General features: G+C 39.3%; 4 protein-coding genes across 15 annotated transcripts; 1 reads left to right on the forward strand and 3 right to left on the reverse strand.

Moving 5' to 3' along the window:
- Positions 1-5,901: 5,901 nt before the first annotated feature.
- On the reverse strand, positions 5,902-119,179 carry LOC306880535 (protein 4.1-like). Of its 12 annotated transcripts, XM_079434106.1 has the most exons (23): positions 118,844-119,014; positions 84,813-84,957; positions 76,740-77,129; positions 72,923-73,144; positions 55,728-55,832; positions 54,407-54,449; positions 44,257-44,332; positions 43,943-44,161; positions 42,610-42,697; positions 40,109-40,261; positions 39,930-40,027; positions 37,621-37,793; positions 30,671-30,756; positions 24,012-24,086; positions 23,861-23,890; positions 21,188-21,346; positions 17,930-17,983; positions 16,122-16,661; positions 15,134-15,262; positions 13,819-13,917; positions 13,224-13,304; positions 11,793-11,904; positions 5,902-6,839 (listed from the first exon to the last, which is right to left on the reverse strand). In XM_079434106.1, the coding sequence occupies exons 2-22, from the start codon at positions 84,942-84,944 to the stop codon at positions 11,800-11,802; spliced, it is 3,057 nt and encodes a 1,018-aa protein (XP_079290232.1). In that variant the 5' UTR covers positions 84,945-84,957; positions 118,844-119,014; the 3' UTR covers positions 5,902-6,839; positions 11,793-11,799. The 12 variants fall into 12 exon arrangements, with proteins under 12 accessions (XP_079290232.1, XP_079290236.1, XP_079290238.1 ...); XM_079434110.1 differs by lacking the exons at positions 23,861-23,890; positions 24,012-24,086 and adding an exon at positions 23,153-23,212; XM_079434112.1 differs by lacking the exons at positions 23,861-23,890; positions 24,012-24,086.
- On the reverse strand, positions 23,970-26,680 carry LOC306880539 (uncharacterized protein). The gene has a single exon (XM_079434124.1). It carries the CDS (start codon positions 25,708-25,710, stop codon positions 25,117-25,119), a length of 594 nt encoding a protein of 197 aa, XP_079290250.1. The 5' UTR covers positions 25,711-26,680; the 3' UTR covers positions 23,970-25,116.
- Positions 56,678-59,398, forward strand: LOC306880538 (uncharacterized protein). Its single transcript, XM_079434123.1, has 3 exons — positions 56,678-57,026; positions 57,794-58,236; positions 58,469-59,398. The coding sequence occupies exons 1-3, from the start codon at positions 56,682-56,684 to the stop codon at positions 58,641-58,643; spliced, it is 963 nt and encodes a 320-aa protein (XP_079290249.1). The 5' UTR covers positions 56,678-56,681; the 3' UTR covers positions 58,644-59,398.
- LOC306880537 (uncharacterized protein) lies at positions 60,620-62,647 on the reverse strand. The gene is made up of 2 exons (XM_079434122.1): positions 62,446-62,647; positions 60,620-62,154 (listed from the first exon to the last, which is right to left on the reverse strand). The coding sequence occupies exons 1-2, from the start codon at positions 62,621-62,623 to the stop codon at positions 60,857-60,859; spliced, it is 1,476 nt and encodes a 491-aa protein (XP_079290248.1). The 5' UTR covers positions 62,624-62,647; the 3' UTR covers positions 60,620-60,856.
- Positions 119,180-125,482: the final 6,303 nt, after the last annotated feature.

Raw genomic sequence — 125,482 nt, forward strand, 5'->3', positions numbered from 1 at the left:
CCTCGGGGACAACATCAGTGGGCGTCGCCGCTTTGAAGAGGCCTGAAGTGAGCTCCGCTGCCTCGGGGACAACATCCGCGGGCGCCGCCGCTAACTCTACCCTGAGGCCCGAGCCGCTCATCCACAGAGCCAAGTTAATGTAACTCTCCAGCGACTCCTCGGGGTCCCAGTAGGGCATCAGGGTCTTGAAGGGCTCGGCCAGGCCTCCGTGAAAGAAGACCATGAGGCAGGTCTTCTCCAACGCCGTCTGCCGAGCCAATCCTCTAAAGTCCCTGACGTAATCCTCAATGCTCCGGTCTCCCTGGCGGATGCCAAGCAACCTTCCTGCTGGACCCATGATTGGTGGGTTCGTTCTGTCACGGTACGCCCCGGGTAAAGGCGTGAACAGACGTAGACAGGGTCCAAATGCAGGTAAGGTATTTATTAATATAAATAAAGGCCAACACGGCACAACAAACACTTCAAAACAATGGTAGACGACATGGCAAGACAAATAACAAATATAGTACGAACCCACACCGAGTGGTGGGAGAGGGGAGACTAAATAGTCTGTGACAAATGGGGAACAGCTGTGGGTGTACAGAGTGTGATGATGATGCGGCAGGTGTGTGTGATATGGCAGGTGTATGTGATATGGGAGATGAGTCCGGGAGAACGGGAGATGGCGGCCTCCTGTGGGGCCAGGGAGAAGTACAGGACCCGGACTCGTGACACTTACTTGATCAAAATCAGTCAGGATTTGACAGCAGAAAGACTCGTGAAGCACCAGCTCAAACTCTACGTTTCTACAATTACATTAAAATACATTACATTACTTAATAAACAAAACTATAAACTATCAATCAGACGACAGAAGACATGAGTAGATTGTGTGACAATTTTATCAGCAAAGTGTTGATCATTTAGAAAGTTGTGTATCAAATATGATACAGTAGACTATAGAGTTAAAGAGATCAAGGAAACTGTATTCTCTCATGAAATGACCCTTTAAAGACACTATTTTTCTTTCTGTGAGTCCATTTTAGTAAGTGCATCAGAAAGCAAAGCAAATCCAATTTCCCACAAACCGAGAGTACAAAGTAGTGTTATAGTCTAAATACAAAAAGCAATTGATTGAATCAGAGCGACTGAGATGATGTGTAATCAACAGTAGAGAAAAACAGTGATCTCTACAGGGGAAAAAGAGAAACAGAAGCGACAGAGAGAGAACAGGAGACAAGAAGGAGATCAAAGATGCATTGGGTTTCTTTATCAAATGCCAGCGTATGTAAATGAAGCCGTCAGGAGCACAAACCACAGACATCATAAAGGCTTTTAATCTTCTTGAAAATGCCTGTCATGAGCTGCTCATTTAAATAACTCAAGACACAGAGTCTACAGAGACTGACAGAAAACACGTCACAACATGCAGCTCCTGCAGTCACACGCTTCAGCTTGTGTCATGGTGACCTGAATGCTGCTTTCACTCAGGTCCAGTATAAGATTTGTGACAAGTGTCCCGGGCACCTATCAGTGTCGCCCTGGCAACGAAGGAGCGGCACCTGCACGCAATCCCAGCGGACGGAGCGATCACAGCTGCGGCTCGTTTGGAGAGGGATAGAAAAGGGCCGAGCTGGCACACACGGGTGAGCAACGTCTCCAAGAGAAGGCCAACTAACGCTGTCTCTCTCACATCCACAGACACCAGCTAATCGCGCCGCCCGCCACACACGCACAGGAACTGGAACCCCCCTGCACGCAGCCAGCCGGCCAAGAAGATCACCGGGACATTGTGGACGAGCACGTTGGCACCTTCACCTGTTCCCTTCAATTTACACGTTTGGCACAATAAACACACCCTCCGGGGTCTTGTATTGCAATGCAACCTGTCGTGTGATTCTTCAGCCCGCTACAGATTATTCTGCTGAGGGGCTGCAAGTAGGATTTAAAATTAATTCCATGGACAAGCCGCATGGAAAAGCTTGTTTAGGTGATGATTATGTGCAGATTAAAGGTCATACAGCACTGATGCACTGGACTTGAAGTCTTCTCAAGTTATATGTGTCCCTGGAGCGCAAAAGCAGTCTTCAGTAGCACAGGTATATTTGTAGCAATAGCCAACAATACATTGTATGGATCAAAATGATACATTTCTCTTTTATGACAAAAATCATTAGGATATTAAGGTCATGTTCCATGAAGATATTTAGTAAATTTCCTACTGTAAATATATCAAAACTTCATTTTTGATTAGTAATATGCATTGCTAAGAACTTCATTTGGACAACTTTAAAGGAGATTTTCTTATTTAGATTTTTTTGCTCCCTCAGATTCCAGATTTTCAAATAGTTGCATCTTATTTATTCAGCTTTCAGATGATCAATTTCCAAAATGTGACCCTTATGACTGGTTTTGTGGTTCAAATATGATGCTTTGTGTGAGAAACACAGTGAAAAACAAGTTATTCTCTAAACATCTTTCCTAGGGCCCTTTCATGCCATTTCAATAAATACTATTCGTAACTGGCATATTGTGTTATGTGACACAAAAAACGATGTTTTGAAACTTCAAAACTATGAATTCCCATATTTTCATGCTTATGAGAATTGATAATCAGTCTTGAGTTTCAGTGATTCCCTCATTTTGCTTCTGAAGAGCTGAAAAGCGTGTGAGTTAAAGTACTTTTCTTTTCTTTTTCCAGTTCTCCAATCATTGTTAAACATGTGTCCCAAAAGAAATGAAATCCTAACTCTATGTTATACTGACAGGTTTCAGAGAGGCAGAAAGCACCGATCTTCCTCCATTAGCAGCACTGACCCCCGTGTTCTCTAATTCTGACATGCATTCGTGTGTTTGTCCTCTCTGTTGATATGATTTGTTCTGATAACAACAGAAAACACACAGAGAGAAGTTCAGAGGTCAGTCAGTGAAGCATTAACCAGCCGCCGTAAATCCCTCTAAAGCATCACGGGTTTCAGCTTTGCCTCAGAGCCCAAAGTCCAGCTGCAGAGACCAAGCTGATGTCCACCGCAGCTGCGTTTCTGAGTGAGGTCCCGGGATGGTTTCTGTGGACAGGAGTCTTCTTCCCCGTGACGGCTCTCCTGCTGCTGCTCATCACTCTCCTCGCCTGGAAACTCAGAGAGAGTAAGACACCGTCACATTAGCCATGAGAACATAGCATACACATTACCTGTCAAAAGTTTAAAACATTTTTAAAGGCTGAATATATTTGATAAAAAATATAGTAAAATTGTGAATTATTATTTCAATTTAAAATAGTTGTTTTCTATGTGAATATCTATTAATCTGTAATTTATTTCTGTGATCAGAGCTGTATTTTCAGCATCATTTCTCCAGTCTTCAGTGTCACATGATCTTCAGAAATCATAATAATATACTGATTTACTCAAGAAACATTTCTGATTATTATCAATGCTGAAAACAGTTGTGCTGCCCGATATTTTTATGGAAACTGTGATACATTTTATTTTTTAGTACTCTTTGATGAATAGAACGGTTCTTTAGCAACATTATAAATGTTTTTATTGTAATTTGTGATCAATTTAATGCATCCTTGCTGAATAAAAGTATAAATTTCTTCCAGGAAAAAAACAAACTTACTAAGCACAAGTTTCTGAATAGTAGTGTATGTGTATATACTGTATGAATGTCAATAACGATAATGAGTTAGAGTGAATGTGTAAAGAAAACGAGTCGACCTACATTATATTTGCAATAGGTCAAAAGTGTAATTACTAAAATATATTTATGAGCTGAGAAGATTAAAAGCTTCAGCTAGATACTTTAATTAAATAATATTGATTACATATTTTAAGATTCAATCTTACAACTCAGCCACATGATTGTAAAGCGCTTTGGGTGTACAGCAATGCACAATAAAGCACTTTATAAACGCATCATTCATTCATTCATCATCACCAACAACTTAAGAAACCAGCGGGAAAATAAGACACACAGACAAACCTTTTCACCTTGATTTGTTTTTAAAAAAAGGGTATTTTTCATCCCTCTAACTTGATTTAGTAATCAAGTGTGTTGGAACAGGAAATGAAGAATGAAAGCAGCATTTGTGTGATGCACAGATTGTGAATAATAAAATACAGAGCCATCAAATATCAGATATCCAACAAATGTGTGTTTGAATGCCGATGTATTAAAGATGCTGTTTGATCAGATGCTGAGTCAGCTCAAGACAATGTTAGTTTAAAACATAAAACTCATGTAACTACAGAGAAACTAGAGATGATTTCCCCAAAGAGTCCGTCCATTACCATTCGCTTCTGTGTTTAGTTTGCAAAGGTTAAAAAGAAAGTTCACCCAATAATGAAAATCCTGTCATTAGCGGACCCTCGTGTTGTTTCAAGCCTGTATGAGTTTCTTTCTTCTGTTGAATACAAAAGAAGATATTTTGAAGAATGTTGGTAACCAAATAGCTGACGGTAGCCATTGACTTTCATAGTATTTTTTCATGCTATGGAAGTCATATACTACGGCTACAAGCAACTGTTTGCTTACACGCATCAAAATATCCTCTTATGTGTTCAGCAGAAGAAAGAAACTCATTTAGGTTTGAGTTGAGTAAATGATAGGATTTTCATTTTCAGGTGCACTATCCTCTCAGCAAAACACAGACTGCAGTGCAGATGAGAAATTGAGTCAGAGCTTCTGGTGTCTGTCACAGAGATCTTTTTGCACGCAGATGAAAGAGGTCAGAGGTCAGAGGCCATGATGAGAGAGAGTTTGTGCTGCTGCTCATCAGACTCCCTTCTATCTTCCAGCAGAGGAAGAGCTGGCCGTGACACCAGACCCTCGGCGAACAGCCATTCATCTGTGTCACGGGCAGCGCCAACGATGAAGAGCATCAGTCCAGATCACCAGAGGCCAACGAGAAGTGATGCACAACTCAAGGCTCCACCTCCTCAAACAGCAGACCGTGGAAGTCTGGAGACACATGCATGCGATTTAGAAAGAAGTCAGTGTTTCCATGCAATCTGTTGGAGTTGCACAGCAGGATGAACTCGAAGAGGATGTTGTGTCACACGCTAGGATACAAAAAACAGCTCGCACACTCAGACATCACAAAACTACCAAGGTCTTGTAAGGTTTTTGTATCATTTCACAGCTCTCCTTATTCTGATTGCTGAGTTGCAGCATAGAGACTGACTGAAATAAAAACAGCCTCGGAGAACTTCAGTATTACTTCTGCAATGAATAAAAAGTGGTGGAGAATCTCCAGAAAACGCTGAAAATATGAAACTCGGAATGGGGATGAATCGTATATCAATGAATATTGCAACGTTTGCTTTGTTTTTGACTATCACTTGTATTATGCCTATATTTCAGCTTCCAGCCAAATAGGCATTACTGAAAGCCACTGCATTTATTTGTGTCCAGTTTGTTTGTTTTTTAAGCATTAGGCATTAATAAAAAAGTGTTTTTGTGAGTCATCTGAATGGTGCACACTCACATGAGATCAAGACTGCACTTAATAATTCCAGATACAAACTGTTTTAATTATATGGTAAATTCAGGTAAAATGGGACACTTAAGACTCATTGACTGAGAGACTGGGGGGGGGGGGGGGGGGGGGGTCAATAGTCCTGAATTAACCTTGTATGGGGCAGGTCGCCTCCCTCAGTGATGCCCAAGTTGGTTCTTTTGTGTTGGACAGGTAAAGAAGTTCCCTGTAAAACTCACTAATATCAGTGTAATCCGAGACAATCATGCAGATCCACGTCAATAGATGGCAGCGCAGCGTCTACCTTCACTGGTACTGATAATACATGAAGAACAGTGATGCTAATGCTAGCTAAACATCTACTGAGTATGAAAGCATCTTGAATTTCAGACATGAGTGCAACAAATAATCCCATTAAACCCCCCCAAAAACACACAGCCAATCACTGAAGATCTCAGGATCATTAGAGAATAAACAAACTTTAATTGTAAGAGTGTTACACAGTGGGTCGGGTGGGGCATAAAAACATGACAGATCATCCAAAGCTGCTTAAAAAAGAAGGAGAGAGCCAATTCTACCATTAACTGCTATACACAGGGCTGATGGAGCAGAAGGGAGCCGGGAGAGAGAGAGAGAGAAGGGAGCATGGGCCTCGCTCGACCGCTACAAACATCAGCGCTGGCAGTTCAATCTCATTTGTTCATTTAATCAAAAGTTTCTGAAACAGATTAAAAAGATTTAAGCGGGCAAACAGTGACCTCGTGGAAAATCATCCGATTTAAAACAGAAAAACAGGTTTCTACAAATATATATCTGAATATTGGTGCCGGAAACTGGCTGGAGATGAGAAAGTTTCCAAAGAGCTGCCTAGGTTTCATGGTGAACGGGGTTTTTTGCGTTTGTCTTGTCGCTGAGAGAGGTAGAAGCCGCTAGTCCTCTCCTCGGTGGAATGCTTGTGTTTGACTGCATAGAGGAATGATTGGCACTGCCGTCCACCAATGAAAATCATCCTGTGCTGGTCCCTTACAAACACACTGTGACATCAGCAAAGCCCATCCATCTTTAGCTCCGCCCACCCCCTCAACATCATCTTCATATGCTCACACGCTCCTCCTAATATTACTACACAGTACTCCACCACAAAGTGATCCATTACTTGTGAATTACTACTTAACAATAAAAAATAACATAAATCTGGTCTTCAGAAATGGTAAAGATGATCTTTTGAGGGAAAGAGATAAAACGAAGACTAAAAAAATAAAATGCTACAAATGTTAGCTAAGTGGTTCTGGTTTGAATGACAGAAGATGAAGATGTGTTTCTGCACAGGATCAGAGCCGCTCTTCTCTCCTCCACACGGATGAACAGATGAACTTCAGCTCTGCGAGAGAAGACAAAGCAAACACAGTTATCTCTCAGGAGAGTGGGGTAAGATGCGAAGAGAACACAGGTCAAACTAGTACTTCCTAATGATCTATTTCCCATAGAAATATACACTCTACAGCAGCTCTACTGAGCGAGTCAGTGATTCGGTCAAAGATTCAGATTCACAAATACAGTCACTTGCTTCATTTCTGAATCCATCAGTCATTTTAACAAATCGGTTGAACGAATGATTCAATGATTCACTCAAGAGTGACTTGCTGCCACCTACTGGAGGTTTTGTTTTCATATTTAGAATATGATTTGTTTTTCATTTTCATTTATGCAATGTTGAATCGATATTTTTTTTAAAGCTACATTTTTTGTACGTCGTCTTCAATGCAAAGACTTTAATCTTTTGGGGGCTGTTAAATGTGCGATTCATTTAATTAGATTAATCAGCACATCATGCAATTAGATTAAAAGTTGTAATCCCTTGACATCCATTCTATTAGCTAATGCACTGACCTAAAGTATTATTTTCTTAAAGTACTCCATTTTCATAAAGCGGCCAGGAGAACATGAAATATTCCGATCATTAGAAGATACTTACCCCAAAGCACCTGACACCCTTGAGGCTATTTATCCTCAGTGCTTTAGTGTATTGAGACCAAATTTGGTGTGTTATGACAACCAAGACTGGTGAGTACCTGCACAGTTTCAGCACAGCGCAAACTAGTGGTCAGGAGATATGAAAACTAGCTATTTTTCCTCATAGCCTAAAACTATGATGAAAAATGTTCATTGTTGAGCTATTTTCCCATGACTAAAAGACGACGAGATGACAAAGTCAATAAACAATAACTATGACTATATCATCAACATACAATTTTGTTGATGATAAAAAGACAAGACTAAAATGTATTAAAAAAATATTATTTTCGTCAAAAAAAAATAAAGGAGAAATATTATTGCGGACTGCGTACGTGCCTCTACTATGTGAGCTTTCTTGTGTTGCAAGGATACATTTTCTGCCCAATTTTTTTTGCAAACTGGCAACTACGCGCATGCGCTCGCTCTTCATTGCAGAAGCGCCACCAACGATGAGCTGAAAACACAGACACACAAGCTGGAGTGTAGCGATCTACATGAAAGTGTCACTCAGCCACTCTGTGTTCTGTCATGAGATCTCGACTGTATTGTTTGTGCTTGTGATCGCTGAATAGATGTGCTTACTCAACCACTGTTGTTTTAAACGAGAAATAGGCTACTGCAATTTGGAATTACTATTAGAATAATATTTTTCGTTTGTTTTACCAGTTTTCATAATGTAGACATAGACCGTGCATAAGTCGTTCATATTAATTTATATAATAAATAGCCTATAATAAATCAGTACACTAGATGAGGTAGAATAAACCGTGTATGAGTTGACATTCTATTGATGTGTGCTGGCTGGTTAAAGCAAAAAGTTAATTTCTCAAATGACAACTTTCATTACGATTACAATTTTGAGCAAATAGTTATATATTTTTTTATCAGTTTAACTAGTATACAGCATGGCAAAAATGTGACTTAGATTTCATTGACTAAAACGAGACTAAACAAAAATGGGACAAGGTTGACTTATGCACTCTGTACTCAATCATGTTGTGTAATTTTTATAAGGTTATTTTGTCATTCATAATCAGAGTCTGACAGCCCCCCCTTTACTCCGTAATTAAAGCTGCGACAGTTGAGTGCAGTGCATCATCCTGGTATTTAAAGTGCACTTTTGAACACACTACTCGCACTATTTATACTACAAAACATCAAGGAATAGTGCATGAATACACGATTTGGGACACACCTTAAGACTAAATTAAAAATAGCTGCCAAAATGAGTGTGAGAGGACGCTGGCGCAATGTGGTTGCCGCTTCTCCATCACCTACCCGCTGCTAATATGCGGCCTTTCTGGATTTTACTTGTTTTAGTTCTAGTTTTATTTGGAGTTTACGGCAAGATTTACTTTGATCACCTGAACTTCATCATGCTAAAATACTCTGCTCCAGAACTTTTTCAGTTTGATCACTCTGCACCTCCTGCTACATGTGTCCTGGATACACTGCGCTCGCTACATCTCCTTCGCCGGCCAAAATACGTTCATCGAGGCTCCCGCCGGAATTTGCAAGCAAGCGGTGCCGGTATAAGGTCTTTTTGGACTCAGAGGTGCTTGGATCGTCGCCATCTATCTCCGCGTCGTGTTTGTCCTGTGAACTTCTCCTACCTTCAGAAGTCTACTGCATCTAATGGAGGTGTCCGCCTTGACACAATCAGGTTTGCGCATCTAAACGCTCGCTCTATACACAACAAAGCGGCTTCAATCTGTGACATTGTTGTGGACAAAGAACTGGACTTTTTCTGCCTTTGTGAAACGTGGCATCAGACAAATGTTAATCTAAATATATGTGTTCCGCCTGGTTACACCTATATAGACCGGCCGCGTTCCACCGGTAGAGGTGGCGGTCTTGCTGTCATTTATCCATCTGATGTTGCTTTAACTGAAGTCTCATTGCCTTGTCTTTCATCATTTGAATGCTTGGCATTTAAATTGAATGGTCTCTCACCAGTTTTGGTGTTAAATATTTATCGTCCTCCCAAACCTAACTGTGTTTTTCTCAGTGAGTTTCTGACGCTTGCCAGTGCAATCTGTCCAGTTGTTCTCTTAACTGGTTGATACCGTGGACTGCACTAACACAGTGAGCTTTATGGACATTTTAGAATGTTTTAACCTCACTCAGCATGTTAACTTTCCTATGCATAAACACGGTCACACATTAGATCTGGTTTGCACTGTAGGAGTAATCATTGAACAACTTGATTATACTGATGCATGTATAAGTGATCACAAGCTTCTCACGTTCTGTCTGATCCCTCCTTCCCTGCAGACTGTGAAAGAGCGTGTTATCTGTTTTAGGAAAATCTGTGATATTGATCTTGACCGTCTTAGTCTTACTACTGGTGACTTACCGGTTGTGGCCTCTGTTGACCAGTATAACGCTGTTTTTACTTGTATTCTGGATGAGATTGCCCCTTTGAAAAAACGTGTTGTTTCTTTCAAGAGATCAGCTCCATGGTATACATCTGAGTTACGTCGAATGAAAGCTAAAGGCAGGCAGTTGGAGCGGACATACAAAAAATCTGGTCTAAAAGTTCATAGATCAGTGTTTGATCAGCATCAGATTGAATATCACAATGCTCTCAAATCTGCAAAAATGGCATACTATTCTACAATTATTAGTAGTGACATCTCTAATCTCAGAGTCCTGTTTACAACAGTCAACAATCTTATTAAACCTACTAGTAACATCAACGAGCAGTGTAATGAGTTTCTCAATTACTTTTCATCTAAAATTGATAATATCTATAGTTCTATTGCCTGTGATTATGTGTCTGAATTTGTTGAGTTGCATCCTCCAAATCTCTCTGATTATGTTTTCTCAAGTTTTAAGGTTGTTGATTTTGATTTCATTTCCAAACTGGTTTTGTCAATGAATTCAACTACTTGTATATTGGATCCTTTACCTACTACTGTATTGAAAAACTGTTTGTCTGTTATTGTACCCCACATTACTGCTATTGTCAGAGCCTTACTCAGTGAATGGATTGTTTCACCTGCTTTAAAAATGGCAGCAGTTACACCGGTTCTAAAAAAGCCTGGGAGTGATATTGCTGTGATGTCTAATTATCGGCCAATTTCTAATTTACCATTCCTGGCAAAAGTACTTGAGCGAGTGGCTGTTAGCCAACTCCAAACTCATCTTTACACAAACAGCCTACTGGAGCCTTTTCAATCTGGGTTTAGGTCTGGACACAGCACGGAGACTGCTTTAGTTAGGGTCTTAAATGACCTTATTATAGTCGATTCTGGGGCTTGTGGCATTTTGGTTCTGTTAGATCTTAGTGCTGCATTCGATACGATATGTCACAGCATATTATTGGACAGACTACATAGATGGATTGGTCTTTCTGGAACTGTGTTGAAGTGGTTTAAATCGTATCTTTCACAACGTTCTCAGTTTGTTTACCTGGGTACTAACAGATCTCAGACTGTGCCTTTGTGTCAGGGTGTCCCTCAGGGGTCAGTTCTGGGTCCTGTTTTATTTAGTGTTTACATGCTATACCTCTTGGGCAGATTATTCAGAAGTACGGCCTGGGTTATCATTGTTACGCGGACGACACCCAGATTTATTTTAGCACTCAGCCTGATTCCACTACTTCCTCTTTGACTCTTTCTGCCTGTTTGTTGGAAATCAAGGCATGGATGAAACACAACTTTCTAAAGCTAAAGGGTTCTAAAACTGAAATTTTATTAATTGACACTCCATGTTAATAAATGCAGTAATTTTAAACTTTCAGTTGACAATACTCAAATATATACTCATGCCCAGGTGCGTAATTTAGGCGTTATGTTTGATGCTCAGATGACTTTTAATTGCTTGCTTAGCTCCTCATCTTGCCTCTGTTGTGCTTGCCCTCTTAATTACCGCATGTAGCTATATGTATAATAAATACTAATATTTTTCTAATCATTTCATTAGGCAGCAGTGATTAGCAAAAACACCACTAAGTGTTTTATATTGCAAGGATAATGAAAGTTAGGGATTTAATAATCATATGATAATACTACTATTTTCATTTTTTTTCATGTAGAGATCATACATTTCATTCAAAGGTGTATGAGGATCCCCTAAAATAAGAGTCCAGTTCAGCACAAATGAGTGTGAATCCGCACTGCTTTAACATGAGATACACACTGAGCAGACCCAGGACAGAGAAAAGAAAGAGACAAACACAAAAGGAGAGATGAATACAAGAAAAAGAACAAACAAAAGGAGTGAAACGACAGGCTCCCAGTGAAGGAGGAGGAGCCGCTGGGCCGGAGCAGGAGGAGCCGGTCGTCAAGAGTGGCACTCCTTGCCATGTGCTTACCTGTCCTTCAGTCGTCATCCTCGGCGAGCTCCGTCTCTTTGTGGACCACCACGCGAGTGACGGACATGTCAGGGTGCTGCTCTTTGGCCTCCTTTATAGCCTGGGCCAACGCCTGAGCCCGCCCACAGTAAACAAACACAAATAAACAAAAGCAAACAAAAGATTTAAGGGAAAAAAAATGAACAACCCAACACAAGAATGAAAACACAAGCAACTGAACGCAAACGGACGATGGGAAACATACATGCATGTGAACAACTGATGCTGGGATCTGCGTGAACAGCTCAGTCTGAGAGGATGGCAAATGTCACATCGCTATGGTAACCTGTGTGCACGTTCTCGACCTATCAGAAGCTGCGTGCATGAGTGCGTCATACGACACAGACGGACAGAAATACCTCACGGCTAAAACGAGCGTCTGTCGTCCTGCGGCTGAGGATCATGAGCTCCTCCACACTACAATCACAGCTGCAGTGTGTCTGTCTCAACTTTACCACTGCTGTACAATATCAACCCAGTGAGATACTCAATAAACACTAAAAAAAAAACGAAAGAAATCAGACGTATTTTAGGTCAGACTATATGTAGGGAAATATGATGATATTAGCTTGGGAATGATTAAAAAGTCTACACAATCTGGCTTTACTGAGAGATTGACTGACTTTAGTTATCACAAAAGTTGAATGCATTTTTTAAAGCTCTGCCAGTTTCAGCTTTCAAACTATTTTACTAACGTAGCATGTGAATTTTCTTTTGTGTAATATTGCGCTTAAACTGTCAAAAACACAGTTTCTCTGTCTTAAGTGGAAATAAATAAATAAATAATAACAAATTAAATCAGATGTGTGAATATACTGGATCAGTGCATTCGGTCTTAAAGTGACAGCAGCCTAATAAACCTGCTGCAGCCTGTATTGTTAATGTGAAGAATAAAAACACTCACTGCTTTAGTATTTCTCACAACTTTAGTAGATTCAATTAAAATCAATGTATATTTAATTTATACAGTGGAGACTATGTAGTGTTTTGTTTTTACATTTGATTATTAAATTTCTTGAATGCTGCTGTTAAATAGATTTACTTTATTACGGAACAATCAGATGGTGTTCTGACATCCTCACTGATGCCACACAAACCAAAGATGTGTAGCTAAATTAAATAAAGTCATTTGTTGACTGTTAGCTCTTCACAAAAAATCCTGAGTAGACCATGTTGAAGGGAGCACTAAATAACGAGACACGTGGCAGATCCTACAGACACACCAGTGGAAACGTTTACTGATGTGTCATTCTGAGCGATCAGGCCAAAGAAACCTGCTACAAGGTCCAAAAATAGTCTGAGTCTGAGACATTTACAATGTCTAAAAATAGACTCAAAGAGTGTGCATCTGGCTTTATACATGTACACAGATGAGAGTTGTGTGTGTCTCACCTGATCGTGATCAATGTCAGAGTCTCCTGTGATGACGATGCGCTTCTCAATGCGAGTTTCTGACAGCCCGCCCTTTAGTGTCTGTCAATCATTAAAGAGATGCAGACATGATGAGAACTGCACTGAACAGGGGTACAGGACAACACTATTTTCAACTGAATTGTTTTTTTTTCACAAGATTGTTGGTGTAGGTTTTTGCAGTAAAATACTATTTCAGTCTTTCTATATCAAAATATCACATTTAATTCAATGTTACTTGCTGTTTCCATGCAATTATTTGTCAAATGTACCAGCAATTTCTGAGTGAAAATTCAAGTTTTCAAAGCAAGTCCTACACCAAACATTTTCAGTATAAATAGGGTTTTGATTTGATGGGGTCTTTAAACACTGGTCCAACATTAAACTCACTTCTGACATTAAAGTACATAAGGAACCTGCTCAAGGAGAACAAAAACAGAAGTTTGTCAGTTCTGTATCTATAACCCTACTCTTACCTGTCAGTGTCAGCTAATATCCTACATCCTGAACAGGATCATTCATCTCACAAGCTCTCTTATCAGCCCAAATGTCACAGCCAGTGGCGTGTGTGTGTTACCTTCGTGATGTGTGTGGTGGTGGTGGTGCAGAGCGATTCGGAGGTGATGGTTTGAGCTGTCATCAGCACGCCTGGCTCCCCGTCTCCATTACCATCCAGCTGTCAATCACAGACAGAACAAACAAACACTCTCAGCACTCTGATGGCAACACAGCTGCGTGATTCTGCATTAATGCCGACCATTTTAGTCAATGTTGGTGAAGCGATGTCAAAATTATGAGCAGCTTGACAGGATTTAGTTTCAGAGCATTTCACACTCTTTTGAAAAAGTAGTGAGCTGAACTACAAGATACTGACAAAACACAGCCGCATTAAAGCTACCTCATGAGGGAATGTATTTTATCAGAGAATATACACATACACATGTATAGTGAGTCAGATATATATACACTAATATATATATTAGTGCTGTCAAAAATTAACTAATTAATTGCAGATTTTTTTCTGAAATTAATCACGATTAATCCCATCTAACATTAAAGTTTTTAAATATAATTTTATACTGCAATAATTTCACATTAAATCTTCAAATGTACAAACAAATAATAATAATAAAAAAATTAGTTTAATGGCATTTTTATTTTGACTGAAGGCCAGTATCACTGATACCAATACTGATTTCTCTATAAAATTGTTTTCCCTCTAATATTTAACCATTGACTATAGCCATTCAACATTACAGTATAATTGGGAGCTATCAATTTTAACATTTATTAGACTTTAAAAAAATAACTTCTAATTTAAGTGAACTTAAAACAATCTTCACATAAACCCATTATAATAAATGTCATATTTACCTGTGCCCTTCAGCAGAAATAAACAGAAATTGAAGTAATCAAACACTAAATTCTAAATTAAATATAGATTAATCTTTAAAGCTATAAAAGTTACAGATTTAGATTTGGTTATTAGCTTGTTTTGGCTGCTATTACTTTAAGAGCTGCCGCTGCTGAACATAACGCAGACTGAGACGCATCATATTTTCTCTCAACTCTCTGTTTTCTGACCCACTTCAAGTCTCTAGTAATGAACTGACGAGTTGAATCGGGTGTGTTAGATGATCAGAGACATGATCTTAAATGTGACTCATATATAACATATTACATGCATGCAGTTTTAAGGCAGCCTTTTTGGTAACTTCATGACTTAACTGACCACAACATTGAATGCACGTAGTTTCATTCGCGCTTTAATATGAAATTATTTTATTTTGACAGCACTAATATATGATTACAGATCCAGTGCAGTGACTCCTGACCTGAGCATATGTGATTCCTACGATTTCAGTTAAGAAACTTCACATGACCCCTCTCACCTGGGCAGCCTCGTACGTGATGGTCTTGGTTTCCGTGTGAACGATGGGAACCTCCTTAGTGGATATCTCCGTCTTCTGAGCAGCAAACGTGTCTGAAATCGTAACCATCTCTGTCTTCACAACAGGAGGCTACGGAGAGACAGAGGCCGTCAGTGTGACGCACACGTACAAGAGGCATCCGGTCTGACGTCACAAACACAAAACCACTGCTACACAGCACAACGCTCATGCAGTTCAAAGAAACACCACTATAAACTAGACGTCTTTGGTATAACGCATGCAGCCGACAAACCGAAAAAAGCCAAAAAGATTCCAAATGTCCGTGTGACGGTAACATTAGTGCATTTTTGGTTCCTGTGATCTTTGGCAGTGTTTACAGGACAACACACACATGCAAAAGCACAAAAACACAGCGCTGTGTAGATACGATATCAGACGTCACTATATTGCGCTTTTATTTCTATCAATACTTAAGATGTGTGCTATTTATCTGTGCAATCAAATCATTTCAGTGGCATGACTGAAGTTTCTGCTGCTCTCTCTCTCTCTACTAGCAGAGCGAAGAATGAATGTAAACGCACTTATCGTGTAATTATGATATCAGGTACTCTAGATAAAGCATGCACCACAAAGCCCCATGCAACGATGCACGACATGCAGCACACAAGATACAAGCCCCCGCATGCAGCGACTCAGAATATTGTGTTCATATGTGTGTGTCGCAAAGTAGGGTGGAATATAAAAATCAACTTAAAGGCGAGAGGATGGAATGACAAACATTAAGACGCTTTCATTTATACTGTAATTGCTTCCTTTAAAACAGGCTAGAGAGAGGTTTCAGCCTTGTGCAGATAAAGCAGGATCTTCATCCAGGAAGGAGGAAGGAGTGGGAAATGGAAGAGGAGATGAGGAGAAGAGTGGCGGCGCAGGGGAAGCGTAGGCGGCCGTCTCAGCTCGGGATCTCAATTACTTCTGAACAACAAATAACCTGCGGCAGGTGCTCCGTTTCCACACGAGAGGCGCCGCCGTTCACGATGTGAGGCTCCTCCTCCTCGGCGGTAGCAGTTTGGGGAGTGGTCGGGGCTTCGCCTTGGGGGGCATGTCCATTGGGAGCTTCGTCCGGCGTCACCAGCGGCTCGTCTGTACGCTCTTCCTCATGAGGCTGCGCTGCTTTCTCTTCCTCCGCCGCAGGGCCGGGCTCAGCTGCTTCTGCGGATGGCTGTGACTCTATCGCAGAGGGTGGGGCTTGTTGAGTAAGCACCGCCTCCTGTTCCTCCTCGGGCTCTTCTTTGATCTGCTGGGCGGAGATGCTCGTGCTGGGCGGCTGAGCGTGGTACTCCGCCTCCTCTTCGCTCTCACTGTCCGACGATAAACTCCTCTCCTCCTTGACCTCCGTCTCCATGGTAACCGGCGCCTCAGGGGCGGGGCTTTTGGGTTTGGCTTTGACGACTTCCTCAATGACAACGGTCTCTTCCACGACCTCTATGACCTCTGGCTGGCCGTTGACTTCAGGATTGACCTCTGTGCTCTACACCAGACAAGCACACAAACACACACACACACACACACCAGGGATGGAGAGAAAAGCAAATAACATAAACCATGACCACAGAACAAAAACTGAAGGAAACAAGCTTCCTGCAGACCTTAGTCAAAGTCAATGTCACTGTAAAGCAAATAAAAACATGGCTGTGACGTAGAGAGTACAGTCTGTTCAATGCAGTTTTGCCGTCGTCGTCTTTAGTTGTGAACAATCCCTATTACTTGCCCTGTCCAAATACCCACAATAGCAGTCTTTGCACTTGACTACTTATATGAAATATTTCCTGCATTTGGCCCAAGTGTTCAAGTGAGCATGAAGACCACAAGTGTGTCAAACTTTTCATTACCTGATGAGACACAATTATAGTGTTGTAAAAATGCAAGTGTTTACAGGGCTTCATTTTTAGTTTCAATACTTTGCATTTTGAAATAAACTTTTAAATGTCTGTTCAGTAGTCCCTATAACAGAGGACAATATACTATGTGGTGCTTCTAATTAAGTGATAAACACAGTTGTAACTGTTGTACAAAATATACTTGTCTTTGCACCAATAAAACATGCAGCACGTTGTTTTACTACCAAATTATTTGTATTATCTAATTATTATTAATATTTAACTTGCATCAGAAAGGTTTGCGTGATCTATCACGAGATCTCGACAAAAAGTCTCATGATTTATTTTCAGAACATGATGCATGATGGGATACACTAAGGCTCGAGATGGATTCAGTGTGTGCTAAGGGCACTGCACTTTGGCGTTTTTAAGACCTGGGACAGCACTGCATGCGCTCAAGTGGCAAAGATGGCAAGTGTGGGTATTTAGACAGGGCATCTGTATTACATACACATTCGTCTCTCAATTAAATGTGCCTTCTTGTATATTTTCTTGAAAACAAGATAAAACTACTGAGTTAGCATCAGATTAAACACACTGTACATCTGTCGCTCACAGCACTGCTCTCATTTGTGCTGAATCAAACATGGCATCTCCTTCGACTGAGGTCCATAAGCACTGCAACACCACACACATATACACTCAACAAGCAACATGACGAGAAAGAGAGACGATCATAAGCTGAAAGATGAATGAACGCATGGACAAACAGATGGATGAACAATCTGGTGAAGATGGAGAGGAGAGGGCTGGAATCATGATGTCTGCAATGGAAAAAGGATGAGATGTGTGTGCAGTGTTAGGTGTACGTTTGCTCAGGTGATGTTAGGTGTTAGGCTGAATGAGGACGATGGACCACCTTGCTGGCGTCTCTGCTGTCCGTCCCGGGACAGGGAGGGGTTTTCTGTGGAGCCTGGAGGTAATCATAGGACAGTCACTCAAACACACGCTCTCAGAGGAGTCCTTCACGGGAGGAGACCTGCCTGTGTGACCCGATCACAGGAGATGCATTTGAGACATGTGTCTCAACTGACCGCTAGTGATCGGATGACCCAAGACAGCAGCGATAAAGAGAGTTAACGGTTTTGAGACGGTGGACGGGACAGCAGTCAGCAGTGATACTGGTGAACAGACAGATCACAAACACACACAAAACAAGAAGTTTCAAAACCACGATGGCAGAGATGGAAATTAATTGCTAATTATGTTGTTCCTGGATGTTTATTGACCAGTCTGGCAGTGAAACGCCCTCTAGAGCTGTGCTTGTGTGTGATTCAGACACTTAGTGCAGAAGAGCGGTGTACTCATGTATGCGTGTATAAACAGAGCTGTAGCTCTCAAGTCTTATTCATAATGTAGCATATATAATGACAATATAACCGTGGTTTGATTTTGATGGCTTTATTGTACATTTAATGACTTTGGTTGTCCATTTCTGAACTGCTGTTAGATGCATAAGAAATAATTAGTGTTTACATAATTTGTATCTATAGACTACTGTTCAAAAGGTCATTGGTATTTTTTTTATAAAATACTATTATTCAGCAAGGATGCATTAAATTCATCAATAGTGTCATTTATAATATTACAAAAGATTTATATTTCAAATAAATGCTGTTTGAACATTCTGTCCATCAAAGAATCCTAAAAAATAAAATGCATCACAGTTTCCACAAAAATATTGTGCAGCACAGCTGTTTTCAACATTGATAATAATCAGGAATGTTTCTTGAGCAGCAAATCAGTATATTAGAATGATTTCTGAAGATCATGTGACACTGAAGACTGGAGTAATTATGAAGAAAATTCAGCTGCGCATCACAGAAATAAATTACAGATTAACATACATTCACATAGAAAATAGCTGTTTTAACTCGTAATAATATTTCACAATTTTTACTGTATTTTTAATCAAATAAATGCAACCTTGGACTTTTCTCCAAAAAAACTTACCGACCTCAAACATTTGAACAGTAGTACATTATTTCTATATGTGCACACACACACACACATACACACACACACGGTGCTTCTTCACACATCAGCGAGGGCTGGATCAATACCGACTGCCAGATCTGAGCATGGACTTGGTTTGCTTTAAAGAGGTGCAGACATGTGGTGGCAGAGAATATAAAGCCGTAAGCAGTTGCATGAAGACAGAAAGCCAGAGCAGGCCAGATGAAGAGACAGACAGAAGTGGTAAAGGCACCTCGGGCTGAGCTGAGACTTGACTGGCCTCTGCTGGAGCAGCAGCGATAGTGCAGGAGCCAGCCAGCCCAGAGAAGCACGCCTTACTCAGAAAGAGAGAGGTGAGCTCCTCTTCCAAACTCTACAGGGGTTGTGCACAGGGCAAGACATGAAACGAGCAGGTACAGGGACAACAGACACAGAAACAAGAGAGAGAGAGAGAAACACAAAAGCACTTCAGTGATTCTACAGAGTGAGGAGAGAACAGCTACTAACACAACATGCACACACACTACAGGAATAGCAGTAAAGCATTTAAACATGAACAGAGCAGAGGGCATGTGTGCGAACAACAGTGTTTGTTACCCAGAAACAGTGTTCAATGGGTGACGGCATCAAGAATGTGAAACGGGTGCAAATAAAATGCAAAAATCACTCACAAGCACAAGAAATACACGTGCAAAAATGTGCAATATAGTCTTTGGCAGGAGCTGATCATTTACACTGACTGATAAAAGAGTAAATTTAAAGCATATACAAATAAACAAAAAGAAAGAGACAACGTGACTGCAACTGAGCAAACCTAAACAATGAGAGAAGCATTCTGCTAGAAAACGCGAAATATTCATGAGCAGTGAGGAAACCAAAGGACAGAACGAGCAAACATAAAGCATGAACAACAGAACTCAAAGAGCCAATCAGAGTGAACGGATGCACCAATCAGATTGAGTACTGCCCCGCCATTGGCTAGTGTAGAGGACAGGAGGCGTGCGTGTGTGTGAGACAGTTGGGATTATGGGTCGTCTTCTTAAATCTACTTAGACTCAAGCAGACAATAATGCATTGTGACGTCAGGAGTGACAGGTGTTAGTGAGGCATCTCAGAGGCACTGAAGTCGCTCGCTTTCCTCCACGGACAGCCGTCTGAGCAGCCATTTCTAGTTAAATGACTACTCACGATTCATACGTTTTCAACTCGATTCAGGAATAATTTTTGCAAATTCAGACCAATGCAATCAGATTCACAATGAGATTCAATTTAATTTTGAATAATGATTTGATTCCGGGTTTTTCTAAGTGCATTCATACAGTAGATATAAATGCTTCTAATGAGTTAAGAGTATACGCATTTAATGTGTGTCCGTACAGGCTACTCCAAATAGAACAACGAGTGCAATGTTCTGATAAAATATTTTTTAGAGCTGAGAACACCTTGCAAACTATTCCATACTTCAGATTTTTTTTTTTTTAAAGACTGAAACAAACGGGTCACAATTCAAAAAGCCAGGTTTTAAGATCAATATGTGACCCTGGACAACAAAACCAGTCATAAGGGTCAATTTTATTAAATTGAGGTTTGATGTATGGTTTGTTATGATAGGACAATATTTGGCCGAGATGCAACTATTTGAAAATCTGGAATCTGAGGGTGCAAAAAAATCTAAATATTGAGAAAATCTCCTTTAAAGTTGAACAATTGAAGTTCTTAGCAATGCATATTACTAATCAAAAATTAAGTTATGAAATATTTATGGTAGGAAATTTACAAAATATCTTCATGGAACATGATCTTTACTTAATATCCTAATGATTTTTGTCATAATAGAAAAATCCATAATTTTGACCCATACAATGTATTGTTGGATATTGCTACAAATATATCTGTGTTACTCATGACTGCTTCTGTGCTCCAGGGTCACATATGTACATTGGAAGGATTGGTAAATGATGCATTGAGAAACATATGTCTATCGTTACACCCCCTTATTCAATAGAATATTAGAAGACACTTATTTACGCAATATTTTCCCGACTGTCCCACCGTGCAACAGAAAACACCCAGAGTAAACCAGCTTCTCAGCAGAGCAGAGGGAGAGGGGCATGCAGAGCATCTGAGGCGGCGTCCGAATCCCGAGCAGAAGCACACGTACCCCTTGAGCCTGCAGGCGCAGGGAGGTGGCAGGGCTGCCCGTCAGGCGCTTGTCCCACTGACTGGGCCTGGGCTCGGGCGTAGCCTCCATAAAACTGCGTTTTAGCTCGCTAATGCTAGCCTGATGTTTCAACACATCCTCCTGGGTCTTATCCAAGTCCTTATCCAAGAGGGAAGCAGGGGAGGACAAAGGGACAACCAAGAACCAGCACATTAGTCATGGAGAGAGCTGAACCAAGTTAGAGTCGAACCTCACTGCTCATCTGACGCACCCCAGCAGACGACGGGAGGCAATATTTCATGTGCACTCATGATGTTAGGCTGTAGGCCGCTAGGAAGATCGCTAGATTTGGACCAGAGCTGTCAGGTTCTGGAACATCTTTCAATAACTAATGATGTCCAGTGTTATTGCTTTAGTAGTAATTTGACACAAAAGAAAATGAGGTTGTGAGGGACAGAAATACACTTTGGTAATGAAGTGAAAATGAAGAACGAATGGGTGTGACATCATTACAAACAAAATCTGGTTCATCTGGAGTTTGTTTCGATGAGTCCAAACATTTCGCCAGAGCACATTTCTGAACCACTGAAACAAACTCCACACAAACTTTGTTTACGCCAGATTTCATTTGAAATGAAGTCACACATTCGTTCAGCCATTCGTTCTTCAGGTGTAACATCATTTCTAAATTAATCTGGCTAAACCAAAGTTCTGGTTTGTTTTGGTGGTTTTGAATAGTTTGCCACTGTAGACTTTTCAGAAAACTTTCCAGGAAACTAATCGCAAGCAGTATACGGTTGCTCAGGTATTTCAAACTTACTTTAATTTAACTTTTTTAACAAAAAGCAACTTCGGAGTAAGTATAACAGAATCATTACATCTTATACATCCAGGTGTTTATAGTCCAGCTGACAGAACACTGCAGAACTTTTATGGAAAGTTGCATTTTCACAAATTGTAGATGCTAAAAATGAGCTCAAGGCCTTAAAACAATACTATTGCTCCGACTGTACATCTGTCCCTCATTCACTCATTTTCAATCATATCCAGTGAAATAAGCTGTCTACTTAAACCCTTAAACCCTACGGTCATCATCCTGAATAAGATCAATCAGTCTTCCACATCTGAAGGACCCTGGCAATCCCAGTATAGGTTTGGTTCTGCTGAACTGGTGGGATTACAAGGGCCAGGTCAGAGGTCAGCGTCTGTGGGGAGCAGTGAGGCAGGACTTGTTTACACACTGAGGACTGGAGCGGTGCAGTGAGACACTGCTTCAGAGCCAAAGACACAACTGCTGCTGAGACACCAGACACTGAGTGCACACTCATCTAAACTGAAGAGAGTCTTTCTCTTGTTCCAGGTTAACACGTAGAGAATACTAAAACATCAGTAGGCTGACACTGTGATTGATCTGTTTGCCTTTTATCAGGACCTCTCATTATTTGCCAAAAGGAATCAAAAATGTATAACTATTTACTACTAGTGTTTGGTGACAGTGGTCACACACTTCAGCTTTAAACTCTTGACATTTAGACCACATTTTCCTGCTAACCACAAACCAAATCCTGTCCTGTCTCAGGGCTCGGGAGCCAGGTGTCTTTGGCACTGACAGGGTCACCCCAGGATGAGTATATCCATTTAGTTATAAAATCAAATGTGAACAATCACCACAACCGAAGCAGAAAGTCACCTGTCTGGTTAGGGAAATACTATTAGTGTTGTTATGAGAACCATTCCCACATGACATTTACACAAACATTATCACATAAATTCATTTCACCCGCAGACATGCACCCGCTTTAACATGCAGCCCACACACACACTAATGCATGCACACAAAGCCTGAGAGAGGAAGAGTGAGAGGCAGCCCAGGACAGTAGCCAGAGAGGGGACACACGTCCACCATCCATTATGCTTTTGCTCTTTTTTTCTTTCTTTTTCATTGATTACAGATGACATACGAACCTCCAACATTAAATTGCTATGTCTGACATATATATTTTCCCCCTGCACTCTCAACTTGCTCTGTGGATTAAAAATGAGAACACATTTGAACAAATAGGAAAAAGACAGATGGTAATGAACTAGAGTCAAATCTGATGAACATCTCTGATGAGGAGAAAATGTTGCATAATGGAAAATGAAAGTCTGAGAGCACCAGCGAAAATGCTTCTAATGTGCATCCCAAATGAAATTGTCAGCATATCAATTTGAGTGTTGAACTGAAAACGTTCTTGAATTTAAGACAGCAACTTCCAGCTTTAAATTGATCTTCAATCTAATGCACTAGAGCATTAATGAGCTCTCAGGCTTTCTGATGTGACTGTAGGCTGATTTCCTGATCTGTATCAGGGTTCTTGGAAGTAACCAACCAACAGGCAAATCAGCATTTAATCACAAGTCATCAATCTAGCACTGCTTAGCCAGTCAATCAGCAAATTACTCCAGAGAGCTCACGTGATTTGAGCCTCATTTGCAGTTGAAATTACAGAAAAAGCACAGGATAACAGCAAATAAAACAAACAACCATCACCACAGCAAAGAAAGCCAAGATTCCACATCAAACAACCATGATGCAAGAACCCCATCACTTTCAATTGAACAAAAACATGAAATTAATTAATAAAGACAGTGAATTACAACAATTTGCATCTCAAAAAAAAAGTGAAAGACCTTTCTCTCAGGAGCGCCAGCACCATCCGTCTGCTCATGCCATCGAAGATAAAAGATGAAGATTAGTTCAAAACCTGTCATACAATACCTCTGGACTGTGTGCTAATTATATGAATGTGATTACAGATGCATGCTGGGAAGGTTAGCAGACCTCAAAGGCCGTTTCAGAGGTGATGGATGTGGCTGCATCCGCGTTTGGCTTCTCCATGACCTCCACCTGTGGACTCTAATTGGTGGAATAATGGACAAAATAGTCTGAAAAGGTGAAATGGATGATGGAAGGCCTGAATCCCCAATCAAAGTGATAAGGAGCGAGCCCTGAGCTCTGGGACAGACTGGTCTGAGTGAGATGCAGCTTTTCTGTTCGAGACTCTTATAAAATACCTGGAGAACTATAATGAACTCAGAGGGAAATCTATCCAAAATACATATAAATCTGCTGTTTACTGTAAGATTAAAGGGGTCATATGATGCAATTTCAAGTTTTCCTTTCTCTTTGGAGTGTTACAAGCTGTTCGTGCATATATAAAATCTGTAAAGTTGCAAAGACTAAAGTCTCAAACCCAAAGAGAGATTCTTTATAAAAGTGAATACTCATCCGCGCATTCAAACACGCCCCACATATCTACGTCACTGTGTGGTAAGATTTGCATAACAGCCAAATGTTTACCCAAAGAAAGAAGGCAGAACTTTTGTGTGTTTCCAAATACGGTAAGGGGCGTAACATTTCCGTCACACACTTGAGGTATTTGACCAATCACAACGCACTGGATAGCTGGCCAATCAGAGCACACCGCGCTTTTCAGAACGATGAGCTTTGTAAAAAACGACGCGTTTCAGAAAGGTGGGGCAGAGAGGAGTAACAATAATGTACAGTATGTGGAAAATAATGTTTTTGAACCTTAAACCGCGTAAACACACTGCATTACACCAAATAATGTTATTTTTAGCATCGTCATATGACCCCTTTAAAACTGGTCGAGTGGTTCAGGTCTAATAAATGCTCCAGCTGAAGTGGGGAAAGAGATTTTTCAGACAGGATGTGGACTATAAATAGAGTCCCACTGGAATGCTGCTGATTTAAACAGCTACAATCTGAGCGCAAGGACTAATCTGCATTTCACACTGAAAATCTGGCACTGGAAGGTGGAGCGGGAGAGAGAAGAGCTATAGAGGCAAACAGTGACAAAATGCACACAGTAGCGATTAGGAGGTAGGCAAACGGGGAGGAAGGAATGGGGAGGTCAGGGATCGGTTTAGGCAGCGGGGTCACACTGCATTTCCTCTGGAGCGCTCGTCTCAGGCATGACCTCTGCTGGCCTGAAGCGCACGTGTGTTTTTGGCTCCAGATAGCACAGGGACAGGGCCAGAGGCAGCGCCAGCAGCAGAGACAGCGCCACCGACTGGCAGGTGGAGAGGAAGACGGCGAAGATGAGCAGGAAGGAGGGCAGGAGGGAAGGGGAGGAGAGGGGCAGGTGACGCTGCAGTCCGGCGGGGAGCAGCAGAGCGGCGCAGTCCTCCGGCAGACAGGGCAGACTGATGCAGCCATCCTCGTCCAGCAGCGAGGGCAGACGCAGACCCCTGCAGAAGCGGAGCACGGACAGACCCAGCTCTTCGGACGCACCCTCGCCGCTGCTGGATTCTTCAGCCGGCCAGCTCACAGGCTCAGAGTCCGGTTCGAGGTGGAGGTCAGGCTCGTCCTCGGAGATGTCGGACAACACGTCCAGCTCAGAGATGGTGTCGAGAGTGGGCGGCAGGGAGGAGAGGGTGGAGGAGGACGGGGAGAATGGGAACATGAAGAGAGACTGTGTGTGTGCAACGACAGAATGCAATGGAAGAGGAATGTGCATGGCAAAAAGACATGGTGGAGTGCGCAGGGAAAGAGAAGGGGAGAGAGAAACACAACATTAGTCAGTGAGCCGAGTCGAGGTCGGGGGGTGAGGGATGACACATTAGGAAAGACTCTGATATTTAGGGGTGTGCTAGTGTGTGTGTGGGCAAGCGTTAGACAACATAAGCTGGCAGAGTGTTGATGCAGAAGCTCAGGGGGAGAGAGGAGGGCATTTTCACACCAGGCTGTGGAGTCCAATCTATCTCAATCCGGTTTCTTCAGAGGCCGTGAAAGCAGTTCTCAATGAGAGCCCGTTAACACGAAGGAAGATAACTATAGAGATAACGATAAAGGTATTGTTCTAAAAATCGTTCTCAATATTAAAGAATAGCAGAGTCCACACCACAACTATAATGATAAAGGCACAGAGAAACGATATTGTTGGAATCACTTTCAAAATATTTTTTTTCCAGCTGATGAACGATAAAAGCATTAACACCTAATCAGAATCAATTCTGATCTCACGAGCTGGAGAATTTAAAGCGGCAGACGAGCGTGTGCTCAGAATAAATAGACGATATCGTCCGCTGGTATGGACGCTAATATCTTTATCGTTATAGTTATTGTTCTTGGTGTGAACGAGCCTTAAGAGTGTCTGGGGTACAGCTCACTGTTGGTTTAAAAGCAATCTGGACTAATTTGTGGAAGTAAACAACTATTGACAGTGCATTATTTTGGTTTATACAGTGCAGTTGTGTTACGCGTCCCGAGTTTGAATCCCGACTCGAGGACCTTTCCTGATCCCACTCCCCTTTCTCTCTCTCTCCCACTTCACTTCCTGTTAGTTCTGATCTGTCCTGTCATAATAAAGGCAAAAATGCCATACATACATACATATACAGTGGGTACGGAAAGTATTCAGACCCCCTTAAATTTTTCACTCTTTGTTATATTGCAGCCATTTGCTAAAATCATTTTTTTTCCCCTCATTAATGTACACACAGCACCCCATATTGACAGAAAAACACAGAATTGTTGACATTTTTGGAGATTTATTAAAAAAGAAAAACTGAAATATCACATGGTCCTAAGTATTCAGACCCTTTGCTCAGTATTTAGTAGAAGCACCCTTTTGATCTAATACAGCCATGAGTCTTTTTGGGAAAGATGCAACAAGTTTTTCACACCTGGATTTAGGGATCCTCTGCCATTCCTCCTTGCAGATCCTCTCCAGTTCTGTCAGGTTGGATGGTAAACGTTGGTGGACAGCCATTTTTAGGTCTCTCCAGAGATGCTCAATTGGGTTTAAGTCAGGGCTCTGGCTGGGCCATTCAAGAACAGTCACGGAGTTGTTGTGAAGCCACTCCTTCGTTATTTTAGCTGTGTGCTTAGGCTCATTGTCTTGTTGGAAGGTAAACCTTCGGCCCAGTCTGAGGTCCTGAGCACTCTGGAGAAGGTTTTCGTCCAGGATATCCCTGTACTTGGCCGCATTCATCTTTCCCTCGATTGCAACCAGTCGTCCTGTCCCTGCAGCTGAAAAACACCCCCACAGCATGATGCTGCCACCACCATGCTTCACTGTTGGGACTGTATTGGACAGGTGATGAGCAGTGCCTGGTTTTCTCCACACATACCGCTTAGAATTAAGGCCAAAAAGTTCTATCTTGGTCTCATCAGACCAGAGAATCTTATTTCTCACCATCTTGTGGTCCTTCAGGTGTTTTTTTGTGTCTTGCACTGAGGAGAGGCTTCCGTCGGGCCATTCTGCCATAAAGCCCCAACTGGTGGAGGGCTGCAGTGATGGTTGACTTTCTACAACTTTCTCACATCTCCCGACTGCATCTCTGGAGCTCAGCCACAGTGATCTTTGGGTTCTTCTTTACCTCTCTCACCAAGGCTCTTCTCCCCCGATAGCTCAGTTTGGCCGGACGGCCAGCTCTAAGAACGGTTCTGGTCGTCCCAAACGTCTTCCATTTAAGGATTATGGAGGCCACTGTGCTCTTAGGAACCTTAAGTGCAGCAGAAATGTTTTTGTAACCTTGGCCAGATCTGTGCCTTGCCACAATTCTGTCTCTGAGCTCTTCAGGCAGTTCCTTTGACCTCATGATTCTCATTTGCTCTGACATGCACTGTGAGCTGTAAGGTCTTATATAGACAGGTGTGTGGCTTTCCTAATCAAGTCCAGTCAGTATAATCAAACACAGCTGGACTCAAATGAACGTGTAGAACCATTTCAAGGATGATCAGAAGAAATGGACAGCACCTGAGTTAAATATATGAGTGTCACAGCAAAGGGTCTGAATACTTAGGACCATATGATATTTCAGTTTTTCTTTTTTTAATAAATCTTCAAAAATGTCAACAATTCTGTTGGTGCTGTGTGTACATTAATGAGGAAAAAAAATGAACAAATGATTTTAGCAAATGGCTGCACAAAGAGTGAAAAATTTAAGGGGGTCTGAATACTTTCATATATATATAAAATTATAAATATAAACTTTCAGTAATATTATCAATTTGACTGCACTGCCACTATCGGATGATGAAATCTAAACTGAGCTGATTTATGACACTATTGTCTTCTGTTGAGCTGCTTTATTGCTGAACTGAACTTGTTTCTGAACTGAACTTGTTGACTCTCCAACACTGAAAGACAGACTGAACTGAATCAACACTGAATCTAAATTGAGCTGAATGTCACTATTGTCTTCTGTAGAACTACTTGACAGCTGAAACTGAATGATAACTGATACATTTTAAAACAGTAACACTGTTATTTTCCTGTTTATTAATGTGAAACAGTCTGTATTGTAGAATGTGAAATACATATAAAGCTGCTCATCTCCACAGAAACAGCCTTTAGCGAGCAGCTTGCATTTGATGCATCTTTTGCAAGTCCACTGTGCTAATCTATGCTAAGTTTTGGTAGTAAAACCAATGAGGGACATTCTGGTACATTTCTGAGGTCACAAGTTGTCAGAATTCAACGGTTTTGTTTGGGAACCACATTCAAGTGACAGTTCAGTCGGTATAAAAGTAATCTGGCCTAATTTGAACAAGTGAGCTGCAGAAGTAATGATGTGATTAGAGGTCGACCGATGTATCGGATTTACCCACAAACCCACCCAATTGTTACTCAAAACTAGCCCAATCGCGTTTCGAGGGGGGTCCACCGGTAAAGCTCACGTTCCGGGGGTAAAATACATGTTTTAGATGCATGCATTAAGATTGGCATTCGGGAAAATACAGACGCACATTTAAATATAGTTGACACAAAATCCTGCCACACCACAGAGCACCATTCACATAGTTCTCCATTAAATTACATTAGATTTTTTACAAATCACCCTAGGCTGTAAAATTGTTTATTGTGAATTTTTCTGAGAAATATTTGTCTTTCTGTGGCTCTAATAATGTCTGTATGCTTTATATAGAGAGCTGTAATATAGATAGCGCTTCCTCTTTTTTTTTAAACACCAAACTCCTCTGTCACACAAGTAAACATGTTCATTTGTGGATTAAACTGTTTTAGACCACCGCTCGAGCTGAACGTGACGGGCCGGTGTGTGAGATACCTTTGAGTTCTCCTGGACTCAGCGCTGTGCTTTCCCCCGGTGTGTGACTAACGAATTCTGTTCATTAATTAAGTGTTCTAAAAAAGAGGCAAATAAAGTGGGAGAGTATACATACAATATCCATATGCAAGTAATTTCAATGCTATGGATTGTGTGTAGATATTTAAAGATGACCATCTTTAAATGAAATGTAACACTTTAAAATAAGAGTACATTTGTAACATTAAGATTAAGTATCGTTCCTTGTTAGTGTGTTAATTTCAACATTTACCATTACTAAAACATTTTTACATTTTAAAGTTTCTTCTGTTAACATTAGTTAATAAACTATCAGCTAACTAATGTTTAATATAATAAGTAATATTAATATTTTCATTCATTTACTAATTATGGTTCAGTATCCATTTTAAAAACTATTAATTAAACATTTTAAAACGATTAATCGTTATCGGCCAGTGTGGTCCAACCTAGCTATCAGTATCGGTGAAATCCACTATCGGTTGACCTCTAGATGTGATTTTCTTTTTATTCTTTGAATCACGTGCTTTACGTCTGTGGCAGAAGCTACACAGGTGAACAAACAGCTGGTAGAGAGAAAGTGAACTCTGGTTCAGACCCAGTGTGAACACGCCCTGAGAGAAGCACAGAGGCATCTGTCTGGATTCCAGTGTCCTAAATGAGAGTAACTCAATCAAGAGCTCTTCAGTGGGCTGGACCTACATCATATCTAACGAACGGGCCGGTGACGAGCAGAGGGGTGGAATGTCGGTCGCCACGGAAACAGCCAATAACAGGCTAGATAACGCTGTTATTGTCACAAAGCTGGCTTGTGTGCGTTTGAGGGCAGTTACACAGACAGGATGAAGTTCTCAAAGTGCTAACATCCTCCATTGGTTTGTGTGTGAAAGACTCTCTTCATGTGAGAGCTGTAGGTTACGGCAGGAATGCCAGCGCTCCTTCAGGGCTCACGGACGCCATGAATACAGGCCTTTGACGGACAGAGAAATGTCACGTCGGGGTGGCAGACCGACTCGAGGCATACGGGTCAGCTGGGGATGGTGGTTTCTCCGGGTATTGTTCAAGAACCGGACCGTGTGAGCCGTGTATGTGTGTGTCTCCAAACAGAGGACGATCCCAGTGTATTACAAAACATTTACGCAGCATCATTCTAGGTTTAGCTTGAGTTATCATTTCAACAAATCAAACCAGAATCAATACAAAAAAATGGGGGAAAGATGAAGCACCAAAAGAAGTATTTTCATTAAACACCCTAAGAGAGAAACTCAGTGATGCAGTATGAGTGGGAAGGCATCTGTACATTTAACATCTGAGCAGTTATTGTTCCAGAGCACTTCCTATAGATCTGAGGACTGTGATGAAGATGATGAAGAGGGTCTTTCTCACCTTAGAGTCAGAGTTGAGCTCCAGAGCCGGGCCGTTCTCTCCAGCGCCTGCAGCTTGACTGTAATCACTCACATTCACCACAGGAGCTGCCACCACACACACACACACACACACACACACACACACACACACACACACACACACACACACAGTTAACCAGTAGTCCTTGTGTTCACATCTGTAAACAGTGCTGTCTGAAACCACATAGCAAATCTGAGACTTTTTTAAAACTAAAGTTTCAAATTTCCAATTCAACATTTCTCTCAAACTGTTATGTTGGTCAATTATTTGATTTTTATTGACAAATTTTGAATTCAACTAGAGAAGAATCTTCAGTAGAAACCGTGATCTCAGACACCACCGTATGGCTAAACATGTCTGTTTTTCATTAAATGTTTGGATTTTAAAACAATCATAATGTTTATTAAAAATCGATTCATAAACACCTCAGCTAGAACAGTATGGCATACATTTTGTACTGAAAATAATAAATAATTGTAACTGATGCTCCCAAGACAATCACAAATCTACTCTCTACTGCTCAAACATTTACACATTAATCGTTTCTCATGAGGACTAGGGTTGGGTATCGTTTCAATTTTATCGATTCAGATTCTTTTCGATTCCCAGTTTTGATTGCAATGTGATTAAATAATGATATCAAACATTTAAGCTGTGTCTCTTTTTTGCAAACCATTTATTGGAGCTGAATACCATGAACAAAAATCAACAGGCGACATAAAAGCTGGACTCTTCAGTTTTTTTTATTTTTTCCCCCCGATGGAAGTTGTGGTTCTCTCATGATTCTGAAGAAAAAAATATTAGACAAATAAACAAAATCCCATGTAATTTATGAATGACTCACTCAGGATGTGCTGGTTTCATTACTGGATGAAATCTCTTGTATGTTTCAAAGACAAATACATTTTAACAGCCCCTTCTCGCCACCTACTGGCGTAACAATGTAATCGATAAATCTTCATTTGAAGCGTCAAATTACTTTCAAACGGATATTTACTCTATTTGAATCGCTACCGTACATATCAGAGTTTATATCTGAACTATAAACTTTTATAACAGTGCTTCTGTGATTTGAATGTTTGTAACAGAAATAATGATACTGTGTGGTTAAAAAGACTGACAGCTGCTCTCTTCAGGTCAGCAGCAGCGCGAATGCAGATCACACTCAAATCACACCGGTGTGATCGTATGCTGCACAGACGAACCGAGTGATCACAACATTGGGATCGCACACGACAAAGGTTGAGGAATGAAAGAGACGAATTATTGTAATTTAGGAATAGAATCACGTGTTTGAATCATGTTCGCAATCTTTAACGATCTATTAAATTAATGTCATGTTGGTGGTGACACCTCTCTTGCAACATATTTAGCTATCACAGATATTATACTTAGCTTTTTTGGCTTCTGATCGCAAATGCAGCGAAATTTTGGAGTGCTTAGATTAGCGAGCAAGGTCCTGGCAGATGAAAAAAAAAAAAGAAGCACATAGGAATCGATAAGCGGAATCGAAATTTTAATTTGACAACAAGTATCCGATTCCTGACCTTAAGTATCCGATTCTGGAATCCGAATCCATTTTCGATTCCCAACCCTAATGAGGACGCCTAGAAAAATACATCAGCGTGGCACTAAAGTCATAAAAATCATTCATTCAGATGTCAATTCATTTGTGGTAGAGGAGCAAGTTTTGTGATCATATGAACCCAAGAAAATGCTGCTCACATCAGTCACATGACTGTTATCTGTAAACAAAACATCTGTTTACTGCTTGGACAATTAACTTTTTAGTCAAAGAATCCTGAAAAAAAAGTATCAAAGGTCCATACAAATATTTAGCAGCACAACAGTTTCAACACTGATAATAAATCAGCATATTAGAATGATTTCTGAAGGATCATGGGACACTGGAGTAATGGCTGATGAAAATAAACTTTGATCACAGAAATACATAAGTATATTAATAACAGTTTTTTCAGTATTTTTGATCAAATAAATACAGCCTTGATGAGCATAAGAGACTCAATTAAAAAACATTAAAAATCTTACTGATCCCAAACTTTTGAATGGCAGTGTACTATAAAAATAAACATGGTAGTATGCAGTATACTGCACAGTATTTGATTCCAAACATGGCCCAAACCTCAGCTGGGACTCTAAAGCCCCTGAGGTCAAATGACATTTACATCCAAAGACATCAATCACACACACACACACACACACACACACAATCTGGATATGGTTTATATAAGCATTCTTATGGGAGTGTGTTCTAGTAAAGCAGAGGACCACTACAGTCCACACTTCTGAATATAGAGTACTAACACTCAAACATGCACTATATATTAGTAACCAGTGAATAATGGATCAGACAGTACTGAGGAACATGTGAGCACTCTTTTCCCACCTCCCGCTCAGCATCGGCATGACCTGCTTTGAGCGGTGTGAAAGTAGGCTAATGTAGCCTGCGCTGCTGGGACGTCCGTTTCATCATGTCACGCTGTGACAGCTCTGAGACGCAGCAGAACTGGGCCACACACAGTTCCCCAGGCATCCACCAGAGGGCAACATCATTAAAACACCACGGCCCTGACTGGATTCCCAGCAGGAGGAAAAACAGGGTCATTTTAATAGAGAAGAGCTGGAAAAGCAGATTCTCCGAAGCTTTCATCAGTGTTCACATCGGCTGCGCATGAATCGATGCGGAGCATCCCAGCTCACAGGGATGATGTATTTTGTGTTATGATGGATTATTGAGCGTCCATCATATGATGCTGATGTGTGCTCACAGTAACAACAGATTCAGTATTGAGAGAAGCATAATTCAGCCTGAGAGCGCTAACACACTGCCCTCTAAACGGGGTGAATGCTGACCACGTGCTAACCAGTAAAAAATGAAAGGGCTAGACACGCCAATACACAACCCCGAAAACAGAAAACACCTCTGACTCCGTTTGATTCTCCAGCATCACATCACACAAAAATAAACCCTCCTGCTCACTGCTGGAAAGACTCGGGCAGAAAAGAGACTGCTGATAGTGACCAGAGCTGAAGCTATCTTTAGCCTGATCGCTCACAATGTTGACCAAACCACTTCTTAAAGGAATGTTCTGAGTTCATTAGACTAAAGCTCCACATGATCAGCAGAAAATAATTCACTCTTCACCCAGTTTTAAAGGAACCATGAAATGGAGCACCAAAATGTTCTTGATGTTAACACACATAAGAGGTTACTCTACAGTAAAAGCATGCCGCAAGTTTCAAAACTCTGAACTAACTCCTTCAAAATATGAATGATGGTTTTCTGCCCTTCTAAAACATCTGGATTTGAAATCAAGAGAATGGTGACTTCACAATTTCTTCTCGACACGCCCCCTTAATATGTGTCATCATCTGTAGTTGAGCAGGAGTGTTCTGAACAAATCATATCTGTCCATCAATCACAAGATCATACTGCTGCTGGATAATGATGTTGAGTAAGGCTGTCAAACTAACTGTGCGTTCACACCGCCGCCGGCGAGAGCGTCAAAGTGGCCGGAAGTCATTCATTTTCAATGTGAGCCGGCGGCGAGCTCCGGCGAGTCTTGGACGGTGAGAGCGTCGAGGAGAGTTGAAGTCAGGTCAACTTTATGGTAATGAGCTATGACGCGGTTGGGCGGCAACCAATCGGAATGTAGAAGTCCTCCGCTTGAGAGGGTTCCAGAGAACGCAGTCCTGTAAACTTTGGTTCCGACCACATTAGTTCCCAAGCAAAATGGAAGAGAGATTAATTATTGCTGTGGCGGGTTTCCCGATAATATTTGACGTGTCCCTGTTTGTGTACAGGGACATAAATAAAAATTATAGGGGACATTTTCCCGCTACAACGTTTGTTTTTCAGCGGGAATGCAATTTATTTGCTCAAAACAACACCGATTTGACCAATTGCATTAAGGCTACACTTCAATCTGGACAGTTTGTAATGTAGGCTGCACACAAATGAATGTTAATTAAAGACCAAGGCTAGTAAATGTCTCCTATAATGTTGAAATTAGACTAGCACTTAACCATGAACACAAACACCACACAAATGGCTTTTAATTGGATCAACCTGCTTGTTTCCAAGCGGCTCCTTTAAATACAAGACGAGCATACGATCTACGTCAGAGCGTCAGCGCGTCCACGAATCTTTTCTACAGCGTCTCAGTCAGGGCGGCCAGGGCGAATTTTGACGCTCTGGTCGGCGGCGGTGTGAACGCACAGTCAGACATCGTTCTGTCAGTGGAAAAAAGAAAACTGCATAGCCTTAATAAAGATCCGCGCATTAGAAATGCATGGTTTATTTTTAATGACGTGCATGAGCAAGATATTTTGTTGTTCATATTTCGCGATTAGTTTTGTGAATTATTCTAAACACGCGGGTGGTTTTTCACAATATCTTTATTGAAAGATACAGCAGTGCCAAACATTCTGTCCTCAGAGAAAATGCAGGTCAGCACATTTATTTAGAATTTTACTGTGTTTGTAATAAACGTCAAACCAGCATTTAACACTATGCATTGAAACACACGACATGCTGTAAATGAGGGCGGGGCTACAGTGTGACAAAGTTAGCCAATCGCAGCAATGTTTCTGCAAGAGGAAACGCCCCTTAAAATTAAGCTTTTTTCCCCCAGAGAGCGAAAATGAGGATGAAAATGAAAAATTCTGCAAACTAACCTTGATAAATGTAATATATAAATCTGAAACGGCATTTCATGACTCCTGAAGTACAACGCAAAAGTAAAGTAAAACGTGTGAAATAAGTGTACTGCTGCAACGCCAAGAGGGTTTACAGGTCAAAATGTAAAGCTCATATTTTTGTTAAATACTTGCATTTTTTCAATATTTTTATGCAGTGTTTTGTTTGTGGAGTGTCCGCTCTGCTCTGACCCTGATCAGTGGCGTTCATCATGAACACATATAGCAGCCTGACGCTGATGCTTTCTGTGCTTCATTCTGCTCTGCCTATAAAACCCTCATTTCCTCTGAGCTCATCTCTCCTGCTCGCTCCACAGACAGGAAACAGATGTCCCTCATTTCCTGTGTCTGTCTACGGCAGAGAGCCGGGACAATGCAGCTACATCTATTCATGCACACAGACACAACAACAGAACACAAGATCACCCCTCAACCGAAAACATATCAGGACACGAGAACAGCAGTGACGGATAAACCGCAGATAAAACAAACCCAGGTTCATTCATACAGAGAGAAACAAACATGACAAACGAGAGGTGAATAACAAGCATAATAAATGCTGAAGCCCCGTTCACACGAGCGGTGATTTACTCTCAGCAGGTCAAAGAGCGGCTGCTCCGCTGGACTCGTTTATCTTGCTTTAAGACTGTATGGAGCAGACGCTTTCAGTTTAGAGTTCAAGCATCCTTTGTCCAACTGAACTCAGCAGTTCTTATATCATTAAGAAAAGTGACAGTGGGGCCGGTGTTTAACCATGAAACTGATCTCAAAGAAACCTATCTGCATTTTTACATATGAATTATTTAGTGTTTATTAATCTGTCTTCTTCATGGGGACTGCTGCAGCTGATTTCAGGTTTACCAATCTAGTAAAGACATTTGGACCCACACCACACACACACACACACACACACACACACACCATACACACAGCGAGAGAGAGAGACCTCAGCTGAATGGCCTCATTCACCGCTGGGAGATTTCCTGCAGATAAAGAGTTCATAGCCTGGAAGCTCACACGGCCCGGGGAAGAGTTCACTGACAAACACGCTGCGTCACGCCTGCTGTGGTAACATCAGCCGTCACGCTTGTTTTCTGCTCCTCTTGAGGGTACAGATGAGATTTGGGCATGCTGTACTGAAAAAAAAAAAACAGGCGCTGTGCCTCAGTGCCTTTCTAAGTGCCGACGCTGACTGGAGACCAGAGAGTTCGTGGGAGCAGATAAAAGACTTCCTGTGTGTGTTTGTGTGAGGGCACTGGTGCACACACACATACACACAGCTATACCATGGCCTGAACACACAGGCCATCCTATGCAACATTTAATATTTATGAATATATTACATAAAAATTAATAATTTCAGCAATTGGTTTTGGCCAAGTATATTTCCAGTTGGGCTGGGCTGTATATCAGAAATCGCAATAATTCTGCTCTCTATATAAAATGAGTGAATATTAAATGTTTTGCTTGCATTTAAGTAAGCCAAACTAATACCGCTTTTTCATTTCACAACTGTGACCATTGCTTTCAAACTCCTGTATATGCGTTTTATTTTTTACAACTACATTGACCATTGTAGCTAATTACAGACACTTCTGTTAAACACCAATCAGATGTTTTAGTCAGTCTGGAGGCAAACACTAGAGGCTTTCGTTTAGCATGTCTCAACTAACAACATAAATGCATAGTAAAAAAGATACTCACTGATTATAAAGAAGTGATTTTAAAGGGAACGCTCCTTTCTCACTTTGCCTAATTTTTCATGCCACTAGCTACTCACTACAAAGGACTGGCAACTGGATTTAAATGCAAGATTGAATACAAAAATGTTTTGTCGCAACAACCACAACTTTTTGGTAAGGAAGCTTGCACTTTGTTAACAATAACAATTGTCTCCAGATGTGGGACAAAAAAAACTTTACAAATTTTAAAAGTATTATATATCATCAAGACTTGGGAAAAATAGAGAGATACATTTTTTGCTGTATTGTCCAGCCCATATTTCCAATTCCAATTAAATGGCGTGTCAAGAAAAAGTGGATTTCACTTGAGTGTTGTTCTAATCAGCCTGACACAACCACACTGACTCGACTGATGCATGGGGATGTCATATCGAGCCGTTTCATTCAGGAATGCAGAACTCATACTTCAGCTAGAAACAAGACCTAGTGTTACTGTGACACACAGACGGAGCAAATGAGGTGCGATACCTCCATCAAGACTGCGAGAGATGCGTTTGCTGGAGGTGCGCTGGAAGTAGGGTGCGGGCCGGTCGATGAGGGAGCTGGCCTGTCGCGTCTGCGTCTGCGTTCTGCCGCTGTAGCGGAACTTGGAGCCCAGAGTCAGGAACTTGGTCTTGGTGGGCTGTTCAGGAGAAACCAACCTGTGAACAGAGACAGACAGCAGCGCTCAGAGAACACACACTACACACAGACGGTATCTACATGTGCTCAGATGTCCATTATGTCTTTCTTTCCAAATCATCAAGTTGTGATGTGATCTATTACTGACGTCAGACCGCAATGTGACAGAAAACACAACCGACAGCTAGTGAAAGAGGTTTTATTGAAAAAAAAATTTATAATAATTATATATAATATAAAGATATATTAGCTTTTGTAGGTTTAGTATTATTTTTCTTTTATTGAGTTGGTCTTGTAATGTGGGCCTGATAGATTCAGTAGATAATGTCATTTTACAGTACATGTACTTAATAATAAAAGTACTGCATAATGTAAGGTAACTACGTTTAGGTTTAAAGGTAGGCTCAGGGTTAGTACCTAGTTAATACCCAGTTTTTTGTAAACACTATCCTAAGTACTGTACATATTATGTACATGCAGATCGGGACTAAAATAAAGAGCTATTGATAACGTTGATTGAGATCACCGAGTCATTACGTCAATAAATTGCATTCGGTTACAAGCAAAACAATCCGTGACAAATGTTTACATTGGCAAAAGTGACATAGTACAGGAATCTGTAATGACCAACAATTGTGTTTGTTAAAACTGGTCTCATATCAGGCCAAAATGTCCTAACCACTGCATCCCTACTGCTGTTAGAAGTGTCAGAAGCATCTCCAGTTTAGTTGACAATTATCCTTATTATTCATTCAAGCCGTTCATGTTCTCCTCCTCAGGTGTTGGTGGGAGTTTGAGGACAGAACAGATGCATAACATTTCAGAAAGAAGAAAAGCACTCGGAGAACACTAAGTGTTAAAAACTGAGGAAAATGAGGAAGGTTGAACTCATATAAAGTGCATCAGCATGTGTTTGAGAGTGTGATGTGCTGGTGTTTGTGAATTATCTGTAGCTCCAGACTGCAGTCAGTGTGTTTGAGTTACAGACCAGCATACAAATCATGCCATCATGTCTTGAACAGGAGTCTGGCCCACAGAAATGAAGACAGACAGGTAAATGCTCTGGTTCAGTGTTTGGCAGCAGCGTCTCTACTAATAGTGAAACTGTTAGTTCATCTGCTTCAAGAACAGTGCCGTTGTTACCTTGCTAGTATAAAGATGAAGTCTGAGATTCAAATTCTGTCATTTTATAACTAAATTCACTAAATTGATGCACTTTGATGTGTCATGACAAATTACTGTATCTGCATCAGTTCAAGCTGCACATGAATCGATTATCTCTTCCTCTTTACTACTAGTTACAGCAGCAAATAAACATGAATTAACATCAGAAACAGAACAACTTACTGAAATCAATCACGTATTGTGTAATCAGTTTCAACCACGCAAAAAAAGATAGCAATAAAACAGCTTGAGAGCAATAATGTCACGTTTGATTAATTTGAACGAATTATTAAACATTTTAATACATATGTACTGTATTTAAAATATATTTAATTAAATGTGTTCATGATAAACGCCACTGATCAGGGTCAGAGCATAGCGGACACTCCACAAACAAAACACTGCATAAAAATATTGAAACATTCAATATTAATATGAAAATGATCAAAAAGTGGTTTGAATGAATGATTCAATGACTCACCCATAAATACTTCACTTGTTTCATTACTGGATGAATCAGTGTTTTTCAATGAATCTCTTGAATGAATGATTCAATGATAAATACATTTTTTAAACAGTCACTATTTACCCCCTAGTGGCAAAACAATGCAATCGACAAACGTTATTTGAAGTGCCAGCTACTTTAATAAGGTGATTTGCTCCATTTTGATCTCTACCATAGACATCAGTGTTTATATCCGAACTATAAACTTTCATCCCAGTATTTCTGTCATAATATGAATGACTGTGAGACAGAAATAATACTATGCAGTTGAAAAGACTGTTTGTGAAGCTGTTTCTTAGCTAAAGATGGTAACTCGCATGGATCGCATGGGTGTTTGAATCGAGATGGCAATCTTTTAACGATTAACCGCGCAGCTCTAACACACACACACACACACACACACACAGCTCATCCTCCAGGATGGATTCAGGTCACCTGAAGCCTCCTCAACTCACCAAAAACTCTGCTGTATTGCTGATATGTTTACCTGAAGAAGGTGTGGTGCTCAACACAGACTTTCCAAACTCTTTTGGCGGCCCGGTGGTTGGGCAGCTTGAAGCCGACGGTGCTCTCGAACTGCTCGGACTGACACACAAATATAAATCATCAGTATTACTGACACAGTGATTGCCATCAGCCTCAGACACGTGTTTTGCTCAGTCGTACCTCTCCTGGTCTGATCTTGATGTAGAAGTTGCTGCGTTTGTAGGAGATCTTGAGGATTTTGGGCCAAGCAAAGCGGTTTATCCGCAGACGATCCTTATAGATTAGTAAACCGTTTGCACACACTCCCAGCATGATATCCACTCCCTCAGAGTCCTGGGAAAAGAGAGGACATGCAGTCTTTAACTGAAGACATTCACATCCAGTTTCAGCACAAGATCTGCTCACACTCAGATACATCTGTGCTTTATGTCAGGAGTAGATCAGTAAAAACTGAATGAATCTGAATAACTACCAGAAAAATAAAGGCAGCCACTCGCAGATTTCTGAGACACCTGCATTAACAAACCCCCACACACACACACTGTAGACTCCTATTGATTTTATTAGGGTTGCTCAATATATCACCCCGATTTTGGTTATTAGCCAGTATGCGGTTTTATTTTGTCATATTTGGCCAACATTTAATTTTTCTGCCTTTTCAATAGAGTAATACACTATGTTAAGGTGACATTTTTACAGTATAATTAGACAAAAGTAGTACTGAGTAATATTAATAAATGTACTTATTATGGGGTTAGGATTGGGGTTAGGGTTTGGTATAGTGTTAATTGCTTGTGATGATGATGATACATAATTTATTGTTAAAACTATAGTTAAGTACATGTAGCATGCAACTAATTCATGTTAAAATAAAGTGCAACCAAATATTGCTAACTAAGGAATAGCTCATTTTTCTTATATATTGTTGCTTTAGTTTTTTTCATTGCTTCTATTATCCTCATTTGTAAGCCGCTTTAGATAAATGCATCTGATAAATGATTAAATGTAAATGCAAATTAACGCGTTTCAGATGTGCATATTATCGGGATATTTTAAGCCATAAACTATGTCATTCAGAATGCTTTCTGTCACATAAAAATACAATAAAACCCTGATTGTGTGTGAGAATGATTAGATTGGACTATGTTGTGTTTATTACTGACATTTCTCCAATAATTTGGACTCGTCGCTCAGTTCTACAGTAACACTGGAAGTAAAGCAGGTCAGCGTTCCCGAGGGTTTCAGAGAAGACACCCACTGTTACACACACTCCAAACTCAAACTCTTTCAGTGTCTTAATATAATTATGAATGGCATCCATCATGGCCCTCACTGCCGCCACTCCAGCACTTATCTGAATGCGTTTATGTAACGTCCTAAGTGGATCTTACGGGCCGTGGAGCACTGATTATTGATCCGTCTGTTAACTGAAGAGCTCTGGGAGGAATCAATAGCACCGATAACCGACTGAACTCAGACTATCTGTCGCCACGAGAGGCTTTTAACACGAGCACAGCTCCCGCTGATCTCTCACACATCAGCGCATCAGTAAGTGCTCAAAGCCGCAGGTCTCCGGTGAACTCTGACCCTCGGAGGAGAGAGACTCACGGCACAAAACCACATCAACACGTCCAGAAAAACAAGAAATAATTCATGTGTAAACACAATGAGGTCTATTTTGAGGAACATCTAGATGTTTCTGCATTGTGACATTTTCTTGATCACAACCATGTGCTGGGAATGTGGGCAATTTAAAAAACAGAACCATGCTGCACACAACCTTAGAGTAAACATTATACAGGCATAAAGTGTGATATAACATTTACAACAATCCCTGCGCATTTCATCAAAAGTGTTTTTTTACATAAAACAGACAGACATAACCAGCAGTGTTATTTTAGTATCATTGAGATACTATTATATTTATCAATATTTACATTATTTTACATTTTAGCCATTTTGTTACTAGTTTTTTTCCAAATATATCTAAAGAGTTTTAATTATTTTTATTTAAGTTATTTTAGTATATCAAGTTAAACTAAATGAAAAAGAAAAAGCCGAAATTAAATTACATAAAAAAGGTTTGTTTTATTTCAGTTTATGGTTTTATATATTTTATTTTATTTCATTTCAGTTCAAGTTTATTTGAAGTAACGAAAGTGTTTTATTACGGTTTTAATTTTAGTTAATCATAAAAACCCTGACTAATACAGCACCATGTGTCAGTCATTAAAGGTAATGAGACTCTGAAGAAAAAACGCTGTGCTAACTGAGTATCACAAGCTTCACCTTCAGTTTGCAGAGAGACAGAGACACACGAGAGGGACAGACGCACAGTTTGGACTAGAGACTGCTATCAGTCGCACTGGGAAAAGAGCTGGAGAGCTGATAGTCCTGTGAGGCTTTAAAAATGGCAACAGAATATTTTTCCCAGACTCACTGTCTGAGTGTTTGTTCAGCTGAAGCTGTGTCTCCGCTGTTCTCGCCGAGTCTAGAGCTCAGCAGATCACAGATCTAAACGTAATGATGTTCACATAAGATGGCTGATCCGCGCATGTATCCAAATGTGTGCTTTATGTGGACTGCTAATGGCCAAAAACAGCAACACACTGATGAATATAGAGTCTTCCTGAAAAATGAATCTGCACACTTCCACGAGAGACAGTCTGGAGATGGTCTACCTTGGCGTGATGCAGGTCTACACCGTACATGGAGAGCTTCTTGGCATTTTCCAGAAACTGGGCGTCTGCCTGGGCTGGAGTCATTCCCCTGAAAGAGCAGGTGGAGATATGAGACAGGTGTTATCAGGACACATCAGCACTGAGCAGGTCACAGCAGATTAGCACTGATAATCCTCTGATCATCATGAGGACTGGAGTTTGAGGAGGAGCGCTTCACCGACATTCAGCTCTATTAATGTAGGAACTGAAATCATAAGATCGCTAGTGAGCCTCACATGTGTGTCTGGCTGAGTGAATCAAACAGACAGAAGCGTTTTACTTCCTGCATCTCATGACTCCAAAGCTACGCGTGGAAGAATATTCCTGCTGTCGAGCCAGATTTGATGCTCATATGCCTAACTGGATCAGAGCTGCCAAGCGGGAACATGATGCCACTAGTGACGTCACAATCAATCCGCTCCCAGTTATTATTTCAGTTAAAATGCACAGCCTGCAAAGTTTTTAAAGACCTGCACAGATTAATACTGTCCCTACAGAACACTCAAAAAAATCTTGATGCAAAAACTAATTGAACAGGCTGCAGTATATATTCACCTGCAAAACTGGGTAACTACACTACTACTACTAATATAACTACTACTAATATATCATTACATACAAAATATTGGTTGAGTAATATTGGATTTTTTTTTTTTAATAATAATAATAAATGATACGTTTAAAAAAGGGAATAAACTGATTATTTTGCCAATACTAGTGAAATCTACATATTAAATGTCAAATAATGTTCTTAGTATTTTCTTCCTATGATGATGTACAAGTAAATGCCAGATATAGCTGTAACTAAAAACATAAGATCCACAAAGAAAATGAATAATGTGAGACGTTTAATAATAAACAAGCCTGAAATATACAGAGACTCTTTGATTTGAAATGTCTTGTGTTACTCCTAGCTCATTCAAACAGATGAAGCAGATCAAATATGCATCTTACAACTATCTTCAACACATTACAACAAAGTAAACTCTATCAAAATTCATCAACAGCAGATCATAAGCAAACACCTGGCACAACTGCATTATTCATTGAATGCAAACTGCTCTGAAACTGCAGGCCTGCAGAAACAGTGCCACGTTTTGACTTTGAACATGCAGAGCTCACATTTATTTAATGAAATCATAGCCCATTTGAACTTTAATCAGCACATTAAGCTGTTTTGCGATTCCTGTTTTTCTGCTCCTAAATGTAATACCTCTTAAAATGACAATGAAGACTTCTGTAATACTATAAGACTTCATGGCATTAGATTTGTTAAGGATGCCTGCTGTCAGACCTGTGCGACTTGTGCAGCTCCACCACCTTCTCCTCCAGCTCCTTGGTCTTGTTTGGGGCGAACTGGAAGTCTGAGATGTAGTCCAGACGATGCTCCTCGGGGTCGTGGTCCCCGAGCTCCGCCTGCACGGTGTAGGAGCCCAGCAGAGCGTGTGTGACGAAGGAGCAGGGCAGCCGGCCCGAGGCGATGTCCTGCCTCAGCTGGAGGCACAGCAGATACCTGTAGAGACCAAGAGAGAAGCCATGAGCTGCCACACTCCCACAGACACCCGCAGCCTTTTCAGTGCGGCCAGCGGAGGAGACCAGATTCTGTACCTCGTGATGTCCTCCATCAGTTGCGACGGGTCCGGAGGGTAAAACTTCACACTGAACGCAAACTGCCACTGAGAGTCTGATGCAAAACACACACACAGAAAGAGAATAAGAGCGGATTAAACATAGCGCTGGGCAATAATTTTCTCGTACCAATTCGGACGGGACTAACATCTCCGTGTTTATCACAGAGGTGAGAGGCATTGTGTATAGTCATTCGGATTGATAGTATAACCACAGTTTTACTACAAATACCATGGTGAAGCTACATGGCTAGTAGTATAGCAAAACCATGGTTAATGTGTGGATACTTTAGTTTAACTATTTTTTTTTTTATTTGTAGTAAACCCATGTTTAATTTTCATAAAGGTACATATGTAATTAAACATTATGTAATTGAGTGCAGAAATGAAGGTGAGTAACATTAATCTTACCTGACGCTGATATTACAGTAGTCAGTCCTAACAGTTTACGTGATCTAGCTCTTGATTTTATTATTGTTATTTTTTATTTATTTGCCGGGAGGCAAACATGTCCAACATGCACGCGATAAGAGTGTCTACGGTAATTCACGTTGGCAAAAACACACAAAGAAACACTCTGTGAAAAGTACGTCTGTGAAACACAAATTTCTCTAACGACCCCCTGTAAAGCTAGTCCCATCCAAATAGGGCTTTTGGTGAATAAACATGAGCACTGCACGTTTCAAAAACAAAGCACGGTGCGGGTGTTCTATATTAATGTATATCTGAAGGGAACCTACTGTCTTTCGATGTTGTTTTCATTTGCTCTGATAAAGTGGCGTTTATGAGCGCAGCGCTGCTTTGTGTGCAGCCGTTACCAGATAAAAAAACAAATACTGCCGCTCCAAAAGCGCCTCCTGCTGGCAGAGAATGAGCCCGTCTCCAGCAACATGTGTTTTTATTGTTGCTCACCCTATCTGTTTTCTGCCGCAACTCTGAGCACTTTTCATATTCTTTATCCTGGCTGAAGCACTTTTGTTTCAATCTATAAGAATACGTTAAAGATATTAATAAGGCGAGTCAGACAGTTTAATATTTATCTGACGGTGATTTCACATTTCTTGTTTGTATGAAGGCTAAATACAAATAACAGGTGAACATTATTTGCACTGTTTTTATTTCCAAAATAGTATGTAATTTTATAGGAGGACATTTCATAGACTTGGCAAATTCATTTTTCTGAATTTTGTAGGTACAGACATCTGTTGTAGGCATTCTTGGCAGAGGCTTTAAAAAAAAAAAAAAAACATTTATATCGCTCATATCGATATCGGAATTATATCATATCAACTGAAATTAAGAAATATTATCATGATATAAATTTTGGCCTTATCCAGCCCTAATTAAACTAGAACAAAATTGCAGCAGAACATCACTTTCTCCAGCTCAGCTCCACTGAATATCACAGGAGTGCGTGAGTGAGTGCTTGTTTTGCTTTTGCACTTGGTTTTCAATAAAGGCCAGAAATACAAGCACAACTTCCACAAGCAGATGTGCCGTAAAGCTGCAGGGTGGAGGGACCGGCAGTGATTATGATGGAGTGCTGATGTCTGTTCAGTCAGTCAACACTAGCTCATGCTGTTCATCATTCAGACAGGAATGTTTAAAAGCCTGAAATGAGTCACAATACTGAAAGACAATGAATGTGTTTACATGGACATCAGTAATCTAATTATTTACTTTATTCTAAATAAGACAATATTATGATTAAGGTGTTTACATGAGCTGCTTTTAGAATATTCCTTTCATGTTCCTGTTTTACATGTTATAGTACATAGATCGATTATTGGTACACGTCATTACGTCCCCTCCAGAATTTGTTGTTTCAACATATAGTTTGTCTTTGTTATGATAACATTTATGACACAGTTCTGGGTAGAGATGCACCGATATAATCGGTATCGGCCGATAAAATACATTTATTTCACTATCGGCATCAATATAAGGCATTAAGAGTTAAAAAAGCGACATTAAAGCAGGCTCTATTTGACCAGATGAATCACCCGTAGTTCAAGCCAGCATTGCCAGATCCGCAGTTTTTCTCTACACTAAACATTTGTAGCATGCCTCGATCTATCCAATAATCACAAAGACCTCTGTGCTTTCTTACTTCTAATAAGAAACAAACTCTCAGCTTTCAAATCCTGTACATTATATCACGAAATACAAACAATGAATGCTGTTTTGATGCTTTTAAATGTGACGTGACAGATCGCTATTGCACCTCTGTTCAAGTTCAAGTCTCTTCCAGTTTAAGTTATAGCGCAAAATACACATGAATGTATATAAGATGTTGCAGTATGGCTTACCAAAATGTATCATGTCTGTCTAATGTAATCACTCATTCAGTGTTTCAACCGCTAAAAGATGCCAATAAAACAGACTGTGAACAGTATGTCACTTACCTCAGCAAAGTTATTCCGCTGTTCACAGTTCATTAGTTAGCTATAAAACAACACCGAAGAGGAGCTTTTTTACTTATAATTATATATGTATGTTTGAATAAATCTGGTATTAAGGTATTTATGAAGAAAACAGGAAAGTTTATGGTAACAAAAGTGGTTAACATTCAACCTGTTCTTTTTCATCAGTATTATTTGTGATTTGAATTTTGTGAACGGGCGTTTTTCTGTGCTATAAGCCAGTCTTCGGACGCTTTCACTTTCGAATTAGAATTCACGACCTTGTCACCTTTTACAAGAAAAGATAGTTGTCTGTTTTGCTTACATCTATTCAGTTTAAAAATATAACAAATGATTGAAATATGGATTAACTGTTATTCAAACTAACTTATATAACGTAATTAACAATGAGGCATGGCATAGGCTACACCAGAACGTTTAGCAAGCACTGAGAAATCAAATAAATAAAGAACATTTAAAGAAAGCCTCCATAGCGTAACGTGAGATAAAAAGCAAAAACAAAACCAGCATGTTCATCTTCTCTGGTTTAAGAAGTAGTCTTTTATTTTACTTTCGCTGGAAAACAAAATCTTCTGTCCCATCCGCCATCGTTTTCTAAGTATTCACAACATTTTTGCAGCTCGTGCTGACACGGCGAGTATTAACCAGGCTCTGCTCCTAAAGAACTCTCTTCACATGATCAGAAATCTTAAGGTCAAAGTGTACTTCGGCCGTCCGTGTCCGCGCACCGTCCGCATTATGTCATTTTCATCATCAGGAGGGCTCGCGTACAACAGCTCATACGCGAGGTGAATGTTGACAGAACGCAAGTCAAGTAGGTGGTACTGCGCATGTGTTGAGCTCGTCTGTCCGCACTAATCTGCGGTTGAGTCTACTTCAAAGCTGCGCGGACGCGGCTGTGCGCGAGACGGAACGGAACGCGGAAAGTGGAGTATACCCGGGCCTGCTGCACTATGCGGCGGCTCTGCAGCACACGCTTTATGCATGGAGCAGAGCAGACATTTTGGAGCAGCACAGACCATGCACTGGCATAAATGTGACCACGTCAAATTTTAACTTGCTCATAACTATCGGTATCGGCCGATATCATTCTGAATAATCGACTATCGGTATTGACAGAGAAATTCAGTATCGGTGCATCTCTAGTTTTGGGTGTTGCATTTTTAATTTTACAAAGGCTTCAAGTGCAGTTAATTATTTGTCATGCTATACGTGCAAACAGATGACAGTGTTGTGGAAGCCATGCTCTTTTATTTGCTGTCAAACGGTTGACTACTGCCCAGAGTGAATCCCGTCGCAAAATACGGCGAAAAGTCCTACACAGGGCTCCAGACAAAAAAATTGAGTAAGGAGCCATTGGCTCCTATAAAAGAAAAACTTAGGCGCCAAATAATTTTTTTAGGTGCCACAGAATAAAAGTGGTTTATTTTATTATTATAATTTTATTTTTCCCCCCTATTTTAACATTTCAATCATTTTGTCATGTGTTTATGTCTTATCTTTTCTAGGCTTTATCAGCATTTTAATCCATCTTGTAGATGATCAGGTCGACCGGGGGACTAAGGTTCACTTAAAGTGTGAATTAAATGTCTTTTACAACTTGAAATATACAGTCACAAAGAATTGTTCGTTACACAGAATCTGTACCAATATCATGGACCATAAGCATCACTTGGCCACTGAGTGCAGTGCATCCTATAAATGTTGTCACGTCTTTCACACATTCAGTCTGTTTTTCTTCATTAGTAAAATGCAATTTTATAGGAGGAGTTGAATCATGTGCAACAGAATAAGTAAAAATATTAATATGCAACAGCGCATGAATATAGCAAAACGCTCCTCTTTATAGTTATTTTTCTAGCTGACTGATGAGTTTATGGACACTGAGTGGTTATTCTGAGGTAAATGTATTACAATGCAATGTTTACAAGCTTTATACATTTCCTCAGTTTGAAACACTGAACGAGCTTTTACATAAAACATTTCAGCAAGTTGTACTATAGGCTTTCTTATTGCCTACCTTTTAATCATGTTCATTTCATACTGTAGTAGTAAATCGAAATATATAATGGGTTCACTTGCTGCTTTAACTGAGGTGCTAAAGAGATCGCGCCTGCGCATTAAGTGCGATACTCTCCGCTCGCGCGATCCGGACGCATACACGGACCGTGTGGACGCGGGGTACTGGTGTTTATATTACCCAAAGTGTGCGCTTGTGGTCCGCATTAAAGAGCACCCAAACCGCATCATTTGAATTTCGTAGCATTTTAAAGCTGATACTTTGTTTATTAAAAAGTAAGACAGCACAAAGCTTTTAGCGATTACTGGATGGCAAGTGCGCTTCAAATAACAGGAAGTCCATGCATTAACAGAACACAGCATATAGACTAAGATCTCGATAAGTATCCACAGAGCTGACAGCTTTACCTGTTGAAGTTGTGCACGAAATAGACACGGCTTTTCTGCACTTGCACTTTGGGGCTGTTTACAACTGGTCACTTCATGCATCTTTTTCCTGATCGGATAGCTATCAATGCAACAAGCATCACCGCGGATGAGTAGCGGAGTATTTCTTCAGCAAGCGACGCGCAAACTGAATGAACCTGAAAGTAAGTCGCAGACGCTCAACACACAATCTTCTTCATTAAAAGTAGCGAGACTAGCCTATCTTTCCAGTGCTGATGCCGCGCGCTCTCTTATCGCGGTCTCTGATATTGAAATTAGCTGATAATTAATAAAATTATCCATTGCTTTCATTGACGTGAACTCGTTATATACGTTATATTTGCATATGAAGCGGGAATTGAAGAACGGATTTATATCCGTTTTGCGAAGACACATTTATGTGGCCAAGTGTAAATGGGGAAACGTTTTAACAATCATATAGATATCCGATCAGAGAAAATGCATGAAGTGACCAGGAGTAAACAGGCCCTTTCAGGTCTCTCTCACTGCGTTCAGCAGACTGTGCGGCAGAGACGAGGACTGTTTGAAACTCTCTTCCAGTAAAACTTTGATGCGCATCGTCTTATGTAAGTTTAATACGTGAACATAATAAAAGATGTGAGCGCAAAACAATCGGGGAAAAAGTCCTTTCATGCAAATTATATATAGTCGCCAGTGGCGACCTCAGCAAAAACTTCACTCGCAAATTAATATTTTTGGTCGCAAATGCGACCATTTTAATCGCAGTTTGGAGCCCTGCTACACGACGGTAATAATGTGATTAAGGTATGTCCATGTCTATATTGCACTTCCATAATGCGACTAAAATAATACTCCACATGTCTTAATTCGATTTACTTTGAGTATGACTTTAGCCGGATTAAGGTAATCAAAAATCTCTGTTTACATGGTAGATTCTTAATCAGAGTATTGTCTTAATCGTGTTAAAATTGGAATATTGTTGTCCATGTAAATGTACTGAATGACAGTTTTGAGACTCTATTAGACAATCTAGATTAGTGACTCTTCATTGTACATTGAGTCAAAGCTTTTGGCAGTCAAAAATTCACAGTATCCACCTTATTTTAAGGTGGAAGTAAGCTATTTTCTGTGAAAATGCGAGACTTCCGGTTCATTAGCCGCTGTGGGGAAATAATGAGAAGAATAAAGTGCTGTATCGGTAAAAGTGGTTGCACTACAAACCTGTGTGTTCATAATTAAATACATTAAAAAATATGGTAAGACACACCAGTTTGCAATATCAAGCAGCAAAACAAGCTGTTTTGGAAGCAAATGACACCGGAAGTCAGAGACATTAAATTTACAAACGTCCGGCCTGCTCTTCTGGGAAACATAAGGTTAATAAAACACTGATGTCAACACCAGGATGAAGGTAGTTTATGTTGTGTGGGTCATTGTGTAGTTTTGTAGTTTTTGAGGATAGTGAGATTACATTACATGGTCAGTCCATGCTGATATCTAAGCATGATTGAGAAATTCATCAGAGAAATGAAGGAACACCAGACAGACAGATGGATGAGAAAGATGATGAAGACATGAATGATGCTGCTGAGAACTAATCATTAGTGATGTGCTCAAATGACAAATCTTGGCTAAAATCTAAAAATTCTGGACACACTGGGGCAAAATGTTTATTTTAAATTAGACTGTTTGGCAAATGGAAACTGAACTTGCAAAACTTTTCATTTTAACTGCAATATGCTTTCATGTGCTCTGGATTTTGCATCTCATCGCCAGTGTTATTTTACTACTCATTATTTAGACTATTACAATTTTTATTAATATTCTGAATTAGTTTCTTATTATATCTTCTGTTTTCTATTTAATTTGTAAGATTTAGTAAGATATTTTTGTTTGTTTTTGAATTTCTGTATAGCTATTATTAAATTTAATTTCAGTTTTAATTACTTTGGTACATCAAGTTAAACTAAATGAAAGTGATGCATTAACAACTAGTCGAAACAAAATAGTTTTTTTATTTATTTCAGTTAACATTCATTTCATTTCAAGTGATATTTTTTATGGTTTTACTATAATAACCCTGCATATTTTATATTCAGGCTGTTTAACAGTAAGATCTTCAGTCAGTAATCAAGTTTCTGTTTTGTTATCGACAAAGAGATATGCGTAAAAAAAAAAAAACTTTGCGAAATTTGCTGTCTACAGCCTGTTTCCATCCAACTGGCCTTTTACCGATAAAATGGTGTGCGTCATGACGTCATCCCTTTAAAAAACTAATTGTCGCATAAGTTTTGGTGTATCGCCAAAAAATGTTGCCCTTGAGCTGTTTCCATACATAATTTATCCTATTGCGTAAATTATAGGCTAGGCTAGCTGTTCTTCATCCATTTGAAACAACAAAACAAAAAAAGCCTATATTAAATTGTATAGGCCTACATAAAATAATTTTTATTAAGTGTCATGAGTTTTTTTTTTTTTTTTTTAGTACTTTGTTATAGACTAGATAGATAGGCCACTGTTGATAATCAAGCAATGCTCATAAACAGTTGCAGTTGTATTATTATAATTTTTCTGATTAACGTTTATAGGAAATAGGAAAGTTCATTCCGGTTATTTTATTTCTCCTAACCAACGGTCGTTAAGCCATATTAACCGTTAACCGACAAGATTATGTTAAATTCCAATTAAATTTAATTTAAATTGATAGTTGGCTTGACCCATTACAAATACCTAAATTTATTTTCAAGGGATTCATTTTATACACGCAAAAAGCAGCATAAACAACATGAACGTGAGGATTCACGCATCTGCGAACGGAGAAAAACATAAGCTATTGTATATAAAAGAAACAGGCCCATATGCAAAATATATTTTTCTAAATAATTAATGAATTAACAAAACGAAATAAAAAAAACTGCAACAATTAGCAGCCTATATGCAGAATTTCGGTTCATTTTTGTGATGCACTCGAGAAAGCGGCAGTTTTCCTTTATTTCACAAAAGTACGTTTTGTTTTTATTGTGAATGTACACAAATAAAATAAATATTTTGACTAGTTTCGAATAATGTCTTACTCTTATATGACCACAAATGAAGGAGTAGGCTAGTGCAAGTTTCCACTTTTACCAAGGAAAAAACCCCCCAAAAAACACAAGCGATCGTGCCGGCGCCTCACGCGCAGTATAGCCTACTGACTCCACACCGCAGCCTGTTCATGTCATAATAAAATACAGTCAGCCAAAAATATCGAAGAAACGTGAAAAAAATATTTTATTTCCCCTCACTACACAACAAATAATTTCAATTTAACGGTAGAAAGAACAAAGCAAGAATAAAAATATAAGAAGCTAACAAGCCAAAACGAATTAATTTAAACTTTTGTACTTCACGTTGCAATATGTAAAACAAAATGTGCTTGGCATAATATCACAGGGTTATGGTGGTCAAGATGAAAGGCACGGACTACAGGCTATTTAAACTGAACAGCGCACTGTAAAAAAAATAATAATAATAACGTAGGCCAGCCTACTAACACCAAATTAAGATAAGTATGTTAGAGAGGTAACTCCTCTTTTTCTTACCATGTGTAAAATAATTTTAGATACAATTGAATAATATGAATATGATTTAATGCGCTTTTGAACTACAGGGAAACAGTGCTTTAACATGAGCAACACTATGAACATGAGCTGCCTATAGGCTAATTCTGTCATGTGACACCACATTTATTTGCGTTAAAGTCCCTCTTCTCGACAAAAAGCGTTTCCAAACAAATTTTTGCGACATTTGAAGTATCGATATGGAATGCGCTAAAGTTAAACGGAAAAAGATTTTGTCGACACATGAGAAATTTAATCGATAATTGGCATTTCCATCAGCTATATCGCAAATAATTTTAAAGCGCTAAATATTTTTTCGCTAAAAAAATCCTTGGATGGAAACCTGGTTAGTGATCATGTCATGATCAAACATGAATCACTTCAATGAATGCTGCTTTGTTATTAGACCTAAAATTGTGGTTCCTGTTCATATTTTTGACAAATTTCCTTATTCAAGTTTCACTGAAAACACATCTCAGTTCTCTCATGAACCAGTAATAATTGATCTGGAGCTGGTGGGATTGTTCACAGCTGAACCGAAGCTCTGTACAATAAGCTGAATGACAGCACTCACAAATTCAGCTATGAATGAGGCAACAATCGCCCAGAAGTGAGACAGAAACGCTCCCTGTGATGCTCTGTTGGGTCGGTGGAAGGAAATGAGGTGAACATAATCCATGAGCTCACTCACTATACAGACATAAAGCACATGGCAGAATGAGTGGAATGATGTGGTGAACTTTAGTTCAAACTGTGCTGTGCGCCGACTCGGGGTCAGAGGTCAGGACTCAGCGCAGCAAAGTCAACCTCATTTTTTCAGTGAGAGTCTCTCGAAACGAGGACACAGCTGCCATTTTTATAGATGTGTCCTTCAGAAGGAGAGCTGCTCGTGCGTTTCCTCTCTCTCTCTATCAGTCTGTCCTGATTTTCTATTTTCAGCTCTCCTCCAGACGCTCTACAGACGCAGGAACTGAGTCATAACAGCAGATAAGACGTCTGATTCACCTGTGTGTGTGTGTTTGTGTGTCTCATATATACAGCACCTGACTGCATGTCAAACAATGGCACACTTCAGAGTGAACAGGAAGTGTTCAGCAACACTCACTCATTCACCCGCAGTCCAGTGCTATCCACCTTTTTCTTGCCATAAAAATGGGCAGTTTATTTCAGTCTCATCTTACTAAGATATATTATTGGCGATCTAGAGCGAAGACTGATATTTAGATCATTTTATGTAAATATCTGCTGTGCTGTTAGAAAGATCTCATTGATTTACATCAGAATTTCATTATATAAATATCAGTATCTACAGCAAACTACATATTTTTGCTCAGTTTGGGCTTCTAAATAAAACAGAGTCAATAAAAAAGCCTGATGCATCAAATATGATACTCAACAAAGAGCACATATGCCACGCGTCATTGTGAAGATGAAACATCAGAATCATGAAACAGTCAGCTGACAGCAGGCATCAGTGTTTTGTTGATGGTTTTGATTATGTTTGTGTGGTGTGAATGAGGAATCTGCTCTCACTCCACCCTGTGCTGTGTGCGTCACTACAGCGCTCTGATAATTCCAGCAGCAGATGTGTGCGAGGACGACCGAGCCAGAGAGTCCGTCATACTGTCAGTTACACAAACCCACCCAGACCACCACATAAAGAGAAAGAGACAGCACGTACTGCGGGTCTGCCGCTTGATCTCCTTGGTGGGGTCCAGCCAGCACTGCAACACAGAAACACAGAGAGTCAGTCAGACCGCCGCACTGAACACAGCATCCTGAGACTGAGAGTCGGAGCGACTCTGCTGTGAGGAGGAGAGCTCACGATGCAGTCCTCAAACACATCGTCTCGTTGCATTCACATTCACCTCAACTTGACCGTGGATTCACATACTTTGTGATTGCATTTCAACCCATTTTTCATTTACACTTCTTTGCTGTTTGCATTATTTCAATTCAATTTAAAGTTTTTTTTTTATCATAAGTGACAATTTGCACATTGAAATGCTTAGGTTGAGGCTCAGGCGTTCTACATTAGTGCAATACAATACGTGCAACATAATAATAATACAAAAACCTCTATTCTATTATATTGTGCACTTTGCGTTGTATGGTGTGGCAATTTCTTCAAAAATCTCAGTTAATCAATCTCTTTAAAATGTTCATATATATAACTAAAGTAAACTATGATTTTCATGATGCAGAAAAAGCAGAGGAATCCCAGAATCCAGTAATAAAAATGCAATTTACTGTAAAAGGTTGAATATCATTTAATTTGGCAAATTCTGGACTAATAAATCAAAAGTAGTGCTGTAAACATTATTAAATCACGATATAGACTAATGTCTGAATATTAAATAATATAATAACAATAATACAGTTTATTAAAACTATTTGATCAATTTGACCCATTACCACACAATTTTTGTCAACTTTTTAATTCAAACAATAAAGTTGTTATGAAGTAGCCTACTTTGCATAAGGCCTCGATTACTGGCTCAATCAGCTGCACTGAATGATTGATAACAGATTCACAGAACTAGAAAAACAACATGCCTGGCCAATCCCATGATTCACCTCTAAAGTAAACGTACACGCTTTCATCATCAACTTCATGCTTCACCACCAACAGCAATACAAAGACTGATGTGACTGATCTGCTACTGATCACAGCACAGTCTTGGGTTTGATATCAGCGAATCAGTATCAGTGTTTGTTTGGTATCAGTGTTCTGGAAGAGAGCCAGTGACAATGTGATCTCACAGGATAGACAACTTAACCACTTAAACTTGGCTCTGTTCCTCGCAAAACATCATTCAATACAGCGCATGAGTCACGCAGACTGCTGTTGGCGTTCAGATGGGTTTCGCTGTTTCTGGAGTTCATGCATCTGGCAGATGCTCTTATTCGCTCCATCAGCTCATGCACTGAACATGAACAGGAACACATGGCATGGATAACGTCAGTGTGTGTTGTGTGATGTTTCTCATGAGTGAACTCACCCTATGATCAACGTTGTCTTTAAAGCTCAAACCGAAGTAATCCTTCTCCAACAGATTCAGGTGATCGCAGACTTGAAAAAACAGGTACTGGCCTTTCGCCCGTTTCTAGAGAGACAATGAAGAAGAAAGAGATGAACACACTTTACTCACATAGACCATTCTGCCATAATTTACTCACTCATGTCATTCCAAACCTTTAAGTAAATGGGCTCCAAAACAAACAAAACTTTCATTGTATGGACAAAAACAATGGGACTTTTTTTTATTTTTTTATTCTATGGAAGAAAAACTATAATGGTGAGTAAATGAGGACAGAAGTGTGATTTTTGGCTGGTATGTAAAATATTCCTGTAAATGCCAGCGCTGGCACTGGAGCGAGTCTGAAATGGTGACTGCGTGGAGTCTGGGTCGCTCACAGACGCCGGGTCATAATGGGACTATTGGAGCAGCCGGACCTCGGCTGAAGCGGTCAGTGTGAGTGTGAGTGTGTGACTCCTGAGGAATGAGAGGCTGGTTCGAGCTCAACAGTGTTTCTCTTCTTCAGAGAGCTCCTCTCCAGACACCAGGAGCTTCCAGCATTAGTCACTGAGGAACATCTGAAGACAGAGAACAGCGCTGCATTCATCTGTCTGCTCCAGACATCCCTTACGCTCAAGTGCTTATGCACAGTTTTTAAAACTTAAATGTAGTTATCCATCCACCTCTGTCTCATGCCCCATGTATACATCATCTGAAAGCTTTGAAAATTAATATTTGAAAATCTGGAATCTGAGGGTGCAAAAACATCTAAATATTGAGAAAATCGCCTTTAAAGTTGTTCAAATTAAGTTCTTAGCAATGCATATTACTAATCAAAAATTAAGTTCTGATATATTTATACATGGGTATCAATGACGTCACCTTTTTGTTGTGGCCGCCATCTTTAGGACCGTAGCGCCCGCGCCACGAACGTCTATGATTCCAGGGGAAATGGCAGAAACGGGCTGCGCTAACGTTAAAATCGCTCATCTCTCTGATAAAGAAAAGCAACGCTATTACAAGAAAATTGATATTTTGGGTTTTGATCCGTATTTACTTCCGAATCAACTTCTGACCCCGCTGAAATCTGTTGTTAACTTGCCAAACATGTCTTTTGGCGACATTTACATCTACCTCGTCCACAATCCTTCTCCATACAGCGGGGAGTCCCTCAAGGCATACAAGAGCACTGAAGCGTACATGTATTTTAAATCAGGATGGGTGAATGATCCTCGAGTTTATCATCTGGAGATGAAGAAACTTTTCTTATTTACAGGAAAGGTAAGATATTTGTTTACTTAACTTAACTAGCTAGTGGTGTAACAATACCCTAATTTCACGATTCGATACATATCAGAATACTAAACTCACGATACGATATTATTGCGACACTCCAAGACATTTAATAAAAGGTTAAGAAAAAATATACTGTTGATTAAATGCTAAATTTGATATAACATTGTGGGTGTAAATGAATAGGCTTGGACAGTGGTCTGACACCAGAATAAATATATTCATGATTCTGAACCTGAAAATACAGAATTATTTTAGATCAATATGCTTGCACTCTGTCACTGGCTAGATATATTTAAAATAATGTAACTTAGGCCACTTCTTACTGGTAACATAAGACTTATAACATAAGCATTATCAGGACCCACTAATATTCCCCAATTATTAGACATTATATTCAACATAATATATTGTAGTTTAATGTAGTACTGACTCTGAAAACGTAAATTTTCTCACAGGGTCATTATTTTTTTTTGGCTGAACTATCCACGATACATATTGTTGCATTTTTGTATTGCGATATATTGTGACACAATATATTGTTACACCCCTACTAGCTACTCTACTAACTTGCTACGTGGTGCTAGCTAGGTGGCAAAGCTAGGTCAATGCTAGGATAATAATTAACAATTGCCAATCGAAAACATAATGTAGAAAATAGCTATGAGTCTTAGATAATGTTATATGTTGAACTTCATTGTTAATCTGGCTATATTGCAAATTTTTTAATTCTCAATTTGTGTTTCATACTTAAGGTTAAGCATTCACAAAACCTTTCTGTGACCCCAACACATCCCTGGATCACAGTCCAAGAGGACGGGACAGTGCTTATGGCTCATTGCACCTGTAAGGCAGGCCTAGGAGAGGTCTGCTCTCATGCAGCAGCTCTTCTGTACTCGGTGTTGGCTGCTGCTGATATTAAAAACGGGCAGGCTTGCACCGAGAAGCCTTGTGCTTGGGCTCAGACAAGTATGAACTCTGTCAGAGGGGTCCCATATGAAGAGATCTGCAACATCAGTTTCTCTCATAAACAAGAGCCATGTTCAAGCCGTGAAGATCAAGGTCCTGGTTGTCCTGATATCAGACCATCAGATAAAGACTGCCAAGCATTCTTTGAGGCGCTTCATAATAGTGAATTGCAGGAGTCCAAACCAAAGAAGAGTGCCATCCTCTCTGTCATTGAGGGCCACTCCCACAGGTAAGATGCTCTGCTCCACAGAGAGACTGAAAAGCTCTTTTGTGGCTTGCACATAATACTTTACAACTCATCTCAGTTATGACAGGGGAAAACAAAAACATGGGCTAATTATAATGAGTAATTACTACAGGACTAGAATATTTAACTGTACATTTGATCTTTTGTCACTTTAAATAGTCTGGACACTATATATTGTCACTTAAAATGTCTTGTTTCTGTTTCTCTATCACAGGTACATCCCAAAGGTGATGCAACTGGACTTGCCAGCTCCTCTTTCCACTTTGTACTCAAGCACCTGGCTGGAGATGGACTTTTCCTTGCTGCTGATTGAGAGTACCAAGGTCTTTGATGATCTACATCTAACGAAGCAACAGGTAAACATTATAAACATTCTCCTTTTAGTTTGACCTACTTCATTTGTATTGGAGTGTAATATCCATAATGATCAGGCTGTTTTGGTACAACTCTTAATATTTCAGTGTATCAGTTCAGGTGAAATAAATGATAAGCCTTTCCATTTTGAAAGTATTCCTATGGATGATTTTCTTGAATGTAATCAGTTTTAGTCAATCTATACACTTCAGTGGTAGTTAATCTCTAAATAGTCATGTGTCACTAACTTTTTGCCCAGTGTTTGATAGTTGAGGAGGAGACCAGGGAGCAAAGTAAATCTAGAGTATGGTTTGATCAGAGGGCAGGAAGAGTCACAGCGTCAGTTTTCAGTGAGGCAGCCAGAGCAGGCACACCTGCGTCCTTGATCAAAAGAATTTGCTATCCCCGTGCTTCTCGGTTCTCAACTGAGGCAACAAGGTACATCGATAACAGAACAGTTTCATAGGAGAGCTATTCTTAGACCTACTGTGCAAGACAACCATGCATAAAGCAAGATTAATTGGTCTAGTTTGTTCTAAGGCTTACAGCTTGTGTACAATAGTGCTTGCAAGTTTGTGAAGCCGCTGTTTATAAGCCAGTAAATCAATGCTTTTTTTTTTTTTTAATTGTCATAATGCACCACCTGGTAAATGATAGACATGTTCACATTTGAATGTGAGAGCTTGTAGAATACAATGTGAGAACTTGCAGAACAAAAATCTGACCTTGTATGTTAAAATTTGCACTTGTAAAAAATATTCACACACGTGATCTGAATTTGAATTCACACAAAGAAAAAAAAAAACACTGTCAAGAGAGCTTGCATCACAAAGTGGCAAATCTGTGCGCCTCGGCTTTTGCATTACATGTTTGCAGCTGTCATGTTTATGTACATATCAATCTACACATTTGTCAATATTTTTTTTCCTGTGACAGGTGTGTAAACATTTCTACAAGTGCAAATTGTCAAGTTACAAGTACAGATTTTTTTGTTCTGCAAGTTCTCACATCGTATTCTACAAGCTCTTACATTTTGCACCATACTGTATTAACCTGCATGCTTACATTCCAATCTTTGTTAGATGGGGTCAACAAAATGAGGACAGAGGAAGGGAAAGCTATGTTGCTATGATGCAAGACCACCATGAAGACTTCCAGGTGAGGGCATCAGGGTTCATCATCAACCCAGAACTCCCCTGGATTGGAGCATCACCTGATGGTGTGGTAGCCTGCACTTGCCATGGAGATGGCGTTTTAGAGATAAAATGCCCCTTCAAAACCAGGAACTGCTCCCTCACTGAAAGCTGCAAGGATTCCTCATTCTGTCTTGGCATAGGAGAGGATGGGGTCATGGCACTGAGACATTTCCACAAGTACATGTATCAAGTGCAGGCACAAATGCACATTGCAGAGGTGTGTTACTGTGACTTCATGGTGTGGACACCACAGGAAGTTTTCACCCAGCGAATTCTATATGATCCTGTCTTCTTCCATGATGCTTATGGCAAAGTGGTGAATTTCATCAAGACTGGAGTGCTCCCTGAGCTGCTGGGGAAATGGTATACAGCACCACGCCTTACTCCCATAAACATCACAGCCACAAAACAGCCTGAAGTGGGATGCTACTGTGGTCAACCTGCAGGCACAGATGTCGTCATTTGCACATCTGCAAATTGTAGGCGAAAGCACTTTCACAAGACCTGCCTTAAGCTGACCAGGGTGCCTAAGACATGGAAATGTGTGGAGTGCAGAAAACAAGTTTAGTATTACCAGTCTTAAATATTAGAAGTGTGTGTGTGTATGTATAATATATATGTAATGTGTATATATGTATATATTTATGTTTGTGTATGTGTGTGTATATATATATATATATATATATATATATATATGAGTATTTGTATTTTGTTACATTACAACACTGCCTAATAGAATGTGATGGAAAATGTATAAATTGCACATGTATTGTTACTGCAATGTGACCATGTACAATAAACATCACTAAAGTGTTGTAACTGAATGAATAACAATTTATTTCAAAAGTAATTTCAGCCAATATCAATATATACACATTTGTGATAGTCTACTTGTTTTAGAAACAAGTAAACAAGACAAACACAAAACAATTTTACATGAAACTCTTAAGTAACAGACTTGTATAAAATACAAAGATCCAAATATATATTACATTTATACACAATTGTTTAGCATTGTGACACTAAGGAAAACAATGTTACTGACACCCATGCTATTGTGAGGGCACAACAGATTGGCAAATGTTGCACAGAGCACAGCACACTCTGACCATCTTGTCAAGAGATGTAAGCTCTCCTGGAGTTGCAGTCAGGCAGAGAGAAATGGGTATTGTGCTTTGTAAAATTGTGTACTTATTCCTCACAAGACCAATCACTCGTTCAACATGAATTCGAACAGCTGCTAGCCCCCTTGAATACTCAAGTTCACTTGGATGCAGTTGCTTTTTCCCTCTAGTAAAGGCAGGTATTTTGAGATGAGCACTGTACAATCCCACAGCATCTCCTACTGTGAACCCTCGATCTGCTAGGACCAAATCACCAGGTAACAGATTTTCCAGGTAGCCACAGTTCTCTGTAATGTGCCTGTCACTTGCTCGCCCTCCCCAGCCACGAGACACAAACGATATGACTCCCTGTGGAGTTATTGATATCAAGTACTTGGCAGTATTGTGGTGCTTATATTGTGAGTATGTTTGTGCTCGGGCTCTCAAGTTTTTAGGTCTCTCGATGAAAATTTCAAAGCAGTCTATTATGGATGTACAATTTCTGTAACTACTATTTTTGAAACACATGGGTAAACTAATTTGAATCTGTTCCTTACTGGGCCACATTATGAATCCAGACATCCTATCATGCAAGACATTTAACGTACTGTTAAAAATTCGGCCTGCAGTAGGCTTTGACACATGAAATATATATGAAAAGAAGTGCAGTGGTAAATTCAGTCTCATTCTCATTAGAGTCATTAAAAAGCTTTGAAAGGGATTCAATCCAGGTCCCACCTTAAGGAACTCTGACACAAAAGTGAAGACAACCATCAGCTTGGCAAAGGATGGAAGGCCAGTTAAGTCCTGCACCATGTCATCATTGTCCTTGAAGGTTTCCTGGCTGAAGGATAACTTGCTAACCTTTTCCCTGAGCTGATAAACCTCTGACCTCAGTGCAGTACACTCCTCTGTCAGTCTCCTCACAGTTTCATGGCAGGCTTCATTGGAGCATGGTACACTGCTCTCAGCATAGACTGCAGAATTACAGTAGCTGTGATCAGCTATCTGACCTCTAACGTTACCCTCCTGAGCTGAGGTGTACCCACAGTCATCAATCTGCATATGGCTGCTGTTGTCACAGGACGCCACCGGTCCAACATCATGCGTCCTTCTCTTTCTTTTGACAGCTTGCACTTGCTCAAATTTGCTGTAACTATTTATTTTTCTTTTGCGTTGCTCAGGTGTGAGATAAGCAAACAAACTTGGCACATAGTCGGGGTTTAATGGATTCTCGCTCTTCTGACCTACAGGGGTAGATTGAGATATAGTGATACATTAATGAACAGTGTCTGACACTAACAGGAAGGCTACACCGGGTAAGTGAAAAGCTCCGTTCGCGACGCGCAAAAAAAAGTTTTAGAAAACTAGTTGTTTTTTTATTACTTACGGTAGTAGTCAGTTCACTGATCATAGCAGACGGTTACAGCAGACGCAACGTGAACGAACACTTCAGTTACGTGCCTGGTGTAGCCTCCCTGTAACTTTACATCTTATCTTATCGTAGGGTTGCTAACATAGCTAGCTAGCTAACTTACCCGAAATAAAGTGTTCATTGCACAGTCTGGAGTGTTCTGTGGGAGTCCACTGATCCCTTTTAATGGCAGCTAACCATTTATGTCTCCTGTCAGTGTTTTTAGGAATATTATAAAACGTATGTCCCGTTTTTTTTGACTTGCTGTTATCACAGCCCACGGCACAGCAGATAGAAGGCATATTTGCTGTTTACTTCCGGTCCCTGGGCGGTCCTAAAGATGGCGCCGTCTTTAATGTGTGACGTCACAAGATATCCATGTATAGTAGGAAATTTACCAAATACTGTATCTTCATGGAACATGATCTTTACTTAATATCCTAATGATTTTTGGCATAAAAGAAAAATGTATAATTTTGACCCATACAATGTATTGTTGGCTATTGCTACAAATATACACTCACCTAAAGGATTATTAGGAACACCATACTAATACTGTGTTTGACCCCCTTTCGCCTTCAGAACTGCCTTAATTCTACGTGACATTGATTCAACAAGGTGCTGAAAGCATTCTTTAGAAATGTTGGCCCATATTGATAGGATAGCATCTTGCAGTTGATGGAGATTTGTGGGATGCACATCCAGGGCACGAAGCTCCCGTTCCACCACATCCCAAAGATGCTCTATTGGGTTGAGATCTGGTGACTGTGGGGGCCATTTTAGTACAGTGAACTCATTGTCATGTTCAAGAAACCAATTTGAAATGATTCGAGCTTTGTGACATGGTGCATTATCCTGCTGGAAGTAGCCATCAGAGGATGGGTACATGGTGGTCATAAAGGGATGGACATGGTCAGAAACAATGCTCAGGTAGGCCGTGGCATTTAAATGATGCCCAATTGACACTAAGGGGCCTAAAGTGTGCCAAGAAAACATCCCCCACACCATTACACCACCACCACCAGCCTGCACAGTGGTAACAAGGCATGATGGATCCATGTTCTCATTCTGTTTACGCCAAATTCTGACTCTACCATCTGAATGTCTCAACAGAAATTGAGACTCATCAGACCAGGCAACATTTTTCCAGTCTTCAACCATCCAATTTTGGTGAGCTCGTGCAAATTGTAGCCTCTTTTTCCTATTTGTAGTGGAGATGAGTGGTACCCGGTGGGGTCTTCTGCTGTTGTAGCCCATCCGCCTCAAGGTTGTGAGTGTTGTGGCTTCACAAATGCTTTGCTGCATACCTCGGTTGTAACGAGTGGTTATTTCAGTCAAAGTTGCTCTTCTATCAGCTTGAATCAGTCGGCCCATTCTTCTCTGACCTCTAGCATCAACAAGGCATTTTCGCCCACAGGACTGCCGCATACTGGATGTTTTTCCCTTTTCACACCATTCTTTGTAAACCCTAGAAATGGTTGTGCGTGAAAATCCCAGTAACTGAGCAGATTGTGAAATACTCAGACCGGCCCGTCTGGCACCAACAACCATACCACGCTCAAAATTGCTTAAATCACCTTTCTTTCCCATTCTGACATTCAGTTTGGAGTTCAGGAGATTGTCTTGACCAGGACCACACCCCTAAATGCATTGAAGCAACTGCCATGTGATTGGTTGCATTAATTGCATTAATGAGAAATTGAACAGATGTTACTAATAATCCTTTAGGTGAGTGTACCTGTGTTACTGATGACTGGTCTTGTGCTCCAGGGTCACATTTTATGTATCATGTATGTATGTTGTGTGAATGAAAAATGTACCACCTTTATCTGGAACATTGATGGATATGCCAAAGCACTTTCTGTCTTTTTGACAGATAAACTGTATTTCTCTGGTTTAGACACACTACAGTAACACTGGGATCATAAGGGAAAACAACAAAGAAATGTGACTTTGGGGAGAAAGTGAGAGATTTTAGTTGTATTCCAGTGAATTACCTGTAGGATTTCTTTATTAAACTGGGAATGTAGACTATGAGAGTGCAGTATCTGTTGTGTTACATACTACTGTTGACGGATAAAAGTAGAGCATGACAGGAAATGTACATCTCATTCAGTCAAATTGACAGAAAAGGATGATTTTTTTTAGTGCAACGCTATTATTTTAAATGATTTGTTTCAGTCCAAACTAGAAGCATTATCAGTAATTTGATTTGCAGTAGACTGGAAAAAGATGGACATGATCATGACATTTAAAGCATTTGTACTAGTGCTGAGCGGTATGACCAAAAATTTATATCACTGTATTTTTCAAAATTATACCGGTTTTACGGTATATTACGCTGTTTTTTTTTTTTCATGCATGATCGGGTGTTGACCACATTTTCTACTGATTGAGAGAGGAAATACTGCCGTAGATTGATATTTTACTGTCATGATGAGTGAATATTGTAGAAAAGTTACACACTAAATCAGGGTTCCTCAATAGGCAGCCAGCAAAAGAAAAATGTTTGGCCTGCGCTAATCTCAAATAATGTGGCATGAAAATTCAAACGTAGCATCGGAGAGCGACATTAACTTACTTGTGACTATTTTAACAAAATCAACAATATAATAATCGTAATTCTATATAATTGTTGGCAGAATTCGGCCCTTTGCGAAATCTAATTGAGGAACCCTGCACTAAATAGTGACTGAACACAACCCGTTAATACTTAACCAGGAGTCACTCACATTTATAATCGCGACATTGTCTGATAAAATCAACATGCATCTACACTAAAGAGCAGCTATGCAGTGGTTTCGGCTATATTACTTTTTTGGTCTCATGCAGCGCACTGCCTGTGTCTGAGTAACAAACTAAAAAACAACAAACAAAACATAATATTAACAGATGAACTACGCACATATTTATAATTCCAAACAGTCAGTAAGCGACAGGTGCTTAGAAATGCTGTTTTGTACTGATTTACTGACGAGTCTGCTGCGGTGCGGCCAGCTGAAAGCAGATGCCGAGAGAGGCAACACTCTGCCGGGACAGTCCGACCTAGCACTCATGGGGCAGTACTGGAGAAGTCTTCCAACTGAATGAAAGCTAAGGTTTATCCAGAAAAGTTGCTAGGTTTGTCAGTATGTATATTCTATGGAAAAAAGCCGCTAAAAGGGTCTGAAAGTTGCTAAATCTAGTGCTGATGTCGCATTCGTGTGTGAGATGCAGGAGCTGATGGCAGCGGGCGGTGGATATTTGTGGCCAAGTTCACGATCTACTAGTTCTACAGCTTCAGTGTCGGAGCTTTCACGCTCAATAACACATACAGCTCTGTTCTCGCCACAGTGCAACAGTGAAAAGAGACCCCTCTCAAACAGTGTCACGTGTCTAGCTCTCACTAAACTCCCTGTTGTCAGACATTTCTGCTTATGGAATAAATTAGGAATGGCTGACAACAACATCTGACGCTGCATCCGTGCCAGGTGTCAGTTTAAGTCTCGTATCAACTACACACACATCAACAAAAACAAAACAGAGAGAGTCTTAATCTGTCTGGTTAGGACACGACACACAGAACACCATAAGCTGCTGCTATGGGTGCAATTACACAAACTAATCCCAGCGTTCACTTGCAGCAGATTTACTGATGAGAGATCCGACGCTACAGATGCTGCTTCAACACACACACAAACTGGATTTAAGCTTGCAGTGGATCGATAGTGGCTGTTCCTGCATTAGGTGAACGGCGAGAGCAAACAAACACTAGCGTATCACACACAGCACGGCTCTCTTGATGATAAAGTGTCGATGGCCACAGAAAACGGCAAAGTGCTCATGGGTGGAGGCGTGTGTCTATGGTGTCAGCACAATGGGTCTGAGCACAACAAACCAAAGCAGAAACATCACTTGTGTTGCACAACACACACACGAGGAGAGCATGAATGTCAGATGATCCTGATCCCGAGTAAAGGAAGTGACTGTGTGCTGATGATTTCACCACAGTAAAGTGCTGCTAGTCATTAAACAGTGACTACTAGGATGGTGAAGAGATACGGAAGAACATGGAAATAAAGTGCAGGAGATGTGTGATATTAAAAGAAGTTAATAAAAGCATAATACGCTCCTGGGGAGAATTAAAACTCAATTTGGAAGCAAATTCAGCAAATGGATCAGTCAAATTCAGTTGTGCCAAAATACATTTCTTAGTGAGTATTCATGGAAACTAAGCAGTCAGTTCTGTATTAAGTGAATATAAACAGTTGGCAGGGTTTCTGCAGATATGAACAAGTTACATTTTTTTAGACTTTTTTTTTTATACCACCTCAAATGAAATTTAAGACCTAAACCTGTAATGGAAATACACATTATATTGCATACATATGTAATATTTGCTGTGTTTAATGTAAAAAGAAAACAAAATATCATTGCGGTCATAAATGATATTTATTACAATGATATACTGTTAACTTTATATATCAGCAGACAATATTCCATACAAAATATCCCCACTAAAGTACTGCATCACCGAGATTTATGAAGGTGTAAACAATTTAATCTGAAGTTTAGGGCTGTAACGTCCCAGTCGATTAGTCGATTAATTGGTCGATATGGTCTGGTTCGACCAAAAATCTGATTGGTCGATTTTTTGCCGCGCTCATTTCATCAGTTTGGCCGCGCTCATTTCATCAGGTGGAAAGCACTAATTGCTAATGGGGGTGTTTTCAGAGCACCCCTGTTTCACAGGTAACAGTCTGTTTTCAGAACACCCCCATTGTTTTCACTTTTTTTGGATTAGCCCAACCCACTGGAGAAGAGAGACAGATAAATAGGCTTTAGAAGGTTTGATGCTGAATATTATTTATTTAATAACAAGCTAGTGTAAAAACAAGAAGCTGTCTCCTTCCAAAGAACCAGTGTTAATTTCGTTAACGAAGAGGACGACGAAAAATATTCGTTAACGAACCTTTTTTCTGTGACTAAGACGAGAAGTTGACGAGATAAAATTAATATCTGATGATAAAAACTATGACGAAATGTATGCGCGTCTTCGTTAACGAGACGAGACGGGACTAAAATGTTATTTGAGGACTACCGGACATTCAAAATACATCCTATAGGCTAAATTGACTGTCTTGTCTTTTAAAATGTGCGTCCCTGTCTCTGGATCGCAATCAGATGAGGGGCGTTTGTATATCTCACAGTATGGCAGCCGCAGTGGGCGGATACGCTACCAAAACGCAAACTAGCGATCTGAAACAATGGCCTCAGCAACTGAATGGTTATAGGGATAGGGTGACCAGACATCCCGTTTTTCCCAGGAGTCACAATTCGTTGTTGATTAACTTAAAGTTAGTGAAGGCGCGATAGGCGGAATCACTCTGATAGAAGTGCTCCACTTTCTCAGTTCTCACACAGCGCGCGATCAGTTCTCAGTTCTCACAATATTGCGCAATTGCGCTGTGCCCACTGTTTGTGATAGTTTTGAGCCTAAGATGCTTTATTTTTCAGTTATGCACTTTATTTGGTTTCTGCTCTTGTTTGTTTAATAAATATTCTTTTTTTTATTAAAGTGGACGCGCATTTTGTGTTTATTAAGAGTAAAAGCTTTAAGTCTATTCGTGTCTCAGCCGCGAAGCTGAGCTCTTATGTTCAGCCTCGCTCTCGAGCTGCGCAGAGCGGCTGAAATGATAGTGTCTGACAGTTATACTTATAACATATGACAAAAATAATTTTCTAAATTATGTTGCACATTCCTCAAAAGTTCTTGTGATATCACTAGTTGACAACATAGTACTGTTTTCAGAAATCACAGGCTATGATATTGCGCAGGTACACGTGATGCACCGCTGTCAGAGACGACAGACTCGTGTGTCAGACTCATTTCAGTGCAAAATAATTAGGTCAAAAACTATTTAATATACTGCAAATAGCCTATTAGTTTTTTATGTTTATTTATAATTAATTTAGGCAGACAACAAGGCTACCAAGTACTGAGCACAGTGCGTATCTAATTAATGTAACGTACGTTTTTTTTTCTCCACAACGTCATTTTTAGTCGATTTTTAGTCGAAAGTTTCAGGACTTCAGTCGACCAAGATTTTCTTTGGTTGATTACAGCCCTACTGAAGTTAGTGTTCTATCAGCTTTTACATACTTAAATCTGCATATTTTATTTACCACCTTTTTCAATCTTTTTAAATGTATGCATCTTTCATGTCAAATTATTACAATAAATCAATAAATTCAATATACACTATAGGGCTGTTACCAGTCAGATTAAATAATTTACCCTGCAAAATTACAACTGCAATAAATTACGTTATGAGATTAATATTTTAAATACATTTTTGGATATACAAATAAGAAATGTTGGGGGGGGGGGGGGGGATGCATATTTTTAAACAAACTAAACCACCAATAGATGGCGGTGAGTCACTGACTGAGTGAGTCAACCGATGCGTTCAAAACGCAGAATCATTCAGTAAAAAAACACTGTTGCTTGGAGAATGGGCTGGTCTTTGTATGGAAGTATTTTCGTTGGTGAAATAGAACAAAACAGTAAGTATTGGGTCTAAAATGTAAGTAATGTAATAACTACTTAACTACTTGTTTATTAAAATAAAATCAATGTGACATTAGTGAAATATTCAGCAAAATAGCCCCCTTGTCATGGTATGTCATTTAACTATATCATTTTATGAATAAACTAAGCATTTTGAATTTATACCTCAGTGTGTTTCTTCTGAGTTTCTTTATGTTTGTTGTTGCTCATTTGTGTAGACGTCTCTCACAAAGAGACCTCAACAGCGCGACCATGATAACAGAAATACACTATCCAAAATAGAATCGCTGTTTACACTGAATGTAATAAAATCAGAACAATCATTCTCGTGTTTTGATGCTTCACTGGTTATTTTTGTCACTTAAATTTTAATCAGGCTATTTGTCTGGTCGGACAAATAAAAAAACATTTTAAACTAGCTAAAAGGTTGGTCAGCTAGCTGTAGCTCAACCTATATTATTATTGAGAACATTATATAAAAAAAAGAAGGTAGTTCGACCTGAATTCTGCTCCTGCAATTCTCTCAGATGACACAGTAACTACGCGCGAGGAAAGAAAAAAATCTTCGGTCTGTCTGTCAGACTGAAAAAGATATTTTAGCAGTAATGTGACCAAAAATATTTAAGACCCATTGAATCTGAATTCAAGACATTTTAAGACTTAAGGACCCACGGACACCCTGAGTTGGGAGAAAATCGAAATGCTTAGTCTGTTAATGCAATGCAATCCAATCATGCTTGAGAAATGAACAAACAAACGTTCCTCAAAAGATCCTGATAATCAGATTTGAGACTCATTGACTTTTCTAAAAAAAAATCTGTGTCTGGAGAATCAAGTAAAGTCGAGTTGCTTCAGTCCAGTGAGTGTTCATCTGGAAATATGACGTTTACTTGAGAAAAATCAGAGAAACAATTTTGATATTCAATTCTTGATATCAACAATTTAATTCTAGATATCAAAATTTAAAGGTCACTGATGGCAATGTTCATTTCTGATATTATGAATGTGATTGTTACTGGTTACAAAAGTCATTTTAGATATCAGAAATTACCCTCCCAATTGTTGATCAGAACTACATTTTCAGATATCAGAAATGAACATTGTCACTAGTGACAATTAAATTGTCGATATCAAGAATTAAATTGTTGATATCAAGAAAAGACATTTTTTCTAGTAAGAATTGTATTTCTGAGATGTGAAATTGGAATTTGAACTAGTAAGAAATTAATTCTTGATATCAACAATTGATTTTGAATGGCAGCCTATGGTGATATTTAACTAGTGAAAATACAATTACAGATATCAAGAATTATAGTTTTTACTAGTTGAAATTTCATTCATGATATCAAGAATTAGCATTTTAACTAGTGAAAATTGAATTGTTGATATCAAGAATTCATATCCTGTGAAGAATAAAAGCTTGCCACAGGAGCTGTATGTGCTGCTGTTACTCATGTACAGAAGTGAAGCATGCATTGGATTATTATGAGCAAATGCCTAGCAGCTATAAGACCACATGCTCAGAGAGACATGAATGAGCAGAAAAGACTAGATCTATGAGAAAGAAAAGAAACTAAAGGATCAGAGAGAGTACATGAATGAATGACAGCCAAAGCCTAAAAGAACATGATGAAAGAAAGTTGTTGAATAAGAACAAAAGAAGGAACTCTTAACTGCAGACTCAATAATACCATGAATAAATAAATTGTAAAGTCGTAGAGAATCACTGATGGGATGTTTGAGCAGGGTTTACGCAGGATCGGTGACGAACAGGAGAAACCAGAGAGTGACTGTAAGCCCTGAAGCATTAGCGTCAAACTCAGCTGAGGCCTCAGAGAGCCCAGATCAGGGGCTCCATCTCCTCACGATGGCCATATTGCTCAATATAACGCACCGCTATAAAAAAAAAAAAAAAAAACACGCTTCCACGAAAACACACTCCGTGACAGGATCTCTGCATTTACAGCATTAAAGTGCATTTACTACGCTCTGATTGGCTGAGAGTTCCTGTCAATCGTCTATTTGCTCTCCAGAGAGACAAGAATCTAACCTGCCTTGAGGACAGAAACACAAAAATATGGTTCGGCAGCACTCCTAACATCCATGTGGGGTCGTTGAGCAGTCCCGAGAGCCCTCATTGTCCCCACCGTCCCCATAAAGCATCACGTCTGGAATGCTTTGTGTGAAGCTGCGGCTTATGAGTCCGGGCGACCCGGAGACAGTGGCGCTCATCTCTGAGCAAACATGCCACCGTCTCATGCATGAATACACCAGGACAATAGAACTTAGCGATGCCTCAGCACTTTCCGGTGACAGGACAAAGCCAAGGCTGTTCAGAGCTCATAGACCGGCCCGTAATGAGAGCCCAAACTATCAATCATATCCCAACACTCACCTGCACTGCTTTTCACTTCAGCCTCCGACGACAGGTTCTCCTTCAGACGATTAGATTTAGTGTGATAGCATTCACAGAGCACAGATGTCTAACAATTACTTCACATACTATTTAAGATAAATAGATGTCATTTTCTAATAGGGCTGTGTATTGGCAAGAATCTGGCGATACGATACGTATCACGGTACAGGGGTTGCGATACGATATATTGCTATACATTGCGACACTAAGCAAGGCAATAAATTGGGATATTTCTTATTTTAGGAATAGGATATATTTTCACGACAGCTGTCATTAAGAGCACACCACCATATGCAAACCTTAGCAATAAATAAATGTATAAATAAAAATTGTTTAACCAGAACACACTGGGATCTGCATTTGCAATAATCAGTCCCAGTACCACATACCACATTCAACATTATTGAACCACTTTTTGTGCAGTACGAGTAAAGGGGTAAATAAAAAAAATTCCTTGCAGGATTCTTTAGTTAAATGTATGTATGAAATGTATTTTATGAAAAGACCATATATATTTTTAGACCCTGCTTTAAAGGTTCACAGTTTAAGTCTACAATTATAATATACAATGTCATAACATTTTGATCTGAACAAAAAATGACATCTGCTTAGTATCAATGAAAATTAAAGTGCTTGCAGGATTCCTAAAGAAAACAAAAGTTTTTTAAAGTGTGTGTTTGTGTGCATGAACTCCACATATCCACATCCCAACAGCAACAGCAGACAGTGAGGGTTTAACCTCTTGGGGGTGTTGACAGAGCCCCAGTCTGACCTCCAAAAAACTTAACACACCCACCAGATCACTGCAGGGTCAGAGGTCATCGCACACATCTGAACGCTCCTGTCATCACAATGACTGATCCAATGACAGCTCCTATTACACTCCTCTTGCAACTCCTCCTCCTGATTTTATTTTGTAATTATGAATTTTTAATTATACAATAAATAATTCAAATTATATATTTTATGTGTATATTATATATCTTTTTTTATTATATATAATGCGTTTACTTTATGCGTTGAATATCTAGTTCATCCACTGAAGGGTCCATATATCCATGAGAAACAGATCAGGACGGTGCTGGTGACACGACACACAGAGCATCCACACAGCCTTCATTAACAGTGACTACATTTACACTGCTGACAGATACAGTTATCATGAATCGTGCTGCTGTGGAACTGATGCTGGTGGGCATGTCAGATCTCACCTGCACTGATTATCAGACTATATAGACAAATCTAACCAACACAGACATTTCTCCATCTACACAGCAGGCTTATTAACACCCTAAATTATCATAAAATAAATAGCAGTGAAATAGACAGACTGGAGTAGAGCTTTAAACTGAATGAGCAGTCATCTGATCCCACACCTACGGTCAACATGGCGACTGAAAGCGTCCACACAGCACAACCACTGACAGACAGCTGATCACAATCAGACCACTAATATGAATTAGGACAAGAAATGGAACCAGACTAGATTGTGATGTGGACTTTAACATCCATCTTCCTCATGCAAGTGTTACCAACTAATTTCTTGTAAAGTAGAATGACTTCAACATTACAAAATCCAGGCACTAATACGCAAAGACAGACAGACAGACAGATGGACGGACGGATGTGTCTTACCTCCACCTCACAGGAGAACTGGCTGCCGTCCAGCAGGGTCACATGACACACAACCATCTTCATCTTCTTGTTGAGTTTGAGTGTTGACAGCACACTCGCCTCCTGCGGGATCACTTGCTCTTCCTCTTTCTTCTCCACCTCTTTCTTCTCCACCTCTTTCTTCTCCTCCTTCTCCCCGCTCTCCTTCACCTCCGATTCGCCCTCTTTCTCCTCTCTCACAGGCTGCAGACACAAACAAAATACCTTGGTAAATACTGACATTCAATGCATTTTTAACTGGTAAATTCTAAGACAGAAATGTTTTACTACTGCACTTATGAATTCTTCATTAAAAAGTATATTTATTATTTTACCTTTTTTGTTTTTTTACACAATATCTATGATTTAATTTCGTCACTTGCAGGAGTTAAACGCTCACGCTTTTGTTTTGGCAGAAATCTGCAGGAAGACCTTTAAATGTCTTTGATGGCATGTTTACGATCACTTCTTATTATAAATGCAGTGAAGTTCAAGTTCAAATCGTTGCAAAGCAGCTCTCCATGAAATTACGTTTCCACAATATATTTATATATTGCAGAACCTTAATATATTAAACTTATGGCAAAATTTGGTAATATAGTGAAGTCAGAGAGAGAGCGTGAGCTAAATCAGGTGAGCTGAGTAGGGTTAAGTGTGTCACATGGCACACAGCACATCACTGCACTACATCTGTTCAAACAAAACCCTTTATGACAAAGTGCACAGGGCTGTTTGCCTTGAATCCATCCCATGAAGAGAAGCACTGCATGTACATCAGGATGATAATTATTGATTTCAATTAAAATGTTGAATATATGAAAATATGACAACAAAAAAACACTGCTTTATTATAATGCATCAACATTTCTGAAAAATAAAACATCTAAAAGGAATACAATTGTTTCAAAAAATCCAATCACAGTCAAAGTCAGGCATTACCATGTGAGCTACAAGTGTGTTTTTTTTTTCTTTTAATAAAATATTGATAAAAATTTTAAATAAATAAAAATCTATGGTTTAAAAATTGGCTTAATTTTGCATTTTGACATATAAAATGTCCTTTTAAAACTAATTTTAAAACTAAAATTAGATCAGAGTGAAAGATTAAAATGAATTAACATCCTTTTGACTGGACTTTGAGATGTTGAGTATGTTTTTTATGTTGTGTTATGAAAAAAAAAATGTTGATAAAAAAAAAAAAATGAATTAACATGACATGACAAAATACAGATTAAATTTAAATTATATTTTAGTCAAAAGACAAAAACTGTGAAAATAAACACTGCACTCCATCCAGCATTACTTTCTTAAGAAAAAATTTAAATGTCGCGGGCTTCTGGTTATATATAATATATATACACACACACATACATATTGTAACGTAATAAAAACGTAATATTAATATGTAATTTAAAGAAATAGAAATAGAGAAAGAAGTTTAATTTAGCTCAAATGGAATCATTTATGATTTTATAGAGATTTGAACAGAATCACTGTTACGGCGATTAACTGAACGAGCCATATAACAAACTCTGCACTAGATATTAAAATCCAAAATATAGTTTAGGGTGTATTCACACCAGGAAAGTCCGTTAGTTCACTTGCTTTGGTCCGGAAAAAATACAATGTTGATTTTTTGTTTGTTTGGTGCGGTTCGCTTTCACACGGCAACATTGCAAAGCGTACCAAACTGTGTTTATGCAAGTCACATGCGAGTAAAGCTGTCCTCTTATTGGTCAGAGTTCACTTGTTTACGTTCCTCTGCGTCATTCATCAAGATGGATTGACAAGTTTGCTCCGCAGCTTATTGCGGCTTTATATCTGTCCTGGCAAACGCTCATTCCTCTATAATATATCTATCTATTATATATATCTAGATATATCTATCTAATATATCTATTTTCACTATATACATATATATAGTGAAAATAATTATATATATATATATATATATATATATATATATATATATATATATATATATATATATATATATATATATATACACACACACACATACAGGTGCTGGTCATAAAATTAGAATATCATGAAAAAGTTGATTTATTTCAGTAATATCGTTCAAAAAGTGAAACTTGTATATTAGATTCATTCATTACACACAGACTGATATATTTCAAATGTTTATTTCCTTTAATTTTGATGATTATAACTGACAACTAATGAAAGTCCCAAATTCAGTATTTATTAGATACATACATAGACCTGAACAACCATCAATCACTTATTTAACCCTCGCTTTGAGTTTCTCAATGAGGCTAAAATTTATATTAACTGCACCGATTCAGTTAGAACCTGGAGGTACTTGCTTGCTTTGCTAAGGGAATCCCTTTTGTCGTCGTCGTTGCAGACAGGGGGATCCCCGAAGTGTCTGATTGGCTGGAAGTTCAATAGTCTTTGAAGTGAGGTCTTGGACGTTGGCTGAGGATGCAGAGTTGGTCTGGTTGAAGTTTGAAGCGGGTGCAGTCGGAGCTGGACTTTGCAGCAAACTTACATTAGAACACGAAACTCCACGGAAAGAAAAGAAACTAAAGTAAAAGAATAAGAATAAAAGGATGTAACGAGACTAGGTGGTTTTCTTCTCATTGTGGTAGCAGCTGGCACGTGGGCCAGAGCACGCTCAAAGAGCAGCGTCAAAACGCGGTGGCAAAAGAGAAGCAAAAAGGAGAGAGAAGAGTGACCAAGAGAGCATTTTTAAGAAGAAGAGAGGGAGGGTGACTAAGAGAGCATTTGATGGTGTCCTGAGTTTTGAAACGCTTTGAAACGCAGTTATGCATAGAAATGATTAGTTTCATTAAAAATTGAAAATGAAAGTCTTTTAAGATGATTTTAGGTGCATATGGAAGCGAAAGTCTTTGTGTAGTTCTATGGAGAACGAAGGCATGTTCTTTAGACAAAGGAATTTTGGTTTGGTCTGTCTTCTATGTGTGGAGACCTGCCCAAGAGAGTCTGTAGCTGGCCATCTCTTTGACCATCAGTCTTGATTACTTGCCCCAAATTTGACAGTCTTTTTCCTGAATTGGAATTATCAACAAGTGTTCTTTTGTCTCAAGGTTGTAAGCGGTTCTGTGACAGAGGCTTGCTGGTTAGTTTGCTTGCTTCAGACTAGTTGGCGCTAGGATTTGGACAGATTTATGACGTTGTCCTGTTACAGCTTTGAGGCCCCTCTTTCTGGAATCTCATCTTCTCAGGTTTCAATGTTCTGATGCATCTTAAATTTGTCTGATTCAGTCTCTGATATCCTACACCTGCATGATTGCATGTGCTCTGTGTGACGGTCGGTCCATGTGAATTGAATGCGGACAGGAGGAGAGTTCAGCTTCACTGGAGATGCGCGATCGACAAACTTTAAACTGATTTCAAATTATGCTCCGCTTTATGCATTTGCCTTCTGTCATAGTCATGTCATTTTCACTGTGTGCTGTATGTAAAATTAGTGTTATCTTGGCTTTATTTGAAAAAATACGATTCCCAATGCACACAAACTTCCCAGAATACTGAGTGCCCTGTTGGTTACAGTGTTTAATCCTTTTTAATTATATTTATTAAATATGTATTTATTTGTGCAAAATTCTGTGTCATCTAAAGTATAAGTATGTTTATTTCACACATTTATTTTTTGAATCCATTTTCAAATGATTTTAAATTTCTTAAATATTAATTTTAAAAAAATTATATCGGCTTTATATCGGCCACCCGATTTCCAAGATATCGGCATCAGCATCGGCTGTCAATAAACCCATATCGGTCGACCACTAATACTTGTCCATGTTTATCTCACCTGTGTGTCAGCACTGCCGATAGACTTTTCCTCCTCTTTCTCCTTCTCCTCTGCCTGCACCTCCTCTGCTCTGCTCTCCTCTCTCACCTCCTCCACCTCCTCTGTATGCTCTGTGCTGCCGGTCGCTGCGCCTCCTCCGTCTGCCTCCTCTTCCGGCTGGGTCGTCTCCTCGTGCTCCTCCTTCACGGCCTCCACGCTCTCCTGCTTGGGCGGTGCTGTGCTCTCGCCAGGCTTGTCTTGGCTCTGTGATTTCTGTCGTTTAAGCCATGGAGGTAGGAAGCGGGAGATGCCTTTCTCTTTCTTCTGGCCGCCAGCAGCAGGAGGACTGCTGGGCTCCGGAGACGCAGCCGCTTCCTGATCGCTCTTGGCCTCGGCACTCTGGCTCTCCTCCTGCTCAGGCGGAAACATGCACAATCCTGGGCTTTAATCGGTTCTCTTTTAGATGAACCAATATAGAGTCTTAAATCCCAAGAATCCATCTATGCTGTTCTCTGCTGATGTATGAGCAAAGCTTTATGTCTAGTGTATATTCCACCCAATTCACGATAGGCTTTGTGCTTTGTTACTACTGATATTATGAAGTCTCAGCTTTCAAATTCTGTCAGTTTTGTTATGAAATACAAATTATAAATAATTTTGTTGTTCTTCAATGTGGGGTGAAAGATCGCTGTAGCCTCACATGACCCGATCATCTGTTTCTCTTCACTACAGCAGCAAATAAACATGAATGAACATCAGAAGAAACAGAACAACTTACTAAAATCAATCACATCTCATCAGTGTTTCAACCACAGTAAGTTGTCAATAAAACAGCATGTAAAATGTCCATAAACTTATAGTCAGCTAGAATTATTTTGCTAAATATATATATTTTTATATTAATAGCAATGAAAATCACCAACATGCTTAAACTCTGTAAATAAATGTTAGTACACTTATTTTCAAATAATTTCCTGCAAAAAAGTACTTTGCTGTATTTTTTGATCAATGGAATTGATCAATTAAACTTTAAATAAGGTTTTTCTGAATTATTTTTTACATCATGTTATTTTTTTACTTCAATCAGTTTATAATATCTAAATATTTTATATTGAAAAATTCTATTCATAATAAATCGCATTTATTTCTTTTTAATTTTGTAGAATACTATTAATACTTGTTATATTGTTTAAATTTGTTTCTTGGTATATGGCAACCCTTCACCTGGAGCTTTAAATTTAAGGAGGGAAGAGTTCAAAAGTGACTAGAAGGAGAGCAGCAGTATGCAAACTGAACATTAGCTGACTAAAAAGTTTAAACTATAACGGCGTATTTGACTCCAGGCCGGACTGACACACGCTCAGCCCTCATATTCGCCTGTCACTGCGTCTTCTGCATCATTACATGTGACCGGTTAATTTAAGCATCAAGCTGAGAGACGTATAGAATCAGAGGAGGTTAATGTCAGCTGGTTCCGATCAGTGTCCAATCGTTTAAAATATAATACGGGCTGTTGCATTCTCAATATTTAGTCATTTGGCCTCAGATACATAAGTACATTTGTATTAACAAGCAGGTTGTTCTTTACCACGGCAACCGTTTGCGTGTCCACGTTGAAAATCGAATCTCATGTAAAAATGAACTCTACACAACAGGCGGAAGAATGCCGATAGCTATACATTATTTAAGGTATCTCTACTCGTTACGACATTGATATTTGAATTGTTGTAGTCATGTAAGCTTAATTCATAACGCTATCAGTGTTGTGAGCCTGAGCGCTGCTCTAAACTGCTACACCTTTGTTACGACAATATCACGTTATTAACACTTTTTTTTTTTTTTTAAATTTAATCCTTTGTGGATCCTCCTGATTCGTTTGTTCGTCTTTCTCCATGTTTCTTTGACAACGCGTGCTGTTTGTGAGTTAACCACGCCCACTCATTAGCATTTCGCAGTATACACGAAATAAAAAAACTCTGTTACGGCAGACATTTTATTTCGCTGTAATGAAATATACCGTCATACCGCTCAGCCCTACATGCATGTTTGTGCAATTTTTGCTTAGTGGTTTGCCGTGGGATTTTTTTACTCATCAAAACTGTGCCATGGCTAAAAAAGGTTGTTAAACACTGCTGTAAATTAAGGCTGCAACTAACGATTATTTTGATAATCGATTAGCTGGCAGATTATTTTTTTGATTAATCAGATAAAACAAAATTTATTTTCTTTTTTTACATTTTATTGACAAAAAAAACTCACATTCTGCCCAATGTCCTTCAAACAAACGTGCCAACTGAATGCTATGAAAACAGTGCTTAACAATTTATTAGACCACCTGTCATAATAAGAAAACACATATTTTAGAAATCTGTCAAAAAATTTTAATATAAAAATGTTATTTATTGGGAAAATAACAAACAACTAAATAGTATTTATTCACATAATAATAAAAAATGGCCTCCTATGTCTTTCATAACAGCTTGCATTCTTGCTGATCTTGTTTATGTACTTTTTGACAGTAATTGTGTATCTGAAAAAAAACACACTATAAAGCGCTTTACTTTTTTCCTGCTTTTCTTTCTTAGATAACAGCAATAATAATTATATTATAGCAATAGAAATAGCCTACTGTTACTAAAGAGCTTATGCATATTGAAGGACTAACCACTACAGAAAGCTAAAAAAAATGATTTTGGTAATCACCAATACTGTTAGTTTAGAGCAGCAGCACAAACCTTACATAATTTGTATATATTATATTTCAAACGGTACGATATCATAATTTTGCTCAGTTCGGTATTTCATATGCTGCTGTTGCGAAGTGCACCTGTAGGTGGTGTGCTTCCCAAATTGCTGTGCAACCGGTAAATGCGACAACAAAACAACGAGATGGGTCAAACAGAAGAAACTCTCATAAGAGACAACGCACCCGAAATTAATAAAGAGAACAGTAGAAGTGAAATATGGCATTGCTGTGTATACAAAACGGATGACAAAGGTGAACGAACTGCACCTGTATGCAAGCGTTGCTATAAACCACAGGAGGCAACACAAACATTTCTAAGCATTTGTCGCTTGCTCAACCTGATCTTTTAAGAGAATTAAGAGATCGACAGGTAAGTGCATCATTCATAAATTCAGATTTAATTGTAACTTTTATTAACAACTGATCAGCACACATACAGATGTGATACAGTAGTCCAAGCGCAAATGTGCATGTGTGACACGCTAGAACCAGTGAAGTTTTGTTCACGTAATATATGCACTTGCATTTCATACAATCGAATATTAATTGAATTTGAATTAAGCATGACTTTTGCTATATTCATTTTAGTATAAGTAATATGAAGGGAATGTTTCTACCGCGCTGCCGACCGCTAATATGAAGCACCCGAGCAAGAGTGAGATTTATATTTAATGCTTTTTCTTTGGCTATCTGAGTCTGAAATCTGAAAACAATCTGAGAGAGAAATAATAACGTGATTTTGAACATTACTTTGACTGTTAGAATAACACTTTACAATAAAGCAACATTTGTTGCATTAATTGCGTTATTTCAGTTGTATTTTTTTCTTCAAACTCAGTCAAAATGTAACCTACAGTGGTGTGAAAAAGTGTTGGCCCCCTTCCTGATTTTTTTTGCATGTTTGTCACACTTTAATGTTTCAGATCATCAAACAAATTTAAATATTAATCAAAGATAACACAAGTAAACACAACATGCAGTGTTTGAATGAAGTTTTTTATTATGAAGGGAAAACAAAATCCAAACCCACATGGTCCTGTGTGAAAAAGTGCTTGCTCTCTAAACTTAATAACTGGTTGGACCACCCTTAGCAGCAACAACTGCAATCAAGCGTTTGCGATAACTTGCAATGAGTCTGTTACAGCGCTGTGGAGGAAGTTTGGCCCACTCATCTTGGCAGAATTGTTGTAATTCAGCCACATTGGAAGGTTTTCGAGCATGAACCGCCTTTTTAAGGTCATGCCACAGCATCTCAATAGGATTCAGGTCAGGACTTTGACTAGGCCACTCCAAAGTCTTCATTTTGTTTTTCTTCAGCCATTCAGAGGTGGATTTGCCGGTGTGTTTTGGATCATTGTCCTGCTGCAGAACCCAAGTTCGCTTCAGCTTGAGGTCACGAACAGATGGCCGGACATTGTCCTTCAGGATTTTTTGGTAGACAGATTCATGGTTCCATTTAATCACAGCAAGTCTTCCAGGCCCTGAAGCAGCAAAACAGCCCCAGACCATCACACTACCACCACCATATTTTACTGTTGGTATGATGTTCTTTTTCTGAAATGCTGTGTTACTTTTACGGCAGATGTAATGGTACACACACCTTCCAAAAAGTTCAACTTTTGTCTCGTCAGTCCACAGAGTATTTTCCCAAAAGTCTTGGGGATCATCAAGATGTTTTCTGGCAAAACTGAGACGAGCCTTTGTTCTTTTTGCTCAGCAGTGGTTTTCGTCTTGGAACTCTGCCATGCAGGCCATTTTTGCCCCGTCTCTTTCTTATGGTGGAGTCATGAACACTGACCTTAACTGAGGCAAGTGAGGCCTGCAGTTCTTTAGACGTTGTCGTGGGGTCTTTTGTGACCTCTTGGATGAGTCGTCGCTGCGCTCTTGGGGTAATTTTGGTCGGCCGGCCACTCCTGGGAAGGTTCACCACTGTTCCATGTTTTCTCCATTTGTGGATAATGGCTCTCACTGTGGTTCGCTGGAGTCCCAAAGCTTTAGAAATGGCTTTATAACCTTTTCCAGACTGATAGATCTCAATTACTAAACACTCAATTAAACACTTTTTCACACAGGGCCATGTGGGTTTGGATTTTGTTTTCCCTTCATAAAAAAAACCCTTCATTCAAAAACTGCATGTTTGTTTACTTGTGTTATCTTTGATTAATATTTAAATTTGTTTGATCTGAAACATTAAAGTGTGACAAACATGCAAAAACATAAAAAATCAGGAAGGGGGCCAACACTTTTTCACACCACTATGTTCTCTGTAGGTTTTTTGTTACAGTTTGATACAAAGGTATTAAGATATGAATTTGTTTATATTATTATTATTTTAATAAAATTGTTTTCAATTGACATCATTTGAGGCTGGTTATTTGTAACCTATGGTATCGATTTACAGGTGCTGATATATTTCAAATGTTTATTTCCTTTCATTTTGATGATTATAACTGACAACTAATGAAAGTCCCAAATTCAGTATCTCAGAAAATTAGAACATTGTGAAAATGTTCAATATTGAAGACACCTAGTGCCCCACTCTAATCAGCTAATTAACTCAAAACACCTGCAAAAGCCTTTAAATGGTCTCTCAGTCTAGTTCTGTAGGCTACACAATCATGGGGAAGACTGCTGAATTGACAGTTGTCCAAAAGACCACCATTGACACCTTGCACAAGGAGGGCAAGACACAAAAGGTCATTGCTAAAGAGGCTGGCTGTTCACAGAGCTCTGTGTCCAAGCACATTAATAGAGAGGCGAAGGGAAGGACAAGATGTGGTAGAAAAAAGTGTACAAGCAATAGGGATAACCGCACCCTGGAGAGGATTGTGAAACAACACCCATTCAAAAATGTGGGGGAGATTCACAAAGAGTGGACTGCAGCTGGAGTCAGTGCTTCAAGAACCACCACACACAGACTTATGCAAGACATGGGTTTCAGCTGTCGCATTCCTTGTGTCAAGCCACTCTTGAACAAGAGACAGCGTCAGAAGCGTCTTGACTGGACTGCTGCTGAGTGGTCCAAAGTTATGTTCTCTGATGAAAGTAAATTTTGCATTTCCTTTGGAAATCAAGGTCCCAGAGTCTGGAGGAAGAGAGGAGAGGCACATAATCCACGTTGCTTGAGGTCCAGTGTAAAGTTTCCACAGTCATTGATGGTTTGGGGTGCCATGTCATCTGCTGGTAGGGCTGGGTATCGAGTTCGATACTTTTTAGGCACCGACCGAATTGCCTCGATACCACCGAGTATTGAAAAACGTCTTGTCGTTCGGTACCAAATTTCGATACCTAAGGGGTTAATCTCATCACCGTCAGTGAGCCAATAATCCTGCAGCACTAGGTGTGTTTGACTAGAAGCGGCACGGCGCTGATAGATCAGTGTTTGACATCCGCGAGAGCGTTTTGAAAGCGCACGGAGCAGTCTGCTCTCTATATCGCGCTGTTTGTTTATTATACACAGACTGAAGCTCGCGTGACGCTCGCGGTGATTTCAGCGTCTGCCGCCTCACTAAATGAGGACATAAACACATGAACAACATCTCCAGAACTGCTGTGAGAGTCAATTAATGAGCATTTTACCGTTTGATTCGAGTAAAACTAGCGTCATATCATATACACACAGAACTGTAAAGGTATTCCCGGAAACCCGTCAAAATAAAAGTTCGGTTTAAATTGGAAGACACTGCGGCAGAAATATATTAATATTGTTCAGCAGACAGTACATACTGCTACTACTAGGCTACTATTAAAATTATTAAAACTTTATTTATTTTTTAGTAATGATCACACAACAGTTATTCAATTTTTTTATTTTAATAGTAAACCCCCTTTGTTTGCCAAAATAAATAAACTTTGATTTTCAATAATTTAAAGAAATTAAATTAATGTTTTATGTCTTCATTTGAAAACCAGATACAGAACACAGAATTTCTGAGGAAAAATAAAACATTTCATTAGGCTATTTTAAGAATAAATTTAAATAAACTAAGTTGTTTTTATGCATTCAAATAATTAGACATACTACACCAGAATTTAATAACAATAAAACATATGGTGAAAGAAAATAAAACACCCACTTATGAAAGTGGATGAAGATTTTAAATTTCTTGAAGTCTTTAACAACCTAGAAATGATGATGTGTTTTAAAATGAACACGCACTAATGTAAACGTAGCCTAACAGATGTGTAAACTGAAAACTATTTGAACTTTATTAAAATTATTTATTTATTGTGTTGGATATATTTTGTTTCTTTGTGCAGTGGCTCAGGAGATGAGGCTTTGAGTCTGTATAAATATCAACATTAAAAAATAGTTTTTTGAGATAATGTAATCTTATTAAAACTGATTTCATAAAACTGGTATCGAAAAAAGTATCGTTCAGGAACCGGTATCGAACTCAAGGTATCGGTATCAAAAATTTTTGAACGATACCCAGCCCTATCTGCTGGTGTTGGTCCATTGTGTTTTCTGAGGTCCATACTTTTCAGTTGGCCAACATTTCTAAAAATATATTTTTTTGCATTGGTCTTAATTGATATTCTAATTTTCTGAGATACTGAATTTGGGACTTTCATTAGTTGTCAGTTATAATCGTCAAAATTAAAGGAAATAAACATTTGAAATATATCAGTCTGTGTGTAATGAATGAATCTAATATACAAGTTTCTCTTTTTGAATGGTATTACTGAAATAAATCAACTTTTTCATGATATTCTAATTTTATGACCAGCACCTGTAGTATCGATACTGAGGTATTACATTCTGGTATCGTACCGAAGCCAAAATTATGGTATCGAGCCATCCCTACATCTAAGCCTCATTAAATGTCTGTAAATATACCTACAAGCCACTTCTTCTGCGCCACCTCTGTAGTACAAATACATTTTTTGTAATGCCTATTTCATTTGATTGGTAACTTATTATTATTATTATTATACTTCTTATTTTACTTGTTTTTATTTAGTTGTTTTAATTAGAAATTTTAAAAAAGCTTAATTTTTTTTTATTTTTTTGAACATATGATATACTATTAATAAAGTTAGAAAAATGGCATTACAAAGGCATTAACAAAATTCCCTGTAAATCACTTTAAGGAGTCAAATATCACCTCACAACGGAAAGGATAGTTTTTTTAATCAGAATTTTTGATTGATTAGATGGTGCTCCTGAAATTCTTGACTGTGCTCCTACATTTTTTAAAGAAACAAAGAAAAATAAGTGTAGAACCCTGTAATACAGTATTTATTACACATGTGGTTCTGCTCACATGATTTACTACGCTGAGATGCCTAGTATTGTGTAGCTTTGCTCTGGCTGATTAGAGAGCATGCATTGATATCAGCTCTACCTGTGGTTGGTCGGCGCTGACCGAGGCGGCGCTGTCAGCGGGTTTGTCAGGCTGGTCTGTCTGCTGCTGGACTTCAGGAACCTTCTCCGGTTCCTTCTTCACATCTGTCTCTGATCCCACCTCTGTCGTCATCACGCCCAGCACACTAACAGACACACAAACAACATGCCAGTCTTTAAAGAGTTCATCATCTCAGATAAAACCTGCGGGAAACACACGCAGACTCAACTAAGAACAGTCACTTACAGGTAGTGCCCGTACATGGTAACTAATTAGATACTTTACTGTACTTACTAATGTATATTTAGTATAGCTGTGTTTCTTATTTGTTACCATGTACATACACTTCATGTACCTTGTGTTACCACTCATTTGCCTGTAGGTACAAAATATTTACCATGTATGCACCAGGGAAGTACTATACTGTAAAATAAAGTGCTACCGATTTGATAAAACAACAAGGGACTCATGAACAACTATCACTAAACGAACAAACACAGCTGTGGATCGTTCAGGGAACAACACAGTATTAAGAATCAAGGGGATGTAAACTTTTAAACAGGGTAATTTTTATAAATTCAACTATTATTTTCTCTTGTGGAGTATATGTAAACATCTTTTATGTGAAATATCTTATTCAGGTCAGTACTAAATAAACAATAACATGCATTTTCTATGATCCCTCTTATTTTGGTCAAATAATGAACATTTTTGCAGATTCTGCAAGGTATACCCAGACTTCCCAGACTTTTGAATGATGTAGAAAATGAAGTAGTAACACTTTATAATAATGCTGCATTTGTTAACATTAGTTAACTACATTAGTAAACATGAACTATCAAAAATTAACTCTTAATCATTTATTAATCTTAGTTAATGTTAATTCATCATTTACCAATACATACAACCGTGAATGTAAACTAATGATGAAGACAAACAAGAAAAACATACCAGCTAATGCTGAAGAATCTCCATGTTAGAAACAGATGTTTATTTCCAGATCCCCGATGTGTGATTGTTATGATTGTTAGAATGCATATATCTGATATAGCTGTATTTTCTATTGGATATGACAGCAAATGTGTCTGTATGAGCAGGGCCCTATGATTTCCATAATACACGAAAGGAATCCGGTCCAGAATCCAGAATGGAATTCACAATACAGCATGGAATGTCATGGAGTCTGGCATGACGATATGGACTAGTGTCTGCGAATATTAAAGCTCAAATACACTGCTATTGAATATGAAGTCCAGCTGTCCTGAGTGTCTCTGTGTGAATGAGGGCTGCAGCTTCATATACGGTGACTTAAAGAAATAATCACACAAATATTACTGTTGTACTGTAGAATATACACTTTTCACATCTGTTTTAATTTAAACAGTAAATTTGTTGTGCAGCATTTTGTTTGAAAAAAGGACTCTTATTATAAAAATGTTGTTAATCTGCTACAGTTTTATGAAATCAATGGATGAGATACATTTTTGACTAAATTTAAGTACACCATTATATGGAATCTAGAAAATTAAAATGGAAAAGATTTTGGGAAATTTTGGAAAATAAAACAGATTTTTGTTTGATTTAACCATTAAAATGAAATACAGAAAAAAAAAAAAAAAAACATTTTGAAAGAAAGTTATTAATTTAATATTTTCATAGAGCCATATATGAGTGCTGAGGAAAGGTTAGCTACATGTTTCTACAGGCACAGCAACTTAAAAAAAGTCTATTCTTTCTGAGAGCAGACAGTGTGTGAAAAAGTCATGAAAATAATGTGCTATTATGTGGTAACAAAAAATCATATCCATCATGAATGAAAAGCATCAAAACACTCTATCATGTTGTGAGTCAGCCATCAAACCCCACTATGAGCAAACACACAGTACTGAATGCGTGTGTGTGTGTCTGAGCTCCACTGACACACAACACAAGCTGAACAAACACACTCAATGCAGCGCTCATGAGACGACCCACGATGCACTGCAGGAACATCAGCAGCAGCTGACAGACCAATCAGCCGCCGGCTCGATGACATCAGCAGCAGCAAATTGGTCAATAACTCACATCCTCTATGTTCAAAGCACGACACAGAAATCTGCAGGTCAGTGTGTGAAAACATCTGCAGATCCCGTCCTGGGCCGCTGACCCAACACTAATGTCAGTGCAGGCCTGAGTCAGGATCTACACCAGAACCAATGTTACACAGATGAAAACACAGTCCTAGATCACATGGCATTGTGTTTATGAAGTTTTAGTTTTGGCATGTTGTTAAACAACACTCAGATCCATTGAACTTGCTGTACTTCAGTCCCTCACAGCCTCCTTTTCATTCCCGCCGAGAATGAAACACGGCACTCTCCTGAATAAGATCCGCTGCACGTGTTCTCAAATCAATCTCACACACACATACACATCTCAGGTTTATCAGGACGCTCATGAGCACAACGTTCCCTCAAGATGGGTTGAAAGGGAAGGGCTGGAGGAATTGTGGAAGTTTCTGAGAGCATACAGCTGTTACAACACAGAGCAGAGAGACATCCAGCTGACCCTCGGCCAGGGGAAAACCACTGACGCAAGCACTGCAAACACGCTGGGAGAGAGAAGACATGCGTGACATCATCATCATCAAACACACGTGACACGAGTGTGTGTGTGCGCATGTATGCTTTGACCCACAAGCTGCTTCTGCACAAACACTCCGATTGATCACTATCGGCCGATAATCGCTTTGGGATGCTTGATCGGCGGTCTCTAAAAAGGCCGATCTCAAAAAACTGATCTCAAGCTGATGACGCGTGTGCCAGAGGTTTGGCACGACATGCAGCGGCACCGTCTTAGTCTCTGTCCGGCGCAGGTGAAATAATTATAATGCTGAAGGTGAGGTACAATTCATATTTCTTCATTAAATCACATCGCATCTGCACTATAAGCGAGCTGCACGCTGTATAGCTTACACAGGAAATGTCACTTGCACAATCGAGGCAGTGTTGCATCATCACTAAAGTTTATAAACTGCTTTTCTTGTTAATTCTTAAGTGACGGTAACTAAATGCATTTGCAAAATATTTATATTTCAAATAAATACTGCTCTTTTGAACTTTCTATTCATCTGTGAATCCTGAAAACTGCATCAGAGTTTTCCACAAAAATATTGTGAAGCACAACTGTTTAACATTGATAATAATCAGAAATGTTTGCAAATCAGTATATTAGAATGATTTCTGAAGGATCGTGAGACACTGAAGACTGGAGTAATGATGCTGGAAATACAGCTGCGCATCACAGAAATCAATTATTTTAAACTGTAATCATAGTTCAGAATATTACTGATGTTACTGTATTTTGGATGGCTTGATGAGCAGAAGAGATCGGTGTGTTTCTGGGATTGATTTTTCCTTGTTTCTCAAAAATGTCGATAAATGTTTAATACAGCACAGAAAGCACTCATCGTTTGATGGTGTAACAGTCATGAACTCACTGCAGCAGCTGCTCCTCTGGTCAAGACTCAAGACAAACACACACATGATGGGTTTCAAGTCTACATGTGAGTGTCCAGCTGAGCTACAGCAGTCAAACACACTGATTCAGGGCCAGTTCTCATAATCATAACATCTGTTTCTTCCTGCTAATCCTGACACATAATAACATCACTGTATTACAGCGCATTTACCTCTTTCACTCAGAAACTCACTGCAGGACAGTGAAGCTGATTATTTACTAGCACAGAACATTCACTTCCTCTTAGCACCTCCGCTGACTTCCTGCTTCAGAAACCTCGTATAGACAAGGATCATCATCATCATTCATGAGTGAATCTAGAATGAGGACCATGACGGATGGATTGACTGTGTGTGTGTGTGTGTGTGTGTGTGTGTGTGTGTGTGACATGAGGACACAAATTTGTATAATGACTGTTTCCTGTAAGGGGTAGGTTTAGGTGTGGGGTGATAGAAAATACAGTTTGTACAGTATAAAAAGCATTACACCTATGGAGAGTCCCTACAAGGATAGCTGACCAGACGTGCATGTGTGTGTGTGTGTGTGTGTGTGTGTGTGTCCTAACACACTAATCCCCAAACTGCAATGCTTGCAGATGACAATCAACACAAGCTGTCAAAACTAATCAGGATCCAGAGCCACACAAAACCACCCGTCTGTCAGTCAATCTCAAACATGCCACATGAGAGCATTGAGGTTGATATTTCTGAGAGCATTAACAGCAGAAAAGGGGTGATATAAGCAATATAATTTTAGATCACGATACAATTTATGCTTATATACCGATGAGAAGCTCTGGTCATTTTTACTCCATATGCATTAATCTATCAGCAGAAATAAATGCGACAGCAGCGGTCAGTGCATGTGTGATGAGTCTGTATGTTCTGTGTGAATGAACGAGGGCTGGAGTTTCATCTGCTACACAAACTCAAACACACGTGATGCTCGTCTCACTGCATGAGGACATCAACTTCATCTCCAGAGCAGCTCTGAGAGTCACCTCAGCAGAGCTACACGGTTTACTTTGAGAAAAACTACTGTCAAATACACACTGAAACTAGAAGATCTTCACGGCAACCTGTTCAAACTGAAGAAATTATGACAGAAATACATTACTACCGTATACTAAAATATCCTTCTCTAAGTAATAATAATAATAATCTATTTTAAATATAATAAAACCAATATTCTTCTTCATTCATATTTTAATTTAGTGAAAGTGAAGTGATGTGTGGCCAAGTATGGTGAATTTGTGCTCTGCATTCAAAGACTATAGAAATACAAAGACGGTTCACTCCTATACTTATGAATGGGAGAATGTGCAATATGGCGGGATAGTCCCCCCTTCTAAATGAAAGAGGCGATCATTGATCGGTAAAGTGAATGCATCACTGCAGCAGCCGTTAGAAGCTCCGTTTCCCTTAGAAACCTGAGGCTGGACCAGCTGATGCGCACAAGCATGTTGGAGCTGCGCATGCACACTGGCTGGTCTAGCCTGAAAAATACGCTTTTTAAACGCTATTTGAGCATAAGAAACAACATTCATGGGGCAGTTCATTTCAGATTTTGTTGCCGATTTGAAATATGTAATTAAATCGCGAGTTCAGCGAGCTGTTTTTGAGATTTCAGGATTCCCCCATTCATTTAGATAGGACTTGGTCTTGTTTGAGCTGCCCGGGGGCGTTGCAAATATGGCGGCCGAGTGAACAGACTTTCCTTGAAAGGGACTTTTGTCTGTATTTAACCCATCCAAGTGCGCACACACACCGTGAACACACAGGTTCGGTGCCTTGCTCAAGGGTCTCTCCTCAGTATTGAGGGTGGGGTGGAAGAGCGCGCTGGTTATTTCACTCCCACCGACAATCCCTGCCGGACCGGAGACTCGAACCCACGACCTTCAGGTTACAAGTCCAACTCTCTGTACATTAGGCTACGACTTCCCCAAATTCACAGTTTTGTCATAAATTATGTTTTATGTTTTAAATGTGTTATTAATTAATATATCATGAAAAAAATCAATTAAATAAATCAATAAAATGGAAAACACTGAATGTGGGAAATTAAAAGGTATCTTACCCAGTGGAGTTTAACTGTGAACAAACACATTTACATTCATTCTCAAGGTCTAATAAACATGTGAAAAGCATTTCCTTCCCTGTTAATGGTGATATAGATATGGAAAAAACTAATGTTTTATAATAATATGTTTGGCCATATAACCCAGCCCTCTTCTAATGGTCATCAGTGTGTGTGTGTGATCTGTGCAGGCGTCCTGCTTTGGCATCACAGGTCTGAATGACATCCAAAGCACTGGATCTCATATCTGTGTGTGACTAAAGCTCTGAAAGCAAACATTTCTCATGATAAGCACACAACAGCAGCGCTGCCTCGGTCTCTGCATGTGAGCAAACACACATTAAGCCGCGGTCACACTAGACTTTGAGCATGCAAAATCAAATCGTTGTGATATGACATCACGCTGTACAGCGTCTATTTAAAACATTAAATTTAACACATAACAAATGATAATACATCTAAAATGTAAAAACATACAATCTACTTTTAAATTTATGTTCTTTTAATTCAGATAGGAGGTCATGATGTGACGTATCGATCTACCGTTGGTCACACGGAATCACGTGCATCATTCGCAGAACACAGTTCACCCAATTTGAACTTTGCTATGCAGCGAAATGCAAAATATCTTCGCATGGGCTAGCGTTTCCAGGCTGACGCATTTGCGTGTGTATGAATGGAAGTCAATGGAATGAGCGCTGCTGGTTGAGACTCACCGTCAGGATGACTTCATGATTACTGTAATATTTAAAATATTACTAAAGCCTTGACATCGTTTTTATTGTATTTTTTGTCATTGGTTGACATTAAAAAAAATGTTCTCTATAAACAATTGTTGATGCATTAGAGAACTTTTATCTGTTTGAATGGTCACAAGATACAAATTGAAGGATTCAAACTTCTTTTGTCTTAATTTCCAGTCACTAAAATTAGGACTTAATACTGTATGAAGATTCATTAGGACCTGATATCTGAGTCTGGACTTCAGATGAGTTTGAAAGAACCTGCACAATGTTGACTGTCATAATCATACATCCACACATCATGCGGCCAAAAAACATTATGAAAATGCAAAGAACAATACTTTCACCTTCCAAGTACCTCGGAGCATCATGTAGTAATAATGCAAACAGCGTTAAGAGCAGCACACTCGTCTGCTGGTTGATTGACTGCTCTTAGACAGACGCAGCGAGAGCTCGTGTCAGCTCCACCGCCGCTCATCCACAGGAAATGTGGATCAGAAAGACTCCAGCAGTTTCATTTCCAACACACTGAACCGCTCTCATCTGAATCTGACGACGAGACGGCCCATGAAACATGACACAGGCTCTTCAGAACCATAAAACTACATTCACTACACTGCAACTGAGTTACATGTGTCGCATGACTATTAGTGCTTTTGAATTTCACAAGTGGCACTTTATTGGTCAGCTGGTTTCCAGTTTTGTGGCGAGCTCCGCCCACAGCGAAACCTCACTGGTCCAAAACCTGTTAAACACTCAACCAGCAGCGTTTTTACGGTCAGACAGTTGATCTGCTGCTCCGCTCACTTCATCACACCAAATCTGAGACTTGTGACGGCAATAAAGAAAGAAGTGATTAAAGTCACCTGACAGCAGAGAGACAGAGACAGATCCTCTGCCTGTCACACACAACACTCACAACTACACTACACACTGAAAAACACAAAAACATGTCCATCAAGCTTTGCGTTATGACACTTTCTGATGAATTTGTTCAACCAATGAACTATACTGAGCTATTATTTATGATTACATTAAAAACACAAGTTGTTCCAACTAATTGAAAGGTTAAATAATTGTCAGCAGCTGGCATATCACATGCTAAATACAGCTTAACATGTAGCATATGAATTTGATTAACTTCTTAGATGTAATAAATAGGTGTGGGCGCTATACCGGTATTATGTTGTGCCACGATATGGATTTTGCTATACCGTGAATACGGTTACATATTCATGGATTTCATTGGATAGACAGACCAAAGATTTTGTTACTGCGTCATCAGAGAAAGAGAGCGACGCTCCGCTTGATCGGACATAAATCAGGACCGGATAGTTTTTGCTCCAAACACACGATCAGCTTTTCGGAACTGCACACAAACTGGATTACAATCATTTCCCAAAATGTAATTTGTGTAGTAATATTACTAAGTCTGTAAACGGCCGATAACACAGGACAGTAGGGCTGCACAATTAATCGAATTTCTAATCGCGATTACGATTATGGATGCCACGATTGCATAATCGTTCAAAGCCACGATTACAAAAATAAACAAGCAATTAAAAATGGCCACTTGCATTATTCTGTGTTCTTAAGAGGTGTTTGCAGCGAAGGGTGTAACAAACTCAAACACCCTGGATAAAAGACATTGTCTAACTGATAGTCGTTGTCACTCTGTTGTGCGTGATAGAGATGTTAAACGGCAAACGTGTCAAAAGCGGTACTCGTTTGAACTGTGCACCACACTGACCTTTTATCCGCTCGCCTCAAAAGAAAACAGCGCAGTGCGAGCTTAGAGAGGATGCGTTTAATACAGTGATTACACGCGCAAAACAACGCTGTGAAATCCAGTAAGAAGCACTCGAGTTCAGCTCAGAGTTCTCCAGAGCAAATCACGTCTCTTTAATTTAAACTAGTTTAAAGCCAAATAAATGGGAGCTGTTATTCTCATCAACACTGATGCAGAAACAGTGCAACAATGATCCAGTTAGAAGACATTTCAATCCACAAATCACCCACATTTACCATAGTTTTACTGTAGTAACACTAACAGCAACATTGGTACAGTGGCAGAAAAGTAGGATATTCATATTGAGTATTATTAAATAATTCATATACTAAATATGTTAAAGAAGTATGGAATATAATTACATTATTGTGTTAATTATTCTATCAGTTGATGTGGATTTGTAATTGACAATGTCTTTAGGCTACTGTTTTTCAATGCACACACCATGGAAACCATATAGTTAGTCTACTTTTTGGTTATGTATAAAAGATGAGGCTGTTACAGTTTTCACAATGGTACTGTCAAATATACATCTACCGCCCGCCGATTCAAATAAGTGTTACACCATACTGCTGCTGCTGCTGTTGTTCTTTCAATAAGCACATTTAAATGGTATACAATAAATGAAATGCCAAAAGAACATACAATAATAAACCTGTTTTTATCAAATCATGACACCACATAAAATATAAAAACGTGTAATCATGTATCCAGTTTAATAAAAAGACCTAGATACACCATCGTTGTTTACCGCATACGCACGAGCGTCGCGACACGTTTACGAGGGGTGTAACAATTCATCAATATGGGTCGATACATCGATACGATGTCTGACGATACAATACATCGATATCTGTCGTATAAACAGGCACCTTTATTTTAGCACTGTCCACATTTTCACATAATGTCCGTCTATGCATTACCGCCAGGGCTGGGTATCGATTCAGATGTCCCGATTCGATTCGGTTCTCGGGTTTTTTTATTACATTCAGTGAATATAGTTTTAATACAAAAGCTATTGATATTTCTAAGAAATGAACAGTAAACATCAGTTTACAAATGGTGAATTAACAAAAAGAAATGAAGCACCACAGGCCTGTATTTTAAACCTCTCTTAAACAATAATAGGGCCCTATAAAATGTTCTTCTTCATTTTTCTGGTAATCAGATGAAGGGATAAAACATTCATTTAATTTATCCTAATCAAATGAAAATTAAACCCTTTTATTTTTTGGTAAACAAAGTGCTGCACAACAGAGATTTACTGTTAAAATTAAAAAGAAAACAAAAGGGATTATTCCTTTAAAAATAAAGATTTATTAATATTTATTAGTAGTAGTAGCATTGAGTCTTATATTCTGACCGTTTCTTAATGTTAAACTAAACTAAGCGCGCACACACACACACAGACAACCGTGTCTACACCCCGCAAATACTAAATTAAGCTCTCTTCCGCTTTTTTTGTGCATGGATGAATGAATACAGACAAAATTATATCAAAACGCGTGTTTTGACGAATAACCTAGTAAACAGAGTCAGTTAGACATGTCTCTTAATGTAACATTTGAGAAAGAAAAGGCATGTGTATCAGTATATTAAATCCGTGCTTCGTTCTTAAAGTGAAAGCCAACTAATAATAAATCTAATGCTGTCAAAGAAAAACACAAGAGCTCACTGCTCCTGACTAAATAACCCTTGTATCATCAAAAATGATTCATCTATATTTCATTTATACAGTGAAGACAATGCAGTTATTTTACATTTGATTATTATATTTCTGTAGCGTACCTGAAAGTTTATTTTAGACTGAGCTGAAAACCCTGAAAAGCACTGTTTATTGAACTTGTGTCTTTCTTCTATTGTATTTATTTTCTGCTATTTTATGTAATTTGGTTATCTGTTATCTGTATTTTTAGCACCGAGCCGGTGAGCCCATAGTAGCAGCCAGAGTTGTTTTTCCAATTGTTTATTGTCTTTATTATTTATAAAATAAAATGAAAAAAAGGGTTTTTTTGTTGTTGTTGTTGTGAATGTCCCAGTTGAGGTACAGGATGTAAAAATTTCAGATAAATGTTCATGTTATATATATTTTGGTTGCATTTGTGAGTTAATAAAAATGTAGATTGTTGTTTAAAATGGGTATATAATATCATATCATAATATCGAAATATCGATCGATATACTCTGTATCGAATCCAATCGTAATCGTATCGTAGAATTTTTTGAGGTATCGCAAAAATCGTATCGCTGGGTATGAGAATCGATTTCGTATCTTATCGTGACGAACCATCCGATTTACACCCCTAATGTTTACATTAATCTACACCAGCGCGGGGGTGTTGGGATGTTCGAAAACAGTATGCCATCGCTCAGCCTTTTCAAACTTCTTTTTGCCCGCAAATGAAGAACGAAAACAAACTTCGTTTGAGGTATGTCTTCAGGGACAGATGCTTACACACTCATGAGGAAATAAACTCAGGCTGCAGGACACTGGAGAGAGGAATGTGAGCACATTAACTTATTCTGTGCTGTGAGTGTGTGTGTGTGCAACTCATTCATAACTACAACCACTAGTGTGTGTGTGTTCAAGGGAGTGTGTAAATCAGCTTACACAAGACTGCTAGTGACATTCACAAACTCCAGCACAAACCCTGACAGTATTCATGAGCTCATCCATCAGGATTTGACTGGATTATTAAAGCAGACTGTGATATTATTGGTTAATAGTCTCAGACCCGCCCACTCAGCCCTCATGATGTCAGCAGACAGGCTGATGAAAAACTGAAGAGGTTTTACAATAATGTGCACTGGTTAGTGAACTTCATGTTGACTTAAAAAAAAAAAATAAGCTAACTAGGACACCACTTATTTACTAGGGCTGCACTCACATTGTGATTTTTTTTTCTGCAATATATATTGCGATATGAAAAAAAAAAAAAAAAAAAAAAAAAAAAAAAAAAAAATCACCAGATGACTTGAACGGCTCCATTTGGAAAAAAAAATTATCAATGATTGAGATGATTTTGTAGGTGAATAAATCAGCATAGAAAATAAACAAATTACAAGCATAGATAAATATAATAGAAAAATTATACAAATGATATAAACAGTGCTTTATATTCTTCAGGTAAGTCTAACAGCATTCAGGTACAGAAATTGAACAATCAAATGTAAAACAACACAGCATAGTCTTCACTGTATAAATTAAATCTAATAAATCTGTGTTAAAGCTACAAAAGGGATTTTTCTCTATGGGTTTTGTAGGGCACCTTGGAGTGAGGACTTTGGAGTGAACAGGGCACATGCGAGCCATTATGTAGTCGTTTGGAATGCACTTGGTGAAGGGAGCGTAATTTCCTCATTATCTTCAGCTGGGATGTTCCCGTGACAACACAGCACAATGTCCTTCAGCAGATGTCGCTGTTTTAATGTCATAAATGTTTTTTTGTTTTTTATAATTGTTGTTAGCATAACTGTTGCAAATAAACACACATTTTGTATTTTAAAAGTTTTTTAAATATGCTATATAATATATTAAAAATAATATATATAAAACTTTTTAAAATGTAAAATATATTATATATTTTAGTATATTTTTTTATGCAGGTGTCCATCAGCGAATCTGCTGACGGACAACGTGCAGTGTTGTCACGGGAACATCCCAGCTGAAGATAATGAGGAAATTATGCTCCCTTCACTAAGTGCATCCCAAACGACTACATAATGGCTCGCATGTGCCCTGTTCACTCCAAAGTCCTCACTCCAAGGTGATAGGGATGATCACTTCCATTTGGAACTTGCCCGTGAACCGTTCGATACACGATACGCGTACCGCTACACCCCTAATACAAAACATAGCACATCCTGCGATATCGGTGCTGAAACAATATATCGTGCAGCCCTATTATTTACATACAAAAGCCTTAAAGATGCAGTACCTAATTTCTACACCATTAAGGAAACTGCAACAACAACAAAAAAAATTTGCATTTGTTGACTGCATCAGTTAATGTCTTGTGAAGCCAAAAGCTCTGTTTGTAAGAAACAAATCCATCATTACGATGTTTTTAACTAAAATACAGTATATTATTAAAATACAATAAAAGTCCATAATTCATAATTACGCTTCCTCAGTGAAAAGGTGTTCTGGTCTGAATCAGGAGAGAAGTCTGCACAGATCAAGCAGTGTTTACAAGCTAAACCAGTCCAAAACAGCTCTAAACAAATATGAGGCTGGATTTTGATGTGAGAGACAACAGGAGATGGACTTTTTCACTGAAGGAAGCGTTATTATGGATTATGGACTCCAATTTTAGCCGGAAACAACAGTTTAAAAGCATCTTGATGGATTTGTTTCTTACAAACATGCAGCTTTTGTCTTCTCCAGATGTTAACTGATGGACTGGAGTGGTGTGGATTATTGTGTTGTTTTTATCAGCTGTTTGGACTCTCATTCTGACGGCACCCATTCACTGCAGAGCATCCATTGCTGAGACACTGATGCAGAGACACATTTCTACAAACCTGATGAACAAACAAACTCATCTACATCTCGGATGACCTGAGGGTGAATAAATCTTCAGCAAATTTTTATTTCTGGGTAAACTATTGATTTAAAGGATGTGCTGCTAATTCCTTGGAGTCAGACACGTTCAGAGGTCTGGTGGAGTCCACACCTCAATGCTTCAGAGCGATTTCGGCAGCACGTTATGATGCAAACGCTTGTAATGTTGTGGCTGATCAGTATACAGTGCGTCATTTGCCTGTTGCCACACAACTTGACATTCACATTCAGCAGGTTAAATGAGCCTCTCTTTAAACATCAGCCATTTCTGACTTTAAGGTCAGTGTTTGACAGTTCAGAGACAAACGGTTTCTCATCTCTTTCGTATTTTATTCCCCCATTTGCTGCCGGGGCTCAGGGTTGCTATGGAGACGTGCAGTTCCTGGTTACGCATGCAGTTTGTGTCATGTCAACTCAGCAGCAATAAAGAAGGTCAAAGCGAGAGGGAAGCACTGAACACACAGAGGACAGCACGAACACACACACACAGAATCCGCGCGATCGCACCCGCTGGGCTGGAACAAATTGCCCTCATTTAAGAGTTTTAAATAAACTGGAAACATCCCTGAATACACTCCACTCCAGCAAGTAATGAATTATTCATGACGCGTTTAAGCAAGAGCATTTGTGGAGCGAGTGTCCTGCGACCTCTGCACGACACACACCTGCACATCTCTCTGTGTGTGTGTGTGTGTGTGTGTTTGTGAGCGTCTCACCAGCACATTATTACACAGAGAAACAGTGTGTTTCACGATCTCTCATCAAACACCTCCTGCAGCTCCAACATGCTGCCATCAGGAGAATCACTGCATCATATCAAACATTTGCAGAGAAGATCATTGAGATTCTGCAGAAAACCTGAGAGAAAGTTCAAGATATTAATTATTAGGGGTGTAAGAATATATCGATACACGTATCGCGATATTTTGTTTGCTGATACTGTATCAATTCTCCAAAATGGAATATCGATATAAAAAAAAATTATAAATAAATAAAATCATACAAGATTCATGGCAGTTGTTTGGTTTTGAGTTCATATCCTGACCGCAAGATATCAGTCTTCATCTCTGAACTTAAACAGTGACAGGAAATACTAGCATCAGGGCACTCCACTAATGTTAATATATTTTGCTGGCAGTAATGGAGGATGAAAGAATTGTTCCAGTTCTCGTTTCGATGTACAAAGCTGAAGTGTGGCGCCATTTGGGCTTTTGTGGTATTGTCCGCCCTGGGACCACGGCGCGAGCGCAACCTCGGTTCTGCCGCTTGCCGCGTCCCGTGTTGAAGAGCCTTTGCGCGGGGTACGGCGGACAGTAGAGTCGCCATGCAGCTGCAGCTTTCTCTCGTAATTCGGGGGTGTTTTGTGCAGGTGGGGTGGTGCTCGCGTCGTGGTCTCGACGATTCCACGCGGAACATAAATACAAACTGAAAAACTTGTGAAATCCAAGTTGAAAAGTTCTGAGAATGTTTAGCATCTGTATTTATTTGATTGTTTTACACTTGTTTTGTTTTCTTTAGGAATCCTACAAGCACTTTATTTTTCATTGATATTAAGCAGATGTCATTTTTAGTTCAGATCAAATGTTATGGCATTGTATGTCACAATTGTAAAGTTATACTGTGAACCTTTAAAGTAGAGTCTATAAATATATATTTTTATCTTTTTATAAAATACATTTTATACATGCATTTAACTAAAGAATCGTGCAAGCACTTGAATATTTCCCCCTTTACTCGTACTGCACAAAAAGTGCTTCAGTAATGTTGAATGTTATAGGGACTGATTATTACTAATGCAGATCCCAGTGTGTTCTGCAGTGTGTTCTGGTTAAACTATTTTTATTTATTTATTTTTTGCTAAGGTTTGCATATGGTGGTGTGTTCTTGATGGCTAAAAAATATATATCCTGTTCCTAAAATAAGAAATATCCCAATATATCGCCTTGCTTACAGTATCGCAATATATCGTATCGCAACCCCTGTATCGTGATACGCATCGTATCGCCAGATTCTTGCCAATACACAGACCTATTAATTATATAATGTTACATGCAACGATTTTTTATACTGAATCTGATTTTACGATTTTGTTCTACTGTCAGAAAACCGCTCCGCTCCGTGTCTTCATTCTGCTGACAGCCCTAGATTTTAGATAGTAAGAAATAAAAATCTAATTTGTTTTTATAGGTTTACTGGACTAACATCAGGGTCAGAAATTAAGCGTTGCGTGAGTCAAGCTTGCATCAGCTAACTCTCAGCTGATCACATCTACCTATAGGGATACGACACCTATCGCGGCATTCCTATATAAGCGCTATTCAGTATTATTCAGCAGCTTGCTTGCTCGGGAGCAAATTACGTTAATCAAACTGTTGCAGCATGCTTCTAGGGATCAGCCTAGAACTACACGGGAGGACCTTGTCAATGACCTGAAGAGAGCTGGGACCACAGTCTCAATGGTTACCATTAGTAACACACTACACCGTCATGGATTAAAATCTTGCAGCGCGCGCAAGGTCCCCCTGCTCAAGCCAGCACATGTCCAGGCCCGTCTGAAGTTTGCCAAAGACCATCTGGATGATCCAGAGGAAGCATGGGAGAAGGTCATGTGGTCAGATGAGACCAAAGTAGAACTTTTTGGTATAAATTCCACTCGCCGTGTTTGGAGGAAGAAGAAGGATGAGTACGATCCCAAGAACACCATCCCAACCGTGAAGCATGGGAGTGGAAACATCATGCTTTGGGGGTGCTTTTCTGCAAAGGGGACAGGACGACTGCACCGTATTGAGGGGAGGATGGATGGGGCCATGTATTGCGAGATTTTGGGCAACAACATGACAATGACAATGACCCCAAACACACAGCAAGGGCAACTAAAGAGTGGCTCCGTAAGAAGCATTTCAAGGTCCTGGAGTGGCCTAGCCAGTCTCCAGACCTGAACCCAATAGAAAATCTATGGAGGGAGCTGAGACTCCGTGTTGCCCAGCAACAGCCCCAAAACCTGAAAGATCTGGAGAAGACCTGTATGGAGGAGTGGGCCAAAATCCCTGCTGCAGTGTGTGCAAACCTGCTCAAGAACTACAGGAAACGTCTGACCTCTGTAATTGTAAACAAATATTTCTGTACCAAATATTAATTTCTATTTTTCTATTCCATCAAATACAAATTAATTATTAAAAAAAAAATCATACAATGTGATTTTCTGGATTTTTTTTTTTATATATATATATTCTGTCTCTCACAGTTGAGGAGTACCTACGATGAAAATTACAGATCTCTCCATTCTTTGCAAGTGTGAAAACTGTAAATACATTTCAATTTCAGCAGGCAACTATTTTTACTGCTACAATATTATTCCAGCCACAACTAATCACAACAACGTATACAATTACAAATGATTAAATCGTCAGTTTGTTGTTTCACACACATGCACACAGATATTATTTCATACACGACAGTCATGAGATGTAAGAAATCTTCAGACGTGCTCATAACAACAAGACAATACTTTATTGAACCTTTTCTGATAAGAAGTGTGCGCTGCAAACGCGAGCATTCATGATGAAGGTTTCTGTCCAGTCCGCTCGTTTATATTATATATTTATTATATAATTATATATTTGTGTATTGAAAATATTTTGAATGACAATTACTGTGCGTTCACACCGCCACCGGCGAGAGCGTCAAAGTGGCCGGAAGTCATTCATTTTCAATGTGAGCCGGCGGCGAGCTCCGGCGAGTCTTGGACGGTGAGAGCGTCGAGGAGAGTTGAAGTCAGGTCAACTTTATGGTAATGAGCTATGACGCGGTTGGGCGGCAACCAATCGGAATGTAGAAGTCCTCCGCTTGAGAGGGTTCCAGAGAACGCAGTCCTGTAAACTTTGGTTCCGACCTCATTAGTTCCCAAGCATTTTCACGTTAGAACGCTTGTTTTTCAGCGTTTAGGCTACACTTCAACCAGGACAGTTTGGAATGTAGGCTGCGCACAAATTAATGTTAATGTTAATTAAAGACCTAGGCTAGTAAACGTCTCCTATAAACTGCATGTTGAAATTAGACTAACTTAGCACTTAACCACAAACACAAAAACACACCACAAATGGCTTTTATTGGTTTATTTCGTTAGCAAACATGTAACTATAATTAAGTTCTTTCCATTGATCAATTTCTTACTTTCACAATTAAAATATTTCATGTTTAACTTATACCCTACTTGTGGTCAGTCTGCACAAGATCAACCTGCTTGTTTCCTTTGCGGCTCCTTTAAATACAAGACCAAGCGCTCGATCGTCAGAGCGTCAACAAATCTTTCTACAGCGTCGCTGGCAGGGCGGCCAGAGCGAATTTTGACGCTCTCGCCGGCGGCGGTGTGATCGCACAGTTAGACTCCTTTCTGGTTTTCTATAAAAAAAGGGCTACCAGGGATTTTGAAATTTTGCGAGCCCTGTTACATGTTTGCTGCGTGTCCTCGTTGCTCAGATAGGGTTGACGTTTCTAAAGAATGCTTTCAGCACCTTGTTGAATCAATGCCACGTAGAATTAAGGCAGTTCTGAAGGCGAAAGGGGGTCAAACACAGTATTAGTATGGTGTTCCTAATAATCCTTTAGGTGAGTGTATATATATATATATATATATATATATATATATATATATATATATATATATATATATATATATATATATACTATTAACATGTTTTAAACTTGCTGCTGCTTGGGTGTATGCTTCCCCCTTTAGAGCATGGCGCTAGCAACGCCAAGGGTTCGATTCCCAGGGAAAGCAAGAGCTGATAAAAATGTAAAACTGTAACTTGAATGCAATGTAAGTCGCTTTGGTCTGCTAAATGCATAAATGTAAATGTCTTAAACTGCTGCTGCTAGGGGTGCATGCTTCCCCCTTTACGGTCAGCTAATTTGCTTAAGCAGCTCAAAGCAACACGCTTGCAGCTTGCTGCATGTCCTCGTTCCCCAGCTTGGGGCAAAGCTTTCTCCTTAATGCGATTAATAGCATGTTCGATACTTTATTTGGATAATATACAACATGCTATTGTATAAGACTGATGCTGTTAGGGGTGCATGCTTCCCCCTTTCATGACCACAGTTGCTAAGCAGCTCAAGCAACACGCTTGTTGCATGGCCTCGCTGGCTGAGCTTGGGGTGATGCTTCCCCCATAAATATGATTATTAAGCAGCACATCTTGTTCAGTACATGTGTTTGTTAGGCACGCTGTTGCTTTAAGTTTATTGGTTGTATCTTGACACGCTGGTAATATTAACATTAACCAGGTAATCTTACCACAGCTGAGGCATGGTTTTAAATCGATTGTTTTAAGCTGTCTGACATTAGGGTTGCTGCCTAAGGCTCAGCTAGTATTGGGAACGTTCATTAAACTTATCCGTCTATTTTCCACAAGCTGTGTTTAAGTCAGCGATATGCTGTTGCTTAAGATATAGTGCATTGGTAACATGCTCGATACTCAACGTGCAGTATGTAGATTTTATGCTAACAATTATCTGCATCTTTAATCTTTTTCAGGTACTGCATTAAAGGGGCTTGCTGCTCTTCTTAAGCTGCTAATAAAGAAGAGCACCCCTTCACTGCTACCCTTCTGGGCTGCTGCCCCAGTCTCTGTTATTCCAGAAGGACATGCTGCTTTCAGATTGCCATCAATTGTGGTTTGGAGGGTTCTGGCATATCATTTATGTTGGGGGGTTATTATTATTGCTGTCCTCCCTGCTCATTCATGACAGGCTGCATGGATGGGCAGGGAGTTTTTGCCCAGAACAGAACCATACAGCCAAACCAAACTGTATGCTAAGTGTCTATCATTGATGATAGTGGTCCAGATAGAAACAAACCTTTCCATTAATATTTAATATGCCATTAACATTTAAATCATTACACTTTAACCACAACAATTGTAACAGATGTAGTTCAGTTGTGCAGGGGCATTTTTTGCCCCCAATCTTGAATTTTTATTTATTTATTTTTATTTAATTATTTATTTTTTTGGCAGCATTTTTGCCCCAAGCCCCAGTTCATTTCTCACTTTGACTTACATTATTCCAACAGTGCATAGAAAAATGATGCAATGACAATTGCATTCAGACATTATTTTAATGCTTTTTGTATACTAATATTTTAATATTTTAAAACAAAATGTATTTTATTTTAAAGAAATGCTATGCTTTGTTTCTCTCTCTCTCTGTATAAATGGGCCTGGAAGCTGATATATAGCTGAAAGGGGATGATGATCACCATCACCACCATATTCGGGGTTCTGGGCAACAAAACAGGCTATTTCCAAATCACTGAAAATAAATTGGGTTTTCAGCAAAAAATAAATTCAATAGCCAGAACTTTACCTACATAAATTCCTCATGATTATCTTCTTTTTTTTCTGGAAATAAATCACATTAGAGGGGCTAAATATGCAGCAAATGCAGTTAAATGTGGTTTACATTCCAAACCCTAGTGAGACTGCCTTTATAGCCATCACTGCCAAAAAGGGAGAGAAAAAAAAAGTAAGCAATGACATTTTTCCCAGGACAGTGACCCGAAAATGGCAGTGCAATGAGCTCAGTGGAAAAAAAATCCATCCAATGTGACAGAGGAAACACAAGAAATGTTGTTCTGCGGGATTCAAAGCACAGAGCAGAATATGTGACCACACATTTCTCTTTAGTGTTTAGTGACACTTCTGTTGCTTTCGATGTTCAAGGACTTGTATTGTTGATATTTTACCCCCCTAAACTGCTTCACGTGGCTCTAGTGAAGAGTGAGGTTTACTTAGAGACTGCAGCCGACAGCTGGACTGATCTTGACATCTTGAGCTGATCAATGAGAGGAAGACCGATGTAAACACACACACACCCACACTAACTCCATCCATCATGACATCAGCGCTCGAGCTGCTCCAGCGTGAGATCAGTGGCCGAACACTTCCAGCTGTTTGGATGTAACTGGTATCTGACATGACATCATGGCATTCCCACCCATCTGAGGCGGACCTGAGGCCTGCGCTGGGACACACGTGGATCCACAGAGGACTAGACCATCATTCAAACACAAGAACACGAGCCAAAGGCGTGAGGAACAACATGAGTCCAGATACACACAGCTCAGATCAGTGCTGGGAAGACTGGCAGCGGAAACCATGTTTCGTGATCCGTGTTTTAAAGCAAGTCAAGTCAAAGTTTATTCATAAAGCACTTTTTAGAAACAACGAGTGTTTGCCAAAGTGCTGTACAAGCATGAATAATATCAATATCACAAATAGAATAACAAAGTAAAAAAATATTATGAAATATTATAGAATAACCTAAAATAAAATAGCAGCTCTCACACCGTGTTAAACGCCTGACTATAAGGCCCGGTTTCACAGACAGGTCTTAGACTAAGCCAGGTGTAAGGATTACAGAAACTCAGACACTTTGAACTCCTGAGATGGACAACACACACACACAGTGCATTAACATACAGACATCTGTCTCCACATCCCACTGAGAGAGAATACAAGAAAATGCCTCTCTCACATATGCATCAGTTCCTCTTCATCCCCTTCCTTCCCCCATCCTTCGCTCACTCAGAATGGTCGATAGCAGAAATGTAATGTTCTGCATTAATGCAAGTGTTATTTACAGTCATGTTTGGTATCATTTGAATTGTCTCAGGGCGACTGGTACAATGGTCTCATTCTTATAAGAAGTAAACTAAAAGGTAATACAAATCCTAAGAGTTCAGAGACATTTTGCATACTGTAGGGGGCGGATCAACACCTAGTGGTTTTCATGCAAATTACCTTCTGTCCCAAAAGGTGCCAACTCGACTTGATTAAATTGCAAATTACAATTGTTAATTCCTGTCTCCAGTTTGGGGGATGTTTATTCTGGTCTGAAGTACTTAAGGAAATTTGGCAAAAGGATCAGCGCGATTCTGTAACAGGAAGCCCGTAGTGTGGTATGTCTCAATGCTCACACTATGTATTTCTATAAAGTCAGGTTTGCATTCTTTACTCATAGATTTATATTTGAGAATTCGATGTTTTGTATTGATATGATTTGATCTCTTTGAATTGCTGTGGAATTGAGATAATACATACAGTATTTACCTGACTGAGAATAAATTGTTACATTTGACCTTATTCTGTTTTACTCTGTAATTATTGACTCTAGTAGATTACGTTGCATCCTTGTTAAAGACATGAGCAACCGAATGAACGAGTAAATATAAAGTCAAGAGTTAACTAGAATAATCAAATATCAGAAGAATACAAATTAGAAATAGACAAGCAATCAATTTATATTTCAAGCTAAAATGGAGTCAGATTAAATGATAAAATGGAGTCAGATTAAATAATAAAATGGAGTCAGATTAGAGTTTAACTTAAATTGAAGAACTTTGCACACTGGAAAGACCGAACACGCAGGAAACCTTCATCCAACACCGGAAACCTTCTTTGGACCGGACGTGTGGACCTTACACAGGATTAGGCCATAGTTCAATTAGGACATTTAAGTAATTTTTATTAAGAATAGAAAAAACATTACTGGTGTCCATCTTGAGACAAAACAAAGGCACTGATATGTTTTAAGACCAGTCAGTTCAAGTTTATTTCAGTTGAAACAGCTCAGAATTACATTTTAGTCTAGGACTAGGCTTAAGCCTTGTCTGTGAAACCAGGGGAAAGAGTAGGTTTTTAAGATGGATTTAAAAACAGTAAGTGTTTGGGCCTTACTAACATGTAAAGGCAGATTATTCCAAAGTCTAGGGCCCGCCACTGCAAATGCACGGTCACCCCTGCTCTTCAGCCTTACAAGAGGGACATCTAACAACAAATGGTCAGTGGACCCAAGTTCCCTCGACGGAGCATATGGCTGTATTGGGGATGAACGATATTGGATTTCTGCCGATATCCAATATGCCGATATTTTTCACCTCATTTTGGCCGATACCGATATATTTTCTTTTGTTTGAAGACAACACCAAATCTCTCCTGTGCAGAAATTATAAGCAAAATACTTTTAATTAACTTATTTATTAGAATTAAATAAAAAAATAATGAAGGTTTTTTGACAGTACATTGAAGCTTTGAAAATAACTATAAATAAACTATATCAATCGTTGCATTCTTCATTGGCTCTTCAAGCCAATGAAGAGAGGCCAAAATGGGAGTAATATGTTCCCGCTTTCATGTTCCCATTTGCAAACGAGCTGCAGCATTCTGAACCATCTGCAGTCTGGTGAGGGAGGCCTGAATAATGCCTACATAAAGTCCATTACAGTAGTCAAGACAGGATGAAATAAAAATGTGTATAATTCTTTCAAAATCTTTAAAAGACAGAAAAGATTTAATCTTAGAGAGTTGCCTTAGCTGGAAAAAAAACAAAACTATAATTACCAAATTAATCGGTTTATCCAGTTTAAAATCATTAAAACACCCAAGTTTTTTTACAGAAGGCTTCACAAATGATTTTAAAACACCTAAATCCAGGTCAGGAGACCCACAGGCACCCCCAGGAGTAAACAATATAACTTCCGTCTTATCCTCAGTAAATAAAAAAAATGTACTGCCATCCAGGCTTTAATTTCCTCAAGGCAAAACAAAAGTGGCGCTATAGAATTTGGATGTTTTTCTTTCAATGGCAGATATAATTGTGTATCATCTGCATAGCAACTAAAAGGCGTTTTTAAACGTCACGCAGTGTCAACACTGACGAACCCATCAGCTAAAGATGTGCATCAGGAAGAGCACAGAGCTCAGCTCATAAAAACCCATCTGATGCAGCTTTTATTCTTTTTATTTTCAAGAAATCTAGAGCTCAGATTTGTTCATCATCCACCCATTCCTAATTAAGACATACAGACATTTGTTAATGAGGTTTAAGTGGAAAAATGTCCCATGAGCAAACGCTTGAAAACACAAAGCTTTATGTAATCTGTGCTGCTATCTGTCCCACATGGCCTTGTGTTTTTGGGTGCTGAAAAAAAAAAAAAAAACGGTTCAAAATGTTCATATCGTCTGTTTGGCATCCCGTCAAATTCCAACATCAGGAGATTACAGAGGAGACCAACACAACATCAATCGCATTATCAAACAGACAAAGACAGAGAGCGAGAGAAAAGCTCCTGTGTGTCACTCTCGAGCCAACAAACACAATTCAGATCTGCAAACGTGCTCCAAAACTGTCACTACTGTCAAATTCTTTTTGATGACACACTTCAGCTTTCACTAACAGCAGAGATGTCTTACAGCTGCTGTGTGTAATTTGTTTGCATAAAAACACCATAATATGTTTGCAGATATTAAGGAAACACGTTAAGATCACATACTTGTTTCTTTGCCAGTTATTCTGCTTTGAAATGTGTGTTTTGTGTCAGAATGTCTCTTTTTGTTTTGGTTTGCGGGACTCCGCCCAATGCCAATTTACTCCGGGGTTGCCAAGTTGGTGGAAACCACAGCGTACTGCAGCCATGGAAGCCCGTTCAGAGGTCGCAGACACTACCTGATCTAAAAAACCTCAGGATTCATCCAAAAAGCTTTAAATAAAACACGGATGAATCAACTCATCAATTTACAGCGTAAGGCTCTTGCGTTTCCTCAATCCGGCAACACGCATGAGTGTCGAGTCTGAAGAGGGGGCGGGAGAAACAATATTTTGAATTTAGACTGCAATAGCCATTTCAGCTGCCAGCATTTACTGTTGTTTGGTGAAATTTCACAGGCGAAGTCCAGTCATTCCCATCAGAATTCTCATGACTGGGAAATTTACAAGGATGAAAAATGTTTGATATGTTTGAGTCACTCATGCAAATTCACTACACTGACCAACAGAAAGCTGCTTGGTTTGACTCACAATCACTGAAGCAAACATATCTAAACAAAACAACAACAACAAGCATTTTCATTTCATCTTGCCTATAAAATGCCTGATGAAGCAGCGTTTATGAGCGTGGTGCTGCTTTGTGTACAGCCGTTACCGGGGGACCGCTATATTCCAGCCGCTGGTGGCAGAGAGTGAATTTGCATTTCCAAAAATGTGAAAGAAGTTAATGTGCCAACTAAAAATCTAAACAATTATGACCGTGATATTTATAAGTTTTAAATTGATATAATAATTTATGTTTAACTCATCCCTTTTCATAAATATGGTTTAAAGGCTGAAATACAATTTTATAAGATTTTAGTTTTTGTGAAAACCTGTATCTGAACTGTAAATCATGTCATTTTATGGCTTAATATGATACATTGTCCAACCCCACTCATGCGGTGATGATTTTACTTGTGCCCCTCTTAAAAAGGGTCATAAATTGCCTTAAATTGATTTTTTTAAATTCTGCAGATACCCTGTTAATAATGAAATACAATTCCTTCCTTGATATGCGTGTATAGAAAAAGTTTTTGATTGACATTTAGACACCTATCTGATTTTCTGTTTTTTTTTTTTTTTTAACATTATTTTTTATTTGGGCTAGTTAAATTAATTTTCGGGCTACCAAAATCTGAAAGCTACCTGCCCGAAGGGCTACCAGGGACTTTGAAATTTTGCGAGCCCTATAAAATATACTGCAGTGTAATGACCATTCAGTGTTTGGTAGAGACAGACGGTGCAGGAAAATGTGACACCAGATATAAAACGAGAGTCACAAAACCAGAGCATTTGTCAAGTTCACACTGGTTCGAGTGTGTGGACTGGGATTTGAGAGAGGAAGAGCAGAATGAAGCTGTTCATATAGAGGCCAGATCAGACCTGACAAGGAGAAAATCAGACAAAGAGATCACATGAAAGCACACACACGAAGAGCATGGTGTTGTCTTCAAGAGACGTGCTGTTGCTCTGCTCTGAATGACTATTGTGCTCCGGTCTCTCGTCAGTGCAGCGGGCGGAACAAACTGGTCTCATTGGGAGGGTGACACCGCTTCACTGCCACACAGGTGCACACACATCACCACAGTTACCCATCACTGGGGTAAACGTGAGCTCGGCTTTACTGCAGACATCAGGCTCAGTCCACATACATAGCACTAATTTCAGCTTTCCTTTCTGCCACACCAACGTCACCAAACGGAGCTGCAGAAATAAACCAGCTCACTCTCAAAACAAAACAAATAAACAACTCTATTACATATTATTTACTGGTCGACTGATATGAATTTTTTTGATGCCCAATAGGGCTGGGCGATAAATCGATTAACTCGAATGTGTAGTTTACGTCGATTTGTTTGAATGAAAATCGTTTTTCTCTTTAACATCCGCCGACACACCCCTATGTGCTCCCGTAGTTCCGAATGTGAGCATCTGTTGTTGCAGTCTCAGCTATTTTGATGTCCGTCTCTTTAGTTTCGTTTTCAATTGTGAAACAACGGCCCAGGACAGTGTTGCCACCATGTGGAAAAACTGATTACTGTTAAATAACTTCAGTGCCCACAATCCGCTGCCTCCAAATACAGTGTATGTCAAGAAAATTATGTGTACTATGGAACTCCTTAAAGGGAATAAATACGAGATGGGAGGAAAATATATTTTAATACTTTCTCTGACAGTTTTATCATTGGGTAATTGTATATAAAATTGCGGGCATCAAGGATTACGCCTGGCATTGAAACTGCTTATTAATGCACGATAGCTTTTTAGTTTCACTTTCACTTTCGAGATTTGCGATCGCATGTACTGTTTATACTATGGAGGCATCACTTTTTACAATGCCAGGGCCTGCCATCTTGTCTTTTTGGCTTGTTGTTTCTGATTGCACTTTAACCCCAAGGGGGCAACCCAGATCAAATCCCAGAAGGGAAAATCAAAACAACATGAAGTTAAAACTTGTTTTGAACAATTTCTTTGTCATCGGCAGATTGATTTTAAGTAGTTGGAAAAAAATAGATTTAAATCGTAAATCTAATTTTTTGTTAAAAAATCAGGGATTTTTTTTCTTAGGCCATATCGCCCAGCCCTAATGCCCAATGGTGACGTCTAAGGCCCCGATCAGACCGAATGATTTTTTTAGGTCTGAAAAGCGTAAAACGCTCACTGCCAACAGAAAACAATTTTAAAAAGGCGCCTCTCACTGCAAAAATGGCCGTATATATAATTTAAACATAGTAAAAGCATAATTGCTGAAATTATATTTCATACTTACATATTCATATAATAATTTGAGAATAAATATGAAAAATAAGTTGAATTTGATAAAAACAATATATATAAATCCTCCTGGGCATGGAATTCAGAGCTGCACAGGTTGTTGCTGGCATCCTCTTCCACTCCTCCACAATGACATCACGGAGCTGCTGGATGTTATGCTTCTCCACCTTCCGTTTGAGGATGCCCCACATGTGATCAGGGTTCAGGTCTGGAGACATACTCCATCACCTTCACCTTCAGCTTCATCAGCAAGGCAGTGTCATCTTGGTGTTGTGTTTGGGGTGGTTATGCTGGAAAACTGCTGTTCAGCACAGTTTCTGAAGGGAGGGCATCATCTTCTGCTTCAGAATGTCTCAGTGCATGTTGGAATCCATGTTTCCCTCAAGGAACCGCAACTCCCCAGTAACAGCAGCACTCATGCAGCCCCAGACCATGATGCTACCAACACCATGCTTGACTGTAGGCAAGAAATTTTCTCGGTACTCCTCACCAGTGCGTCGCCACACATGCTGGACACCATCTGAACCAAATAAGTTTACCTTAGATTCATCAGACCACAGGACATGGTTCCAGTAATTCATGCTCTTGGCCAGGTTGTCTTCAGCAAACTGTTTGCAGGCTTTTTTATGAGCCAGCTTCTGAAGAGGCTTCCTTCTGGGACAAAGGCCATGCAAATCGACTTGTTGCAGTGTGTGGCGTATGGTCTGAGCAATGACAAGCGGACCTTCCGCTTCTGCAACCTCTAAAGCAATGCTGGCAGCACTCATAAGTCAGTTTTTTGAAGCCAGCTTCTGCACCTGAAGCACAGCACAACTCAACTTCTTTGATCGACCCTTGCGAGGCCTGTGCCTGAGTGAAACCCGTCTTGGAAAGCCTCTGTATGACCCTGGCCACTGTATTGTAATTCAGTTCCAGGCTGTTACCAAACCTCTTATAGCCTAGGCCATCTTTGTGGAGAGCAACAATTCATGAGGTGCCATGTTGAACATCCAGTGGTCAGTATGAGAGAATTGTACTAAAAGAACCAAATTTTAACTGCTCTAAAACAAGATACACAAATTTGTATGGTCCTATCAAGCAGACAAACACATGAACATGATGAATAGGACGTGGCTTTGCATGGTTAAAACGATGTATAGCTGTTATCACTTAGGGTGTACTCACTTTTCTTGCCAGCATTTTTGACAATAATGGCTGTATGTTGAGTTATTTTCAGAGGACAGTAAATCTTTACTGCTATACAAGTTGCACATTGACTACTCTAAAATATATCCAAGTTTCATTTCTATAGTATTGTCCCTTGAAAATATATACTAAAATGATTGACAAAATGTGAGGGGTGTACTCACTTTTGTGAGATACTGTACATATATAGAGAGAGAGAGAGAGACACCAGTCAACCACTAATATTATTTGCATAACAGGCCACAAACTTGCAGTTGAATGTTTGTGTGTGTGTGTCTCTGAGCAGACACATTAACAGTCATTCATTCAAATTAAGATGTTCATCACTCTGAATATTTGTCTAGGTGTGAACAGGCCTCAACTGTAAGATCTGTTTGTTGGAGCATCACGACACAACAACACTGACTCAACTTATGGTCGACCAAAAACAATTAGCCCATTGTTGGCATTGCCCAATACTTTTTATTTTCTGCAAAAAAAAAAAAAAAAAAAAAAAAAAAAAAAAAAAAAGTGTTGTAAGCGGGACGTTTATTTTGACAGCACTGAACAGAAGCTCCAGACTCCGACTTTATTAGTTTACCGTCTTTGTTTATCGGTTCTGTTTGCTAGCTGCATCCAGTTCCAGTGTTGATGGGTTTTGGTTAAACACTTGAAACAAGTTCTGTGGTTACTGAAAGCTCAACATATTTTCATGTTGCATTGTCATAACACATAATGTAATCAATAAAAAAGTAACTAATATGATTGAGCATTTAAAAATGTAATACACTCTAATTACAAGTACTTAATTTTTAGCATCTGATTGCATAATCAAGATTACATGTAATCAGTTACTACTCAGCACTGGTTAGTAACAATGGAATTGCACCTATAGCTAGTTGGCTATCGCTCCCCACAGAAACTGCTCCAGTCCAAATGACTGCTGCCCACTACAGGATTTCCAAAACAAGTCCAGCAGCGCTCTACAGGACATGAGCGAGCCGCTCTTTCAACTGCTATCAAGCACCGTGATTTGAAGAGCAGCGCATTTTATCCAAATGACTTCTTCTCTCGGGCTTCAGGTGAAAGGTTGGCTCTCTAAATTGGCGTCCTGCAGATAAGCCGTTTTTAACTACGCTTGGGAACAGGCCAAACCCTGGGCCGCTCCTCTGCTCTCCTTCTAATCAGTCTGAAAGGAACAGCTGATCCGCTCTCGTATGGTCTTACTGTCGCTGAGTGAGCTGGAAATGTCATCAGCTCTCACGCAAACCCGTTTGAGTTTACGGGACGCTGCAGTAATGACATTTACCAGTAGATGCCCGTAACCCAATTCAGAACTAGAAACCGTTTACTCTCACTGGTTTGGTGAGAGCTGAAGAGGACTGAAGTCTTGCTGCATGATGTAACGCCGGTGTCTCTGAGGCCCAGTAGCCCTCACATAAATATTCCCACAACCCTTCCGAATGGTTAAGCAATCGCTGTCCCAGCATGCCCCAGAATTTGGAGGGCACAGTCAGAGGCGCTCCGACAGGAAACGCACCCTCAGACCTGTCCCCATTTCCACCAACCTTAAACACAACAGCAGAACGCTTCAGTGCAGTGATGTGAGAGAGGAGGCACTGCTTTTATCATTTAAAGTGGACAACAACAGCTGCTATTAAAAAGATGATGGTTTATTATGGCACTTTGAAATCAGTCTTATTTTTTTACCCAATTTCCTCTTTCACCCTAAATTCCTATTTTTAAAGTTTTTAGAGTTTTAATTAAACTGTAATCATTAAAATGGGTGTCTAATCAGATGAATTGTCTGCTGTCTGTTTTAATCTCTCTGGACTGTATTATACGATTTATACAAATTTATTATCAAAAACAGAGAGAATCAATTGAATGCATATAACTTTTAAAAGATTTAATTAATCATTTAAAATATAAATCAAATGAAATTACTTCCATTTTTTGGCAAACAAAATGCTGCAAAACAGAGGTTTATACAGTAGTTTCAATTAAAACATTGATATAAAAAAAATGTGCGATAACTTGTTTTTGTGAGTTGAAGAGCCTTGAGTTTCTGATGAAAGTTTTTTCAAATGAAATGGTGAAATGCTGAAGTAACTCTGAAGTTGATGTGTTCATATAGTGAGAAGCAGACGAGCGTTATGCGTTTCAGTATGTTCAGTGGAGCAAACGGAGACACACACAACATGCAGACTTCACATTTACACTGCAGTGCTTATATATATATATATATATATATACACACACACACATATATACAGTGCCCTCCAAAAGTATTGGAGCAGTAAAGACAAAATTGCTCTGTTGGCTGTGGAGTCAAGACATTTACAAATATGATTAAAAGATGAATATGAGACAAAACTACAGAATGTCACATTTTATTATTGTGTGATTCAACACATAGATGTTTTAGCAGCTAAGAAGTTCAGCACTTTTAGAGTTCATCCCTCTATCTGATGTGAGCATAAGTATTGGAGCAGTTGCCTCACAGGTCTTTCTAAGTGATCAGCTGTGTCCTCCCACATGGAAAGAACCTATATGCAGTATATATGCACATATTCATATATTCAGTTTTTTGTCTTATTTTTGTTCTTGTACTATATTTTTGTTCTTGTACTATATTTTTGTTCTTGTACTATTTGATTGTTCTTAAGTAAATAAAAAATGTAAATTTCGACATTTTTGGCTTTTATTTATGTTGTCTAGCAGCTATGGATTTTAATAATTTTAGTAATATATAGGTAAACATAGGTGCATATATGCACACATATATATACACATGCATATATGTACATATATTATAGGAAAACGGCCAATTTTATATATGTCACATATATTAAAAACATATCAAAACCTATATTAAAACATATATGTTTATATAGGTTATTTCCGTGTGGGCTGTTGCATTAATTCTTCAGATATTAAAAGCAGGGAATGTGTCGTATCTGTTATATCCATTACTTCTGTATTCTGAATCTTGCATTTGATGATGACACACACAAACCAGGATGAAGATGAGGGAGCTGACTTTGAGAGAAAAGCAAGCAATTTGGATGCTAAAAGAAAAGAGGAAGTCAGCTAGAGCTCTAGCAAAAACAAAGGGCATGGAGAAATCAAGAGTTTGGAAACCACCAGCGACACCAGCAACCAGCAACGACCTGATCGGCTGAGAAAACAACAGTAGTTGATGACAGACAAATCATAAAAGCTGTGAAAATGAACCCTAAAAGACGTGTCTGTAAAATCACCAACAACTTCCAGAAAGCTGGGTGATGCTCTGACAATCTACTGTCCTCAGGAGACTTTGACACAGAATTACAGATGCTACACAGCAAGATGCAAACCTCTGACCAGCACCAAACATAGAAAGACAAGATTAAAGTTTGCAAAAAAGCACAAAGGTGAGCCAGAAGAGTTTTAGAACTGTGTTTATGGACCGATGAGACAAAGATGAACCTTTATCTAAGTGATGGGAAAGCAAAAATGTGGAAAACAAAGGGAACTGCAAATAATCCCAAGCATACAGCCTCATCTGTAAAGCATGGTGGAGGTGGTGTCATGGCATGGGCATGCATGGCTGTCTCTGGAACAGGCCCTCTCAACTTTACTGATGACTTAATGTATGATGACAGCAGCAGAATGAATTTGGAAGGGTACAAAACCGTCTTGCCTACCAATATTCAAGAAAATGCCACCAGATTCATTGGGAAGTGCTACATATTGCATCAGGACAATGACCCAAAACACCCTGCCAGTTCAGTCAAGGAATTTATAAGAGCAAAGAAATGGAAAGTCTTAGATTGCCCAAGTCAATCTCCAGATTTAAATCTGATTGAACATGAATTTCACCAGCTGGAGAGGAGAGTAAAGGCAGAAACTCCCAAAACAACAGAGCAATTTTGTCTTTACTGTTCCAATACTTATGGAGGGCACTGTTTTATATATATATATATATATATATATTTATAAAACCATTTGATGAAGTGTACATGTACAATTCTTGCCAAATTCTATGACAGTCCATACTACACAGAAAATTTCAGTTTTATGACTGGGTAAATGTGACGGTTCACGTTGCAGGAATCACAGGGCTCTAGTTTATGATGTTTGTGTCTGTTTGAACAGGTGTGTATCTCTGCAGAGCTGCATCTGTCTTTGACGCGGTGAACAGTATCGAGTTAATGATTAGTCAAAGGATGATGTCAGCTGTAACGCACAGAGACTACAGCTCCACGAGGACCGTCAGGAAAACGACTCACTCCTGCTGAAGCTCACCCCAGAGACCCAGAGCACCGCAAGAACACGGCCAACAAACACCCACAACTCCAACTACTGCCTGCTAACCCTGCCTCGCTGCAGGCACCTGGGGTCTCATTTATAAAACTCTCCGTAGATTTCATCCTAAACGTGTACGTACAAAAGCTATATATATAGCACAGTGGATGTGATTGCTATTAAACTAAAAAGTAAAATTGACTGGCATGCAGCAACTTCCCAATGCAGTGAACAACCGTACGTGGGTTAAATAACCCTTTGTTCAGAAATTCAAAACACAAGCTAACAAACAAAAACAATGGCACACAAGTAAAGATGACCAACAAATAAGATGTGAAATTATCCCGAAGCTTTCCCGCTGTCTGTTTGTGTTGTGCACTGATAGAGACGCTGCACAGATCTGACAGATGGTCTGGGGATAAAGCTACACCGGTGGACTAGCAGAAAACTGTCCAATTGGAAGTAAAACCTTCACAGCTCATCCAATAGAGATCCATACTCCACCAAAACCTGACACTCGAGCACACGCTAATCCCAGCAGCGCTGGCGACGGCTTTAAGCGGCTGCAGCAGGGAGGGGTGCTGCGTTTCAGAAGATGTATTGTTTCGCATTGTCAAAACAAGCCCTGAAATCCTGAGACAGTTCAATGGGAATGAAACCGTGCACCGACTCTTTTTAGTGGCTGTTTCTTGTCAAATATTAGCACGTACACACATCACATTATCCACACTGACACCTACAAATATTTGCTACTTCATCACATGCATGTTGATAAACCTACTTCACGATACATGCATTAGACAGTACTAGAAATAAGCCTAACAACAACAGTGTGGTTCACACAGGAAAGAAGTCTGTGCTCACTCTGCATCACACCATCAAATGTACTTTGAGAAGAAGGCACTGTGTTTCATACAGTACTGTGTGTACGGTATGATAAGAGTAGGCTATCTGTTGTATCACTTTGTGTACTATGCAGTCTCCGTTTGACATTGCAGTGGATTTTCCCTTAAAATCCAGTGCTGCATGCAGAAACACAAACTGGCACTGCATTATGATTTGATGCACAAACCCGAGCTAGATCAGTCAATGAAAATCTAATGATTAATTCGACCAAAAAGTTTATATTAAAATAACTTAAAATGTATTAACATTTATTTTAATAACAAAATAAACACATACTGAAATATACTAAATATTTTATTTGTTTACCTGCATGTCGTTATGATCTCAGTGGGACTTCAAGGGAATATTTTAGAGCAGCTAACACTAAAGATCTTTGTTGGACGGACAAGGTGAAGTCCCAAAAGTCATTCATGAAAAAATGGCGTGGAGTCAAACATATCTCAGTACCCAACAAATATCAAATATGCTGAGTCTATGAGAGAGAGGGGCACTCCCAAAAAATGCACAAACGTGCCTAAAACTCCTCAGGAACAGAGATTACACTGAGGAGAAGACCACAGATTCATATAAAAACATTTCATTGGGGTCAAGTAAACCCTATGCAGCAATTTACAATGAATCAGCCGAAATAATTTCATAGGTTTGAAACAATATGAGGGTGAGGAAATATGACAGAATTTTCATTTCTGGGTGAACTATCCGTTTAAGGCCTTTGGTAAAGTGTCAACAAACTAATAAATTATGACTGGCCTTCAAAAAAATGCCAAGTTGTCCATAGTGTCTCCCAAAATTCTAGTTACTAACTCGTGTAAACCTGCTACAGTTTTAAACAGAGTATGAAGCCATCAGAATAAATTAACCGGAAACGCAAATCAGACATTTTTGGCGCGTTCCAGCATTTTTGCGAATTTTAAAAATCTCCAATGCTATGATGGCAAAATTATTACTAACAGGCTTGCAGCAACTACATTTTTAGAGTAACGTTAGAGAAAACAATAACAATAGGCTTTGAGGCGTGTGTTTTTTTTCTTCTGTGAAGCGTGCGTGCGACGCGAATAAAAGGACGTTTTCGTCGCGTCGCTCGCAGTGGGTGACGTAACACGAGCACATCTGGACTGACTCTCCGGCGTCGCGTCATTCACATTATTATTGCGTTTTACTCTGCGCGTTAAAAACGACGCCAGACCAAAACCCGTCAAAGGACGACACGCAGCGATGTACTGGGGCGTGTAAAGGTGATCACACACACACAGAGAGGGCTGTGAGCTCGCGCCAGCCACGTGCCACTGAATTTTAAAGGCAAACACAAACACGTTAAGATGATTTTAACGGCCTCCAGTCGCTTGAAATGGCCTGATGTTACGCAGCGTCACATCCAGATGAGTGAAGCAGGTCGAGTTCAGGCGGGTAAAGAGCTGTTAAAGCAAACAGACAGCAGTGATCGGTGTAAACATCATGACTGGAGATTATATCGTTACATAAAGACGCCATATGGGATTTGGCTGGGTTACAGAGAACCTGTCCATGTGTCACATACACAACACACACATTTAACGAGCATCACACAGCGCCAGTGGACGGTTACACACACCGGGTTCATTTCCAAACACCTCAGCAATGCGAATAACCCACGACAGGCTGTAAATCATCATTACACGATTCATTCGAGACACTGCCCGCCAGAAAGAAGCAAATACAGGATTAATATCGCACTTATCGCAGTTATCTTTTGACAGATGTGACATCAGACTAACGGCTCATCATAAAGTTCTCCTCAATCAGCTCCTTGCGGAATCACCTATAGCGAAGATACACACAAACACTGCTCATATGAGTAAAACAGACAAAATCGCCGTACCTTTTTCAGTCTAGACGCGCTCAGCGAAACTTTGAGGATGTGGTGTCCGGTTAAAGAGCCTCTGACCGCCGCAGAAATGTAAAATTGAAATTCCCACACCGAAATCTTTCTGGGAGAAAAGCCAACGTAGTGAAACATGCGAAGCCTCCCCTCTACGATCCCGCCGAAGCCCGCCTCTGCGTCGCTGATTGGCTGGCGGATATCGAACTCGAGATATCATTGGTGGGACGCGCTGCCTGTTCGAAATTCTGGCTTTCTATTGGAGGGCTCTGACAGTAGTTTATAATAAGGATGTTGACTACAGAACTGCGGACAAAAGCAACCACGGCGAAGACTGTTTCAGAGAAACAGCGCACTCTAGCGGATATGATTAAAGCCACACGAGAAGAAAACTGCCTAACAAATTTCACAGCTCAAGTTATTCATTTGAGCACTGAGGTAACTTTTTTTTGTATTTGTACAGTTGTTATACAGTTTTGAATTTAGCATGCAGTTATTGTAACTGTAGATTAAATCATTCTGTTGAATTTCTTTAATGATGATGGTGTAAATACCATGTTAAATAGCATGCATATTTATAGTAAGTGAAGTGAAGTGAAGTGACATACGGCCAAGTATGGTGACCCATACTTGGAATTTGTGCTCTGCATTTAACCCATCCAACGTGCACACACACAGCAGTGAACACACACACACCGTGAACACACACCCGGAGCAGTGGGCAGCCATTAATGCTGCGGCGCCCGGGGAGCAGTTGGGGGTTCGGTGCCTTGCTCAAGGGCACCTCAGTCATGGTATTGAGGGTGGAGAGAGCGCTGGACATTCACTCCCCCCACCTACAATCCCTGCCGGCCCGAGACTCGAACCCGCAACCTTTGGATTACGAGTCCGACTCTCTAACCATTAGGCCACGACTTCCCCAATAACAACGTAATGGACCTTCCATGTTCACAGACTGTGATGATGCGTTTCTACAGTTATTAACACTGTAAATCTGCGTTTTTTAGATTTTCATAAAAAAAAATAATGGCATTAAATTACAGAAAACTTGTAAACACTGCTGTATGAGTGTTTCTAACACAACAGCTGAGGCAGCAACAGTCAATCTGACCTCTTTCTTTCTTCTGACTAACGTAATCAATCTTTCCATATTCATTTTCCTCTTTTGGAAAGTCATTGAAATGCTATCATGGATTTTTCTTTTGCTATTGGTGCAAATGAGAACACAAAAAATATATATATTATATTATTGTAGTTTGCGTTCATCACTATAGTAGTTTACTATGACGACTTTGACTTCTGAGAATCCCAGAAATGTGACCGGGTCCATAACTCTGACTGTACTGATCAGGAGAACTTCTGCCTGGTCTAACTTGCTCTCCAGGTGCTGGCAAACAGGGCCCACTCATAAAAATGTTCTCCCTGGCCCTGTGAGTTTTAGCATCTGCTAATAACTATGGTATTTTCATAAGGCCGTTAGTATGTCCAGATGGAATACGCAGGCTATTTTTGCCATTTCTACAGTGGTTTTGGTGGAAGATTTGAAGAAATCTGTGTACCGACAGCTGAAAGCATCATCAAATTAACCATCATATTTGATAAACTAAGGATTTTCTTAGCTAAAGCGCTTCGCTGTAACCGTCTTTAGTGAAGGTCAAGGTCAGGATCTGTGAGACTATCATGCCAGGAGTTAAAGATGAGAAACATTACCTGAACATGACCACTGACCACAAACAGACCCCATAATGTACCAGTACTGTGTGTTAACCTCCAAAACTACCCAAACCAAAAAAACTAATGAAAAAAAAAAATCGCTGTGTGCTGTACATCTTATTGAAAGTCAGCATAAAACCAAAATGAACCAGATTTACTCTGTTAGCGCACATCACTAGTCTTGTGGTGAACAATTAATCCATTCAAGGTAATAAAAAATCAAGCTCTGCCCTCTATTCAATATTCCATTTCATATGGAAACACATCACAATAAAGTAATAAGGCAATTGCAACTTCCAGTTCACACAGACTTTAACCTGTTCAAACACACATTTTATATTAAGCAAGCAGAAAACCAATGCAGCTTTACATTCTGATATTTACAACAATAAATCTCAGTGACGGCATACAGCACCAGTCCAGAGTTTGGACACACGGATGCACGTCTGGGAACGATGCCGTGATCCAAGCACGTGACTCAAATGAAAACTTTGAGCATTGCCATTCATCTACCAGCGTCATGAGCACTTCATGATGCTTCTCCTTCACCACTAAAATGTTAGTTTTGTAAAGAAAATAGCAATTGTATTTGTCTGCAGAACTAATTTCAAGCATTTAGAACGAAGCCCACAGATCAGAAGGTTTTATAATGATGAGAAACATAAACTCTAGACTTGAAGTGTGTGTCAGAACAAAACTTTCCACTCACCGGAGGATGAACAGATGTCGAGAAGAGAATATGGTCATAATCCATCCACATTTAGCGTGGTTTATGGAAAGAAAGAGAAAAGAGAGTTTTAGGCCAGGCTTACTCATATTTTGTATATGTTTATAACCTAGCAGAGAGCAGGAGCACATGAGCAGAGCGTGTGTACCTGTGTGCCGGCGATCTCCCGCAGTCAGTCCAGCTGAGATGACTGATGACCTGGAAGAAATCGATTATCCTGATAGCTCTGTCTGTCTCAGCCTGGAAGCTCTTCTTCTGCTTTTAAAACTTCTCCTTCCGCCAGTGAGTGCTGACGCTCCTGCTGAAACCCCAGAGCATGACTGTACAGATTTCAGAACGGATTACAGCTACAGCTTTATCACAGTCCTGCACCTGGCCCACAGATATCCAACAAACTAACGCTCCTGAGCCTGACGGCTGAGCGAGGAGTCACTCTGACGCTCACCGCACAACTAATAACACTTCGGAGCAAACTGGGCTAATACCTGCAGGGTATAAATAGCGTGTTGTTGATGTGACAGCTGACCAATGCCAGTGGACAGGGTTAACTGTAAAGGGGATTTGTGATGGAGAGAGGATACAGTGACTCTGATGCTTTCAAAGCCTCTTGATGCTAAGTTTGGCCTTGGACACAAACACATGCACCTTCAGCCATTACGCCACTGACACGTGGAGAACAATTAATAATAATATTACTACAGTACTATAGTTTGGAAAATTATTCTATAAATATTAGGGCATACAGTATGTTGTACTGTATATATACCTGTGTGTGTGTGTTAGTGTATGTAATTGTGTTATATAACAAAACTACACATATATAAAACAATTACTAACATTTTAACTAAAATTAAAATGGAAAAGTATAAAAATTAATGAAATATTAATAAAAAACTATAATAGTATTTCAATGACTCTAAAATAACACTGATATATATATATATATATATATATATATATATATATATATATATATATATATATATATATATATATTTGTATCATTATATATACAGTATATTCACATACACAGCGTTTATAGCACTAATTTTATCTCAAATTCCTTCATTGTAAGTGCTTATTTATATTATTTATTAATATTAAAACATACAGTATGTGTAATATTTAAATATATATGGGTTATATACTCTGTTATTATATTTAACTAAAATGAAAACCATTACAAAACATTTGTTACTTGAAATTAAATAAAATATAAAAAAAACTTTTCAGCCAAAGCAGCATTTTCATTTGAATCTAGTTTATCTTGATGTACTAAAATAACTAAACCTAAAAATATATAGACAAACAATGATTCATAATAACGGCCTTTTAAAAAAAAAAAAATTACACAAAAGGAAAAACTTTTGAAGAATGTTCAGGCTGCTCTTCCAATACAATGACAAGCTTCAAACTTAAATTCAGCCTCTTTAACACACAGAGTAACTGCATTGGTTTGCAATAAAAGCTCCGTTCCCTTCTAACAGTCATGCACATTGCTGATTATTCAAAAACTCTCCTTTTGTTTTCCAAGGAACAAAATAAAAGTACACAGAATTGTAATGAGGGTGCAATAATAGAGATTAGCAGAGGAAATCCTCATGTTTCAGAAAGCACCCTGCTTATTTCCACAGAACTAAAAACATGATGCGCTGTGAAGGCATGAAAATAAAGGCGGCCAAGAGTCACATGACGATCGAGTCATTCTTTAAATATTTGTTCAGCACAACTCTGACAAAACGGCATCCGTGGAACCAGAGCTATGTAATTACACTGGTTGTTGGAAATGAAAAAAATGTTTTCTTGCTTTGTTATATAGCCAGCGGTACATTGATAAGAGAGAATAGTGTGTAACTGAAGCCTGACCCCATTAAACAGGCCCCTGGCGCTCAGGATTGGCTCACCTTTAACTCCAGGCCGAAGGTTCTCAGGTAAACATCAGGGAGCAAACCGTCGGTGTCACCTGGACGAACGGGTCTCAGAACCGGTCCTTGCTTTACACCTGTTTGCTGTGTGAACTTGGCCCGGATAGTCGTGCTCGCCTCGGCAGCCTGAGACCCAAGCAGCGGTCTAAAGTTACACAACACAAACGAGGGTGTGAGAGAGAAGCAGAACGCTGCCACTCTACAGCACTGCAAACAATAGCTGCGTTATCAGAATATGTGTGCAAACTCATACATGTGCCTTTCTTCCCAAAGCGTTCGTGAAAGTGAAAAGAATCACTCAATGGGTTCAAGGTCAGACTAAATCAGCAAGGCTTCCACAGCATCCAGAAACACTCAAAGAATACGCAGAAGAGTTTCTGTTTAGATTTCAGCTTTGGCTTTTTCTGCTTGTTCTGTTTTGTTGTTCCCCAAACACAAATGTAATGCACATGCATTATGAAGTATATTGTCATCACATACATGACAACTTTTTCTACATTGGAACAATTTCATATATTTAAATATATATCCAGGCCATAAAAAATTGTTAATGTATGTGTATTAATGTATGTTTATGTGTAAAACATTTTTGGACATATATGGCAAAACTTTACATACACCTTTCAGAATCTGCAAAATGTTAATTATTTGACCAAAATAAGAGGGATCATAGAAAATGCATGTTATTGTTTATTTAGTACTGACCTGAATAAGATATTTTACATAAAAGATGTTTACATATACTCCACAAGAGAAAATAATAGTTGAATTATAAAAATGACCTCGTTCAAAAGTTTACATCCCCTTGATTCTTAATACTGTGTTGTTCCCTGAACGATCCACAGCTGTGTTTGTTCGTTTAGTGATAGTTGTTCATGAGTCCCTTGTTTGTCCTGAACAGTTAAACTGTCTGCTGTTCTTCCTGTTGTTGGTGTGGCTCGGGTCTCAAATTAGACGCTCGGGTCCTAGCCCGGCCCGTGTCCGAGAGCTTGACAGAATTACCACCCGAGTCTTTTTTCCCCTTCTCCCAAATTAGATTATACTGTTTCAGCTATTAAAATAGTTTAGTTTTGTATGTAGTGGCAAAGTTATTCTATTTCGTTTTGGTTTTTTATTAAATTAATTTAGAAAAACGTTTGGAGCATTTTTTTGTTCGTTAAATACGTTTTTTCTTTCTTAAAGTAACGATCGAGCGGCCAGCGACAGACCTGTAGACTGTTCATAGCCATATTTGATCAATTTAGCCTTCTCAAATCATCATGACTTGCCTAAAATAAAATCTAAAGATAACAGTTCAAGCATATAACAATGTTTAAACGTTAAAGATAAATGTGCGCTGCATCAGTAGTTTGTGCGGCGAGTGGAAGCTAAAGCGCAGGACATGGAGGCACCAGAGCAATCAGTTACAATCTCCTTACTATTTCCCCCCCAAACACATTCATGGTAATTACTTTTGCTGGTGTTTTGCAGCAAGCTTCAGTCTATTGCGTGTATCTGAAGCAAAACTCTTCATCTGCTGCTGCGGGACACTAAACACCATCGAGTCGCTCTTGACAGTCGCGGTACGGTCTAGTGTTGTTTCCACCAGCAGAATTATTCATCACTAATTGATGGATGTCTAAAATATAAAAATAAGGAGAAGCCTAAAACAGCCTGGCCCCTGTCTGAACTATGACGTGAAAATTGTCCCGAAGCCCGGCCCTAGAAGTGTAAAAAAGTCAGGGCCCGGGCCGAAATGCAGGGCTCTAGCGTTCCCCTCAGTAGAAATCACGTTTCCCCTCGGGCCCCCACCCATTGTCGGGCCCTTAGAATCGTCCTAACTTCCCCGCCTTACGGCGCCCCTGTGAACAACTATCACTAAACAAAGAAAAAACACAGCTGTGGATCGTTCTGGGAACAACACAGTATTAAGAATCAAGGGGATGTAAACTTTTGAACGGGGTCAACTATTAAATTAAACTATTTTCTCTTGTGGACTATATGTAAACATCTTTTATGTGAAATATCTTATTCAGGTCAGTACTAAATAAACAATAGCATGCATTTTCTATGATCCCTCTTATTTTGGTCAAATAATTAACATTTTGCAGATTCTGAAAGGTGTATGTAAAGTTTTGACTTCAACTGTATATCCATCCTAAAACCTGTTGATTATATAATTATACATGTTGAATATATATAACTACAAAAGGCATATATTAAAAAAATGCTTAACAAAAATATAGATTTTTTTTGAATATATGTTGTTTTAATAAAGTTGCATAGATAAATAGC

The sequence above is a fragment of the Barbus barbus genome (genome assembly GCF_936440315.1).
Source record: "Barbus barbus genome assembly, chromosome: 14".
In the NCBI taxonomy this organism is placed as follows: domain Eukaryota; kingdom Metazoa; phylum Chordata; class Actinopteri; order Cypriniformes; family Cyprinidae; genus Barbus; species Barbus barbus.

Coding starts and splice junctions, on each gene's coding strand:
- LOC306880539 (XM_079434124.1), bottom strand. CDS start 25,710: ATGCACATTCCTCTTCCATTGCATTCTGTCGTTGCACACACACAGTCT.
- LOC306880538 (XM_079434123.1), top strand. CDS start 56,682: ATGATTCCAGGGGAAATGGCAGAAACGGGCTGCGCTAACGTTAAAATC. Junction 57,027..57,793: donor TTTTCTTATTTACAGGAAAG/GTAAGATATTTG, acceptor TTCATACTTAAG/GTTAAGCATTCACAAAACCT. Junction 58,237..58,468: donor ATTGAGGGCCACTCCCACAG/GTAAGATGCTCT, acceptor TCTCTATCACAG/GTACATCCCAAAGGTGATGC.
- LOC306880537 (XM_079434122.1), bottom strand. CDS start 62,623: ATGCCTTCTATCTGCTGTGCCGTGGGCTGTGATAACAGCAAGTCAAAA. Junction 62,155..62,445: donor CAATGAACACTTTATTTCGG/GTAAGTTAGCTA, acceptor CTACCCCTGTAG/GTCAGAAGAGCGAGAATCCA.
- LOC306880535 (XM_079434106.1), bottom strand. CDS start 84,944: ATGACGACAGAGGTGGGATCAGAGACAGATGTGAAGAAGGAACCGGAG. Junction 40,262..42,609: donor TAGACCTGCATCACGCCAAG/GTAGACCATCTC, acceptor CTCTTTTCCCAG/GACTCTGAGGGAGTGGATAT. Junction 13,305..13,818: donor CCACCACACACATCACGAAG/GTAACACACACA, acceptor AATGATTGACAG/ACACTAAAGGGCGGGCTGTC.